At 35.8% G+C, this 144179-nt stretch overlaps 2 protein-coding genes and 3 long non-coding RNA genes across 11 annotated transcripts in view; 3 read left to right on the top strand and 2 right to left on the bottom strand.

Moving 5' to 3' along the window:
• The window catches only part of LOC127874171 (ribosome biogenesis protein BRX1 homolog), a 14117-nt gene extending 11019 nt beyond the window's left edge, over positions 1-3098 (top strand). The window contains exons 9-10 of the mRNA XM_052418370.1: positions 1387-1481; positions 2329-3098. Of these exons, the coding sequence (XP_052274330.1) occupies positions 1387-1481; positions 2329-2490 (257 nt within the window). The 3' untranslated portion in view covers positions 2491-3098. The remainder of the gene's footprint in view (positions 1-1386; positions 1482-2328) is intronic.
• A 3231-nt stretch (positions 3099-6329) lies between these two features.
• LOC127874175 (uncharacterized) lies at positions 6330-24451 on the top strand. The gene is made up of 2 exons (XR_008046680.1): positions 6330-6520; positions 20899-24451. It is a non-coding gene; the product is annotated as an uncharacterized LOC127874175 (long non-coding RNA).
• Positions 24452-28514: 4063 nt separating this feature from the next.
• Positions 28515-39295, bottom strand: LOC127874174 (uncharacterized). The gene is made up of 3 exons (XR_008046679.1): positions 39146-39295; positions 36363-36505; positions 28515-28850 (listed from the first exon to the last, which is right to left on the bottom strand). It is a non-coding gene; the product is annotated as an uncharacterized LOC127874174 (long non-coding RNA).
• Positions 39296-65834: 26539 nt separating this feature from the next.
• LOC127874161 (uncharacterized) lies at positions 65835-72484 on the bottom strand. Of its 2 annotated transcripts, none has more exons than XR_008046673.1 (2): positions 72352-72484; positions 65835-66738 (listed from the first exon to the last, which is right to left on the bottom strand). It is a non-coding gene; the product is annotated as an uncharacterized LOC127874161 (long non-coding RNA). The 2 variants fall into 2 exon arrangements; XR_008046672.1 differs by lacking the exon at positions 72352-72484 and adding an exon at positions 67524-69636.
• Positions 72485-73048: 564 nt separating this feature from the next.
• Positions 73049-136783, top strand: LOC127874159 (rho GTPase-activating protein 45-like). 6 transcript variants are annotated; one of them, XR_008046670.1, is made up of 30 exons: positions 73049-73228; positions 77159-77403; positions 79012-79155; positions 79891-79978; positions 80188-80248; positions 80988-81063; positions 81711-81851; positions 82868-82932; positions 83459-83503; positions 88940-89005; positions 89820-89900; positions 90635-90814; positions 92663-92800; positions 93529-93585; positions 94147-94280; positions 95099-95196; positions 96434-96529; positions 97071-97180; positions 99464-99595; positions 101927-102121; positions 103097-103212; positions 106194-106274; positions 106438-106622; positions 107083-107131; positions 114505-114595; positions 116244-116316; positions 121329-121457; positions 122248-122309; positions 131159-131198; positions 132597-132694. XR_008046670.1 is itself a non-coding variant. In XM_052418351.1 (29 exons), exons 2-28 carry the CDS (start codon positions 77226-77228, stop codon positions 131179-131181), a joined length of 2832 nt encoding a protein of 943 aa, XP_052274311.1. In that variant the 5' UTR covers positions 73049-73228; positions 77159-77225; the 3' UTR covers positions 131182-131198; positions 132597-132745. The 6 variants fall into 6 exon arrangements, 5 of the variants coding, with proteins under 5 accessions (XP_052274311.1, XP_052274309.1, XP_052274310.1 ...); XM_052418351.1 differs by lacking the exon at positions 122248-122309 and having other exon boundaries at positions 132597-132745; XM_052418349.1 differs by lacking the exon at positions 131159-131198 and having other exon boundaries at positions 132597-132731.
• Positions 136784-144179: the final 7396 nt, after the last annotated feature.

Below are 144179 nucleotides of genomic sequence, written 5' to 3'. Positions count from 1 at the left end.
CCCTATTGATTTTAAGGTCACTAGGTCAAAGGTCAAGGTCACGGTGACCCGAAATAGTAAAATGGTTTCCGGATAATAACTCAAGAGCGCATACGCCTAGGATCATGAAACTTCATGGGTAGATTGATCATGACTCGCAGATGAACCCTATTGATTTTGAGGTCACTAGGTCCAAGGTCACGGTGACCCGAAATAGTAAAATGGTTTCCGGATGATAACTCAAGAACGCATACGCCTAGGATCATGAAACTTCATGGGTAGATTGATCATGACTCGCAAGTGACCCCTATTGATTTTGAGGTCACTAGGTCAAAGGTCAAGGTCACGGTGACCCGAAATAGTAAAATGATTTTTGGATGATAATTCAAGAACGCCTATGCCTAGGATCATGAAACTTTATAGGTAGATTGATCATGACTCGCAGATGACCCCTATTGATTTTCAGGTCACTAGGTCAAAGGTCAAGGTCACGGTGACCCGAAATAGTAAAATGATTTTCGGATGATAACTCAAGAACGCATATGCCTAGGATCATGAAACTTCATAGGTAGATTGATCATGACTCGCAGATGACCCCTATTGATTTTGAGGTCACAAGGTCAAAGGTCACCGTGACCCGAAATAGTAAAATGATTTTCGGATGATAACTCAAGAACGCTTTTGCCTAGGATCATGACACTTCATAGGTACATTGATCGTGACTTGCAGATGACCCCTATTGATTTTCAGGTCACTAGGTCAAAGGTCAAGGTCACAGTGACAAAAGTCGTATTCACACAATGGCTGCCAGTACAACGGACAGCCCATATGGGGGGCATGCATGTTTTACAAACAGCCCTTGTTTCATGTCTTTATTTCATAGATATTTCTGCTAATTTTGTGACGTTTTGAATGCGATATTTTGTCTCACACATATTAACATTACCACTGTGGTCTGAATAACTAAGCACAATTCAGTGTGAACATAATCTTAATTTTGGTATTTCATATAAATCAATAATACATGTATTTTAATGTGTGTTATTAATTCTTGTATGCATAGATTAATTCTTGTATGCAAGGATTTTACAACTGCGTTGTTAATGATATTCAGAGTTGTTTCCCTGTGATTAATAAAATTGGCCATTGTGATCGCCTTTGATATGGTATTGATGTTTTTCTTTTGTCATTAGTGAAATGAGGTCATAGTTTTGTGTTTCTGTATTGAACACAGCATTTTGTCTGTTTTAATTTGATGCAATTAGGAATTTTATGTTACCATTACATTTGTTCAGAAAAAAACACATCAGAATTTCATTCAATATGGAAACAGCTAAATTCATATTTAACAAAAAAAATTCAAACTTCTTCATTAAGTGATATAAATTAATTGAATCTTTATTTCAGGTCCAAGATTTGTTCTCAACCCGATCCGCATCTTTGAAGGAAGTTTTGGAGGTCCGACCCTGTTCACCAATCCACACTATGTATCACCTAATACAGTGAGTTGTCTTTGCTCTGTTTGCTGAGTTATTTTGTTTGCTCCCTTGTAAGCAGTTCAAGCATATGACTTAAAAGGAAGATTTTGTGATTTTAAATCTATGTATGCATTGTAAAAAGTTTTTATCCTGTTGTCACCTGAAGGTAACTTAATATTGCACATTGGCAAAAATAACAACTTTGTTGTTATACAAGCAAATTAACACTTATTACTAAAAATAATTTTAATATTGGTTTGTTCATGAATTATCAAAATCGATACAATTATAATAAGGCCTTTGTAACACTTTTTACATATATTTTGAAAATTAATTTATTTTTAAAATATGCTGTTCATTTCTTGAGACTGTATGACCCAGAGGTTGCATGTTAGATTTTTTCTCCCAAAAGTTCTTAGTTTAAATCCTGGTAAAAGCAAACAAATAAAGTTTTTATCTTGATTATATTATTTTAGATAATTCTTCATTTTATAGTTTTTTATTGTAAACAATTTTTCAAGAAAAAATTCAAAAATCTATAAGCAAGTCCCTTAAAAGATATAATTCCTGCTGGTATGCACAATCCACCTCTGAAAGTCATGGTACTGGAGTCAACATTTCTTCCTGTTCTAGGTTTTTTTGTGAACCCTTTACAAATGGGTATAAGTTGAAATGTGAACGAATTTTGTGATTTAAATGTTTAAACACTTGTACACAAGATAGCCCTAGATAGAACTTAGTTTCAGTGTATTATCAAGAGAAAGCTGTTACCAGCCATGCCTTTGGAGTAAAATATAAATGTTGCTCTGAAATTGAAATAATTTGATAACAAAGTTTCAAGCTGTTTAAAAATGGCCCATTTTTTTCTCAGCATCGACAGTTGATACGTCGTCAAGTTGCACAGAAATACATAAACCGTGTCCACGCAAAGAAATCATTGGACGAGAGGAAACCAGAGTTCACGTACCGCTCAGACATCACTGATGACGTTTTCGTTACCATACGACCAGAGGACAATCAGCAAAATGGATAAAATGCTAAATGTTAATGACAAATTATGTTACGAATGTCTTCTTGTATGCTCAAAGTGCATAAGAAAAGATAAAACTATACACAAAATTGCCCATGCCAAGCCTCTAAGGGGAATCATACCATATTCTTAATTTTCATAAGAACAATTCAAATGCAATTTCCTATGTGATAGCACATGATTTGTATTTGAAAATGATTGAATAAGGAACTCATGCTGACTCTGAACCAGAATACTTTTTTTAATGCAAGATATTTTAAATTCAAATTATTATGCCTTGCAAACAAAGTTCGGAATTTTATAATTTCGATGAATTTCTAAACTTGTGAAATCTGGAACAGAAAAAATGTCTCAGTATTTACATGTTCCTTGCATAACAATATTATTTCTTGTACTTGTATTTGTTATGTATGCATATTAACTGCAATTGTTCCAGCTTTCTGTATTGCAATGGTGATGGTGTTGAAATGTTAATAAAAAAATTGTGGCATTACGATACAGATCATTCAGATTAGTGATATTTATGCAATCTGTACACTTAAATTAATGTTTAATTGTGTGTGCGTAATGTTTAACAGGCAAATAAACTCAAAATAAACCAGATAAGCCTATACTCAAGTTATAACAATATTGGTTATAAGGTCTCATAATAACAGCGTATTTTAATGTAGGTCGCCATGGTCTGGGAATTTCTCGACTTTGGCGCTCATTTGTTAAGGCCTTCCTGACCTTACTTAAAAATCACGACAGCCAAAATGTGTGTGCAGCCTGCATTCGGAAAGCTCCATATAACGGTCTCAATTGTTAAGTTTATTTGCGTGCGGTTGTCTGTCCGACCTTGTACATACTGTAACCGTCAGCAGCAATTTTAGAATAACATTAAATAATGCTCATCATGAGGAGACAGGTTGTCATGTGCAGCAATAGTCATGTATACCTTTAAATCTTTATTTCGATCTTTATATTTGTGCATTAGGCCTGTCTATGAAATTATTCAAATGAGTGTGTGTGCATTTTGGTTTCTAATTGATTGTTGGCTCAGTGTGAAGTTCAGAAAGCCATTTTACTTGTCTGAACCCATAATGCCGCTCATAGTTTGTTCAAAAGGCAATAAGCCCAGTTTTAGTTTCATGTTTAAAGTTGGAGCTTTGAAAAAAAAGAAATTGATGAAAACAAGAATTTCTGTCGTGACTATCTGGAGTTTTGTTACAATTTAGAGCGATTGAAGATAAACTTTTACTAAGCCATCAGCAGGAACTGTAGATGTGCAAGACACCTTGTTTCGGGCGTAGTGATCTACAGGATTTTGAGTTATGAGTCCTATCACTGAAACATAACATGTTGTACTTACGTTTGTATAGCAAACTACATATGTACTTCCATATTTCTCAAGCGACTTTATTGAAACTCGGAACATGCCATTACCATGAACAATTAATGTGCAAAACACATTGCTCACGCGTTGTGATCACACGTTCCGAAGTCAGAAGAATAGAATGTTCTCAGTTTGAGGAACGACTTACGTCTACATTTAAATGCGTGATCCACACGTTCCTGAGTCGCCAGCACATCAACTAGCCATTTCCATGTAAGAACAGTAAAATAGTCAAAGGTTGAGAAACGAATGACATGAGTTTCTTTAGCGATTGAATTTAAACTTTAAATATTTTACCACACTGAATTGTATACATTGTATGTTCAAGGCACAAAAATCCACATATTCAAGAGTTATGTGCCCCTGAACTTAGCAACAGATATACCATAATGGTGCTTGTGTATTGTTTGTCACTATCGCGACAAAGTGCCAGTTATTATTACATGTATTATTATTATGTTAAGGAGAAGAATAAGGAGTAACACTAGTACATGTATATAGTAGAGGAAGATCATAATGATGTACAAATGCAATCCACGCGTATACATGTATTATGGTCGCTTACACAAACCATCGAACGATTGTGGAGTTAAATATCAAAGTCAGACTGACACCTAAGTGCGTTCTAGATTGATGCACTCGGATATTTGACACTTAAGTAAGGTGCAACATCGCAAATCGCAATGAAGTTTGCAATAAAGCGCTTGCGATGCAGCTAAAATGACAAATCATCTTGTTGGCCGACATATCTCGAGTTATTCAGGCTTATAATACGGCAGCGCAAGAGTTGTATATACGTATCTTGTTTCAACGGACACGTTTTAGACGCGATTTCTGGCATGCTGACCGTCGTTATAAATTTAACGTATTGAGGGAAAATACCAAAGAAGCCCCTGCATCTCCAATAAACGCGGCCAAGGTAATTAGATTGCTAACAGTCAAGAAGTCACAATTATAGTTCAATCTACATACAACTTAGTCTGAACATTTGTTCTTATGATATCTCAGCTGAGTTCGAAAATGTTGCGGTTCTTTGAAAAACATGGCCGGCAGGGGCGGGTCTATGTTATTATATAGCTATAGTAAAACCTTAATTCTCTAGAAGTCACATGTATTTCCAATCTTCATGAAACTTGGTCAGAACATTTGTTTTAATGGTATCTCAGCTTTGTTTGAAAATAGTTCCGGTTCGTTGAAAATCATTGCCTGAAGGAGGGGGCAGTTTTCCTTTTACAGCGAAACGTTGTTAACACTAAAGAAGACACATTTATATCCGAATCTTCATGGAACTTGGTTAGAACATTGGTTCTCATGATAGCTTTGCTGAGTGTGAAAATGGGTGATGTGAGGTCACTAGGTCAAATTAAAGGAAAAGCTTGTAAACACGTAAGAGCCTTGTAAAGACAGCATTTTTTGCAAGAGATAAAACCAGCTTTTGAACGAGTTTTACGCAAACATCTTTTGTATAATCGTTATTTGGATATAAAACGAGACAATGCTTAAACGTATGCACTGCAGTTACTACCTAATCACCAAAGGATAAAGAGTTGACATACATTATTGTGAATACCTTTGTTTATGTCATATACTCTTCATAGTCTAGTATAGCACATGTAAATTTAAATAAAAAACTACATTTAGCCAAAAAATGCAGGTACTTGGTCGATGTTTGCTTTAAAATCAAATCAATATGTTTGAGCAACAATTATTAAATTGTTAAATTGTATGTGCACAAGTTTTTTGCACTCGTTTTGTGCCGTGAAGGAATACAAAAAGTTTCGCGTTTTTAGATAGTGTTTTTTTCGATTTTATAAATGAACTCCACCAACGTGCGAAAGTGCGTACCCATGATAATCGTGAGTTAATCTATTGCAAAGATCAACAATTAATAGATGGCGTCCAGTTAATGATTTTGTTTTAGCCCTCTATCACATAGAGCTACTCTGAATGGCCAACTAGCACTGTCGTGTCCAGATCAATTAATGTGGTTCATTTTTACTCACAAATAAGCGACATTTTGTATGCGTCTGTAGTAGTAGGTGCATCAACGCTTTTTCTTATTGTAATATTGCAACAAACACGCTGCAATAGATATGTACACAGACAGAATCACCTGCATAGATTGTTATTTTGTTCGTTGCTTCTTTTAGATGGAATTATTTATTTGTAAACGTTTTACTCTATAATGACGACAATGACCGTAAGAGTTGGTAATAAACCATTAAAGAAACACGTGGGTGTCGTATTGGACGAGGATTCAACAACGTCGCTAATAACAGTAACACCATTATTGATAATTCCACGAAAGGTACGATGTAGAAAATAGCCAAGAATGCTTAAATTAAAAGTATGTTTTCTTATTTTTGAGTACCTTTATCGAGGAGGAATATTTTACTTCAGTTATTGTGTAAATTCAATTAAATATACCGGATTTGCGGACTTTTTACAACTCTAAGCCCACAATTCAACCGGTTGCTCTCGTCTCCAAATAATATATCGTAGTTTTGACGTCATAATGCATATGACGTTGTAATCCGAATTCAGCCGAAACGATGTCCTTAGTTACTAAAAGGTAATTACAGGATAAAGACGAGTTTTAAGCGCTCTCGATTTTTTTTGAATTTACGCTTAATTTCAAGAATTTCTTTGATATTGAAGGTAAGATTATTTACTGTTATGGGCTAAATTGAACTTTACCGGTACGCAGTTGTTTACAACTAGTGGGTTAGGTGTGTGCCACTGAACCAGCTACAGTACCCTCTCCGATTGAGGACTTTTTGTTACAGGCCCTGTTGGAACACCTCCACACACACTGGTCTTTGTTTTATCGAGTCGATCGACAAAGCGGGCGTTTGGGGGCGGTAGCCCCCGATTTCAATCGTCCCCTGTTATGGTAGTTGTTACTCACGAACACATTTAAAACGCTAAGAAAACAAATAATTCAAAGATTAATACACATTTTTAAATCTTCACGTGTGGGTGGGGTGTGGGATTTTATTTTGATGGGTTTTGTTTACAGATAAAGCAAAAGAAAGTGCAAATAAACATTATGTTTTAGATGCCATCCATAATTTTCTTACTAGAATTCGATACAATTTCAGAGCTATGAAGAAAAATTCGTTGATTTTGCAGATATTAGGGCCTATCCGCCTAAAAAATAATAAACAAATAATGTGTGTATCGATATAAAACGTTTCTGTTTACATGTGTAGGGAAACCAGTTTTAACATAATATAACGTTATTGGATGATATTTGGATAAACTGTTGGTAAGATAGATGGGTAAATGGAACATGGTTGAGTTGATGAGTTAATTGGATTTGGTGGGACCGCGGATGGAAAGATAGATGGATTGTTAGATACATGTAATTTGAAAAATGGTTGGATACGTGGTTGGATGATTGGATAGGTGGATTGATAGTAGGATAGATAGGTGGATGTTAGGTGGGTTGTGATGGATAGGGGGTGGGTGGTTGAAGAGGTAGATATATGGTTGGTGAAATGTGTGCATGGTTGGATAGGAAAGCGGGTGGTTTAAAAGATAGTTTTATAGTATAAATAGGTTCCTGAATTGTTGGATAAGCGCGTTGAACGCTGGAGAGATAGATGGGTGATTATAAAGATAGGAGGGTCGAGGGAAAGGTCAGTGAATTGTTTTTTGAAAAGTGAGTGCATGGTTGGATGGGTTGGTGTATGGTTTGATAGGGAAAATTGTTGGGTATAGATGAGTGGATGGATTGATAGCAAGTTTGGTGGTAAGATATGAGAGTATGTGGTTGGATAGGTGGTAATTCAGTTGCTGTGGTTGATGGGTGATTTGTTACGGAGGTATGATTGGTTGATGTCATCCATACCACTACCATCTATCAAGACTGCACGATCATTCGTAAATCGTTTCAACCAAGGGTCTGGACCTCTTTTGAGTATAAGCATCATGGCTATGGGGGTCGGGGACGGGGGTGGGGGCATGTTTCCCAGAACATCATATTGCCTTGGATATTGGAGGCTAATTTAGACCCCAATCTAAATTTATATTTCAAAATGAAAGCCAGTACACGCGACAAATACTTTGTTTTATAGATAATGATTAAAGGAAAGTGCTTTTCCACAAAAGCCATGAACAAAACAAAGGACGCTGATAATTTATTGCGTACTCTATCTTTAAGATGCCCATCAATCCCAATTATCGTAACGTATATTTTTAAAAATTGCAGACATCGTCATACAACGTAAAAAAACACTACCGCGTGAATGAAACTGATAAGCAGAATGGGATACTATCAGAGCTAAATTCCTAAAACGTAAGGCTATTTCCGAAGTGTTAAATTATAACTGTTTCTTCGGTTTGCCTTACCCGGGTATGAAGAAGGTTATTTGTGCATTTTATTCAGTTTTTTTTTTGTCTGATTTAAGAAACGAACTCAACGAACGTTAGAAAGTGCGCACCAATTATAATCGTAAGTAAACATATTGCAAAGATTTAAAATAAATAGAAGGCGTCAAATTATGTGTTTGCATTAGCCCTCTATTGTAACGGCCAGGATTGCAGAAGCTATGATAACCCAGCGCAATAACCCCTCCAGAACCAGATACAAATAAACGTGAACAATCAATCAATTTATTTACAGCATTAAAATAAACTATTCACAATATGACATGACTATGAAAAGAAATAAACAACAAAGTATCAAAGTTAATGGCCAGTTCAAATTCCAATATTCAAGTCATATTTGGACGATAGACGAAGTAGTCCAACTGCAGATGATAAAGTCGAACGGTAGATGTAGTGGTGGAGTAGTATTGAGTACAGATATCGCGTGTCGCCGCGACTGTCGCGCAAAATATCGAGTATCGCTTCGTGCGTCGTGTGTCGCGGTCAGAAATTAGACCGCGATACACGAGATTCGGATAATATGGGCTATATGAATAATAAAATATCGTGCGTCGCCGCGACTGTCGCGCAAAATATCGTGCGTCGCTTCATGTTTCGTGCGTCGCCCTTTGAACGCGAGACACGACACACGAAGCGATACACGATATTTTGCGCGACAGTCGCGGCGACGCATGATATATTTAACACGATATATCGCCTTTTGGGCTACCTACACAAGGACGATATTTCGTGGTACATTCTCGCGCGTCGCTTCGTGTATCGCACAAAATATCGTGCGTCGCCGCAACTAACGCGAAAAATATCGTGCGTCGCCGCGACTGTCGCGCAAAATAACGTATATCTTCATGTGTCGTGTGTCGCCCTTGATAAAAGAAGGGCAAGATTATAGATGGCACTATCCGGATTCTGTACAGGATAGAATAATGTTCAAATGAGACAACGATGTAGTCATGATCATCTTGCCTTCTTAGGATTACAGTATACTAAATATTTCAGGTTTGGAACGCTATACTCCATATATAAATGAAAACAATTTATTTAAAGACACAATTTTCTTTATGGGCACTTGCCATGAGTTTATGTTTTAATATTTATTTGTAGATATGGTATAAAAAACATTGTGCTACAAATTCTCTGTTTTGCTTGAAGGTTGGAGATTACATGATGAGACGTTATCTTATAATAAAAAAGAAATCGCTATAAAAACGTCAACAAATGTTACCTCAAATGACAGTGTGGTTAAATACCTTAATAATTCAATAATTATTGGTGGCTTCAGTAGGCCAGGTAAATGGCCACATTAATTGCTTTATTAACAGTAATTAATTAACTGTTTTATTTAAACCATAATTCGATTAATGGCTAAGAATATAAACCTACACATTTTAACTAATTTCCATTAGTTTTAAAATACCTATAATGTATCCCAAGTTTTCCGTAATGTATTATTAAATTTCCAAATCGTGTTGTTTTTAAGACGGTTGTGGAAATGTTTGCATAGTCATGACAGCTAGTATTATAGCTTATAGTGTTTGCAATATTAAATGTTTTTGTAAGGCAGGATGGAGTGTGACCACGCACACACTGACGCACAGTGACAGCTGTTTAATGTTTGCACATATGTTCGTATGGCAGCCATTCAAGCTCTTGTAAAAGAGCCAATGAAGGAGTCAGGGAAGGGTTTCGTTTTTAAATAGCGCTTATGAAGAGACCTGAAATTTCAGAGATATTACTTAAAGCAATCGAACTAGAAATTATAGTATTTACTTCATAATAATAATAGTAATAATAATAATAATAATAATAATTATTATTATAATTTTGATTTTACTCTGAGAAAGTGTAACTTTTCAGACAGTTCATAGACCGATGAACTGCTGACAAATACTGTTAAATTCTTGTAACTCCAATATAAAGATGACATTAGTTATACTTTTTACGATCTAAAGGTCACAGCGCACTATTCGCATCCGATTAATGGCGATGGTTGTAGCAAATTCTAGATCACCGATATCTGTGTTGAACGTATGTGCTTATTAAGAATGATCGGTTGGAGTGATACTTGTATCAATATTTTTTTTCAAGGAAAACAACAACAATAGTACAAAAAAACATTTTAAAAATGATTTTAGATAAAACAGGCGATATTTCTTCGTCGTGTATGCAACTATACGAGTTCATTTCCCTGTTTACCACATTACATTGATACAGCGCTTGTATGTAGAATGGCAACATTGAAATTCTGCAACTTAACAAAACATGAGCTGCAGTGGAGAATAAAAACTCAATCACCTTAAATATATTTATTGTCTGTGCAAATATAATTTGATTATATACCAATACTAGTTAAACACAAAGTAAAAACACGATGTCAATGATGGCCTTGAAATGCTCACCTGTTAACAAGGTACACCTTTACCCCTCTTGACTCTCAGTCAAACATGGCATTGATATTGACAGGATCAGCATATTTTACCCTGTTTAATCGAGATTGAGTCATGCATGTGGCTTCTGGAGTGCTTATAGTGGTTTTCTAAGATTTTCGTGGTGACCTTTTTTTAAGCACATATGGCCGAGATTTGAACTTGGTCTACATATTGTCAAAAGAAATATTCCGACCATGTTTCATCAAGGTCATACATTTGGCTTCTAGAGAGGTTAAAATGTTTTTCTAAGATTTGATCGGATGACCAAGATGTTGGAGAAACTTGACCCAGATTCAAAATCGGTCTAGATATTCTGACGTTAAGCGCCCTTACAAAGTTTTATTAACATAAAGTTATAGATGACATATGGCATCTAAAGTGGAAACATATTTGACCTCGTGACCCGATTATTTAATGCATGCCAACCAGATTCGTACTTGGCCTAGATATAGATAAACAATCTGATCAAATTAAAAAAAAAAGATTAAGGCATACATGTTGGTAACATGGTTCTGGTTAGATTTGACCTAGTAACCTAGTTTTTTATGCAGGTCACGTAGTGTCAAACTTGTAATACATATTGTGATGATGACAATTGTGATAAAGTTTAATCGACATTAAGTCATAATGATTGCTACTTCAGTGGTAAAAAGGTTTTTGACGATGCTGCGAAGCAGCTCGTCTCAGTTATCATACCATGAAAAAAAATCTTCACAATAGCGACCTATGTTAAAGACCGAGCCAGTCCGATTGAGATAGCTCGATTTTTTTAATCGGCATACCTCGCTGATTATCATTGATAAAGGTATAGGAAGCTCAGCTATAAATAGGATAGCATATTCTGGGAAAAAGATTTAATAATAGTTTGAAAACGTTAATTTTAAATCGGTTATATTCAATCCATTATATGTTTATAGATCAATGAAACAACTATGCATTTTTTTGTATTGTATTTGACATTTGTCGTGATTCAGTAAATAAATTGCGAATTAAAACGTGTATAATTAACTTCAAGGCGATCATGAGTGTAAAGAAAACGAATTATTTCGAACCTGCCATTCGTAAACGTTGCACCGACTATGGTATATAAACAACATAATAGCTATCTGACATCTGTGAAACTCGCTCTTATGAGTGCTTTCTCATTTTGCATATTTAATAAACTTTTCAAACAGAAATTACAGAGCCACATCAGTGCACATACTATGTTTGATAATTCATTCGTTTGTTGGATATTGTTTGCTGTTTTAAACACATATTAGGTCATATCGCGGAGATTTAGTTAACCTTACCATGTGTTCATGGGCGAACTCACGTATTCAAGTGCTCTTACGACTATGTGCCCATACCTACTTTCGGGAATCATCATGAAATTGTTGCCGTACTTAACGAACAAACGTGCCTAAGCTTATTGAATTAGAGAAAAAACAATAATCAAAAGAGAAAAATTATATGCACATGGTCATGTGAAATCACGTCCGTACACATAGCATCATTAACTTAGGAAAGGAAACAACGAAATATAAAGTTTGGTATGATATACATGTGAAATTAAAGAGCATGGTGTAATAAAGGAGCATGTCAAGTTTTGAATTTATATGCTGAAACGTAATGTTATAACCCACAAACGTTTTACTGTAACAGAACGTTTTTTTAAGATAAGTGGTACAGAAAATACACGTCGAATATCTTTTTAAAGATATTTCTTGTTATATTTTGTTTTGGCATAATGTTTGTACCCAAAATGTTCGTACCCATTTTTTCCTACCCAAAATGTTCTTACCTACATACACAATTGTGGTGATGTAGATAAACTTAAATAGATGCTTTTATATCAATCCTCTTCAAAAGCATCGTCACACCAGTACTGTCAGTACTTTGATTCTAAAATATTACCTGCTGGCATAATTTTCGTACGCACGTAGCCCTGATTCGAACTCGGTCTATATATTATCAAGAAAACATTCTGTCAAAGTCTCGTGAAGATTGAAAATAAATGAGCCTTTACATATGTAACGAAGGTTTTCTCAGATTTTACCTAGTTTTTAGACCTGGTTTAAAACTTTGCCTTTATATTTTAATATAACATTTCTGGCAAAGTTTTATTAAGATTGAGTCGTACACTAAGGGTGTTTTTTTCTCAAAGTTTTTACTTGCTACCTACTGACCTAGAATTTGAACACAGCCTGGATATTTTCGCGTTAAGTATTCTGGCCAAGTTCCATCAATACTAGATGCAAAAGTGGCCAAAAGTGCGATGATGAGCTAAACGCTGACACAGACTGATTACAAATGCTCACTATTTGCACCTCGTGCTCAGATGAACTAAATGGTTTATCAGATATTTGCACTCTAGATATGTAATTCATACATCATCACAATTTATTGTATTAAAGATATATCAGTTATCAGATTGCAATTCAACAACGGCATGCTCTGGGCACTTATGAAACATTTATTTTTATGGCGACTGTTACGTTTAAGTCCCTGTTGATATTGCATCAAAAGGTCTTTAATCTTCCGTTCGTCCGGACGTCCGACTATCTGTCCTCAACACGTAAATAACACCTCTTGATGAAAGTAACTATACTTAACTACACTTCAGGAGTGATGAAATTTGTAAGCAGGACAAAAACATGTGAAGATCAATTTGTAATTTATGTGCAATACTTTTCACGCGGCTTTAAACGTCTGCATACATTTACCCAAACCTTTCTACAGTTGGATGTACACTTGAAGACTTTTCACTAGGAGACCAGTCTAACAAAACACATTTCAAACTTCAATATCTCAAAAATGACACAATTTCAAATTAAGTTTTATATGTGATTACTTAACTACATGATGTGCAAGCTCACGATACAATCGTTCCTCCGTGACGATCGGGTGTTTTAGCACGTGTGGTAGGTAGCCTACATAATGCCGATTGCGCGGGTGCGTTCCTAAATATTCATTCGAGCCATATTAATTGTTTTTTAATTAATACTTTGTTTTCCTGGTGTTATAGCCCACCTAAAATGATGAACTTAAAATATAGTAGCAATATATCGCCTTACACAATTTCCACCAAAAGATGAAACCATACCTAACTCACGTACTAAAGCGTCCGATCGTCAGGGATGAATTATTATATCGTGAGCGTCCACAGAATGGTGTAAAATTATAGCATGTACACTTTTAAATCTAAATCATTACTCACACTTGAGTCATTCGTGTTTGAAAAATACATGTTTGACAATTATTGCGTTAAAAAAGTCTTCAATGGAAGATGTAGCACACCAAATTTACATGATACTTGAATTTCACATGAAATACAAATGTAAAGCGCAATATATACGCGCCAGGGTTTTTGACAGGTGACTACAAAGTCAATATAAGTACATAAAAACAGTCGATACAATACAAATGACAATCATTTTCTTTGCTCCTATGGAAATACTTTATCAAGTCATATCTACGTCTAACTGTGCAATCTTAGCGCATGCTCATTTGCACAAATGTTAAATTTAAATCACCATGAGTGATTTATAAGGGTCTCGTGATATGCTCAAAACCGTACTCTTGTTTGAACTCTTTGAATTGGTGTGAATCAAACTGAACACCGTTGTCCGAAGTCAGTTCGTCCGGAATTCCGTACCTCGCGAACTGGCTTTTTAGATGCTTGATCGTGTTTTTGCTACCTAGATTATCTAGTTTCTCTAACTCTGGCCAAGAGCTTTACATATCGACTGTCAGCATGTAGTCTTCTCCGTTGAAATGAAATAGGTCGACACTTATTTGCGACCATGGCCTTGTCGGAATATCACGTTTGATCATTGGTTCCTTCGGATTGCTCTTTTGATGTCGCGCACAAATTTCACATTGTGATACTTTGTCTTCGACTTCTTTCGCCATTCCTATCCAGAATAGGGTCTCCCGCGCTCTTGCTTTGCACTTCACTATGCCGGTATGCGCTTCATGTATACTATTTAGCATTTCCGGTCTGAGTTTTTTTGGCACTATAAGCTTGTGGCCTTTGAACAACATACCATCAACACTGGCAATTTCGTCACGAAAGTTTCAGTATGGTAACCTTTGTTCAGATGCTTCTTCACGTGTCTCTGGCCAACCTTGATCTACATACTCTTTCAGTTGTTTCAGTTCCGTGTCTTTCGCTGTTTCTTCTTGGAATATCTTCCTTTTTTACTGGAGACAGGAAGGTAGGTGATCAAGTTCACTGAGAGCATTTGCGAGTTTAAGTCTTCTGTGGTTTCATCTAAGAACGCGCGACTTAGACAGTCCGAGATGAACATCTCTTTTCCCGGTTTGTATTTCACTTTCATGTCATATTTCTGCAAACTTCAGCAGAATTCGTTGCAGTCGCGGCGGCGCCTGGACTAGCGGTTTCGCGAATATTGCCTGTAGCGGTCGGTGATCTGTTTCAACCAGCACCTCTCTCCCGTAGATGTACTGGTAATTTTTTTACAGCCATACGCGATTGCGAGTGCCTCTTTCTCTACTTGGGCATTATTTTGTTGAGCTGTAGTCAACGCACGTGATCCGAACGCGATTGGTTGTCCATTCTGAAGTAGGATTGCACCTAGCCCTTTTGACGATAAGTCAACTTTCAAGGTTACTGGTTCTTTTACGTTGTAGTACTTGAGGACTGGCGCTTTCGTGATTGACTCTTTGAGGGTTTCAAATGCGCCATTTGTTCCTTTCCCCAATACCACTGGACATCTTTTTCAAGCAGTTTTCTGAGGGGTGAAGTTTTGTCTGACAGGGTCGGAATGAATTTTCTCAAATAGTTTACGAAACCTTGAAAGGTCATCAATTCCTTAGTATTTCCTGGCTGTTTCATTTCTTTCACAGCTCGTACTTTTTCACCGGTTTCAATTCCTCACTTGATAGCACATGACCAACATACGTTAGGCTCGTTTTCTTGAACTCACATTTCTCCTTGTTTAGCTTGAGGTTCTTTTCATTGAGTCTGTCTTAAACTCTGAACAGCCTTTGATCATGTTGTTTTTCGCTTTCTCCCCAAATAATTATATCATCGACTATGGATTCACAACCATCTAGGTCTTGAATGAGTTCAGCAACCAGTTTTTGATAAACTTCTGGTGCTGATTTTATGCCATACGGGAGCCGTTTGAAAGAGTATCTCCCGAAGGGGGTGTTCATCGTGCACAGCTCCTGTGATGGTTCGTCTAGTTTACATTGCCAGAATCCGCTACTGGCGTCCAATTTGGAGAAATATTTGGCGTTAGCCATCCGCGGTAGAATTTTTTCAACTGTCTTCATTGGGTGATGCTCCCGCATTATTGTTCTGTTAAGATCTTTAGGATCCATGCATATGCGTAGCTTTCCATTAGGTTTTACTACTATCACCATCAAATTGACCCATGCCGTTTGTTTTGTTTGTTTCTTTAACACGTCTTTTCTCTCCGTCGAATCAAGTTCTTCCTTGATTTTATCTTTAAGGTCAACTGGCACTTTTCTTGGAGCATGAACTACTGGTTCTATGCTTTTGTTTACCACAATATTATGCTCTCCAGGAATCTTGCGTAATCCTTTGAAAATCTTTGGATACTTTGTCTCAATTTCATCTGGATTTACTGAGTTTACGCGCATGATGAGTTTCATGTTTTCAGCACTTTCTCCGCCTAGCAGTGTTTCTGATTCAAGTTCAACAATATGGAATTTCACATTGTAGTTTTGTCCTTTCACGTTACATTGAATGTTTTTTGTACCCTTCACTGGCAGCTGGTGACCTGTATTCGACTTCAGTTTTGTTGATTTTTTGTCCAATTTTCCAGGCAAACCTAAATATTTATATGTTTCGTAGGACATCACATTACACATTGCTCCTGTATCAATCTTAGTTGTGATAGTTTTGCCGTTGATTTTAGCATGTTGTGATCAATTGGTTTGTCCGTGTATGGAATTTACAGTTATTGTGTCCACAAACAAATTGTCATCATCACTGCTGGATTCGTTTTCGATTTGATGCACTGCACGTTTCTTTCTTGTAAATTTCTTCGCTTTTTGTCTAGATTTTCCGGTCTTGCATTCGGATGCAAAGTGATTGAAGGCCTTACATTTTGCACACTGTTTACCGTACGCGGGGCATCGACCATTGGCTGGATGTTCATACCCGCATTTGGTGAACTTTTCTCCTTTTTCTGACTTCTTCTGGTAGTGTTTCGGTGATTTACCCTTTATCGCATTGACTTTCTCTGCCTCATTCATCATGGACATTGTTTGTGTTTTCGACACTTCATGAGTGTGTGCTATTTCTAATGTTTTCTCCAATCTCAGTCCTGATCCAATATTGATGAATTTTACTTTTATTTTGTTGTTCTTTACCCCAAACACTATGCGATCTCTCACCATTTCATCAGGTTTGTCGTATTGACAATCTCAAACAAGAATTTGTTAGTCCGTTACAAAATGATCGAAGGGTTCACTATCGTTTTGGACCCTTGCACTAAATTTTTAGCGATTGTACACTACATTTGTCCTTGGTTTGACATAGTTCATAAATTTGTCCGTGTACTTGTCAAGCTTTTTTTTTGTCATTCCCCTACCCATATCATTAGGTAGTTACACTTTTCTTCCTCGGATTTTTTGTTTAGGAGACCGGCGAAGATAAAGTGTGCATGTTCAATAAATTTTTTCCACTCCGACTCGAGGTCGGGGATTCCAAATCAGTACCTGGGGCAGCAATGATGCCTTCCATGGTTTATTTTCTTGGATTATACCGTAGTATTTCTTTTTACAAGATACTAGATACCTCAAGGACCTGTAGATGGCCTATTTTTTTTTACTTCTTTACACCATGTAATGAACAGAACTAAGACATGTTGACGGCGTGACTCGTGCTCTTTATTTAATAATCGTCTACATATAGTATTTTGATCCACACAGATCAAGGTTACATACTACTAAACATTTACGAATACATGACATCCAGTGTATCCGGACAGATGGAGCTTATACTTCTCAGACTCTGATGAAATATTGAACTCAGAATACAGCGCATATCGCTTTGTTCCATTGAACATCTCCATGTCAATCCTCAGCTGTCTAGGTTTGTCCTTAGTCAGCTGGTAGATATGGCCATTGCCCAACCAGAATTCACCACTTTAGTCACCGAAGCCAGATTTGTAATCTGTCCAAGTGCGGTTGAAATCTACTGACTCGTCTTTCCTCCTCTATATAACTATCCACCCCTTGTTCGTGGAGTCCAAATTACAATAAAATTTCACGTCCTGTGGAAACGCATCGGGATATATTGCATATTCACCACTCTTAACTACACTATCACATGATTGAAGAAATAAGAGACTAAGTAGCCGAAATAACATATCAGTTTTGCTCTTCAAGACTTCATTCCACGTTTTAAGATTGGAAGTATCTGATGTTATCCGAGCTATTTCCTGTAATGTATTCAATGAACGGTTCGTCAATGACTCATTTAAATGATTTAAACCTTCGTTAAAGTAAGAACGCGTGTTATTTATATCTGATTGACACACTGAATATTTATGGTTAAACGCCATGGTTTCTTTGTTAATTGTGTCTATATCTGAAAGTTATGTCTTTTCTGCACTTTTAATATTGATTCCACTTTATAACACTTTTCGCTGACGTTTCCAATTTTAAAGTCCTGCAGTTTTTTATTTCTTGAAATTCCGAAATTGTTTCATACTTAATGGTGTTTATTTCTGAACGTAATGTCTTTTCCGAATTGTTTCATCTGGAATCCATGTTAATAAATGTTTTACTGACATTTCCGATTTCAAAGTCACGCTGTTGTCTCATTTCGTGAAATTCTGCAATTGTTTCATCTTTAATGGTGTTTATTTCTGAACGTAATGTCTTTTCCGTATTGTTTAATCTAGAATCCATGTTGTTAAACTTTTCGCTGGCATTTCCTTTTTCAAAATCATGTTGTTTTCTCATTTCGTGAAATTCCTTACGAAGCATTACATTTTCGTTTTTTTCTTTCTTAAATGCCATCAGTATATTTTCATATTGAGTCCCAATAGCTTCTCAATCACATGGCCCCTGTTGTGTTTTAGAAACCTGTTCTTCGTTAGGACTAACAACCTCTCCTGAAGATCCCGTAAGACTGGTAAAAAATTCAGATATGTCCTCTTTCATAAAACCCCTTTCGTCATTCAGATCCTTTCGTAAATTATACAATGCAGCTCTTAAGTCTTCAATTACTAGTACATCATTTTGCATGAATACTTTTTTTTCAAGTATATCCAATCTTCTAACAACTCTAGATGTTGATGTTTCACTTGAAATTTATGAAGCAACAGTTGGAACTAAGACTAAATATAGAATGTACGAGACCATTTTGTTTTTAAAATGCACACTTATATTTCTAAATACAATTCGTGTAATGCACAGTCGTGAGACGGAGCTCTGTATTTGAAAACACAAGAAACACACTGTTTCAATATATCCGCCACTCAGCTATTGGCAAGTAGTTGTAATGGAAACCCAAACGCTGAGCGTAAACGCCTGTCGCTATCTCTGTTTTGCAGTCTGTTGCTTGGCAACGTTTTACCACAAAATACGTGGTTCTATTAATTTATATCAACGAATTATATTTTGAACGTGCAGCGCTACATATGTTCAGTTACACGAAAAGACAGATGGGGAAAGAGTTTCGCGTTAAAAGTGGCATATCAAAGTCGACTTGTACCTCTGAAATGCTAAGTTAAAATATCGATAGCACATCGATCAACATTGAGACATTCTTAAATATGACAATTCCATTATCAAAATGTTTTCGACGAAATAAAAGAAATTTTAAAGTGCATATTCTTAGGTTCAGGCAAATATCAGTTATTCTATGTTTTAAAGACGATTTCAACGCAGCATATTCTACATGTATAACCATGTATCGACTAGACTACATTTGTATGACGATTCATTGTAGATGTATTTAAAAAGTAGCTTGCAAATAAAATAAACTACGTTTATATTGTGTTGCTCATTTAATTGTTTTGGAACAATATTCAAAATGCTTTAAATCTAAATAAAAATTGAATCTGCATGTTGTAGCAAGTTTCAATGAAGAAATGAGTTACTGCATTAAAATTTTGAGATAGCATAACCACAATTTTTAAAATTTAAAACAGTGACTAGCAAAGCGCAAAATAATCAGAGTTCTTACACAATAGCTTACGGCATACCGTTAGTGCAATCGTCGTTACACATTATAATCCAGAGGGCGACAATGGGATAGTGCAATAGTACGATGGCGACAACGCGATAGTTCGATGGAGACAGTGCGATAGTACGATGGCGAAGTAGTAGTAGTTTAAAATTTAAAACAGTGACTACCAAAGCGCAAAAAAATCAAAGTTCTTACACAATAGCTTACGGCATACCGTTAGTGCCATCGTCGTTACACATTATAATCCAGAGGGCGACAATGGGATAGTGCGATAGTACGATGGCGACAACGCGATAGTACGATGGCGAAGTAGTAGTAGTAGTAGTAGTAGTAGAAGTAGTAGTAGTAGTAGTAGTAGTAGTAGTAGTAGTAGCAGTAGTAGTAGTAGTAGTAGTAGCAGTAGCAGTAGCAGTAGCAGTAGCAGTAGTAGAAGTAGTAGTAGTAGTAGTAGCGGTAGTAGTATTTGTTGTTGTTGTAGTAGTAGTAGTTGTTGTTGTAGTAGTAGTAGTTGTTGTTGTTGTTGTTGTTGTAGTTGTTGTTGTAGTTGTTGTTGTTGTGGTTGTAGAATAAGTAGTAGTAGTAGTAGTAGTAGTAGTGGTAGTAGTAATAGTAGTAGTAGTAGTTTTTTTCTGCTTATTGAAAAGCACATTGCTCGCTTACTTACACAATTCCTGAACTTGTTTAATAAAATATGAGTATGAAATGACAACTCTGGTAAGATCCTGTGTTACTCTAATTTAAGAAAAGTCCTACATTTATTTCTACATTTTTACACATATTATTTGTGTAACTCAATCCTTGTAAATGTAAACATATTAACATATTAATTCGTTTTATGTTTTTGATACAAACACAATATTGTTTTTGAGATTTTATGTTGGTGTTACAGGTAGGGAAAAATATTCGTCATTTAATATTTTTTGTATGATTGTTATCAACACAAGTCGTTATCAATGATCATCTTCATCAAGACTCAAATAGACCATATGAAAGTGAAAAATCAATTATAAACAGCTTTTTGGTATTTGTTACCATTTCAGCTTGAGCCCTGCCATACAATATGGATAAAGGCGTCAGCTTATGTCGACAGCGAGATCAGCAAAAAGCAGAATCGAAAGGTGGGTTCTTTAGCTTGAGGCAACTCCCATTACGTGCCTGTCCAAATGACGAACACGCAAGGAGCATGGAGATGTTCAGGTGATACTGTGAGTGTTGTATCGTGACATCGGAAATAGACCCGGAAGTGGCCAAATGGGTTCTTACTTCAAGGAATGCATCAAGGTATTGCCAAGTGGTAAATGCTCACTGCTCAAGGATACCATCCCCACAGTTCCGGGCCATGACTTAGCGATGGTGTATAGCGTTATTTCGTCAACTGCAGCGGAGAGGTTGGTTTAATCCAGTGGCATGAACACCTTAAATAGGCCGTGGTCAATGTCGACCGAAGTATCTGGTCACAAACCTTCGGTCAGTTGTCGAATCGGCATAACAGTTGATTTTATCACGTAAGGCAGATGCTGTAAACACGGCAATCGTGGAACTAAGCATTTCCTTGTTCTTGTGTGTTGAACATACGCCGTGGTAACCGTGTTGTATGAAAGGATGTTGTTTGTTCAATCGTTTTAAGCTAATCTATACCGATGCCTTTATTTGAAAAAATAAGAACGATATTATGATCAATTTGTTAGTGTTTTTCACGATGTCAATCATAATCCTAGAACAAACCGTTAAAACTTGTTTGAAGGACCGATTATTGATGATGCATATTATTGAAACAATTGGAATGATAATACATTTTTGTTCTCTCAGGTATAAATATAATGCTGGCATACAGTACACGGAAGGGATGTCAGTTGAATAAAACTTAAGGAAAAACAGAACTAATTCATTATTTTTTACTTAATTCTCAGGCCCGTAGCCAGGGTTTTGAAAAGGGGGGGGGGATGGTGCGAAATTTATTTTCCCATCAACGAATGTTATTTAGGAACGAAGTGGCGAAGGGGGTAGTTGCGGGAGGGGGTGTTCCCACCCTGCAATCGGGGGTTTAAAGGTCCTACCCGTACAAACATTTTGAAAATGAAACGTAAAACACTACATTCTGGTGACATTTTAACTGTATTTAGAGACTGAAGTTATAGAGCATTTTTATATAAAATTTCCCTTTCATTGACCATACTCAGTGACTGATCGACATGTATATGATACAACATACATGTATTTCCCATTATCGTTAATCATTTACCACCTTTATCGACCAGTAACAGAAATTCATATTATACGGCGTTTAACCCGACACTAGTATGCGAGCACATACTTTGTTTACGTATGCACCAACACATTTTTAGAAAGTTAAACCAACAATAAGAACGATATAAAATATCATTATTTATTGGAATCTTGATAAAATTAGTGTATTTTACCATTCCAAAATTTTACCATTCATTAGTCAAGCAAATTAATAGGAAATATTTGACTTTGTTCAAAACATTTGTTTGTCTGCTACTATGGATAGTATCGGAGGCCTAGCATTGCTCCAAACGTGCTAATAATGTATTGCACAACAAACACTGTTTAACAAAACTGGGTCATCTCTAATTTGCATCAATACCAGGATGCAGGATCACGTGACTTTGTTAATGGAAGTCAACACACTAGTTAGTGCTGCTTTTTTGTCCCCTACCGGTTTCACCGGAGGGGACTTATGGTTTGCACTCCGTCTGTCAGTCTGTAAGTCTGTCTGTCTGTCAGTCAGTCAGTCTGTCTGTCAGTCCGTCACACTTTTCTGGATCCTGCGATAACTTTTAAAGTTCTTCATACTTTTTCATGAAACTTGAAATATGGATAGATGGCAATATTGACATTATGCACGACATTTCATTTTGTTCATATGTCAAAAATTATGGTTACTATGACAACAAATAGATTAGAAATACTGCTGAAAATGATGGCTTTCTGGATCCTGCGATAACTTTAAAAGTTCTTAATATTTTTTCTTGAAACTTGCAACATGGATAAATGGCAACATGGACATTATGCACATCATTTCTTTTGTTCCTACGTCAAAAATTGTGGTTGCTATGGCAACCAAAAAACAAAACAAAACATCTGAAAATGGTGGAATTTCTGACAATGGTGGAGCCGGTAGGGGACCATATTTCTTGACAATAGCTTTGTTTCCAAATAACTTTGTAAAACAATTTTTCTTAAGAATTTCAACTAGTGCATAAGCTATAGATTTTTTAGCTGCGTGAAATACATCAGAATTACTTTATATAATAAGCATGTTTTCTTTTAAAAAAAAATTCGTTTATACTGCACAAATATCCTTCATGCAAATTGAATTTTTGTCACCGATTTCAGACGTATTTCTCAAGGATCGGCACAAACTGCAAGAAAAACTTTCTTTTATGCACTAAAGATTTTTGCAATTGTACTTCAATAACGTGACATATTTGTAAGAATAAAGATCTGAACGGTGTGTTTAAATTCTGCCCAGCCCGTGTGTAAATACCTGAAAACCAGGCTTATTCTGCACCCTGAATACTAAACAGAAACAAAATGGCATAACTGGTTACTTTTACTTTTGTCAAGTATTTTTAACAAATTAGTTATCTGTTTTCTGAACGAATTTCAGAAACATATAAAACTTAAGGCTTGATAAAGACCCTATAACCACAAACTACTGGCCCTTTGGTCTCAAAGTCCTTAACAGTGTATACAAGGACACTGAAAAAAGGACGTATTTGCCCATTATGCTCAAGATACGTCAAAATTAATGAACATTAAACATTAACGTCCACCTGATGAAATGTTACAGCGGTTTAAATTCATTATAACAGATAGATTTTCTCACATGTTGCTGTCAAAAATTCTATTGATTTCAGCAATTCTGCGGTTAAAAATTGCAAATAAAAATCACGGTCTATCTTCGAATTGACTTCATAGAGAAATTTAACTACTAGTATATGGTTACCTGTCGGTAGCTTAATGAATTCAACATTATTGTAACGCTTAAATACGAAGACTTGCTGGATTAAGGGAAAATATAAATAACCGTTTTTGCGTCGAATAAAGTTGGGTGCAACTGATAGTACAAATTCAAAAAACATTGGGTGCGAACGCCGCAAACGCACCCTCCTGGCTACGGTTATGCCTTCTGCTATTATTTTCTTACTGAGAAAAGGATATATATTTGTTAACAGCTGATAAGTGAGAAGCTTATGACGTCATAGACACACGGATTGGGAAATGGATTTTATGTGTTTTGTTATCAAACACATTGTTCTCTGAATTATTGCACCTGCAACGTATCACTAGCAAGAACTCTGAAACATTGACATGTGTAATTTCATAATTATAAATTAACTTATTATTTTGTAGATACTATTATTGTTTATTTTTTATGGTTTATATTCATTTTTTAATACAATAGTCTACATCCTGGGAAGAACCAGTACTTACAACCGATCATTTGACTGTGGTATTTAATTAAGAGATTTACTAGTCTGTTCAATTTTCAGACTTATTGCACCTTGTTGGTGTTCATGAAGAATTTTTTAGTGCGATGTGAGATTAAATATCCGTACAAACCAATCTGTCTAGTTCCGTTCATGTATTTTAATTACATTACGCTTCTCCTCATATGTTTGTATCAGTCTCACATTTTACAGTCATACCATTGTGTTTGTTTATCATCTCCATGTTTTTAATGAAATCATCATCATAATGTTTACCATCCTCATGTTTGTAGAGAAATCATCATCATTAGGTTTCTCATCCTCATGTTTGTAGAGAAATCATCATCGTTAGGGTTATCATCCTCATGTTTGTAGAGAAATTATAATGTTCATCATCCTCATGTTTGTAGAGAAATCATCATTATAATGTTTATCATCCTCATGTATGTAGAGAAATCATCAGCGTTAGTATTATCATCCACATGTTTGTAGAGAAATCATCATCGTTAGGGTTATTAATTTAGAGATGGTATCGAATACCTATACCATTATTCGAATATTCGCAAATCCTTTCAATCGAATATTCGAATATTCGCATATAACGGATGGAATGTTCAACATTTCTATGCTTTGTAAGTTATAACCGTTTGCTTATTTATAACTTGCAAGGTTGTTGTGTTTGTTAATGTTCTATCGAATAATCCTATAGCTATCGGCTAGTACTATGGCCGATCATGTAATCTGGCACAAATACAAACAATCATGTCATAAAATTGTATTTTCATTTAAAATTTCATAACGACGATAACATTTATTAAAGTTTATGAAAAGGAACATTTGAATAAGTCATGGAAAATAATCAAAAAGCCTTTCAGTGATTCTCGGAATTTAAATTTAATCCCTTATCACAGCGTTAAACAATCGCTCCTTATTTTTTTAACAAAAAAATATCTTTTGAATAACTTTTTTTCAATTAAACATTTATATAATTTGTCAACATTGAGTTATTCACACATTGTACTGGCTGTTTAAACTGTGATCACAGAAGAATATTCGCAAATGATTTTAATACCAGAACAGCTGCTATAATTTAAAGCCTTAATTGGTACCAAATTGACAAACAATAGTTTATTTTTGAGCATGGATATTGCATCATCGATGCTGATTAGGTCCACGTTAACAGTTTCACACGAAGACCATCACATCAAACAGGTTAATCCCAATTGATTTCGGTAAGCAATTAGGAAGCGGCTCGCAGATAATTCAATAATACGACAAATGCGTTTGAAACAGTAAACTTGTGAATATTTGAATGCCAATTCTGTTATTCGAATACTGACCGTTCAATCGAATATTCGAATAATTTTGCCATCCCTTGTTATTATCCTCATGATTGTAGAGAAATCATCATCCATCATTGTGTTTATTATTCAAATGTCAGTAGAGAAATCCTGATGCTTGATTATATCATCATCATAATTGTGGTAGTAATATCACGTGTGTTATCATTGTAATTCACCCTTGCAGGAAAAATATCATGTAATCATGGTATCTTGCTGTTGTTTTTTATTTAAATAAATCATGTTGTTTAGCATCACTATACCTATTGTGTTTATAGACCTAATGTATGTAGTGAAAAAGTATGTTTACTCATTTTTGTTGTTATCATGTTGTCAATCATCTTTATAACCATTCTGTTTATTGTCCTCATGTTAGAAGTAAAAAAAAAAGTTTTACCCATTCTGGTAGTTATGTTATTATTCTTACTGCCATCATCTTCGTAATAAAAATATAATGTTTGCAATTTGCCTTTGTGTAATAGCTATATTTTGTTTACCACGCTCATGTGTGTTTATACAAACAATGATTGTAGTGAGATCCTCATTTGTTCAATATCATCGCCATCACCGTGTAAGCCATAATTCAATCATCATTAAATGTGTATGTTACATGTAATTGTATCCAAACCAATTCTACCTTTTATTTACTAGTTATTCCATTAAAAAATGTATTCCATTTTCACCAATGGATGCCCAGTCTATCTATTGTGTCATCAACAAATACCAGACAGGTCAAGGTCAAGGAACTGGTCGCCGAAGAGTAGGCTGGATTCAGACGGGGCAGTTTGGAACATATCTTCAACTGCAGAGCAATCATTTAGAAACACATGCAACACCAACATCTGATCTCCCACTACTTCATCAACTTTCGAGCGCGTATGTGATGATGGCCTATATCATGTTATGAGAGGATTCAACTTCGACGAAGGCCTGATGCATGTCATCCAAGAACTCAACGGAAACGCCAGCAGCACAGTACTTCTCAATGGACAACTGGGAGGGGGCTTCTTCAGTACATCAGTGGACGTCCGTCAGGGATGTATGATCTCTCCCGTCCTGTTTAACCATTTCCTTGAGAAGATGATGCATGCGATTCTCATTGACCACCACAGCATTGGTTGAAGATCCATCTCCAAGTTTTGATTTGCCAAGGATATTGACCTCATGGGTGACACCAACAGTGAACTTTAAGATTTCGCCAACATACTCAATGAAAGAGCAGGAGCATACTGGATGGAGGTCAGCAAGGAGAAGTCGAAGATCATGATGAACAGCATGACAAACATCAGTGGAGAAATCACCATAACCGACGAGAAGCTGAAAGAAGTGACCAGCTTCAAGTACGTGGGACCAACCCTGTCCGAGGATTATACTTGTACCGCTGAGGTCCGAATAGGAATGCAAACCGCAGCGATGGCTAAACTGAGCAGGTTGTGGACAAGCAGTTTCATCAGCTTCCCCACAAGTTACACGCTCTACAAGTCCCTCGTAATCTCCATCTTAATGTACGGCCGCGAGACCTGGACGCTTCACGCGGACGAATACTTCTCCGCATCTCTTACATGGATCAAAATACCATGTACGTCCGGAACATGACTGAAACACTTGTTTGTCAACAAGTGCCCCTACTGGCGACCGTCCAATGACGACAGCTGGGTTTGTTTGGACATGTCACAAGGAATGACTCTCTGCTAGACTGTAATCCATGGCATGCTAGAGAGCAATCGCCGTCGAGGCCGTCAGAAGAAAAGCTGTACAATCTAAAATGGTGGATATCCCTCCACATGGATGATATACTCTTAGCAGCCCACCTGACGTGATGAGGATTTCTGTATCGTTGTCCCTCATTTCCCCCAAAAGACCAGACCGGTCAATGAAATGATTATTTTGATGATGAATTTCGATTTGAAAACAAAGTGCCACATAATAAGTAAGGATCTAGAACTGCATCCAAATTCCTTAAATGATTGGCTAATATCTACACGTTTTGTTCTTAAAAACAAATATTTTAACAGACTGTTTATGTATTGTTTATAAAAGTGATATTTGTGTTTCATAGTTGCAATGACACTTATATCTATATAGGTTGTACGTTTTGAAAAAAAGGAGAGCGAAATATGTAAAAAGTTCGAACAGTAGGAAAATTTTTGACGACCACACACACACAATCTTTAATACAAAACGTGAATATTGTGCATACACACTCTGTTTTTGTTTTTTATGAATAAAGATGGAACACCATTGACATGCATACACTTCCCTCGCCAAGGCGCTTTCTTTAGTTTTAATGATGTACTTTTTTGTACCTTCACATTTGATCCCTTGCCGATATGGCAACCGGCGAACAATCGATTGACTTTGTTTGATAAACGGAACCAAAGAAATAAGCACATGAACTCCCCTTTAAATTTCTGTATTGCTACTAAAAACTGCATCTATAGTATTACCAGCGATACCGGAGTACCATAATTGAAAATACCATATCCGACAGAGAGATAAACGGACACACGGACCAGAACGACAAACAGACAACGAAGAACAAACAACGGTGGGAGACGATGAAAACCATTTAGAATAAAAAATAAAGTCACAGAGGAAGTTAAGGCGTTGAATGCATGTAAAACTGCAACACAATTAGTACGTTCAGATTAATATCGACACAAAATACAAAGAATACAAAACGGATGTTAAGTGTGACTTGTTTTTTTTAATAAAAAATAGTGGTTAGGAGACGAACTACTATACAGTAAGAGATATGTAGATCTTTTCACTATATGTCGTTTAGTCAATAATAATTACTTCCTTTTTGGTTGTGAAAAAAGGCAATAACAATCAGACTATGAACGCATAAATCATAGCTTAAAATACCTTATCATTTATTGTGTATCATGAATATAATTTTATTAAATCATATGTTACTTCTTTACATACAAAATTTCACAAACAATTGAATCGATTGGTTCAGTCATTTTTTATGTACCCTTTTAGATAAAGCGTTCAATGACATTGTATACATAGAATCTCGACATGTGTAGACTTCAATCTGCAATAACTCTCGTTGACAGACCTTTTATCATAAGAGTTATTATTTAACTCTTCACACTTGCGGCGTTCTTCCTAGCTGCGCACATCGACTTTAACACGGCTAGTATCGCATGTGGCGGGACATTCGTTCTCAAAAGATTCATGATAGATCTGGAAAAGAAGAAACTTACATCTCAATGAAAAAAATCAAGAGCTGTTAGAAGAGAGTTCGCTCGACTTACTGGTTCTTTCAGAGTCTCTGTTTTTTCCGTAACCATTTTTTTGTAAAGTAGGTAAGTTATTTTAGCTGTCAAATAATTAATAGCGAGCAGAATCTCGTTATATATTTTCTTACAGTAAGATTAACAATGTTGACAACGATCCTATGCGTCCAGTATGCAAACAAAATGACAATGTACAGAATATGTATGCTTGCATCATAGCAGATTAATTTATTCTTGATATCTTAAGCCGAACAAATGTTTTGTTTTGTTTATTATTAGGGAGTATGACCTTAAAATATCCCATCCCATGCGCCATACAGGTACACACATATATCTATCAAGTTTCCGTAATATTGCTACAAGTGCTCATTTTGTTTGCAAGGTATTTATAACAAACAAGTCTTCAATATCTTTTAATTGCGATCTTCAAATTGATCACATTCAACCATATTCCTTGCAAGATCTGTTTATCAGTCATTATGTGCGTAGTTTAACCAAGAAATATCTTTAAAAAGATATACGGCGTTGATTGTGGTCGGTGTTCATAAACGATCAAAAGTTATATCTATGAGATCAAAAATAACGAATGCCTTTTTTCTGCGCAGTTCTTAGCTGCATCACACGCAAATTAATTACAGATTGTTGCGCCAGATTTCGTGGCTTATTTCGCTTTATTAGATATTATTACTCGGATATCTATATTTACAGAATAGAACAAGAGCTGTCTCCATCGGAAGACATATGCCCCCGAAAAAACCTTAACGCAGATTTCGAAACCTAAACGCTGACCCTTAGTTCAAGGTCAATGTCAAAAGGGCCAAAATTTGTGTGCGTATGGAAAGGCCTTGTCCATATACACATGCATACCAAATATGAAGGTTACATCTGAAGCGACATTGAAGTTATGAGCATTTTTCGAGCGGAAAAGCAATTTTTTGAAGATTCAAGGGCTGTAACTCAGAAGTGCCTGAGTAAATTTGGCTGATTATCGAACTTTTCCTAGATTTTATTGCCTTACACATTTTTATGAAGTTTGGTGAATATCCCGATGACAATCGCTGGAGTTATTGAGCGGCAACGAGAAACAAATCAATGTTTCGATGATTCAAAGGCGGTAACTCAGGAGTTTCTTTGACAATTTGGCTGATTATTGAACCTGACTTAGATCTTATGACCTAACACATTTTCATGAAGTATGGCGAAGATCCTATGACATTTTCTTTTGAGCGGAAACAAAAAAAAACGAAATTTTTCGATGATCCAAGGGCCGTTACTCAGGAGTGTCTGGGTCAATTTGGCCGATTATCGAACTTGACCTAGATGTTATAGCCTTACACATGTTCATGAAGTTTGGTGAAGATCCTATGACATTTGCTCGAGTTATTAAGCGGAAACGAGACAAAAAACAATTTTACGATGATTCAAGCGCTGTAACTCAGGAGCGTCTGGGTCAATTTGGCCTATCATCGAACTTGACCTAGATGTTATTGCCTTACAGATTTTCATGAAGTTTGGTGAAGATCAGATGACAATTGCTCGAGTTATTGAGCGGAAACGAGAAAAAAACAACTAATTTTACGATGATTCAAGGGCCGTAACTCAGGGGTTTCTGGGTCAATTTGGCTGATTATCGAACTTGACCGAGATGTTATTGCCTTCCACATTTTTATGAAGTTTGGTGAAGATCTGATGCCAATTGCTCGAGTTATTGAACGGAAACGATGAAGAATTTTTTTTTACAATGATTCAAGGGCCGTAACTCAAGAGTGTCTAGATAAATTTGGCTGATTATCGAACTTAATCTAGATGTTATTGCCTTACATATTTTCATGAAGTTTGGTGAAGATCTGATGACAATTGCTCGAGTAATTGAGTGGAAACGAGAAAACCCCCAATTTTATTATGATTCAAGGGCCATAACTCAGGAGTGTCTGGGTCAATTTGGCCGAGTATCGAACTTGACCTAGACGTTATTGCCTTACACATTTGCATGAAGTTTGGTGAAGATCTGATGACAATTGCTTGACTTTTGTACGGAAACTAATCCGGACGGACGGACGGACGAACTAACCCACAGTGCACTAACGGACGGTGCGATTTTAATATGCCCTAAGAACCTATGCATAAAAACACAAGAAGCATGAAAATAAATGAAATCATATAGGTCAGCCGGCAACACTCGAATTTGATTCCATTATTAATAGTATCATGAACCATAGTTCTCATGCTTAATAAATTGGTCTAAATGGATAAATATTTCTAATTTAACTAATCAAAATGGGTCCTTATCAGGCAATTGTTGGAAACACATTACACTGCTATTATTGACATACCATAATAATATCGCCGATTATATTTATTCGGCATAGCTGTTTAATGTCAATTTTGACCATACCTGACCTGTGTAAGTGTCCAATAAAATTCAAATAAAATTTCCCGCGGCTAGACACGAATGAATACACTTCATTTATTCCATTGGCTGATTTGAACATACCACCAGAACATTGGAAACATGACCGCGGCTTTGTAACACTGTTTTACTGCATGCAACAATTTTATCTCTAATGAAAAAGCTTGATATATAGAACAGTTTTACACTCAACTCTTGTCATCAATACGTGCACCTTTTATATTCAGAGGATTGCCAGCGCCAGAGCGTTTGTACAATGTACTTAAAGGCTATCGTTTTTCCCTATCCTGATACTCGTTTTGGCCAAACCATTTTAAATTGTTTTCGAAATTGAACATTAAACATGTAAGAGTATAAAGTTTTAAACAAGCCGTCGTTCCACCAGTGGAAGCGTGGCCTCACTTTAAAGCGAGATTATACGATTTTTTAAATTGTAATAAATTGATAAAATATGTTACAATAACACAAAATAGGCAAGAAAAATTATACATTAAATACGAATTTAATAAAATGCAGCAAAGACAAATAAGCGCCCCGAGTCGATTGTGACCAACATATTTTCCTACAATAACCGAAGCATTCGTCTTTTTATTAGGACCAGAGTTAGTGTTCGTGTGTCGTATGAATGAATATCGTTGCAGAAATTTAAAATGAACCGTTAAACTAGTTTAGATTCACATAGTACACGCATGATATACATGCTGGCGAATTCGACTGTACAGCTGTTTTCGATTTCAGAATTAAATATTTGTCTTATTTCGCATTTTTCGACACATGTTCTTCTGAACTTTTATTTTATTTTATATTCAAAGATATATATATAATAAGTTTTTTACACATCCTATATAAATTCATTTATATTTGACAAAATCGTATATACTCGCATTAATGCCTTGCATTCCAACCCGCAATGTATCAGGGTCAGTTCACGGCCAGTAAAATAATCGTTATATAATATAGACGCTAGAGCGTGAACTAGGTGAACTGGAATTTTCGTTAGACCAGAAATATGTTAAATGAAGATATTCTGCGATATGATTATGGTATGTCAATAATAGATTCTTAATGTGTTTTCAACAATACCATGATAAATATTATTTTTGATCAATTTAACAAGAATTATTCAACCATATTAACTAATGTATTAAGCATGAGCGCGATGATTCTCGATACTGTTAATAATCGAATTAAATAACAATGCCCGACAAACCACTAAAACAGGTTTGTTCGGAGAACGCACATATAAATATTTAAAATATATATACGGATACTTCGCGTGTGGCCGGTTGACTAATGTTTTAATTTCACTTCCATTCTTCTTTTGGTTTTCTGTTTTGTATTTATAGGTTTATGACCAGCAAAATGTAATAATTTTAAGTAAGCATAAAACATACTTAAAACAATCATTTGTTATTGAGTTATTCAACAACAATCATTTCTATAAATGTAGTAGGTGTAATATTTTACACGTCTGCAATTTCAAATGAAGTTTTGATTGAACGAATCTGTGTTAGTGATTGCATGAAAAAATTTGTATTTAACTTACAATGTGTTTTTTTTTATTATTGAAAGTCACCATGACCTTGGCCTCATGCTTGCCACTGAATATTATGTATATATATATATATATATATATATATATATATATATATATATATATATATATATATATATATATATATATATATATATATATATATATATATATATATTGTTTCGATAATAAAGCTAAATTTGTCCTTGCGTTATTAAGCAGATTTCTTTACATGTTTTAATAGCATGCCATTTACCTTTACCCATACATCCTATATCGTCATTACAATAGTTCAAATGTAAGCGATGAATTAAGTGAAAACCACTTTACTCTTGTTTGTTGGGGTGACATTGTCCTTGACCACACACATCTTATTCGCAATCCCGATACGGGGCTGTCCTGGTACAAAGTATTAACAAATGGAGTAGGATGAAAATATTTAAGCCCGATAATCTATAACCTCTCAATATAACTGTAAAAATGCTCTTTATTATGTAACATTTTAAAGTCAAGTTACCAAACTTGGCCAATTCAGTCACTTAAATACGGGGAATTTGTTATGTAAGTTTGCATAATATCCATCAACATTGTCCTAAGAACGTAACTTACCGAAAAACGCCAAAGAGCCTATTTCGTATACATGCATTTTTAAATATAACAAGACATGTGTTTGTGAAACACAATGACCCTACTGCGCTTTGAAGCCGAATCGCTGCTTTAAAAAAAAAAATTAAGCACAAAGCCCATTACTTCGCCAAACATCAATGGACCGAAACGAAACTCACACTGCATCTTTAGGTAATGTAGGTAGACTCACATACCAAAAAACAGCTCAATATCTGAAAGCGTTGCGTAAAAAAACCCTCCGGAAAACGGTTGTTATAGAGCAAATTTCTGAGACCAATGCCCATAACTTCGCCAACAACCGATGGACCGAAACATGTTCACTCTTCATCTGTAGGTCATACAGGTAGACTCACTAACCGAAAATCAGCTCAATATCTGAAAGCGTGGCGTAAAAATCCTCCGGAAAACGGCATGCCGGACGGTCAGACGGACAGAACGAAGGACAGTCCGACTGCTATATGCCACCTTACCGGGAGCATAAAAAGCTCGTTATATTACTTCGTGTAACACAATTTAATAATTGTCAACATATTTTGTAAGAGGCAGGCAAATATACGTTTTTGTTCGCATGTGCTTTGCACGCTTAACATACAAATATATTGCCTGGTCGCTAATTTTGAAAGTGCATGATTATATCAATGTGAATAGGTGAAGTTTCTAGACATACATAGATGAAATTTGACACATCTTCATATGAAAGATGGTACTTAATGATATTGCTGAACTGACAGATTGCAAGGCTCTGCTTTTATTCTTATACCGAATTTAAACAAGAGCACCGCCTTGCGGGTGCAGACCGCTCATCTACTTTCTTTTTAAAGGTGAAGGGACTCTCATTTTCAATCACAAAGGAGGAGGAAGGGGTGGAGTGAAGAGGGGTGTATAGTGTGAGGGTGTGGACATTTATTACATTATTTTCCAAAAATGCGAAAAAAAATGCAAAAAAATGCACACAAAAAATCGGGGGGGGGGTGGGGTGGTGGGTGGGGGGGGGGGGGGGGGATTCTTGGTTGGACGGTATTTCAAACATAAAATAATAAAAATAAATATTTGTGTTTTTTTAACCGTTTAAAAAAAAGAAATTTGGGGGGTGGGGGGTGGGGGGGGGTATAGTGTGAGGGTGTGGTGGTCATTTGTGAGATGATCTTAAAATATAAAAAAAAATAGGGGGGAGGGGGTGGGGGGAGTTGGGGTGGGGGGATTCTTGGGTGCGATGGTTGGACGGTATTTCAAACATAAAATAATAAAAAATAAATATTTGTGTTTTTTAACCGTTTCAAAAAAAATAATTTGGGGGGGGGGTGGGCTTGGGGGGGGGGGGGGAGTATAGTGTGAGGGTGTGGTGGTCATTTGTGAGATGATCTTAAAAAAATAGGGGGGGATTCGGGGGGGGGGGAGGGGGGGGGGGGGAGGGCACGGGGGATGGTTTGGGTGGAGTCAATTGTGGTATGTCAGGTAAGAGTAGTTTTGTCAAAGTATCAATCAAATCTAATCATAAATAAAGAAGTTATGGCAATTTAAGCAAAATTTAATAATTTGACCTTGAGAGTCAAGGTCATTCAAAGGTCAAGGTAAAATTCAACTTGCCAGGTACAGTAACCTCATGATAGCATGAAAGTATTTGAAGTTTGAAAGCAATAGCCTTGATATATCAGAAGTAAAGTGGATCGAAACACAAAATTTAACCATATATTCAAAGTTACTAAGTCAAAAAAGGGCCATAATTCCGTAAAAATGGCAACCAGAGTTATGCAACTTGTCCTTTTACTGTACCCTTATGATAGTTTGCGAGTGTTTCAAGTATGAAAGCAATATCTATGATACTTAAGGGGTAAAGTGGACCAAAACACAAAACTTAACCAAATTTTCAATTTTCTAAGTATAAAGGGCCCATAATTCCGTCCAAATGCCAGTCAGAGTTACATAACTTTGCCTGCACAGTCCCCTTATGATAGTTAATAAGTGTTGCAAGTATGAAAGCAATAGCTTTGATTCTGTAGGAATAAAGTGGACCTAAACACAAAACTTAACCAAATTTTCAATTTTCTAAGTATAAAAAGGGCCCATAATTCTGTCAAAATGCCAGTCAGAGTTACATTACTTTGCCTGCACAGTCCCCTTATGATAGTTAGTAAGTGTTGCAAGTATGAAAGCAATAGCTTTGATACTTACGGAATAAAATGGACCTAAACATAAAACTTAACCAAAATTTTCAATTTTCTAAGTATAAAAAGGGCACATAATTCTGTCAAAATGCACGCCAGAGTTATCTAACTTTGCCTGCCCAGTCCCCTCATAATAGTTAGTAAGTGTACCAAGTTTGAATGCAATAGCATTGATAATTTCTGAGAAAAGTGGACCTAAACGCAAAACTTAACCAAAATTTTCAATTTTCTAAGTATAAAAAGGGCACATAATTCTGTCAAATTGCACGCCAGAGTTATCTAACTTTGCCTGCCCAGTCCTCTCATGATAGTAAGTAAGTGTACCAAGTTTGAATGCAATAGCATTGATACTTTCTGAGAAAAGTTGACCTAAACGCAAAACTTAACCGGACGCCAACGCCGACGCCAAGGTGATGACAATAGCTCATTTTTTTTCTTCAAAAAATAGATGAGCTAAAAATGACGGAAACATTATACGGATAGAATTTGTAAGACCAGAAGCTAAAATTATATTCAAAGCAAAAATTACCTATAAAATACAGAGTTTTCTCACGCGTTGATATTATAATATACTTCGTCCAGAAAAGAGTAGTATGGTGCTACGAAGATGTTGTTCGTTTGCCTAAACCCGAGCAGGTCACCGACATTTGCATGAGTTGTATAGCTCGGAATATTCGGTGAATAGTCGAGGTTAATATGAGTTTGCACTAAGAATTGTATTACCTAAATGTGAATGGGCTCATCGGGCATCCAGAAAACACCGCAAGCTCATAGAGATCTTGAAGCTCCTGCGTCTGATCGAGGAATTTCGACTTCTGCACTCGCAAAACACCTTCGTTGAACTTGGTGGGCATGACGAAGGATTTCTAATGTTATATAAAGTGATATTGTGTGCTAATCATAATGAACACGAAGTGAATACTTCATTACAATAGCATCATGCAGTTTTTGACGTTTGTTTATTGTGTTTTAATGTTTAAATTTCGATGCAGATCATATAACAGACAAAGGTAGATTGCTTGCGCTATTAAACAACACGTGTTGTTCAGTGGGGAAATCCTAATGCATATTTTTATATATGAAATTACGTCGGCACTTAATCAGCTATCGAAGCCGTAGCTGTTCATATATGCACACATACCGAGTTGCACGTGCTCGACAATGCAGTTTATCACTCACGATTAAACACGCAACGCTCATGTGCGTGTACGTGTAAGAATATAGGTATGTAAACAGAATTAACTTGTACATTTTGTGCAAAAAGTAAAACTGAAATGAAAACTTTAAACGCCGCAATACAAATGAACTTATAGAGAATACTAGGTTAGCGTTGAATACAGAGAAGTTTATGTTGCAAGGCTTAGAACGCCGGAAGCGCGAGCCTTGGCGAGCGCTTTCGGTGTTCGAGCCGAGCAACATAAACTTCTCTGTATTCAACGCTAATCCTAGTATTCTATTTATCCCATTTGATTTTTTTCAACGTGACGTTTAACATAAATAGATCTAATAACCTTAACAATAATTTTAATTCCGTCATTAAAGCGCTTAAAATCTAACAAATGTAACCATGCGTAGTGATATACCTGTATTTGTTCTGGTACGCGAAATAGTCTTTAAAAATTACACAAACTGTAAAACAAGTAAAAATATCACCATATGCCTACATTCAATTTTACGCAGTATGCGAATTTTAACACATTACGACCGCGAAAAGAAGATTTTACTTTACTATAATTTATTTTATTTTCGAAAGAAAATGATCAAAATCCAATATGGCGGCCATTACTCCTGACAAAATGCTGTCGATGTCAACATACATGTACACCATCGACGACCTAGTTCTGGCTACCATTACTTTAAATGTCGCTTTTTATGATTTTTGACTGGCGCGACTTTGTACAGGTCTGTCAATACTAAATAAACTGTACGCTGAAGTTTCTTTAGCTATCGAAGACCTTGACAATTTTGACGAGTAAACAGACAATTGCAGCGACTGACACTTTATTTAACAAAATATACAGGGCAATACGTTTTCGACGAATTTCAGGACGCGCAGAACGTGTTTTTTTATATAATGTTATGGGTATGCCGTGTGTGATCCGATGCATCAATGGCGCCCATGTTAAAATCATTTCCCCGAGATCAGGGAACGACAAAAGTACAATCAAAAATCAAAACATGTAAGAACTAGTATCTTACCTTTAATTATCCTTTAAAATCCATCTAATAATCCATTTAACTCAATTATTGACGATTTTGCATCTAGGGTCTTTAATAATTATTTAAGCATAGTTAAATAAAGACCCTTATGCCATTCTATCACTTTATTCAAATGAGTTTATGAACGCGATAAACTTTCTTCTTCGTCACACGCTACGTCATGTACTCTACATTACTGCTGTTCAAATGAACCGGAGCAGTTTATCTAATAACAGCCGTTGGTAAACTCGGTTGCATTTGCAGATTTCTGCATATAAACATAATTATGTTTAAACTTGCTCAATGTTTTATTTATCTATGGTAAATGCCCTTATTGTACGAAAAAATAATCTAATATATAAATACACAAAGAATGGAAAACATTCAAGTACACAACAGATGAATGAGTAGAAAATACCCGTGTACAAATGGGACGTTCCCAATTCCAGTGTGGTGCTATTTTTACCATCTTATACTTCACACAGCTCTATGCCTAACGTGAATTAAATAGGAAAGCAAACATAGCAGATTATTCATGAACTGTGCGATATGTGTATGGCTTGTTGTACATTCTTAATATTTAAGTTAAATGTCAAAAGTATATGCTTTGGTTATAAACAATGCACATTACACTAAATAATGTCATATGACTAGATTTAAAGGTTGAAGGTCGTATAATTTTGAAGCTCAAGTTTTGTCGACTTTGTTTCTTGTGAAAAATCATTCAGTAGTAAAGTAAATATAAATAAAAAAATAACAAAACAAAAATCGTGTAATTTTATATTTTATTTCAACATTTCTTTTGGTGAATATGTCATATTTTTTTCTGCAAAATATGCACATTTTCTTTTCATGGGTGACCTTAAAATTCGATCAATGAACCAAACAATATCGACCTAATTTTAGCGCATATCGCATGACGTCATTTAAAAAGTAGTCCGTGCACGCGACAGGTATATTCCACAGTGTTGAATACAAGCAAGTATATTCCACAACGTGTTATACCGTCAATGTCGCGGTGAAAATGGGATGAAAATAAAAACACATTACAAACGATCCTACAAAAGAACCGGATTCCGTTTAAAAATGCGTAATAATTAAACTTTTAGATATCTACCATATTCTTCGCAGCATTTGAATATAATGCACATATTAATATTGAGTTTGATCTATTTAGTTTTACTTAATATTGACGTAGAGTGCACTTATCTTTTTATTTTATGTTTTACCCCCAACAAAATATTTTATAACGTAACGCCATGAAATTACATGAAATCAATAGCAATTAAAGGTTCACGTTGACTCACCCGTGTATGTATCTGTGCTAGCTCGTTTGACACCAACTGGTTGAGGTATACACCGAAGAATACCTTATTTTGACACTTATTAGACGAGAGCTCTCGTAAGTCGACCAATCGGAGGCAAGACTAAGTATATTTAACACAATAGTAGTAGGGCGTTGTAATACATAACCCACGATATCCTCGTGCGCGAAAATGGATGTACAGGCCAAGTAAAATATGGTTTAAGTTCAATATACGAGTATACTGTTTTATACAAAGCCTATAGTGTTGTCCTCGTCGCCGTCATCGCTGTCGACGTGTTCATCGTCGTCGTCGTCAGCAACGTAGTTAAACAAGAGCACCGCATAACGGGTGCCACGCAAGGCTGCGGGTGCAGTTGTGAATAAAATAAAACTTGTCAGATTGTTTTAGAGGTCACAGTGACCTTGACCTTTGACCTAGTGACCCAAATATGGGTGTGGCATGTAGAACTAATCAAGGTGCAGCTACATACCAAGTTTCAAAGTCTTAGGTTGAAGCACTTTGATTTTAGAGCCAATGTTCAAAACCTTGACAAAATGTAAAGGTTTTAGCACGACGCGGACGACAAGACGACGGGCACGACGAGCTGGGTATGACAATACCTCGGGTTTTCTCCGGAAACAGCCGAGCTAAAAATACTTATAACTCACGTAAGACGTTTTGACCGTTTAGCCTACTTTTTTAACGGTTAAATAACCAGTTAACTTAAAAGCTTCTTAATGTTTAAGTATACTCTCAAAAACGTCGTATTTTTGAACATTTTTTATATTTAAGAAAAACAAGAAATTTATGACTTATCATGATGGTTAGACAAGAGGCCATATCATGTTCGTGATATAAACGTATTATTAACGATGCATCGAATTTAGTTGATTTGCAAATAAAAAAATTTTATTTTGTATTTCATTATCCTGTGTCAAAGCTCATGTGTAAGAAGTAAGCAAATTAAAAATCGTCATGAATTTATACATGGTAGCGCTGCGTTCGCGTCGAATCGTTTCAACAAAAAAACACAGAAAATTTGAGTTGCCGAAATTTAGCAAAATTCGTTATGTGAGCCCGAAAGTACATTTATGTCAAATAATGTACATATGTAAATATTACCATGGCCATCGTTCATATACATGTAATTCACTTTAACATTAGGATAAATACATTAATGTTATTATATGTCATGCTTGGTAAAATCACGTTTCAAAATAAAATATCATTGCATATAATAAAACAGGAAAATGTAGATAAGCCATTACCTTACACTTTCTTACAACAATATTTGTGTAGCTCTTGTGATTGTTCAAATGATCGGAACCTTTGATATAACATGTATAAAAGACAACTTTATCTCTTCCAAGTCCATCCGCGCTTAGGAGACGCCGTTTAACATTTTCTATTTTCAAACTCTATTCGTTCATCTCAATATACCAACTTTAGAAATAGATGTGAACGATTAATATAACGTTATATAACTATGGATGACCAAACAGGGATTCTTCTTTTGAAGTTGTTTTAAAATAGTATAAATGAGCGAAATGCATTATTAATTAAAATATATAAAACAAGAGATGTGTTTGTCAGAAACACAATGCCTCCTAATGCGCCGCTTTGAAGCCATAAATTTGACCTTTGACCTTAAACGATGACCTTGACCTTACGCCACTCAAAATGTGCAGCTCCATGAGATACACATGCATGCCAAATATCAAGTTGCTATCTTTAATATTCAAAAATTTATGACCAAACTTTAACGAAGGTTAAAGTTTTAGGAACGAAACATACAATGATATTTGACCTTTGACCTTGAAGGATGACCTTGACCTTGACTTTTTACCACTCAAAATGTGCAACTCCATGAGATGCACAGGCATGCCAAATATGAAGTTGCTATCTTCAATATTGCAAAAGTTATAAAACTTTAACCAAGGTTAAAGTTTTGTGACACACACATACAATGACTGACTGACACAATGACAGACAGACAGACAGACAGGCAGACAGACAGACAGACAGACAGACAGACAGACAGACAGACAGACAGACAGACAGACAGACAGACAGACAGACAGACAGACAGACAGACAGACAGACAGACAGACAGACAGACAGACAGACAGACAGACAGACAGACAGACAGACAGACAGACAGACAGACAGGCCAAAAACAATATACCCCCGATCCTTCGATCCGGGGCATACAAATATTTAACAAATTGACTTAAAGCAGGAGCTCATTTATCATTCGTAAATTTCGTATGATTTTTTCTTGTGATTCCAGGAATGCAGTTTTCGTACATTCTTGAAATATGTCCTGTTGTGATGCTCAATACCTTTGTACAGCAGCACCGGTCGATCTTTAAAAAACTAGTCTAAGAAAACATTTCTATAAAAACCATACTAAATATGTTCAGAAAAAGTGGGAAGTTGATCAGGGGCAGAGACGGCAGTTAACAAAAATATAACCCACACAATACCGGAAGCAAAAACATATTGATAAATTGTTCGACCTATTTAAGTCCCACAAACCTGGAGTGAGCTAGTGAATACAGATTTAATTATTATATTTTCGCTATGATCAAGGGTGGGCGAAAAGCGAAGAATTTAATATATATATTGTACTTATATAAATTGAAAAATTCTGCCTCACATATACGTACATTTTAGTGTCGTCCCAGATTAGCCTGTGCAGTCCACACAGGCTTATCAGGGACGACACTTTCCGCTTTTATGGTATTTTTTTGCTTAGCAAAAATCCAGTTTAGGCGGAAAGTGTCGTCCCTGATTAGCCTGTGCGGCCTGCACAGGCTAATCTGGGACGACATTTTACGCATATGCATTAAACCCCATTTTCACAGAGCACATTCTATTTTTACAATGTTTGAAATCTCTCATCATAAAAAAAATACAGAACTTCAAAGTAAGTCGCATTTTGTTGAAAACCAAAGTCGCAATATACCAATATGATAAATAAAGAATATATCATGCTATACGATAACATACAGTAACCCCCGATTTGGCGCGAATTTAGACCCACGCTTAAATTCAAAATGGGCAAGTAATAAGTACTTCCAATTGGCCATACTCTAAATTTAGTTAAGGTAATTATCCAGCACCGATTATACAGAATACGCCAATGGGGATAAAGTGACTTCCTTTGAATGAATTCACCCAACAATATTTGAAAGTGTCGTCATATTAAGGAAGCAGAATAATTTCAGTATTTACCTTTTTATCTATTTCATTACAGGCAAGACTGTTAAGTTATAATATTTTTTTAAGCAGAAAAAAGTTATTCACAAGAAAAACATTGTATATTGATTTATTGCTTATATTTCAATACAATAATACGTTTCGGACACCGTAATTGTTGTCTCTAAATTTACGGACACCCGTAATTTTTTGTTATATTTTTTGTATTTTAATTTGTTAAATTAAATAAAAAAAAGTTATTATTTTTAAGTGTCCGAAAACTTGAATAATTACGGTAACGATTTTGACACAGGGCGATAACGTGCTCTGATGAGCTAATAACAACTAAATACTAGAAATGGCGCGGCAGAGGCCGACGCGTATCCCACGCCGCATGTTTGACCCAAGGCTGGTAATGGGGCAATGCATAGTTGAGATTGACCGCATTGTCATAAGAGATGTTCAGTATTGATTGGAAGTAAATCAGTTTAGAAATGAAGAAGTTAATGTAAAATAACATAAAACAAGAGATGTGTTTGTCAGAAATGCAATGCACCCTACTGCGCCGCTTTGATTTATTAAAAAAAAATTCATTTGGCAGGTTCATTAATTACCTCCCTTTAAAGCTAATAACGACCCTTGGATTTGTTTGTTTGACCTTTGACCTTGAAGGATGACCTTGACCTTCCACCACTCAAAATGTGCAGCTCCATGAGATACACATGCTTGTCAAATACAATTTGCTACATTCAATATTGCAAAAGTTATGGCCAATGTTTAAATACATAAAATAAAAAAATGAGTGAAAATCTCTGACCCGGACCCACCCCAACTCCCATAACTTTTGACCCAGGGGTCAGATAAAAATTCCAAATAGTGCAGGGTCCCACATTTGCTCATAGCTACCATGTGTGTAAGTTTCAAGGTTCTAGTGCTTAATAGTGTATGAGGAGATAGTGGCCAGGACGGGCGGACGGACAGGCAGACGGACGGCGGAGATAACCACAATATCCCCATGCTTTTCAAAAAGCGTGGGGATAATGAAACGGCCCAAACACTCTTCTCATTGCTCCTTTGAGGAATCGCAGTATAAAAGGAAACAGTGCTAATTTTACTAGCTCGCAATACCACATACAATAGAAAATTTAGGACTCAACAATACTCCAAGCGCTTTAAGTTTTATGTCGATATGACAGCTATTTGTCAATTTGTTACTTATGCTTTGAAAATGTGCCTATAAGAATCTTTATGAGCAGTTGCTGGCTTTACATTAACCGCTACTTGTATAAAATTATTAAATTTACTTAAAGAAGAAAGGACCGGCAAATGTTTCACACCATGCCTCTTGTAATGGCTATTTTAACACGGTTGATCTAAGACGCGCGTTATATATTATATGAAAGAATGTCCTAAAAAAAATTAATGTCTGTCTATATGAACATAAGATTCTGTTTAAACTCAAAACACGAAATTGGTGAAAACCTAATCATCCGTGCAGTAAATCTGCTCAACTTCTTTGCACTTTTAAATGCAAACATCACGCCATACCAAGATGTATAGGAACACTACGTTTTATTACGCACTTTACTATCTTAGTCAAGCAGCCGGGATCCCGATGGTAAAGATTATTTAAAATACAAACTCGGCAAATCGAAATTACTGAAACGAATGTAGTGTTGCAAAACGCTAAAACTTATAACTTTATATCCCCGAGATTCGATCGTTAACCTTGTTAAACAATGTAACAAATTGTATGTTTTCGTTTTATTGAATGATTGTTATTATACGCTGGTCTTTGTTAACTAGCTTATGCGGGTGTTTTTGGTCCGAAGAAGGCGATTTAAGGCCTGTTAAAGCTTAAACGTCCCTTTAAGATTAAAAGCTGTTGTGTTCAACATCTGCAACAAAATACCAAAACAAACCATATGGACAGGCACGTGGGGCTTATGCGGGGTGGGGAAAGAATGAACTTGTTAGATATTTTCACTCCAAGCAATTTTGATAATGTCTTTTTTGTGTGTGTTTTTTTTAAATACCCCAAAAAATGTCAATTTCAAAGCAAAAAAATCCAATTTCATCCAAGACCAACAACCAATAAGCAAAAATGAGAGACCAAAGATACTTTGAAGTGTAGAAATCAATAAGCTTCCTATAACTTGTTGTTTCACACTAATAAAAGTGTGAAATCTTGAAAGCGCCTTGTTGCTCGGAGCCCATTTATTTACGATTCGCCAATGATATATTCTAGCATAAAATGCCATGGGTGCCTTTAAACTGCAGCAGATGGTCAATATGCACTGACAGCTGTCATTCAGAGGTTCAAGAGAATACAAAATTTCATATTTTGGGGACAAAATAAGTACTTTTGACTATTTTTATGGTGGCAATCTGGTCAAAATGGGCGTTTATAACTGAGCGAAAGACAAAAATGCTCATTTTGGGGGTTTAGACTGAAAGGAAAGGTTAAAATGAACAAGATACATATATGTTGGAGAGCATTATAAGCTTAGAAATGAAGCTCTATGAAGTAACAGGGGCAGAAAGGCAGCTCAGATCAATGCAGGCTTCCTGAAAGAGGTTTCTAGTACATTTTCTGGGGACACAGCTTCCCGCAGAATTCTCAACACAACAAATATCATTGATCCATGTCACCTTTGTATGCAAAGACAAGCAAATAAGGTCAATACTTCCCTTAAATCACTGAATGAGAGAAGCATGTACCAAATAAAAAACTAAACTGGTTGCTGAAAGTGCCACATTTTGTCAAAAAAGATCCCTCTAAGGTAAAAGATGAAGGGGACACTTGCTACAACAATTCTATGTTTAAGTCGGACGCCACATCCTTTCAAGCCGGGACCATGACTGTAAGCTTATTGTGAGAAAACAATACCAAACACAAGCTAATTGTAGGGTTACAAGTAGCATATCAACTCAGATGCACTGCATACATGCTTAGGAACAAGGATAAACCTGTTAAGTGCCAACTTCTGCTGCCAACAAAGCACAAGCTTTACGTGTCAGGACGCGAAACTATCCATACAAACTGCACGGGGAATTGCATGACGGCAAGGGTTTGAGTGACCACAAACCTGATTATGACAGTATTTAACACCTTAAGCATCATAAATATGCTTATTTGCTTGTGTACATGATAATAATTTAGTATTATTACCTGTTTTGCCATCAACAACCCTTATCCAGTGGCCCTCGGCTTAGTCGCAGACATTCCTCTACCTGAAAAAGTCAAAATTCCCAATAAAAAATAGATAAAAAATGGCAAAAAACGTGCTTTTAAGTATTTTTAGTGCATTTCTATGAATAATATGAAGTAATGAACCTTGTTATGTTCATGATTGTACTAAAAATGAAGGCTGCCTCAATAAAGTGTCTGCTGCACTGTCCATACTGTAAAAATGTCCGCCATTCCATGTCGGTGAAATGGGGCTCTGTTTGAATGTTCATGCTTTATGCACAAGCTATTGTTGCGTTACTGGATCACGGAGTCCCTGGGGTTGAATTCTGACTTTATGTAGCACACTAACGCTACACGGTCAACCAATATGCCTTTGAATTCAAGTCGGAAAGCAATTTAGCCCTTATTTGGGTATATCAGGGTGGGGGGTCAACTTGAAAAACAACTATTCCAGGTCAAATTATCTGAATTCATGCATTTAAGGCACTTATTTTCTTCTCTTTTGTTAAGAAATGACCAAAAATCAGCTTTCCCAATCATATTTTGCACTTGCAGATGATATTTCATTTTTACCTAAAGCAAGTTTAGGTTACAATATACCAAAAGATTTCCTACACAAATTCAATGTAAAAGCAATAACTTCAACAAAAAATAAAGTCAAACTTTTGCGCATAGAGACCCCCATAACCATACCTTTTCTTAAAGAGCATTCCAAGCCACAATGATTTAGACAATAAAAAAGGGGGGTCATGCGTTTTGCAAGAAAGAACTCGATGCGAATCAGCGGTCACTGTTTTACAGCCATCAATTTACCGGGTTCGTACCAGTGGATGAGGGTTTCCCGCCATCTGTCAAAGTCTCATGTAGTCTTTAACCTTCAAGCAAATGAGTGAATTTCTGTTAAACATCAATGTTTTCCCTACCACATGCACAAAGAAACATTCTAAAATAAAGTCATGGCAAGTGCCCACACAGAAAATTGTGTCTTCTTATAAATGATGTTCAGGTTTTTAAAGAGTATAGCATTGCACTCCCAAAAGATTTAGTATATTGTAACCTTAACCTTTTCTGTCAGATCCTATCAAATAATGTCGTGCACGAATGCAAAAAAAGAAATACTTTAATATTTTAAACGAGAAGCCTCTAGAATTAAAATACACCGTTGGCTTACTTACCGAACAAGGCTGACATGTGTAGTTATAAACCCGATCTCTATATTTGAATATTGTAATACCCTGTATCCGAATACTATATGCGTCCGAAATATGTAAACTTAAGAATGCCTTACCTGTTTAACTTTAATAATCCAAATTTTCCTTGTTGTTATCTGGTTTAACAACCATTATCAAATGTTTGTTAAATCCAGTTAATGCTTTCTCCATTATTGAATATCCATTACTTGTAATTTGAATCGCCAGCATTGAATCGAACGCGGGTTAAATGTTCCAAAATGTCCGCCATTTGCAATGTCGAAGGTTATGACATAGCAAGTTAATTCTACGCGAATAAGTTATATCTTATCGAAGAAATGTGTTTTCCCAATGTTTATGTGTAGTATTATGACCTGTTAACTGTTTTATTGTTACAATGTTACTTATACAGTTAGTAGTCCTGTCAGATATTAATGCTGGTGGGGAACTATTTCAAGTATTTTCGCGCAATGCTTTCGCATTGCTTTCACTATGTGTTAGATGAAATATTATTATTATGATTGAGAAATGTAATGAAAGCATTGTATAGTTATGCATAATATTTTCTGAGCTTTTTATTGATGTAATGCTTTCTTGTTAGACTTGCAATGCTGTTAATGCAAATGTTGTTAATGTTGCTTAAACCGTTTTACATAGTTAAATACTTTCATGAAAGTCTGGCTCTGATTGGTCGCCAGCAACGCCCAGCCTCAGCAACTGCTTATAAATAGAGTTGTGGTTGATGATGAAGTCAGTCGTAACTCACTAGTCAGTAGTGACTTGACCCAGAATAGTCGCTCATTACTTAACAACCCATTTAAGATGTCGAAAGCCAACAAAGGTAAACACTAACATATACGACTCACTTACCTACGTTTAATCTACATCTGTACGTCATAGTTCTGACTAGTTCTAACTGACATTTTGCATCTGCATTAAATACTATTTAGAATAACTATAAAGAGTGACGACTGATTTCATCGCTTTATTTAATCTGAACTGCTGTTCAAATAGTTAATATCATACTTGTTGTTTAATTAACCACTCATAGTACTGTTTATATGGCAAACGTTAAGCTTCTGCCCTAATAAATAAATAGTTACAGAAACCATCCTGACTTCTTTTTAATGCGTTTGAGTTCTGAATAAATAAAATGCAACATCATCGATACCGCTCGGCTTACAATTTTGGTGTCAGAAGTGGGATACGGATAGATTTTTAGCATCTGTCCACGGCTCACACCTTGCATTTTTTTTTTTTTTCACTGTCATATAATAAGTGAACAACAGTAATTAAATAATAGTTTATTGACAATAAGATTAATAACCTTCTGGTCTCTCAAGACACAATACAATTTTTTATCATGGCCTCTTCGCCAGATCCCGATATATCTTTTGATATTCAACGCACACATGGGTCCGCACACGAGGAGTCTTTACTAAGGGAAAATGATATTAATGAATGTAGACCGATATTTCGACGTGAATGCAGGAGTGATCAACCAATAATCACGGGCATCGTGCATGAAAGCACTCCGTATACCGGAAGTGTAGAGACCCGCGACGCGTCAAATAACAACAGGCACGCAGCGCAACAGAACGCCCCCTATACCAGAGACACTTCCGTCACATATCAAAATGATAGACGATTTGGGCACGGCGACAATGTTCCACACGCCTACATGTCATCACCACACCACATGCACGTTAAACCAGACACTTACGAAGGCTCTGGCCCCTTTGAGTCTTACGTGTCACACTTTGAGGACTGCGCTGAATTGAGTGGGTGGGACATGCGAACTAAAGTGTTGATGCTTTCCTCCAGTTTACGTGGCACTGCCAGAACGTATTACATGTCTCTCCCAGAACAGGAACGCCGCGATTACCGCATATTGTCTTCACGACTTAACAATAGATTTGGCACCGCAGGAAAACATCAATATATGTGGTTAACAAAATTCGAGGAACGCAGGCGTGTGAAGGACGAGAGCATTTCGTCGCTAGCACATGATATACGTCAGCTCGCACAAAAAGCATACAGTGAATTTGATCACCGCTCACAAGAGCAGTTAGCGTTACACCAACTGTACAAGCTGATCCCCAATGACATGAAATGCAGATGCATTGACCGTAACTGCACTAACATAATTGAGGCCGTAGCCGTCATTGAGCGCTACGAGTCCATCCTCGGAACGTCAACAACTAATATTAGGGCATGCAATGTTGACACTAGTGTCGAATTGGCGTTAAAACAAATAACCGATAGACTTAGCAACCTCGAGTCCCGCAACTCTCCACAATCAGTACCAAAGAAGTGTTATGGGTGCAATTCTACTGAACACTTCTGGAAATCGTGCCCACAAAACATGAATCACACAAGACGCCAAAGCCCACATTTTAGACACCCATCTGGTCGACCACAGCCGCAGTCTAGACCACGGAACAATCATATGAACATGTCATATAACACCAACCGATCGCACTACGGGGGTCCATATCCGCATGTTCATCAACACGGACGGCAACAGAATGCCCAACCGCCACAAGAATACGTGAATGAGCGACTGCTACATGCAAATCGTTCGCGCAATGAAGACCGACAAGACTCCAACGTCCCGAGCACCAACACCATTGATACCCACACTTACACAAGGAATGCCACTCCCAACGACCAGGAAAACTAGTTGCCGTCGGCTCCACGGGCCAGGAGTCGACGAAGTCATTTCAACGGCCTAAAGATAATATTCCTTCCAATAATGTGCACACTGCAAGATCGGGATCTCAATTCAACAAACTTGACAACGGATTTTACCTGACGACTCATGTTGGGTCGGTGGAAATCAACTTTTTAATAGATTGTGGTGCTACAACTTCTCTCTTGTCTGAGAAAAGCTTAAAGAAATTTGATCCTAAGAACATTTTTCACGTCCGTCCCCAATTAAACGTGCTTAAGACAGTAAACGGTGAGGCCATGAGAGTTGTTGGAAATGTTGATCTATTAGTTCCTATAGGAAACGAGTGTTTTGATGTGTCATTTGTGGTCTGTGACATAGAGGCTGATGGGATATTAGGTCAAGATTTTCTGAGGGCTAATGTTGATAGCATCAACTACAAACGTTCATGTCTCATGATGGGTGGTGATGTAGTACCATTGTGGACTGGTGGTCAGGCTTTGCATATCTGTAGAGTGGAATTACAGCAAACAGTTGAGATTCCTGCGAACAGCACGATGATGGTTCCTATTAAAATTCCACAAAAAGAGCATTTATCCGAGCTTGGTTTAGTTGAACCATCTTTTCATTTGATGGCTACAAAAGAGATAAGCTTGATGGGTGGTGTTGTGAGCATCTCTTCTGATCCAGTAATGACTGTACTTAACTATGGCAATTCATCTGTCAGACTGTATAAAAATACAAACCTGGGGACATGTGAGTCTTATTTTGAACCTCCTATGCAGCCTATTGAGAGGGTTGCCTGTGTCCAAGAACAACATAATGAAGAATGTTTGCCAGACCATCTTGTTGACCTCTATGAGAGGAGCTCTCAGCACTTAAATGATCAGGAAAAATCCGAATTTGTTGATCTTCTGTGTAAATATCAAAACGTATTTTCTCAGTCATCAGAGGATATTGGCCTCACTAATCTGGTCAAGCATAGAATTAACACAGGTGATGCCGTCCCAATCAGACAACCACCTAGGCGTCTTCCTTTTGGCAAGAGGGCCATAGAAAAACAAGAAATTGAGACAATGCTTGACAGAGGCGTCATTGAACAATCCTCTAGCCCATGGGCATCGCCTATCGTATTGGTCACAAAGAAAGATGGCAGTTGTAGGTTCTGTGTTGACTATCGCAAACTCAATGAAGTCACCATAAAGGATGCCTATCCTCTACCTCGTGTTGACGACTGCATTGATGCCCTCTCTGGTTCTCGTTTCTTCTCCTCATTAGATCTTAACTCAGGATATTGGCAGGTGGCTATGGATGAGAAAGATAAAGAGAAAACTGCTTTCACAACCACAATGGGATTGTATCAATTTACATTAATGTCGTTTGGTCTGGTAAATGCCCCGGCTACTTTTGAGCGCCTCATGGAAAATGTTCTGAGGGGTTTGCAATGGGTTGAATGCTTATTGTATATGGACGATATCATTGTCCCATCCAAGTCAGTCCATCAGGGCCTTGAGCGACTGGAAAAAATCTTTCAACGGCTCAAAAATGCAGGCTTGAAATGTAAACCCTCAAAATGTATCTTTTTTCAGAAGCAAGTTAAATTTCTTGGGCACTTAGTTTCGGAAGAAGGTGTTGCCACCGATCCAGCAAAGATATCAGCTGTGAGAGATTGGTCAACTCCAAGAAATGTCAAGGAGGTCAAATCTTTTCTTGGACTATGCTCATACTACCGTCGATTTGTGTCTGGTTTTGCACAAATTGCAAGGCCCCTGCATAAAATATCTGACAAGGGTACTGCTTTTCATTGGACTGAGGAATGCGAGCGTGCTTTTCAGCACCTCAAAACCTCACTGACGACATCACCCATTCTCGGATATCCAGTCCATGACGCCCCGTTTGTCCTCGACACTGACGCAAGCGACTTTGCAACGGGTGCTGTCTTGTCACAACTGCGAAATGACAAGGAGGTTGTGATTGCCTATCACAGCAAAAGCCTCAACATACATGAGCAACAGTACTGTGTGACTCGAAAAGAACTTCTCGCTGTATTAAACGCCTTCAACGCCTTTCATCATTTTCTCTATGGGCAGTCTGTTCTTGTAAGGACTGACAGCTGTGTCTTGGATGCGCAACCTAAAACAGCCAACAGGTCAGGTCGCCAGATGGTTACAGATCTTGGGAACATACGATTTCACTGTTGTACATCGGCCCGGGACACAACATAGGAATGCAGATGCCTTGTCACGAGCTCCATGCAGTAGGTGTGCCAAACAACAAGGGATCACGGAGACTTTCACACATGAAAACTTGATAAATGACGACACTCCATGTGGAGAAGAAACATCTCCAGTGGTTAACACTGACACTGTGCGAATGATCACAAGAAGTCAGAATGATCCATTGATTGTCTTCAAACAGACATCCTACCCAGTTCAACAGTGGTCCTTGGGTGATATCAATTCACAACAAAAGTTAGATCCTTCGCTGCTCTTCATAATACAGTCACTAGAAAGGTCATCTATCCGCCCTTCTTGGCAACAAATCTCAACTCAGAGTGAGTGTGTCAAAAGTCTCTGGCGAATGTGGGACCGGCTTTCTATCACTGATGGATGTCTAATGCGTTCTTGGTTTGAGAAGAACAAATCTTCACGCCAGGTCATTGTACCTGCAATAAGGCGCCAGGAGTTGATGAGGTACATGCACGACATTCCTTCCTCAGCACATTTGGGTACTGACAAGATGCTTGATAAACTCCGCCAGACTTTTTATTGGCCTGGTATGACTACCGATGTGGAAAAATATTGCAGTCAATGTCACAGCTGTGGCGCCCGAAAACCACCTAAGCCAAAGAAGGCTCCACTTGGTTCTCAGCCTGTCCTCGCCCCTCTGGAAAGAGTCGCTCTTGACATTCTAGGTCCTCTGCCTTGCAGCGAAAAAGGCAACACGTATGTTCTAGTGATCTCTGATTTGTTCACTCATTGGACAGAGGCCATAGCCATCCCGGATCAGCTTGCTGAAACAGTAGCAAAAACGTTTGTGGATAATTATGTCAGCAGATTTGGTGTCCCATTACAAATTCACACAGACAGAGGCACAAACTTTGTGTCCAAATTATTTGCAGAAATGTGCAAGTTACTTCAAATGCATCACACTTTTTCAACTCCTATGCATCCACAGTCAAATGCTTCAGTGGAAAGATTCAATCGCACACTAGGGACCATGCTTAGCATGTATTGTCAAACAAATCAAAAACTATGGGATGAGTATTTGCCTCAAGTTATGATGGCTTACAGATCAAGTACCCATAAAACAACTGGTCAAACCCCAAACAAAATGGTTTATGGAAGGGATGTCGTATTACCTGTTCAGGCATTCATCGGTCTTCCACCGCAAGACTCGGGCAACACTGACTTGGAGGCCACAGATGACTACGTGAAAGAGCTTCGTGAGCAGCTTGAAGAAATCCACTCGCTTGCTCGGGTCAGCCTGAAACAGAAACAAGAGTATCGGAAACGCCATTATGACCTTACAGCCAAGAGTAGAGCTTTCAAAACAGGTGATGCTGTATGGGTTCATGACACCTCTCGGAAACCTGGAGTCTGTACTAAACTGGGAGCTAATTGGAAGGGCCCATACATGATAGTCAAAAGGATAGATGACCTCGTTTATCTAATCAAGTCTTCTGCCAGCGGACCAATTAAGTCAATTCACATTGACCGTCTAACGGCATACAAGTGCACAAACCTACCAAGTTGGTTAATTGACCAAAGAAAAACACAATAGATGTTCACATGACAACCAAGAATTATTATAATATTATTTATTAGCACAATCAGGCCTCTTTAACAGTTTTAAACCACAATATTTTTTTTAATCCATAATCCATGTTTACAAATGACTGATGTTCATCATAGATGCATACAACATATCCTTATATCCAGGAACTCTTTAAAGTTGTTAGAGATGAGTCGATCTAAACTCTAATGTATTTTCATTGAATATTGTGTGTTGTTGATTCCTGTAGGAGAAAAAATTTTTTATGCTTGTGTAAAGTTACCTGATAGTCCGGACGACAATTCAGTGGCCTGATCAACCACAGGAGATTTGTCTTAAGTTGTGTACGAGGCTTTTCATTTTTTGCAATGAGATTGCGTAGACGTGAGGTCCGCAATGCGTTTTATTTCCTGGAATCAACAATAGATAGAAAACAATGTTAATACAAGATCTAGGGTTTAAGAACAGATTTTTTTTTATTATAAGGAAAGAGTCCTCTGGATGGATACAATAAAGCTAGGAAAGCTTTTAAAACAGGGATAGTTGTACATAACAGCATTCATATTTAATGGCGATGGATTCAGTTGTTTTTGTTTAATACAAACAATTTAGGATTAAAATTTGGTAGTCTATTATTTACATATAAATATATAACAATGTTATGTTGGTATCATATATCACACTACAGGCAACACCATATTAGAAACCTTGAATGTTTTGTATATTGCAGGCAAGACCATCCACAAATGTAGTTACTGCTACGAAATATTTACTTGTCACCGGGATGTGGTGCACCACACCATCAAAGCGCACCAGTCCTGCGAATTGCTGTGTCCATGGTGCATTAAGGCTGAGCATCTCTTCCGTTATCCCGCGGATCTCAGCAGGCATACCCAACATCAGCATCTTGAAGTCTACCACTCCTTGCCCCCACGAACCCTGACAGCAGCCAACTGTTTCTACTTCTCCAAGGTGCCAGCACAGTACATGGAACTTTTTGTTGCTGTGTCTGTATTCACGTCCCTAGAAGCCCAGTTCGCCATGAAGAGTGTTGCCCAGTGGTGCACTGGTCGCACTCCTGGGGCCTCACATTGGATGACAGGTTGGCAGCTTGCCAAGTCCACCTCCACCAATCCCCAGATTTCATCATCATCAGTGATCGCCTCTTCATCTCAGAAAACCACTGACCACTCCAAGACTCCTTCATCCACCACTTTACCACCGTCCTTCCCCCTCATCTTGAAATCTATCGACATTTCGAATGGGGCCGTCAAGATTTTCGTTTCATCGGAAACCCACCTATATCAGGTCAGGCTGCTTCAGCAGGCTCGTAGTAGACCCGAGGTGATAGGGAGAATTGTGACCCTCTCCGCTACAACCGTAGAAATGTTTATCGCCCCACCTGCTGCAAAGTTTGAATTGTGTCCTGATAACGAAGCAAGGAAACACATCTCCAAACTGCTTGCCATCGACGCAAATGATCTAACCACAGTCCGTCAGATGCCCTACACATTGAAGAGGTCCCTCCCAATCCATACAACCCACATAGCCAAGAAGATTTGTGCCAGTCCACTGCCGCCTTCTCACCCACCTACACATCCATCGAAGACCCCATCCATCACCCCTATTCCGCAACCTGTCTCACCTGTTTCAGATCGTAGTCAATCATCAACATCATCCTTGCATGATCTGAAAACATCATCACCTTGTTCTCTAGGATCTCCTTCACCAATCGACCTTGAGAATACTACCCCTTCAACAAATGTCCATGCAGCCTCCAGCACTCACACAACTACAACAGACTCCAGTACAACTGCTGCTGCGACCATTCCCCAAGTATCTCCGTTGTTTTACAGACCACCTCCAGACTGCAGTACTCCCTTACTCTACGTCCCATCATCATGTCCAACGCCAAGTTATCATCCTACAACGATGACATCCTTCAGGCCCGTACAAGCAAGAGTCCGCTTCGCACCACCAACTGTTCCTTCCTCTCCTTCAGCCCCCATCTACATCCCCACTCCTAAAAATAACGACCTGCAACAAATGGCTCGAATCCTCTTGTCTACTGGAAATATGCCAGTCCTCCCACCAGCACCCAGAGAATGGAGTCTGGTCCCTGATGAAAGCATTCATCTGACCCCCTGTCTATCGTGGCCACCAAAAAATTGGACATCATTTTCACCAGAAGAAAAGGGTGTCCTCACTGAGTATGCTGCTGGTGCGCTGGAAATGGCAAGCGGAATTCACCCGATCCAGCGCCAAGTCCTTTTGTATAAATACAGCTATCTTTCACTGACTGGAGCCATGATTCCTCTAAACAAGGACACACAAATGATTTTCTTCAACTTCAAAACAGTTCGGGACATTGCTCTTGGGATAAGTACCTTCCCAAAGGAATTCCAGAAGCAGTTTCTTGAATGTCTTCAACCTTTAAGTCCTGTGGACATGGTGAAGTTTGCTGCCGTCCCATTGAGGCTAACGTCTGAATAAAACCATTATGTTACCTTGCTGCCCTGATTCCGATGTCCTGTTACCTTGCTGCCCTGATTCCGATGTCCTGTTACCTTGCTGCCCTGATTTTGATGTCCTGCTACCTTGCTGCCCTGATTCCGATGTCCTGTTACCTTGCTGCCCTGATTCCGATGTCCTGTTACCTTGCTGCCCTGATTTTGATGTCCTGCTACCTTGCTGCCCTGATTCCGATGTCCTGTTGCCTTGCTGCCCTGACAGTTAACCGACGCCTTGCCAAAGACCCTGATGCCCTGTTGCTGTCCTGATGCTCTGTTCCTGCCTTCTGACGTTTCGTTCCAATCCTGCCTGTGATCTCTGATGCCATGTGCCAGTTTGCTGATGCCTCGCGAACTGACATTTCAAAATTGATTAATTATTTGCATAGACATTATTGTGTGTGAGTTTAAAGTATGAGCTCATACTATATTGTAAGTATGGTAATTGATTAAATGTTTATGTGTAATTAAGTGTTTTAAAATAATATTTTGAGATATTCTGTTTTCAATAAATAACTTTTATTGTCTTTTTTTTTTTTTTTGTTAAAGAACGTAACCTTTAATTGGGTAAAACAAATACATTTACGTGATACTAGTTCTTGCATAATTGTTCTTGAGTCTGCAAACTAGGGTGAGCTTCATAAACTGTGTCTGAAATCAAAGCACTGAGAAGACTTGATTGTACCTGAAACAGAAATGTAGTGTTATTTATGCATTGTTATTAATGTGTTAATTGTTCAGTAATTGTTATTCTTTCATTTCAAATTTGTATATATCTGTAAGTTTAAATTTTTACTTCAAACTTCAGGAGAAGTTTATGTCTTTAAGGTGGGGGAAGTGTAATACCCTGTATCCGAATACTATATACGTCCGAAATATGTACACTTAAGAATGCCTTACCTGTTTAACTTTAATAATCCAAATTTTCCTTGTTGTTATCTGGTTTAACAACCATTATCAAATGTTTGTTAAATCCAGTTAATGCTTTCTCCATTATTGAATATCCATTACTTGTAATTTGAATCGCCAGCATTGAATCGAACGCGGGTTAAATGTTCCAAAATGTCCGCCATTTGCAATGTCGAAGGTTATGACATAGCAAGTTAATTCTACGCGAATAAGTTATATCTTATCGAAGAAATGTGTTTTCCCAATGTTTATGTGTAGTATTATGACCTGTTAACTGTTTTATTGTTACAATGTTACTTATACAGTTAGTAGTCCTGTCAGATATTAATGCTGGTGGGGAACTATTTCAAGTATTTTCGCGCAATGCTTTCGCATTGCTTTCACTATGTGTTAGATGAAATATTATTATTATGATTGAGAAATGTAATGAAAGCATTGTATAGTATTTCATAATATTTTCTGAGCTTTTTATTGATGTAATGCTTTCTTGTTAGACTTGCAATGCTGTTAATGCAAATGTTGTTAATGTTGCTTAAACCGTTTTACATAGTTAAATACTTTCATGAAAGTCTGGCTCTGATTGGTCGCCAGCAACGCCCAGCCTCAGCAACTGCTTATAAATAGAGTTGTGGTTGATGATGAAGTCAGTCGTAACTCACTAGTCAGTAGTGACTTGACCCAGAATAGTCGCTCATTACTTAACAACCCATTTAAGATGTCGAAAGCCAACAAAGGTAAACACTAACATATACGACTCACTTACCTACGTTTAATCTACATCTGTACGTCATAGTTCTGACTAGTTCTAACTGACATTTTGCATCTGCATTAAATACTATTTAGAATAACTATAAAGAGTGACGACTGATTTCATCGCTTTATTTAATCTGAACTGCTGTTCAAATAGTTAATATCATACTTGTTGTTTAATTAACCACTCATAGTACTGTTTATATGGCAAACGTTAAGCTTCTGCCCTAATAAATAAATAGTTACAGAAACCATCCTGACTTCTTTTTAATGCGTTTGAGTTCTGAATAAATAAAATGCAACATCATCGATACCGCTCGGCTTACAATATATATTGATTAAATTATAGAAACACATAGAAACACGAAGGGAAATAACCGTGGATAAGTACCACAATATACCAACTGTTGTTACCCTCTCGAAGCGTTTGAGTAAATGACGCGGAAATTATTTGAAATAACATGACTGATTGTTTTTTTTCTTATTCAATTCATTGAAAATGTATTAAAAAGAATTCTAAACAATTAAAAATAATTGTTCCTTATGGTAATTTCCGAAATTTAAACGCCAGATGTGGTCTGGTAAAAAATATGTTTGTGGATACAAAATGCTCGTTTTTATTATGGTTTTAACATTTTAGTGTCCGTGGGTCGTATGAAAGATATATTCGCAGGAAATTAATATGGAATTTATTGTGGTCACAAATAAATAAAAACGAGCATTTTGTATCTACAAAAATCTATGTAATCATACCACATCTAGCGCTGAAATTGTGGCTAATTGCTATAAGGAACACTGATTGTTTTAGTGTTAACTTTATTTAACGAAATACTTTACGAAATTTTCGTTGATTTTTAGCGTTATAGAGACTTTAAATGGACGGTCAACCACGAATGACGAAAAAATGAAAAGTTCTAAAATACCGTCTTTTTTTACAATTATTAGTTTATATTGATTAAAATATCACGACTGGTATATTACATTACGTGAAAATTGTTTATATTTTCAGTATATTCGGTAATAAAATTTCGCCATGTGAAATCGAAAGTACATCGCGAAAATATGGGACATAACGATATACCCACTATAAATAACGCAAGTTGATTGATCATTTTATATATAAAATATATACAATTCACTACGCATGCACATTTTGCAGTCCTGGGTTTACCACGTGACGATGATGATCAATCTACTTGCGTTATTTATAGTTAACTGGTAGTTACCTGGTACACATACCCAGTAAAATTTATGACCGAATATACTGAAAATATGAAAACTTAACAACATTTTTCAAGTAATGTGATATACCAGTTGTGATATTTTAATCAATATACGAACGTTGATTGTTATTGTTTACATTTCGATATTTCCGCGCATGCGCATTGACTGGAGGGCAAAAACACTGGTTACAGTAGTTGTTAACGTAAAGCATGTATAAAGGGCTTTTGCTTCGTCAATATTTTGATAACAAATGCGAAATAAAAATGAATATCTTTAAAAAAAATAGTGCTAATATATTATATTTAGTACCAATAAATGTATATTCACATATATATATCGATCCCTCTTCATAAAAACAATGTAGTTATATGCATCAGAGTAAACGTGGTGGGAATACTAAATACTGACAATCCCACAAAACAAAACAATGAAATTGCCTTATTGTTTCTGATAGTAAGACTTTAATAAATGATATTGCAAAAATAATAAAACACTTATTAATTTGATAATAATTATTAGTGGTATGGATAGGTTTTTTTCATCAGCTTGTAAGAGGTGCATTTAATCATTTATCAAACAAAGCCAAAAACGGAATACATAAAAAATTTAAATGTTATGGTTATATACTTTTCCAATCAATAAATTTTCGTTTCGTTAACATTGAATGCCAATGTTAATAAATGTTATCATACAAACGCGGAAAAAACCTGCATATTATGCAAATTGAATTGTCTTTGCATGTATATTGAAATCTCTTTACTAGTGACACGGAGCGTATATTGTCATCTAGAGTCCGTGCTAGTGATAATTAGTGATAATTTAAAGTCTAGCATTCTATTATAAACACATTTTAAATTTCATTTCTTTAACGCAAGTATTTTTTACCATATTGTGATAGCTTCTTTTCATGATGGTATTGTGTACACTGAAGTAACGTAAAATCTTTACACGTACTAGCGAAGTTTACATTTGCCGGATCCCTTAATTACGTAGCAGTAATACTGCACAATATGTTAAAATTATATTTATTGAACACTGTATTATAATGATTCAATTAACTGGCTAATATAATGCACTAGTTCCTGTTAATCCATTTCTGACAGATTTCGTCATTTTGTAATGTTGAAATATTTTATTGAAGCCACTTTTCTTTTTTGCTTTAAAATTTGGCTTTACTGATTTCTCAAAATGCCAAGAGATGTCATGGAGGTATCGTGAATTGTGTTTAATGAACAGACAATCGTCTGCAACATGTGGTTTATGGCATGGACCCAATGTGCCTTGGTTTATGACACCCTGTTGTCTTTGTCTGGACGGTCTCCGATCATAACGAGATAATCGATTTGTGATGAACAAAGTTACAATTTAACACCTATGCTGCAACACAGAGTGTCAAAACTGGTGTAACAATTAAATAAATGAATTACATTAATCGATAAAATTTATTTAATGTGTAACAAGGTTAGTTTTTTTAGACATATAGAGGTTACTACATGCATACAGGTATGTTGCTAAGATAAAATCTATCTATTTGTTGTCTGTCTTCATCCTCAATTGTTTTCGTTCATTAAATCTATTTTATTCTGAAAGAATTACAATTTCTGAGACTTGTTTTATCTTCAAATGGTCGCAAAGAAGTGCAAGTAGAGAAATTTTGTGGTAACCATATACCGTATGTGCTCTTAAATGGTTTTCCACTCCCGAGTTCGTTTGAAGTAAAAACAAATAATAACAATATTATTCAAAAATAAAGTTCCTTGCATGCTTATGTCTTTTCAGACATCATAATTAAAATTATATTTGATATTATGCATGATTATCAACAAAAACGTTGATTTTGTCAAGGCAGTACTATGAGATAGATATTGAGATAGAGCTTCTGTATATGCGCTTTTTGCCCTCCAGTAGAAACTCGGGTCATTTAGCAGGTGCGCGTGACGTCACTCGTCAACGTTCGTATAAACTAATAATTGTAAAATCAATACGGTATTTTACAATTATTAGTTTTCTTCGTCGTCGTGGTTGACGGTACCTCTAATAGAAATTAACTAAGTTATTTATAAACTGTTTTATTTGATGCCATGCTATAAAATCTTAAAATGAGCACAAATCTTTTTATACTATATGGATGAAAATATATAAGAGCGCTATGCTTTTATTTTCGTTCGCTTCGTTTTGAGAAAAAAAACACACACGATAACTTGTGTAACCATAAATACTATTTAGAATTTAGATAGTATATGCATTCAGAACAGTAAAACTTGGTTAACTAAGCTAACTTGGGCAACACAATAATTAGTTCATTATGACTGTTTGGCATAGAACAGGGACTCCTAGAAGTTTGTGCGAGCACAAACAAACAGTCGTAACAGCATATAAAACTATTCAATATGTCCTTCTCAAACGTTAAGCGTTACTATTTTCATGTTCGAAACGAAGCTGTATTAAACTACAACTTCGAAATAACCAAATGGGCTGAAGTCGGTCGTGTTCTTGCTGATCAAGGACAATGGCGAGACCAACCGTCAAAGTGCTGGTTGCAGTGATCACGTGCAAATTGCCACGTGGCTCTGAAATCGCTGGCAATAAATACTTTGCTGTATTCATGTAAAATGTTTTATTAAATTAAGAAAAAAAGATGTTTATAACTTAAAGTTTGTATTTGCCGCCATTTATTAGTTATGTTTACACGTATACACTTGATCAACTGATTTGTTGATATATACTTGAGATATAATATTATATCTAGTGATATAATATTGTTAACAAATACAACAAAATTTAGGCAACTTATTTTCGAAATGTAATTGGAAACAAAAATATTGAAGAAATCAATATCAAATATAAGATATATCACAAAAACATAAACACAAAAATTCATACATATTTAAATAATGAACATCGTTTTACTGTTATATATTGCTTATAGATTTTTATAGGTATACAATATGTAAACTAATCAGCAAAAACAATGTTTCGAAATGATCGAAGCCCAAATCACCTTTCACATCTGTTATTAAGTTTAGATTTCGTAAAATTATATATTTGAAGAGACATGATCAATATAATGTGTATTTAACAAAGAAAAATGTGGTTTAGACTTCAATCAAACGTATTAAGAGCTGCCGTGTATATGTTGTATTACCCCCCCCCCCCCAACAAAAACGATAAGGGCTATTTCATGTAACAACATAGAATGAACATGTATTACTGGAAATAAGTATTTTCACATTTTATTGTGTTTAATCATCTAGATCAGACTATTACTAACAAGGTAATAATCCAAAACTAAGCAATCTTATTTATCTAGAGAAATAGTAATCGACCATTCGATTGGAAAGCTGGGTCGGTCGTTTACACGTGGTTTAACTACGCGGTATGTATTGGTACATTACTGGATTATTAAGAATTCTAACGTTGTGTCCTGAAATGGCTGCTACTAGCGAGATCTGTCGTATGCTTTTCGGCCATCTAATGAGTCGGAAGGCTCTATTGTATCTCGTTCTAAGTGAAAGCTTTGATAGAAAATTATTGACCGAATAAACTTTTTCTTTTCAGTACACAGGATAAAGCTTATTTTTTAAGGTTCATGTTGTATTCATTAGCGCATTGTAGCATAATGGAATAGCACTAATATCAAAACACGTCTACTTATCCCAGATTGCAAAGACTTAAAACGAAACTTCCACGCGGCATTGTTAATTTACATAAGGCATCAACAAAGTAGAAAAAAAATAATTCATTTTCCTATACATTAGATAACGCTTGATGCAAACTATGGAATTAGGGAAAGACCGCCAATATTATTCGTCACCAGAAATGTTGCACGTGTTGAATATTTAGCTCATTTGTACAACAGAGAATTTTTTAAATGCAACATTTTAATATCTGTTGTGTACAATTGTAAAGTGTAAAATGTTGTATGTTCCGATTCTACAAAATGTTTAAATGTTAAAAAACAAACATGTAACTTCTTAAACTACAGATCTGAAAATCTTCATATACCTTATATTGTAGAAATCTGCTACAAGTCAGCATCTAACAAATGTACACTATACAATTGTACAAAATACAATTAAGTTGACGAATCACAATTCAACATATTACGCCGCATTTTCAAGTCAACCGGTGTTAGGGTACAAATTGTCATTAGTAGCAGCAACAGGTGTTGGGTGCTTGGCCAAGTCACTTAAACACTATCAATATGTCATAAAACAACATTTTTCATATTTTTTACCAAAACAAAATTCTGATATGATATACATGATATACAAGGTAGGTATCCCTTGACACAGGAAAATCACCTACATCATCATTTTTAAGTCACTAAGTGCCTAAATAGCGGTCGATTTTCGTAAACTATGTACCATTTTGTTGGGAAAGGTTGCCTCGTGACGAAAAATGACCACGAACGGCTACTTGCCAACACAAACTACAATAAAACCATTCTCGAACTCGTATAAATGCTAGGTCGGCTCTCGTCTGACCGAACGTTCAGTGCCGATTTTTACAAGTGTAAAACTATCGAAATACCCTTTACTGATAGTGTTAAAGTGACTTGGCCACGTGCCCAACACCTGTGCACCAGAAGAATTGTTTACATTTACAATGGTTCCCGGCCCGTAAGCGAAGCATTGGTTCCTGACTAAGACGAAAAATAATTGTGTCGCTCCCACCGCGTGTAGCAGACTTTCCAACTGTTCAAATGTCAACTTGTAACATTGCAAGATGTAAAGATAAGCGATGACTACCGGTAATCTAGACGTGTTTACATGCTCACAGTGGAAACCGGCAGTTCGTTTAAGTTACTGTTGCAAATTTGTATTCTTTAGCAATCACCTTTGTAAAGAAGCGTTAGAGTTGTGACAAAGTTTTGTGCGTTGTGTATGCGATTTAAAAATAAAAGTAAATGTATATTTTACATTTTGAACATTTAATCATTATTCATAGAACAGTTTTAATTGGACAATGCAAAAGATGAACATTTGATATGTCTCCACCTTAAAAATTAACAATGTTGAAAATTGAAACAATAAAGGGATCTGTTCACGTTTTGGTAAATTGACAAAATTGAAAAAAGTTGTTTCAGATTCGCAAATTTTCGTTTTAGTTATGATATTTGTGAGGAAACAGTAATACTGAACATTTACCATGGTCTAATATAGCCACTATATGCATCTTTTGACGATTTAAAAACCTGAAAATTATAATGCGTTGCAACGCGAAACGATTGAATAATTTGGAGAGTTCTGTTGTTGTCGTTTAATTTTGTGAAACTAGGAAGATTGCTTATTTAAAGTATAAAATACGTCCCTAATACATACTTGACAGGATGGCCGAGCAGTCTAATTTGGTTTTAACTCAAGGACACCAGGGGTCACTGGTTCGAGCCCTGCTGCGTCCTACTTTTTTCCTTTTTTAAAATTTTATTCTCGATTTTTTACTAGAGCTTTTAAGATTCAATGTTTAAATTTATCAATATAAAGCATTTAATGACAAACTTCAAAACATGCCAAAATCTGTGAAAAGGCCCATTTAAATATCAAACATTGTTTATTTGAACGGATATTATTTGACATGTATGTACAATCTTTAATTGCAACATGGAACATATCAGCTGAATACTCAACTCGTGCAACATTTCTGGTGATAAATAATATTTGCGGTCTTTCCCTTTCATAGCAGACTGGCTATTCATTCCTTATACATTTCTGTGATCAAAGATACAGTTTATACATCGAAGAAATGACACATCGTGCCTTTATATCTTCTTTTATAAAAATTAAATGAATCTAAGTAAAGTACATGTATTTGTAATCGAGTTTCTCCACACATTTCAAAATACTAACAAGTGAGAACTGTAAACTTAAATATCCGATTAGTTATTTAAAAAAATGGATTCTTCTCATAGGTTCGCTTTATATCATATTTTATCAGTGCACTAATATTAAACTCCTATTCACTTAGGTACCGGATATACAAAAACACACAAACAATAAACATGTTAATACCAGTTTCATTTAAAGTAAAACACAATCGCATTCTAATTTGTTAAGAATTAAACTGAATGACAGTTGTTTGACGCAATTGCATTTGTAAAAATGTGGTTATTGCAGTATCTGAAATTTAATTTAGACGAATACAAACAATTGACATGTTTTCCCAGTATTTTGTTATTGTTTTTGATTAGAAACTCTTTGCAAATTATATTATTAAATTAAATGTAAGCTCACGTCATTTAAATACAGTGCTTTTAAAATGCAACCAAGTGTAAACTCGACTTATAGAAAACACGTTACATGTAGGTGCTGGCTAGGATACGTTTTCACCACGAAAAGGTTTTGCTACTTTAAAACAACAGAACTTGTAAGTTTATTTTGAGATTTCCTCTGATGATCAAATTTATGCCAAACACAGCGTAACTCTCCACATTGAAATGTAATATTGAAGCAAAAATGTCGTGTTTTTTTTTGTTTTTAAGAATAATGTTACGTTATAATGTGTGTGTGTGTGTGTGTGTGTGTGTGTGTGTGTGTGTGTGTGTGTGTGTGTGTGTGTGTGTGTGTGCGTGCGTGCGTGCATGCGTGCGTGCGTGCGTGCGTGCGTGCGTGCGTGCGTGCGTGTGTGTGTTTGTTGAGGCGTGCCTATTTAATGGAAATGCTTTGAATTGCCCGTTCCAACGCGAAAAGCCCTTTCCTTTTTATGTTTAATGTTGTGTATTGCATTACATTGTAAGGGCATAAAATGGTACTTTTAATAGATAAGTAATAGTAATTTAAAATGTTAATGCGGGTAAATCTTCATCAAATAGGCAGATACATGTCATTTAAAGGGACCTTTTCACGTTTTGGTAAATTGACAAAAATCAATTGATTTAAACAAAATGTTTCAGAATCGCAAATTTTCGTTGCAGTAATGATATTTGTGAGGAAACAGTTATACTGAACATTTACCATGCTCTAAAATATAAATTATATGCATCTTTTGACGATTTAAAAACCTGAAAATTATTAAACGTTGCAACGCGAAACGTTTGAATAATTTTGAGAGATCTGGTGTAGTCGTTATGTTTTGTGATACTGCGAGGAATGTTTGTATAAAGCATACAATACATCAATCATTGTATGAGCACCGATGGCCGAGTGGTCTGAACGATTGACTTTTTCTCTAGGAGTCAGTGGATCAAGCCCCATTGAGGGTTACTTTTTTGTCTTTCTTTAATTTTAATCTTGTTTTTTACTCGAGCTTTTTAGATCCAATGTTAATATTTATCAATACAAAGCATTTAATGAAAAACTTCAATACATGCAAACATCTGTGAAAAGGGGCCCTTTAATTCCGTATCGAGGCCCTCAAACTGGTCAGTCAATAAACAAGTCTTCATCATTCGGATGTGATGTTGTATTCCTCATTCGGTCCCTCATTGTACAGTCAATAAACTAGTCTTCATCATTCTGATGTGCGGTTGTATTTCGCATTTTGGCCCTAACACTGTTCAATCAATAAACCAGTCTTCACCATTCTGCTGTGCGGATGTATTCCTCATTCGGTCCCTCACACTGTTCATTAAATAAACCTGTCTTCACCATTCTGGTGTGCGGCTGTATTCCTCATTCGGTCCCTCACACTGTTCAATCAATAAACCAGTCTTCACCATTATGGTTTGCGGCTGTATTCCTCATTCGGTCCCTCACACTGTTCAATCAATAAACCAGTCTTCACCATTCTGGTCTGCGGCTGTATTCCTCATTCGGTCCCTCACATTGTTCATTAAATAAACCAGTCTTCACCATTCTGGTGTGCGGCTGTTTTCCTCATTCGGTCCCTCACACTGTTCAATCAATAAACCAGTCTTCACCATTCTGGTGTGCGGCTGTTTTCCTCATTCGGTCCCTCACACTGTTCATTAAATAAATCAGTCTTCACCATTCAGGTGTGCGGCTGTATACCGCATGTGGGCCCTCACACTGTTCAGTCAATAAACCATTATTCATCATTTTGATGTGTAGTTGTATTCCTCATTCGGTCCCTCACACTGTTCAGTAAATAAACCAGTCTTCACCATTCTGATGTGCGGCTGTATTCCTCATTCGGTCCCTCACACTCACTGTAGATACCATCACCCGTAGGTATCGCGATCCATAGATACCATCATCCGTAGATAACATAAGCTGAGATACATTTATCCGTAGAATACATCATCAGAGATACCTTCATCCGTATATACCATGAGCCAAAGATACCACACTTGTCATGTTTCCCCTTGAGCAGAATAAAGCAATGCCATTTGACAACATATTGTCGTCATTTTAACTATTCATGCAGTGCGCATGTTATAACGCACAAATGATGCCACATATTTTTAACTCGCAAATTTAAAGTATGATCAAATCAAGGACATCTCGCTATCAAACATAGAGCATGGCCTAATGACTGTACATTATACTTCAAAAAACAATACTCAGGCGCGATGATTCCGTATCTTACAAATACTTTTTGTTTGAGCCCAACAAAAAGAGGTTTTGCAATGTTTTTAAGATGGCACAGAGCAAATGTCATTCATTAGGGCTTTTTCGAGAACTCGAATACTTTTTAATTTGCAGGCTAGAAAGCAATATTGAAACAACTGATTACTTTGAATTGTCGGCTATTTCCGACTGTTCGGGATTACCGGTATTTAACAATTTGTCTGCCATGGCTATTATTGATTTTTAATTAAAAGCGGCGAAACCTGTAAACGCATCTACGAAAATTTGTTATGCTGTCAGCCTTAACTTCCATAGTCAACTTTGCGTTAACAGTTGAAAACAGAAGGACTTTTGCAAATTGCCACATTGTAACCAAGCAAAACAAAATACCCCGCCCACCAATGCAAATTAAAAAATAAGACACAGACGAATTTTATGTAATTTTGTTAAAAGATTTTTGTTAATTATTTGGTTAATAAAATAATTACCTGCTATTTTTGTAGCAATCCGACGCTATATTCTTTAATAGACTCATGATTTCCGCTGATTTAAACAGAGCTTGTAACGGTTGATATTATCGCTAAGAATGGCGCTTTTGTTTGTGACGTCACGTACGTAACCACGACGTCACGTAATTATTTACTTCTTACCGGTTGTGTTTTGATCTGCAAGAATATTTTGCGTACTACGTGCTTTAGTCAGAGCAATTAAGAATGTATAGTTTAATTGTATGAAGAACATATTTGATGACAACAAAGTGTCTCAAAGTTATTCTAGTCTTAGAAATTAGTGTAGGCTCTGTGTTAACGATTAAGTACTTTGCCTTTACACGTTACTAGTACCATCATCCGTTGATAGCATCGTTTTTAGATAACATCATCCGTTGATAACATCATTAGATACCATTATCAGTTGATACCATCCTCCGCATATACCTTCATCTGAAAAACCCATCATTGGAAGATACCATGATCTATAAATACAATCATCCGTAGATACCATGGTCTGGAGATACCATGATGCATAGAAATCTGAGAAACCTTCATACGTAGATACCATTATACGTAGATAACATTATCTGAGATACCTTCATACGTAGGTACCATAATCTGTAGATACAATCATGCGTCGATATCGTAATAAGTAGATACCTTTATCCTCTTGATACTATATAAACCATGATCAGTAGATACCATAATCCAGGGGTTGTTCCAGGATTTCTGGTTAGGGGGGAGGGCGTGATATTGAACAATTTGCTGGTGGGCGCAGAGCAAAGTCCTGCTAGTGGCTCCAGGGGGGGGGGGGGCGAATCCCCCCGGAAACTCCACGATTTTTTGAGATTGTGATCTTCTGCATTTTCGCTCGTTGTGGCGTTGGCGCATCCATCTTTGTTGACATAAAATGCAGCGAAAAGAGAATCAATGTGCAAAAAGAGGGATACATCACAATCGCAAAGTTCGACTTGAAAAACAGGGCGACAGAGAATCTCAAATTAAAACATAAAGCGATTGTCTGTGATATTGGGAAATGTTGTGTACGGAAAAGAAGAAAATGAGTTTAAATAGGTGATTTAGATCTAGTTAAGTGTAAAACATCAAATGAATTTATTTTACTTTGGCGATTTAAGGGGGGGGGGCGTACGCCGCGTTCGCCCCACCCTCCCTTGGATCCGCCCATGCCATAATCAATAGATATAATTATTCGTAGATATAATCATATGCAGATACCATCAATCGTAGAAACCATGATCCATTGATACCAGGATCCGTTGATACCATGATCTGTAGAAACCATCATCCGTTTAAACCATTATTAGTGAAACCATAATCCATAGACAACATGTTCCGTAGATACCATAATCCGTAGATACCATCTTCGTAAATGTCATCCGCCGTACATACCACTATCCGTGCATACCATCATCCATAGATCTATGCTTTGATCCGTAGATACTAGCATCCGTAGATGCCATCATCCGTTTATGTCATCATCCGTAAATACCATGATCCGTTTCTTCCATGATCAGAAGACATCATCACACGTAAAGACCATCATCCGTAGATAACATGATCCGTACATACCATAATCCGTACGTAATATCATCCTTACAAACCATCATCAGTAGATAGCATAACCCGTAGATGACATCGTCCTTAGATACCACGGTCAGTACATAACTTCATTCTATCATGATCAATTGATACCATAGTCCGTATTCCCAATGATTCGCACACACCATCATTCGTATATACCATTTTCCATACATACCAACATCATTACATACCATCGTCCGTACTGACCATCATCCGTAGATGCAATCATCCGTAGAAACCATTATCCGTAGATACCATCATCCGTAGATACCATTATCCGTAGATAACTTTCTCCGTAGATACTATCATTCGTAAATACCATCATTCGTAAATACCATCATCCGTAGATACCATCATCCGTAGATACCATCATCCGTTGATACCATCAATCATAGATATCATTATCAGTAGATACCATCATCCGTAGATACTATCATTCGTAAATAACATGATCCGTAGATACCGTAGTTAATAGATAACATCATCCTCGAGATACCATCATCATTAGATACCAGATATAGAGATATAGAGATATATTTAGTCGTTTAAAACATCATTTGTAGTTACCATCAACCGTAGAAAACATGTTCCATAGATACCATGATCCGTAGATACCATACTCCGTTAAACAATTATTCGTAAAAACCAACTTCCGTAGATAACATCCACTGTAGAGGTTTACCATCATCCGTAGATACTATCATCCGTAAAAACAAAGATCCGTAGATACCGTGATCCGTAGGTACAGTAATTAGTAGATACCATCATCCTCGAGATACCATCAACATTTGATACCATGATCCGTAGATACCATAATCCATAAATATCATTGTTCGTAGATGACGTCGTTTGTAGTTATCACGAACCGTAGAAACCATAATCCATAGACACCATGATCCGTAGATACCATAATCCGTTAAAACAATTATTCGTAAAAACCAGCTTCCGTAGATAACATCCACTGTAGAGGTTTTCCTTTGTACATACCACCATCCGTACATACCGCCATCTTTACATACCATCATCCGTAGAAACCACGCTCCGTAGATTCCACCATCCGTATATACCACCACCCATACATACCATCATCCGTAGCAACCATCATCTATAGATGCCATCATCTGTGAATACCATGACACGTAGATACCATGATCTGTAGATACCATGATCCGGTGATATTTTGATCAGTTGGTGTCCATCATGCATTGATGCCATCACACCATGATCCGTGAATAACAAGATCTGTAGATGCCATCATCAATAGATACCATGATCCGTATATACCATGATCTATATAAACTATTTTTCGTAGATACCATGATTGATAGATACCATGCGCCGCAGATACCATGTTCCATAGATAAAATCATCTGTAGACAACATCACCCGTAGTTATCATTCTCTAAAGGTAACATAATTCTTACACACACATGATCCGTAGATGCCATGATCCGTAGATACCATGATCTGTAGATACCTTCATCCGTATATACCATCATCCGTTAAAACGACTATTAGTAAAAACCATCATCCGTAGATATCATCCTCTGTAGATGTCATCCTCAATAAATACCATCATCCGCACATACCGCCATCCTTACATACTATCATCCGTAGATATCATCATCTATAGATGTCATTATCCGTGGATACAATAACCCGTAGATACCATGATCCGTAGATACTATGATCCGTTGGTGTCCATCATGCATTGATGCCATCATACCATGATCAGTGAATATCAAGATGCACTGTCCGTAGATGCAATATCCGTAGATGCAATCATTCATACCATACCATAATCTGCAGATACCATATGATCCATATATCCGAAGACAACATAAACGTAGTTATCATCCTCCATAGGTAACAACGTTCTAACATACCATCCTCCGTAGATAACATCATCCTTAGATACAAGATTTAGATTTAATAGTTTATTTACATCTCATCAACACAATATTACACATTACAAAGCATTACAATAGTATCGTAAAACACATGTATTGCCGCTCAGCATTCTGAGCTATAAGATATGGTTGTGTTGTACAAATGATGTCATCCACTACGCAGCCCCGACACAAGTACACATAGAGCCAGACACACAAACACAGAGAGCTGTGTAATGTTTGACACAATTTGCACAAACTATATCATAATATATGTATAAAACACAACCATGAAATATTTATACATATTGCTAGGAGTATTACTTCAATTTCTTTGTGTGAAGAACGATGGCTTGAGACAATCTAACAATCCTCACATAGATAATGAGTTTGATCAAACAGCATTGCCGTGAGATCCGGCAGGTTAAATTGGGCAAATCGTATACCTGATATGGCACTAAGATCTACATAGGATATGTACAAACCATCATCCGTAGATACCATCATCCATAGATACTCATCCGTAGATACCATCATCCGTAGATGCAATGATCTATAGATACCATCATCTGAGAAACCTTCGTCCGTAGATACCATGATCCATAGATTCCGCACTTGTTATGTTTCCCTTTGAGCAGAAAGGAGCAATCGCATTTCACCACATTGACGTTATTTTAACTATTCATGCAGTGGGCAGGATATAACGCACAAATGATTCCACACATTTTTAACTCGCAAATCTAAAGTATGCTCAAATCTAAGACATCTTGCTATCAAGCGATCCCTTTTAAAGCTCTCACATAGAGCATGGCATAATGCCTGTACATTATACTTCAGAAAACAATACTCAAGCGCGATGTTTCCGTATTTTTACAGATACCTTTAGTTTGAGCCCAACAAGCAGAGGTTTTCCAATGCTTTTTAGATGGCACAGAGTAAGTGACATTCATTAGGGCTTTTTCGAGAACTCGATTTCATATTAATTTGCTGACTTCAAAGCACTATCGATACAACTGATTAGTTGTATGTCGGCTATTTCCGACTGTTCGGGATTACCGGTATTTAACAACTTGACTGCCGTGGCTATTGCTGCTTTTCTATTTAAAAGCGGCGAAACCTGTAAACGCATCTACCAAAAATTTGTTATAATGTCCGCCCTTAGTCAGATTTGCGTTTAGAGTTTCAAACAGAAGGAATAGTGTAAAATGCCATATTGTAACAAAGCAAAAGAAAATACCCCGCCCACCAATGCAAATCTTAAAAATAAAACACAGACGAATTGTATGTAAGTTTGTTCAAAGATTTTAAAATTATTTGGTAAATAAAATAATTACCTGCTAGTAATCCGACGCCTTTAATAGGCTCATGATTTCCGTTGATTTTAACAGAGCTTGTAACTTTTTTTTGCTATTATCGCTAAGAATGGCGCTTTTGTTTGTGACGTCACATACGTTACCACGACGTCACGACATTATTTACTTCTTTCCGGTCGTGGTTTGATGCGTACGAATATTTTGCGTACTGTAATCTTTAGTCAGAGAAAGAAAGCAATCATAGTTTTATTTTAAAAAGAACATATGAATGTAATGTAACCGTCGTGCAAGAGATTGCGTCTGCAATAGCGTGTACACTTACTTGAAAGAGTTGTGATTATTTAAACATCCGACTTAAAAAGCACTTTGCTATTACCGGTATTTAATTTTGAAAAGTGGACTGTATGCAATGCTAAACAAATGCGAACAAATTCGGTGCCTTTAGTACTTTTATTACTTATTCCAACATTGTTTGAAAATTGAAAGAAGATCCAGGCACCTATATTTGTTTGTATAGGTCTCTGGTAGATCTAGTCATAATGAAACATTTTTTGTCTGAACATTATGCAGATGTTCTCATTTCGGCAATTCACTTTGCAACAGTGGATGATTAATTATACGGATATCATTGCGGAAATTTACGAACGTAAGTCGTTAACGTTAATAAGCTCTCGGTAAAGTCCGTAGTATTCACGAACATTGAAAGGTGTCACGTGATTAAGAGCATCCGGTGCAAAGATGGCGTAAAGTGAAAACTTCTGAAACTAAACCAAACTAATCAATGCAGAAATTTTGGTTGGAAATGCTTGATAATAGTTGCATATTTCGAAGACTTATTTTCTGCTGAGTTTATGCCTTAAGCAGCGAAAGCGCTTTGATCATTGCTGTAAAGAATCAGGTGAACTCTAATTAAATTAAACATCAGTCATCGCTTCCAGCTTTTTCCATGTTTTGATGATTTGCCCCATTAGGACAGACTTTGAATCATCCTTATAAAAAATCGAACATTTCTATTGCAAACATGAACATGATTTTCTTTTTTTAAATTTATAGCATGCAAATCGATGTAATGCATCTTTTTAGCAATGATTTCGGTAGAGTTCCAAAATTTGTCCGGCTATTGAGTAGTCCATATAAACGGACTGCCAGAGCCTTTGATAATTTTTGCTATGGCGACTCTGGCAGTCCATATACACCCCTTCATAAACATGGGTGCAGTTCAGCGCAGAGAATCCGTGCGCTTCACTAAACAGACGTCGTTCGAGACAAATTGAGGAAAATAATGAATAGACTAAATAAAAATGTTAAATTTATCTGAATGGCAACCTACAGATGTTATCCTTTGCATGCACCCTATAAAAACACAACGATGTTTCATCACACTTTCCTCGCTGACATGTTTTATGTTTAAATTTGAAACAGTGTATTCTGTATTGAATAACACATCGTTATCAACTTTGTAGGCTCCAACACATAACTCGACGTGCAAAATATTGGTGTACTGCGACCTAACCAATATTGGGTCAATTTTCCAATATGGCGGATACAGCGTACGAAAGCAAAACTAAGTCAATAAAAAGCAATTATTTATTGTTTTAATGGTACCATTCGTATGAGTTTGTGGTTTAGACAGGTAAACGTTGATAAGATCTTGCAGTTTCAGTGTTCCTTAACCATTGCATTGTTGATTAAATTTTGCACCCATGCGCAAGAGCCGGCGCATTGCAACTTTCAGCTAACCATTGGGTTATAAAGCTGAGAGTTGAATTATTGCAACTAGGCTATCGAGTTGCTGCGGGTGCTGGAGGTTTCGGTAAATGACAAGTTCGGTAAATTGGTTCCTATAGAGGCGGTATACCTCCAATGTAGTTAATGACACCTATTATTGGCTTACAATAACATCAGGGGCATATATTTGCAAACTGTGGATTAATGTTGAGTTGAGTAATTAATGCTATGTCTACGGTAAAGAATTAAGGGGCATGAATGGGCTACCTCTGAACTTTTTAAATCGAATTCTTTTTGGAAATTGTAGGTACAAAACCAAAAAAAATATAGATTGAATTTAAAATGTAACTCCATTGAAAGTAAGTTTATGATTTAAATAACTCAATATTACCATGGTATGATGATTTAAAACAGAATCAATGTAAGATCTTCAAATAAGTTTAATGCTATTTAAAAAGGTTCTTGTAAAATATTGTAGACATGGTTAATTAAAAATGATTTCAGTTTAATTATAAAGGGCAATAGTATTTTAGACCGCCGAAAAGCACTCAATATCTCAATAGATATACATGAGGTAGTTTGCCAACACAATGAATATGTTGCCCAGCTCTTGCCACGTAGAGGCCACCTCTTGTAAGAGCCAAATGTTGAATTTCATATTACAAATAACAATACACCATCAGCGGCCGAACATAGAATAGGCTACAAAAATGGCGGATTGCTTCAAATTAAAGGTCAAATTCCGAGTGCGCTTTATATATAACAATGTTTTATTATTTCTTTCTGGTTGTGAAAAACACAAGATAAAAACAATATATAACAAATAATATGTGTACGTAATTTATAAAAAGAAATATAATGATACATGTTATGTTTTATAATTTTGTTAAGTGTGCGTGCCTTTGAACGTTGAGTTAAGCGAAGAGATGCAAACTAAATTACACATAATTTAAAACTGATAAAAATGACATCTAACATAACGCCAGCAGACCCGAATGAATACACTGTGTATTAGCAACCTGCTGTGGTGATCCCTATCTTATTGGCTTAATACACAGGCACCTGGCTACTGTATTGGAACAATGGGATTTACAACCAAAATAACTGATTTCATTTTTTGCCTGAACAAATCCGTTGAATAAAAAAAAACTAACTGATTAATTTTGTAATCCGTTTGATTTACCATATATTATTAATAAGACACATTTAAAACATGGATACAATATATATAGGACATATTTGAATCTTTCATTTCATAAAAAAAAAAACAAGGGCGTAGTCATTACATAGTTGATAACATACCCCACTCTCAATATTTGACAAATTATTAAGGCATATCAATGTTAACTTTTGTATTAAAAAGTGTGTGTGAATGTCAGAGTTTATTTACAGGTCTTTTTTTTCTTTTTTTTTCTTTTTCAATTGTTTTTACAGGTCTTCACCACTACCTTATGTGCTGACCTGCTTGTAGGAAAAAGAAGCGAAAAAATTATTAATATAAGAAGCAAATATATTGGATAAAATTATTATTATTTTTATCTGATACACTTTAATTAAGGTTTTTCAAACTAATTGTATAAAAACATATATTAAAAACAAAAATTCATGACCTAAAGATAAACTTTTAATATATAAATTACCTCCCTTGATTAGAATATTAATACTTTGCAAGCCTGGATATTTAATATTAACACTTTGCAAACATCTCTTAATTGATAACATCAACTCCGTATATTTTAATCAGATAATTTAATTAGTGCCAAACAACTCAATTAATGTACAGGCTTATCAACTAAAGGTGTGATAATCCCTATTTATACCAATTTACCGAAACCTCCACGGCATTTACTATATAAATCCAATTTACCGAACTTGACATTTACCGAAACCTCCATAACTTGTTGCTGCAAATTGCAATGTAAATATTGAATCATAAAGTGTAGTGGCTATCCTGCAGGTCCCCATTTTAGTTTTTTCAATGGCAAATAAACACCTTCCATTAAAGTAGTGCTGGGTTTGTCTGAAAACTAGGAAGTTAGTATTATATAATATACCTCCATAATAATATATCCACTGTTTCAGTGGTTGAAATATCTGTTCTATAAAATAAAACGCACCTGAAACACAACCATTCACATGTGTGTACTTTTGAATGGCTGATATTCACTTTCGTTGAATAATTACCCTTTCTAGGGCTATCACTTCTTGTTATGCATCCCACTGTATATTTTTGTATAATCACTGTCCAGTTTTATATTCGATCATCTTGATTGTATTTGTAGTCTTAAAAATTAAGAATTACAAAAAAGAAATTGTTGATACATCAACAAATTAGTATAGAGTAATATCATATTTTTGTGTGGACTTTTCCTAAATTTGAAAGGATTTTAAATGTTCTCTCAACTCTTGATGAGAATTGCTGATCTCTAAACTTTTATTTTGTATCATATGCAACAGCTTGATAATGTTTCCTATTAACTTAAACACAAGGTATCAACTTTTGAAATGATGGTGGCTTGCATGTGTTTGTCAATGACACTTAACATTTAATAATTTAAGTGGGAGCACAATTTTAAAAGTGTATTTTGGCTCAGAAAATTAGAAAATGTCTCACTTAGTTTTCATGAACTGATGAGACATTTGCCCTACCTTTATTTATACATTCACATGTACCTATCCAGAACACTGGCGTTATTGATGGCCGATTTTTATTAAAAAGGGCATAAATTCATAACATGATACACAGTGATGTTTTTTACCTGCGAGTCCTGCTTCTTGGACTCACAAAAACCTCTGGGGATGCAAAGTTTCGAATTATGTGAGTCCCAAAAATGCATTGAAATTGCTAAAAAAATAATATCGTTTAATATTTATACTCATTCTTTCGATTTGGGGACTCATCGATTTGCAAGTTATGGAGTCCCAGGACTCAGATGAGATTTTTTTATATAAATATCACTGGATACCGTAAGCCAATTACAATTAAAAGACATAAATGAAAAGTTCCCATATAAAAGATAATTTATTTGAAAGGATAACAATTTAACTTCTATATCATATAAATTAACTTGTGTTAATTATTGAATTTTTTCATTTTCAGTGTATTCGCTGATGTTGGTTCAGTGTAGCCTTCAAAGGCCAGTCCTGAGAAGGAGCATTAGCAAGGAATGCACGTGACGCCATTGTCCAGCCCAAGAATGGCTAAGACAATGTCCCTGGGCATGCTGGAGCAAGATGGCGACGTCCATATTGTTGATCAGGACGACATCATTGTGATGACGCAGGATGTGAAGAACTTTTCTGATGCACTCGGGAGATTGAGAGCACTTTTCACAGAGCCATGGGGTGTGCATTAATAGCTGTTATGAATTTCATTTTATTAGTCGAGTTTTTAGTCCCCTACCGGTTTCACAGGAGGGGACTTATAGTTTGCGCTCCGTCTGTCAGTCCGTCCGTCACACTTTTTTGGATCCTGCAATAACTTTCAAAGTTCTTAATATTTTTTCATGAAACTTAGAACATGGATAGATGTTAATATGGACAATATGCACGTCATTTCATTTTGTTCCTACGTCAAAAATTATGGTTGCTATGGCAACAAATAGACTAGAAATACTGCTAAAATGGTGGTTTTCTTGATTCTGCGATAACTTTTAAAGTTCTTAATATTTTTTCATGAAACTTAAAACATGGATAGATGGCAATATGGACATTATGCACGTAATTTCATTTAGTTCCTACGTCAAAAATTCTGGTTGCTATGGCAACAAATATATAAAAAAAAATTCTGAAAATGGTGGAATTTCTGACAATGGTGGAGCCGGTATGGGACTTATATTGCTTGAAAATAGTCTTGTTTTTAACAATATTTATGTAATTTATCAAATATATACCCAAGCATGAACAAAATGAGAGCATACATGGTTATTTTGACAAAGTTACACTTTTTATGCCCCTGAAGGAGGGCATTTAGTGAACAGACTGTCCTTCCGTCTGTCTGTCCATCCGTCTGTCTGTCCGTCCGTCACACTTTGCGTTTACTTTAGGTTTCGAAAAATGTTCATAACTTCTATGTCACTTCAGATGTAAGCTTCATATTTGGTACGTATGTGTATATGGACAATGCATTTCCATACACACACAAATTTTGACCTTGACCTTGAACTTAGGGTCGGGGTTTTGGTTTCGAAATCTGCGTCTTGGTTTCGAAAAATGCTCATCACTTCTATCAAAGCGTTTATAGGGGGCATATGCAGGGCTTGACACTAACTACTACAGATTGGTGTCCAAAATTAGAGCAAAATCCTGGGAAAAACTGGTGTCCCTCACCAAAATTTTGGGGGTCTCGGGTTCCCTGGTCACTGTTAGTGTCAAGCCCTGATATGCCATCCTATGGAGACGGCTCTTGTTTTAATAATAATAATATTTATGGTATTTATCAAATATATACCCAAGCATGAACAAAATGAGAGCATACATGGTTATTTTGACAAAGTTACACTTTTCGTTAATCAATACAACATTCTAAATTATAAATCAAATAAAATTATAAAAAGAGTTAGTAGGTGCAAAGATGGTGTAAAAAACAATTTCATTGTATGTAGTTTTACTGAATTGAGAAGGAAGCCTTTGGCTTATAGTACATCGATCTTGAATGTAATGATCTATTTGTTTATAACTCTTATATTCAACAGTATTTTTAAGCTGAGTGCTTTTAATTAACATTAACACTTTTATGCCTGTTCATTTGGGTAATGGGATGCAAAAGTTGTTTTTGAATAAATGTGACAAATTATAAGGGAATCATAACCTATAGAAATAATATTCTTAGTTGTATACCAGGTTTAGGTGCTGTTTAAATGTTTGCTCCAATATTGGACGCGTGTACTCACTTTAGATCTGCCAAGACCGATATAATAATCGATCCATTAGGATCCCACTTGTGATTTCCAGATATAGACATGGATTTGAAGGTGCTTGCGCATGAACACTTGGGTGATGTTCTCAGCACTCTGAAGTCAATTTTACAGAAGTACCCACCTCTGAATACGACAGAAATCTTCTCAGCAGCTGCCACACTCATTTCTAAAATCAAAAGTATGTTGTGCTGCATGTCATAAGAGATTTAGCCAGACTAAACAATTAAGGGCTGAAAAAGGGCAGGGTGGTAAAGTTTGTACATCGTAAAAGACTTAATTATTCTGCTTCCACTTTAGTTCTAATAGTCAATCATCCTATAAGCATAAATTCATATATATATATTTTTTGTAAACAATATTATGTAAAATTTAATGTTACTATTAAGTTACAATAATAAAATTGAATGTACTTTTTTAAACTTTGCTATTAGTGTTTTTTTTAAACCAGAAGATTGACAAATATAAAAAGGAAAAAAAGATTGTGTGAAATATTGTTAAAGGGTGGGGCATGACAATGGAAAGGAACCATGTATGTAAAAAGGATGGGGCATAATAAAATCAAAAGTCCCCTGCTATTACGCTGGAGCTAAATCCCTATGTATTGATTTTCTTTTACCTTATGGCTTGTGACTTAATTTTTCATTGCCTTGCTGTCATATTTTCATAAGACATCAGACATACATGTATTAGTTTTGAAAGCCAGTCTGCTTGTTTCCATGCTAACAAACAAACTAAATATTGGAAGATTTACACCAGTGTAAATGTTCTGTCAGAATCAGATTTAAAAATGCGTATGCAATTTCCAACAAACTCGTTTAATTTAATTCTGCCATAAATCAGAGCTATTGACCTTTGTGACTTATACATACAGTATTCTATGCCTTAACCATACATGACATTGTGTATACCCCAGGCTACAATTATGAGGAGCACAGCTGTGATGATGTGGAGTGTGCCTTTAGCGACCCGATAGACCAGCTTGCTCTGGAGTTCAGCAGCAGGTAACCATAGCAACTGCCTTAATAACAAGTGCTGTTGTGAGAATGACGAATTTTAAAAAAATAATTTTTTATTGACATTTCATCACATGCATTTAAGTTTTTGGTGTGTATCAGTAAAAAAAGTTGTAATTTTGAAAGTTTGAATCCATTTGCCTCAATCATTATGCAAGAATGCAAAAAGATTTGTAATAATTGTGACTTTCTTCCAGTGTGTCAGAGTATTTGATGGGTGATTTACAGCAGCCTTGCAGTGATGAAGTGAAAACGAAGGTAACAGTGTGAATTTTTCTCTACCATATTTATTGTTGAAAGCAGACGTCCAAAAATATTTTATGCATTTTTCTTGTAGAATGATTGAAAAATTACCAAATCTTGCCAGTATGCATTGATTTCACTTAGAAGCAAAGTTCAAATGGCTATGTGTAAACAGCATAAAACCAGAACAGCCTGTGAGTAACTCGCATTCTGTTCAGGTTTTATGCTGTTTGCTGCTCATCAGTATCTAAGGTTTGTAGTTGAAGCCTTAAAAACTGGAATCCAGTAAGAAAGGTCTTTAAATAAATGTAACTTTCTAAGGGACTACAAATGCGTGAAAATACGTATCTAAGTGGTAAAGGGTAAATATAAATAATACGTAATATATTTCGGCTTAAAAAAACCCCACAAGTCTTGGTAATTGGTTCTGATTTTCTGCAGAGCAAATGCATAACTCTCAAGACAGCACCAGCTGGGATTTCTCTGCAGATTACATAAAATTGTCTCCTAACACTTTCTCAATATTTCTGTCTTTGTTTGAAAGATTTACCAATGGAAATTGCCGATGAACATAAAATGGATATACTGAACATGCATAATACTTAAAAAATCAGCTAAGTGCATACCACATGATGTTATAACAGCAATTCAGACAAGAAGACTGCATATACTAATTAGATTAGTTTATTTATATTATTTAGAATATTAGTATGTACCATATCACATCAACAAAGCCTGTTTGTGTGTGTTTCAGTCCTATGACAACCTACTGTCAGTTTCCCATGATGCAGCTGATCAGGAAGAAATGGAGGAGGAAAAGGAAGAGCCAGGTATATTTTGGGTGCTCTGAACTGCCTCCAAAGAAATTACATCCTGTTGCAAGGCATTCTGTAGTGGGAAAGATTTCTTTGCAAATAATTTTGCATTATTTTTATTTAAAAAAAAAAGGCTTTTACATTTTTGTATAGCTCTTATGAGCCGTAAATGACTTGTCTGTTGGTTAGGGTTAAAGACAAGGGCAGAAGCCTTATTTATGACACATACATAACAAAAGATACTCAAAACTGTTCATATTCTTTTGGAGGTGATTTTAACGCATGTCTCTGCATTCAACGGTACTTTGTATGAGCTCAGTTGTTGAATTCAATATACAGCAAAATGTTGATGCATGTGGAACATTGTTTGAACACAGGGTCACATGCTCAGATTGATAATCATAACAAAAAAAACAACCACTTATTTAAGTCAATAAATAATGTTGATAGTGATACAGAGAAATGTTGAAGCATATACATCATAATTGTATTATTGTAATACAACAGTTAAAACACAGGGTCAGTTCGTTTAAGTTGATAACTGCAAAAAATAACAGCACAATCACAATGAAATCACCAACAATGCAGAATAAGTTTGAGGGATGGACATGATTCTTGTTAAATTAAAACTGACATTTCATGTATTTTTTGCCTATGTTTAGTGATGAAGTTAACACCGGAACAGATAGACGTGTCACTGATGAAATTGGAAGCTGGTCACGAACTCGCTTTAAAGCGTGCCAAGGCCTGGTCAAAATACCTCAAAGATATAATGTCATACATCGAACGCAGAGCCCATCTAGGTAAGCCAATGTAAATTTAATTTTTATGTCCCCCACCACTATAGTGGGGGACATATTGTTTTTGCCCTGTCTGTTGATTTGTGTGTTTGTTTGCGTCAAACTTTAACATTTGCCATTACTTTTGCAATATTGAAGATAGCAACTTGATATTTGGCATGCATGTGTATCTCATGGAGCTGCACATTTTGAGTGGTGAAAGGTCAAGGTCATCCTTCAAGGTCAAAGGTCAAATATATAGCTTCAAAGCGGTGCAGAAGGGGACATAGTGTTTCTGACAAACACGTTTCTTGTTGAAACAAGTTATTATACCACTTAATGTATGGGATATATTGAGGTCACTCTGTCTGTTTGTCTCTCCGCCTAGAATGTTAGAAGTTTATTGAGCAAACTTGTTCCATCTTTCTCAGGCAGATAAATTGAAACTTTAAATTTGTTATAACAAACATTTGTCAATACAATGAAGTGTAGATACACAGGATTTTATTTGCCACTTTTCCACACATTTCTTGATTTATTTGCCATTGAACAAAGGTATCAAAGTGTTGAGGGGTGTAAGTCACGTTGATTTTTTTACAAAGCTTAGTTTTTAATAAGTCTACCATCACTTCATCACTTGTTTTTTTTTTTAGGTTAAGTTGCTTTTGAGACTTAATAAATCATTTACCCAGGACTTTACCAATTGATAATGGTATGGTTAGACCAGCCAAATAGCAGCCCATTATGACAATTTTTCTCCAAATCAGAAATGTTTGCATATTTATCAAAAAGAATGAAATCATTAATGAACTCTTATGGCATTTGCTATAATATTATCTATTATAGCATGTATTCACTGCTCGCGTGGCCTCTGGAAGCCAATAAATGGTGTGGGGACCTAATATTATGTTCATTGTTGAATCATAAGAACGAGAGGTGTTAATTAAGGAGGGGGAGTTTATAAGGATAAGTAGTAGGTGCTTGAAACCCCTGTGAAAAGGCCTGCAAATGTGTAAGAGTGCATCTGTTTTGTATTGCAGAAGTTGAGTATTCCAAAAACCTGTCTAGATTGGCGTTGGCAGTCAGACCAGCTCTAACAGAAGAGGTAGGGATGTTGACAACAAAATTGCACATGTGTTTATAGATTGTTTGGTTTAAACTTACCAACTGTAAGTCTTAATTATAAAATGTAAATCATAAAATGTCAACTTAAGATGTTTGCATACAGCACATGTTGTATTTGCCGTTGAAGCAAAATGATGTTTTTAGAGACTTTTTGGTATAATGTTGGAAAATAGTTGTTTTTTTATGAATGTCTGAACTTCACATTTTGTGCACTATTGTAAATGGTACTGGAAATGGATTATTCAAAATAATATGAAGTAATGTTTACCCTAATAATGTTTTCTTTGATAATAAGACGGAAGATTTACAATTCTACACACTATTCTACACAGATTCAAAAAATTATTCACAGAATCCTTAAAATAAGCCATTGGCTATTTGACCATAAATAACGGTAACATATTAAAAGGACATTAGCTTTTTTTGTTTTATTAAAATGAAATAATCTTAGCCAAAAAATGTATTTGTTTGATGAATACTACAAATACTACATTATTTAATTGCAGGGATTTCTTCCTCTTCAGTCAGTCTACTGCACAGTTCTATCACAGGTGAGATATTTTACTGTATTTGTTCAACATTTCAATTTTTAAATGCCATCAAATTTCTTTAGAGCTTTCTATTGGTGGGTGCTTTGAGATGTGTGTATGTAAAATGAGTGTGCCTTTTTGTTTGCAATATCATTTGGTAATTTGATTGCAAAATCCAATGTCATGTGTCATTATTATGGTATACCGCAACATTTAGCATTTGTACAAGAAATCATTTGATTGCTTGCAAAGATGAAATATGTTGTTTTAACTCAATTGTTCAACAATTTAATGGGTGGCTATGTAAGTAAAATAATATGTTTTTCAACTGATTGCGAGTTGTCATGTGAATAACAGACTTTGAATAAGGAAAGGCAATTAAAACTCATTCCCAAAATACCATCAATGTCAATCTTGTTAGAAAATAGTATATACTATAGTTAAGAAGTAGTTGGCTGTAGATGACCAGCTGCTTGTATATTTCTTATATCCATAGCTGTGTACGATTGTTAACACATTTATGCCTAGAAAAAAGGCCTTGGCAAACAGCGTAGACCCAGATGAGATGCCGCATGCGGCGTCTCATCAGGGTGTGCGTTGTTTGCATAAAGGAATTTCTGTAAGAAATATTCTAAATATAGAAATAAATATACTATGCAAATATACTATGCATATACCTTTTTTGAAAATAAATTGATCCAATTTAGAAGGATGGGAGATTCCACTAGGCATAAATGGGTTAATCTCTCTGATAATGTTGGGGTAGCTGAATGCTCCCAGCTGTTATAAATAGTACTAGTTGCACATTTTATAGTGCATGCTATTCTTTTTTGTGTCCCCTAGTCTATACTGGGGTACATATTGTTTTTGCCCTGTCTGTTTGTTGGTTTGGGTCAAACTTTAACACTGGCCATAACTTTTGCAATATTGAAGATAGCAACTCCATATTTGGCATACATGTGTATCTCATGGAGCTGCACATTTTGAGTGGTGAAAGGTCAAGGTCATTCTTCAAGGTCAATGGTCAAATATATGGGGGGACATAGTGTTTCACAATCACATCTTGTTTGGTTTAATATAGTTTACTATCATGGTCATTTATAAGAAGCAATTGAAAGTACAATAATGTTAAAATATACAGTTTGTATCTGCAATTAGTAACTAAAAAAATCCACTGTTACTTTACTTTGTTTAATTCCATCTGTTTTTCTTTGGGATATCAGAATCTTGGTTGGCTTTAACTAGCGTACATATGAAATTTAACTATCTAAATAAGATTTAGCTCTTTTATCATTATTGGTTTGTTTAATTTTTCTTATATGGATTTGTATGTCCCCCACCACTCTAGTGTTGCCCTGTCTGTAGGTTGGTTTGTGTGTTTGTTTGCTCCAACTTTAACATTTCGCCATAACTTTTGCAATAATGAAGATAGCAACTTCATATTTGGCATGCATGTGTATCTCATGGAGCTGCACATTTTGAGTGGTGAAAGGTCAAGGTCATCCTTCAAGGTCAAAGGTCAAATATATAGCTTCAAAGCGGCACAGAAGGGGACATAGTGTTTCTGACATACACATATCTTGTTTAATAATAAGACCATCTCGAAGTCTATGAATCAAAATATAACTTATTTTCTTTTTAAAACATTCATTGGAAACTAGCAGTGTATGTTAGCACTATAAATTAATAGTTGACAAATGAAATGCTTGCTTTTTATGAAATGATTCCATTCAGAAGGAACGCATTAATTTACAGTTTGTTGGCACTATTGGCGTGAGATTGTATGCAAACAACAGTGCTGTATAACTTGCTTACTATCATTTTAGAACAGAATACAACAACATTTCAGCTTTTGTATTGACAGAGGAACACATGTTTATTGTTTTCGTTTGCCACTAGTTGGAATACCTTATTTTGGCTGAGGTTTGTGCTTGTCAAGATTTCTTTATTATTCATTGATATGGTCTGTTTTTTATGTTGTGTATGTTTGTTTGTTTGAAGTGCTTATATGCAGTAAGTATTTCTGAATGGCTTCAAGTCAGTATCGGGCTTGTTTATTATAGCTGTAACTGTAATGAAACCTTTATTTAAGGGTGTTTGAAAGAAATGAATGTATACAAAGTATCATGTCTAGATTTTGTTTCTATTACCCTTAGAACCTTTGCGAGTGGTACCTGTGCTAGTTTACAACCTGATAAAAATAGAATTTGCATGTGTGCCAAATAATTGTTTAGGTCTTGATACATATTCAATAATATTTGCTTAACCATTGATTTTCTGCATGTGTTCAATAATACAACTATTTCTTAACTAACTACTTATATAATAATTGCTTGGTAAGAAGTAGCATGGCTATGAAAAGCCTAATATGTTATAGCATGACCATAATATTTATCATAAATTTATCTCTGATTTATTTGAGAAATAAAGTTATAGCCTATTGCTACTATTGGGTGGGCGAGCTGAACAGTCCATGTCTGAGCTGAATACTTTCCATAGGCTCTTTGACTTTATTGCAACTACTATTGCAATGAATATGAAAGAGCACTATGCTTCATAAATTATGTGTAGTTCAAAGCTTGAGAAACTCCATTAATTTGTAATTTGGTATACTTAGGAATTATATCTGTTGGCACTTGGTACAGTTTTTAAGAATGTTTCCTTTTTACTACAGGTATACCGATATGAAAACCAACACATCATACTGTTAAATACACTTGTACAGAATTTTGTATGCTTTACTCTGCTAATCCTATTTTCCTATAACGACACTACAGGTGTGCAGCTTTTTACTAGGGATGGCAAAAATATTCGAATATTTGATTGAACGGCCAGTATTCGAATAACAGAATTGTCATGCGATTATTCGCAAGTTAACTGTTTTAAACGCATTTGTCCTGTTATTTAATTACCTGCGAGCCACTCACTAATTGCCTAACGAAATCAATTGGGATTAACATGTTTGATGTGATGGTCCTTGTGTGAAACTGATAACGCAATTTCAATATACACGCTCAAAATATCAACTTTTTCTTGTCAATTACCCGGTATGTGCTAATTAAGGCCGTAAATTAAGGCAGCTGTTCTGTTTTAAAAATAACTGGCGAATAATCTTTTGTGATCACAGTTTAAACAGCCATTACAATGTGTGATTTACTCAAATTTGACAAATGATACAAATGTGCGATTGAACAAAAGATAATTTTTAGTTAAAAAAATACGGAGCGATTGTTTAACGCTGTGATAAAGGATTAAACTTAAATTCTGAGAATGACTGAAAAGCTTTGTGATGCATTTTCCGTGACTTATTCAAATGTTCCTTTTCATAAACTTTTATAAATGTTATCGCCATTATTAAATTTCAAATGAAAATAAAATTCTATGACATGATTGTTTGTATTTGTGCCCGATTACAGGATCGGCCATAGTACTAGCCACCAGCTATAGGAGTATTCGATAGCAACATTAAAAAACACAACAACCTTGTTAGTAATGAGCAAACAGTTATAACTTACAAAGCATAGACATTTAAATATTCCAACCGTTATATGTGAATATTTGGATATTCTATTGAATGGATTTGCGACTATTCGAATTCCATTATAGGCATTCGATGCCATCCCTACTTTTTACCCAAATTGAATGATAATTACTGATATCACTAAGTTAACAGAGGTCTTTGAATCCATTTTATGAAAATATATAATAAATAGGACTTTTCTCATCATATTGAAAGTATTTTGATACATGTGACACGGAGTTTAAGCATCAATTTTATTTTCTGTTGGGGAAAAGTATTATTTGCTGAATTTATAACGTTTCAATTATTATTGATAATACACTTTTGTTTTACATAATACATGTATACATAACATAAAGACACCAGTTAAATTGATATCACAACTTCAAACCAATTATTTCTATAATAAACAGTTCTCTTTCCATTTAAAAAGTCAAAGTAATTTGAAATTTTTAGAATGGATTTGGGAAAAATATACTTTTTTTCATTGGAATTACGACTGAATAACAGCAAAAAATCAGCCAAAAAAGCCCTGATTAATGACTTAATTTGCATAATAAGAATGAGACAGTCATAAAGCAACAGAAAAGTATGTTTAACATTTTTATAGCCCTTAGAATGTAATTAAAATAATTTTTAGCTCGGGGTTTTCGGAGAAAACCCCAGGCATTGTCATATCCAGCTTGTTGTGTCGTCCGGCTTCGCCGTCCGCCGTCCGCGTCGTGCTTAAACCTTGACTTTGGCTCTAAAATCAAAGTGCCTCCACCTACAACTTTAAACTTCATATGTAGATGCACCTTGATGAGTTATACACGCTACACCCATTTTGGGGTCACTAGGTCAAAGGTCAAGGTCACTGTGACCTCTAAAAAAAATAAATTCTGACAAGCTTTCATTTATTCAAAACTGCACCCGTAGCCAAGCGTGGCACCCGTTATGCGGTGCTCTTGTTTGTAAAAATAACTAACAAACAGGGTAGTGGTTTTTCCTCCTTTCAGCTGTTTTCCACCTTTTAATGTCCAGCTTATTTGACAAAAAGTCTTTGTTGGATCTAAATACAAATGAAGATTTTAACTAAACCCTGTTATGGGGTAGGTCATTTTGCTTCCCTTATGTGGTTCTTAAATCACACCCCTGAGAAATGAAGACGATTATGCAATTTTTTTCTATATTTATTTCATGCGAATTTTCTTGTCAGATAGAAATAAACTATTTATCAGTTTTAAAATGACATTTGGACGCCTGTTTCTATCATTGGTAAGTACAAGACAATTTTTTGAGGTTCTGGGTTCGATCTACACTCTTTGAGTTTTGTCAAAATTTTGTCCAAAGACGCCAAGTACTGGTCCTAGCCAAGACACTCAGCTGTCTTAACCCTTCACCCCTAAGATACGTATTTTCACGCATTTGTAGTCCCTTAGAAAGTTGTACATGTATTTAATTTAAGACCTTTCTTACGGTATTCAAATTTTAAAGGCTCTTTTGCCATCCCTTAGATACAGATGAGCAGCAAACATCATAAAACTTGAACAGACTGCAAGTTACTCCCAGGCAGTTCTGGTTTTATGCTGTTTGCACATAGCAATTTTCACTTTGCTTCTGAGTGGGAAAGGGTTAATAAGCTGAAGACTGTGAAAATCTTGTGCAATGCCACCAAGTACTGGTTCTTTACCATGAATACCAGGAAACAGACAAGGGTCATTAAGGGAAGTTGTACACCTTTACCTGAATATCCATATGCAGGGTAGCCATGAGTCTGAATTGCAAAACATTTTGTGCTTGTTGTAGCTCTGAAGTAATTTCGAAATTCAAAAGGGACACATACAAAAAAGAAGACATTGCTAACTGAGAATCTTTATCCCTGTGCGGTAACAAAATTTCAAGTCAATTTTTTGCCTTATTTGAAAGTTAAAATTGTATGGCTTCTTGTGTTGCAGGATGTGGAGTATGCCAAGACTTGTCAGGCAACATTCACTCTCTTGCAGACCACAAAGTTTATGGAGGTGAGGCAGGCAGCATTAAAATAAGAATTCTTGTACTAGGACACAATCCAAATCATAACGTAGCAAACAGAACATTCATCATTTAAATGCCTTAAAGAAAGGCATAGAGTATTTGCAGCTTTGCCATCCCTTCTGTTATGTTCTTTTATGTAACTGTTATATTACTGTATTTGATGCATTTATTTTGTGTAAGTTTTTCATAAAAGTAATAAAGAGTCCTTAAAGGAATTTTTATGCCCCCAAAGGTGGGCATATAGTGATCGCACTGTCCATTATTATGCCTTGTGCAAATTTTGACATAACATGTGTTATATGCTTATAGGATGCATTTTCATTTATAACATTGTTTAGCCCCTAAATGTAACCTTTTTTGGGGTTAAAATTCATGAACATGCAAATAGTTAGTGACTCATTGAAACTACACTTATTTACTTAGTCGCATTGGTATGATATGTGTAAGGGCACAACTCTCAGCAGTGTATGTAAGAGAGGGGCATGGATAAGGTGTGAGATAAGGACGGATAAGGTCTTGGGACGTCACGGCAAGGCCCCAAGGGAGCAGGGTGTAGCCTTGGGGCAGCAGGCTGCTGTTTAGGCAAATATTATACCCTGCTCTAATTTACGTATGGCAGTTGTTGGTTACTGGCTTAAATATGTGCTCTTTCTACTGGTAAACCATTTTCACCAGGAATAGCCAATCAAAAAATTATAAATGTTTCTGACCACTCATGAATCTAATTAATAATCTATAGACTCCAACAGATATCCTTTATTTCCTACATTCATCCGTATACGCCATGCTTTTCTTTCCTAGCCTCTGAATGCCCGGAGGAATGAGCATGAAAAGGTGCGCAAGGTGGTCAGAGATAACTGGAACAAGGAATTCAAGAAAATGGTAAACATTTGTCATGATGTCTTAACAGTCTAATCTTGGTTGTTGCTTAGAAAATTAAATAAGAGGCCACTCTTTTAATCTCTGCTCGTGTTTATAGGCTGAGCTTTTGTCATCTTCAATCTTACACGTACATTGTTTGTTAACTACTTTTGTAGTCCGTTTGTGTTCCTATGCAAATTTTATAAAAAATTGATAAGAATGATTCTGGGCTTGGGATGATGTTCTTAAACGTATCGTTAAAATTGACCATGTTTGCTGTATATTTGCATATGGTTCACCATAGGTAAATTAGACTTTAAAAAGTGTAAACTGTATTTTTTTTAATGACTCCAGTAATTATAAGAGCTTTCATATTTGAAATTTTACATACACGTATTGTCCTATACAGGTTTTTATTCAATTTTTTTTATTATTTAGACTTGAATGAAAACTTATTTACAGCAGTTATACATATAATCTGCAAAATTATTCGTTATGATACAAATGAATGAAACATAGATACTTTTGTCAAATTCTTAATATTCATTGTGTTAAAACTTAATACTGGTAGAATTTAGAATGTTATATATTCATGTGTCTAAATCTAGTTAAAACCTGTTATGCATTTTGATCCAGATCCAAAAATAGTTTTGGATTGGTAACAGCCATATTAATGTTAAACCTATTGAATGTCACAACTACTTTTGCATCATCACATCCTTATAATCAAACGTGACCATGACCTGTTTACACAGCAAGAGACAGAGAACAACCTGATGAAGGCCAAGTCAGCGTACGTTGCTAGGCAACAGGACTATGAGAAGGCCAGAGAGCTGTCTCAGAAGACAGAGACAGATGGACTGTCGCTCTCGAGTGGCACGAGCGCCACCAAGATTGACAAGAAGAAGAAGGCTGAAGATGAGGCCATGCACAAGGTGGGGAACTGTAGGCATTAAAAGGAGCCTGGTTCAGGGGGAACTGGGCTTAATGCATGTGCGTAAAGTATCGTCCTAAATTACACTTTGAAGTCTGCACATGCTCATCAGGGACAACACTTTCTGCTTAGACTAAATTTTTTCAGAAGAGACAAATTTAAACAATTTTTTTTCCATAAAAGTGGTAAGTGTCATCCCTCGTTAGCCTGTGAGGATTGCACAGGCTAACCTGGTATGACACTTTTCGTACATGAATTAAGCCCAGTTTTCCCAGACCGTGGCTCATATCTGAAGTGAAAGTTTTACAATGTATCTAACTGCAGGTCATTGTTTAAAATCACTCAACAAGTATGGTGACTTTGACCTACAAGTTGACAGATTTATTCCTCTTGTTTAAAGTAGAATAATCTGGTTAACATTTGCGTTCAACTACACCATATCTCTGTATATATTACAGATATTGAAACAGAATGATACATATAAGTTCAGGGTCTTTGTTAGCATTCAATGCCAAGACTTTGAACTGTGACCAGCTTTTCTCCCTAAGGTGAGCTATTGTGTCCAGCATTCATGTTTGTGCATCCTGCAGTGTTTGTCATCAATATTTAGCTTGTTACCACTCTAGATGCCATAATTTGATCCATTCTTGATAAAACTTGGTCAGAATTTTTATCTTTAAGGCTGAATCTGGGTCACATACAACCCATAACTAGGTCACTCGGTCAAATGCTAATAATAACCTTGTTACCCCTCTAGTGGCTACATTTATACTTGTATATTTTAAAAACTTTCTCACAATGTTAATCTAGACAATATCTAGGCATGGTACAACTCTGGGTCACTTGCGTCATAACCACTCTAGAGGCCACATTTTTAATGAAACTTCATGAGAATATTTGTCAGACAATGTCTTGGCAGAGTTTTAATCTGGGTCACTTGTCACTCAGAAAAAAATGCGTACATAAACTGACCCCTGTGATATGATTAGAGTGCTGTTGAAAATTGTAAATAATCAAAACAAACAATTGCACAAAACATACACATGTACTTGCATCTTAGGAAGAAGCCTATAATAAGTGTTTAAATGCTATATTGCACTTACCGGTAACACCTAAGATATTTACCTATTACATGTACTTAGTGTCACACCATTATAAAACACCATTTGCTGATATTGATCACTTATGGAAATGTTTTCATCACTTTTGCCTACGTAGTGATCACTTTTGCGAAAAGTTTGGTGACTTTTTCGATATGTTTATCACTTTTGCCTATATTGTTATCACTTTTGAAGCTATGTTTATCACTTTTGCCTATATGGTGATCACTTTTGCCCATATGGTGATCACTCTTACCTATGTGGTGACGACTTTTGCTGATATGTTGATCACTTTCGCCTATGTAGTGATAAATTTTAACGATATGTTGATCACATGTGCCTATATGTTGATCACTTTCGCCTATGTAGTGATAACTTTTAACAATATGTTGATCACATGTGCCTATATGTTGATCACTTTCGCCTATGTAGTGATAACTTTTAACAATATGTTGATCACATGTGCCTATATGTTGATCACTTTCGCCTATGTAGTGATAACTTTTAACAATATGTTGATCACATGTGCCTATATGTTGATCACTTTTGCCTATGTAGTGATAACTTTTAACGATATGTTGATCACATGCGCCGATATGTTGATCACTTTTGCCTATGTAGTGATAACTTTTAACAATATGTTGATCACATGCCCCTATACAATGATCACTTTTGCCTATATGGTGATCACTTTTGCCTATGTTTTGCTCACTTTTGCCTATGTTTTGCTCACTTTTTCTCATTGACAGGCTGCAGAAGCAGAGACCACCTACAAAGCGTGCGTTGCAGAGGCCAACAACAGACACAGGGACCTACAGAATACCAAGAAGGAACTGCTGGCTGCCATCAGAGAGCAGATATACCTCTCTGATCAGGCCATCAGGAAAGTGGGTGAACTAAACTGTTTTTAATTTAATTCAACTATAACACTAATAACTCTTTGACATTTTCTCAACAAGGCTGTATTCTCAATAGGTTATCAACCCTGTGTCCATTTTGTAGTACTTTGATGAATGAATCACATTTGTAAATTAACCCCTAAATGTTCATGACCATGCTTTGTGCATGAACAAGTGATCAAATGATGTCATTTGTAATTGATAAACCTCACTGAAATTGACTTTCATTTGTCAATGGCAAGACAATCTCATTGTTAGCTGCCAAAGTCTGTTATGGGCTTCACTCTGGGAAAATGGGGCTTAATGCATGTGCATAAAGTGTTGTCCCAGATCATCCTGTGCAGTCTGCACAGGCCAATCGAGGATCAGACAGTCCGCCTTAATTGGATTTTCACTAAGGAGAGACTTCCTATAAACTATAAGTTCCATCAAGTTGATGAGTGTTGTCATTGATTAGCGTATGTTGACTGCACAGGCTTATATGTACAACTTTTAATGTACCTGCATTTAGCCCCATTTTCGCAGAGTGAGGCTCATATCCGTTTGACCGAGATGAGACTGACGCTGAAATGGATTTTATGTGCCTGGGGATACAAGTCTTCTTTCTGCCCTTAGAATGAAAGCTTTTATTAACATTCAATTTGGTCTGTGTGTGGGCATTAAGTGAACAAAATGAATGATCATATATTGGTCATGTGTTTGTATTTGTACTTCAGGTGACTACAGATTACTTCCAGCTCCTACAGACAGTCTCTGCCCCAGTCCCTATACAGGTACATTTATATTGTTTCTAAAAGTGAAAGTTTTAAGCTTATAATGTTATGTATATATTTTGTATGTGTACCATGCATGGGTGAAGAAGATTAAAGTCACAAGAGGTAGGTAGGTTAGTTTGTTTGCATAAAATGTTATTAGTTTGTTGTTGACCAAATTACTTCCACAATTCTCAAGCAGTTTTAATTAATTGCAACTTGAAATATTGCCATGAAGTGTACGTATGCATTCCACACAAATAATCAATAAATTGCTGACTTATGTGCCCTTAAACATAATGGACAAATTCGTACCAAGGTATTGGTCACATCTGTGACAAAGCATTGGTTTCCAGTTATATAACATAGAAGTTACATTTTTTTAATAGGAAAATCCAGGGTACATGTACATGATATATTTATAAATGTAATGGTTGTGGTTTGTTCCCCCTCCCCTTTGATCAGATTAATAATGTCCTCATTTGAAATTCCATCAATAATGCAAATGGTCGAAATAGAGATGTTTTGTTTTTTGACCTTGTTACTTAACTTTGTCTATGGCAAGTTTCACTTACTCTCCAGTACAACACCCTGTGTGATACCTCCAAGAGGTACGACCCTGGGAGCCAGTATGAAGAATATGTACGCCGGTTACCGATTTCGACGTCAGCAACATTGCAGTATAAAGAGCACAAATTTGAACAGTATTATAACAAGTAAGTTATTAGCTGTATAAATTAGTGTGTAATTGTTTTATGTTGCATGTTTTTATAGTTATTAGAATGCTTTTATTCTGTTGGGTCATTTCTCCTCCTTTTGGATGATTATCTTCCTTTCAGTGCCAAGCTAGTTTTACAAATTCTTAACCTTTGTATAATTATTTTTTAAGCATTGAGTTTTGATGAACCCAGACGGGTTTGAAAAGGTATTTTCCACTCCTTTGGTGAAAATGGTTAAATCCATTGAAATACGACTGAATGATCATATATATTACTTTAGATTAATTTTTTCACAAATCTACAGTTTTTTTTTCAAAGAAAATTTGCAAGCAAAGCAGGAAAATAAAATCTGTCATTTTTGTATATGTATCAGTTTTCAAACATGAAAGAAAACATAAATGACCTCATAGTGATGATCAGCATTATCTCACTTTTTTATCCCCCGCCATCGGCGGAGTGATATTATTTTGGCGTTGTCTGTCCATCCCTCCATATTTCCGTCCGTCTTTTCGTCTGTCTTTCCGTCCTTTCGGAGCCATATCTTGGAAGTGCTTTGACAGATTTCATTGAAACTTGGTATGAGTATATATATGGATACTAGGATGATGCACGCCAAATGGCATTGTACATTATCTGTTAATAACGGAGTTATGGCAGTTTGTATCTTTAAAAAATGCTTTTTTGAGTGTAAAATATAACATGTGTCCAGAAGCATATTTGCGGGGGATATCAATTCAACGAATTTGTTTGTTTATATGGAAAATCAACCAGTTTTTCACTTTGTTGAGTTTGAAAAAAAGTGGCCAATTTTTCAGAAGTGATATTGGTAATCGCAAGACGAGCACACAGTCTAACGAGTCTGCTAGTTCTGAACAACATTCGGGCGATGGATCCCCGTCTGTACAAAGAAAAGGTGAGTGCAAAAAGGGCATTGCTAGGGTTTGAATGTAACCCTCAAATTTGCCTGTAAATCTACACTTGGTTATCTACAACATTCAAATTGACATGCATTGTTCCTTATAAGATTAATTTGTTTGAGGCTGGTTTGCAAAATTTAAAATCCCTTTAAGTAAAACCTTGAAAATGGGTATAATTCAACTAATTTTGAAAAATCTTCGATGTTAAAATGGTTATTTCTAATAAATTGAAGAAATTGAAGATCAGATAGGATATGATCAGCGATGGGGAAAAGGGCCTTTTTGGGGCAGTGCAGAGAAAATGACCCATGCATTTTATTTTACCAAAAATTCAATCTTTTAGTTGAAATTGATATAAAATATCAGATAATTACAGGGAGATAGGGCCGCATCCTGTTAGCTGTGTCAGATAGAGCTGTAACAATTCGGTTCGATGCATCGAAAAACCAGTTCAACGCCGCCGATTCGATTTCGATACCAATTCAGCCAAATTCACTGCAATTTGGACCTTACTTTCAAATCCGTCGTCTAAACGTTCTTGTCATGTTTAATACGTCTTGTGATTGGTCAATAGCCAATATGACATCCAATGAATGAATAAATAACATGCTGAGCATGACATCAGCCGGTAAAATGGCTTCTTCAACCACGCCAAAAGACGAACCGTCAAAATAAAAAGAAAAAGTATGGGAACATTTCGGGTTTCACGAAGGTTCTGATGCAAAGGCAACTTGCAAAACGTGTTTTGTTGACGTACGTTACCCATATGGTTTGTTTACTAAACTGTGTGCATTCTGTAAAAAAGTCAACTGGAAGTTGTTTATATCCTTACATGTTTGTTTAATTTGTTAAACACGTGATACATTTTGCATTTTATGCTTATTAAGAATAACTCGCCAGGAAGTTTTGTTCAATAAATTTGTTACTTATAATACAATGTTGCGTTTTTAAATTTTTATTTCAACAATTAAACACTTTAAGTGTACAACATAATAAGTTCATAACGATTACCAAACATATAATTCATTCTCTGGACAAACCAAACATGAAATAGTTTGTAAAATAAGCAGAAACTAGTTTAATTTGAATTGAATTGAAAATAATCGAATCGGAGCATTTGTTATCGAAATCGAATCGAATCGAATGATGGGTGAATCGTAACAGCTCTAGTGTCAGATACAAAGGAAAATGCATGCTATCCATGTTGATACGCTCCAATTTGCATGATTTCAGACAAGTACCGCACCCCTCTGCCAGCGTGGCAGGGTGGACGAGGCATCATTGCCAACAGCGACACCGACAGTCACAGCGGAAGCAGCAAGTCTCTATGTAAGTTTATAGATAATTGTTGGAAAGTTTTATTTTAACTTTTTTTTGCCAATTGATGTGAAATAGACACTAATATTTCTCAATGTCATGGGTATAAGTAATTTTCCAAAAATGGTAAGAAAAAACCTGTCAGTACCTCATGTTTTCTGTGTTACACTTGTGACAAGTTTACCTGTACATGCCTTACAAAATGTTATAGCAACAAAATGTTCTGCTCCTTCTCCTTTTTAGCAGTGTCTGTACCTTGTTTAATTCTTGTTCTTTCCAAACCATACATCATGTTCTCTGTGTCATAAAAATCAATAGTTTACCCTTTTTCGCTTAGAAGCAAAGTGAAAATGGCTATATGCAACCAAATAAAACCAGAACAGGTTGCCAGTAACTTGCAGTCTGTTCAGGTTAAATGCTATTTTGCTGCTGATCAGTATCTATTTAGGTTTGGAAATGAAGCCATTAAAACTTGAACCTAGAAAGAAAGGTGCTTAAATTTAATTAGATTTTTTAAGGGACTGCAAACGTGTATCCTTGATGAATATTGTAGCGGGTTCCATGGACAATCTCATGGAGGATGACCATGATACGCCAAGCACAGTGAAACAGATGTTGGCAGTGCCTGGCTCAGAACAGTTGGACGTTCATGCCATCGTCAAGGTGAGGCACCATAGTAACTGCATCAGTTATGTTTGGGAGCCGCCTAGCTCAGTTGGTAAAGCGCTGGACTTAAAATCCCAAGATCGCTGGTTCAAGCCCGGGTGAGGCCACATAAATTATTATGGGCATTGGTCATGAAATCATTTCTAATGCCATACTTACCCTACCACTGATACAAGTAGAGCAGTTGTCAGTTACATGAACAATATGTGCTTTTAATACTGGTATTCAGCTAACATCAGAAAAATGGAAGTTGGTTAAATTACCACTGTGATATGACTGAAAAAATGTTAAAAGTCATCGGAAAAAAGTCAACTTAACAAAGCTTTCAGAAGGTTTCAGGTCACTCTTGTTTTGTAGTTGCCCAAATATTGATATTTTGTCTAAGTCGCTCCTACCAAGATATTTTTTGTTCTATTGGAAACTCTGTTGATTGTGGGCGTAAAAACACATGCTCTCCATGTAAATATTTCCCTTGCACACTCACATACATGATTATAAACACATTTTACAGTATAAAGCATTGACATATCATAACAACATTACGATTAAAATTTAACGCTCTGATTTTGTGTTCATGAAATTCTGAGACAAATATATCGTGAATGTTTGCCAGAGTTTGCTTTTGAAAATGGAAATTATACTGAGTTATTAAAGAATTGATTGAGTTTGAATGCAGTGACTCACAGCTGACTTGGGAGGGTTTATATAATTAGCTAAAGTAAACCTTTGCTTTTTTAAATTGATATAACAGTTTTAGGGGCATTTTGTACACATGTTTTGTTACACTTAAGACATTACGTTTAATTGTTTCTGCTCATGTTTTATTGTAATCAGATATCAGATTGATCATTCTACAACAGAATAAATAGTTATGAACAGGTAATATTTCATCAGTGTTATTAGTCCCCTACCGGTTTAACCGGAGGGGACTTAAGGTTTTGTTTCCGTCCGTCACCCTTTTCTGGATCCTGCGATAACTTTTAAAGTTCTTAATATTTTTTCATAAAACTTGGAATATGGATAGATGGCAATGTGGACATTATGCACGTCATTTCATTTTGTTCCTACGTCAAAAATTGTGGTTGCTATGGCAACAAATAGACTAGAAATAGTGCTGAAAATGGTGTTTTTTTCTGGATCCTGCGATAACTTTAAAGTTCTTAATATTTTTTCATGAAACTTGGAACATGGATAGATTGCAATATGGACATTATGCACGTCATTTCATTTTGTTCCTACGTCAAAAATTGTGGTTGCTATGGCAACAAATAGACTAGAAATAGTGCTGAAAATGGTGTTTTTTTCTGGATCCTGTGATAACTTTAAAAGTTCTTAATATTTTTTCATAAAACTTGGAACATGGATAGATGGCAATATGGACATTATGCACGTCATTTCATTTTGTTCCTACGTCAAAAATTGTGGTTGCTATGACAACAAATAGACTAGAAATAGTGCTGAAAATGGTGTTTTTTCTGGATCCTGCGATAACTTTAAAAGTTCTTAATATGTTTTCATGAAACTTGCAACATGGATAGATGGCAATATGGACATTATGCACGTCATTTCATTTTGTTCCTACGTCAAAAATTGTGGTTGCTATGGCAACAAATAGACTAGAAATAGTGCTGAAAATGGTGTTTTTTTCTGGATCCTGCGATTACTTTAAAAGTTCTTTATATTTTTTTATGAAACTTGGAACATGGATAGATGGCAATATGGACATTATGCACGTCATTTCATTTTGTTCCTACGTCAAAAATTGTGGTTGCTATGGAAACAAATAACAAAAAAAATTCTGACAATGGTGAAATTTCTGATAATGGTGGAGCCGGTAGAGGACTTTTATTGCTTGGCAATAGTCTTGTTATCAAATAGTTATGTATGTATGGGCATGATTCTATGGTTTCAAACATTCTAACAGAACCCATTTCCCAATTTAAAGATTTTACAAGAATATTCTGCCCAATTTTAATGTTTCGTGCGTGGATTTTTACCAAAAAAGATTGGCTAGGGCATCATAAAAATAACAACAACCTGAACTCAGAAAATCATATTTTCATGTAGTCAAAGATCCTGTATTGGGAAATAATGATAATGAAATTTTAAAGTAATTTGATAACTCTTGCTAATTGCATGCTGCTCAGCAGTAAATGTATCACTGTACTGTAGCAGTTCAGTTGGCCCTCTTGGACAAAATAAAACCCTTCAAATCAAATTGGCCCGATCTAAATACAACTGCATTCTTCTTTAATAGCGAATGTTTGATTTCATTACCAGCGTCCAGGTCAGCGCAGGGGCACAACGTTTGGGGTGGACTTCCAGGAGCAGGTGGAGCATTATCACTCCGCCATTCCGCCCATCATCACAAAGTGCTTGAAAGAGATCGAGAAACGTGGCATCACTCTCAAGGTATGAGCACATTTTTTAGTTCAATCAATTTATTTTAGCTCGATAGCAGTGAAAGTGTCAGGCATATTGAAACGCTCTCAAGTCCGTTTCCTGTGCCTAAACTAGTACCCCTACTTGGTGTCTTTCGGGGAGATCTTAAGAACACTCCCACAGTGGGGATTGAACCTGTGACCTCCTGGTTGCTAAGCACATTTTTTATGACCCGGGCATCTACAAATGCAGGGGGGCATTTATCAATTCTTTTGTCCCTCAGTTCATCCGTCTGTTGTACCGTTCTTATGTCTGTACAAGTTTAAGCCAACATGAGGTGTTTCGTCTAACATATACAATGCTTCCCACAAATTTTTTATACTTGCATAGATGATTTCTTGAACACTATCAACAAACTCTAATCACCAGACCTTAATTATTTATTTTTTTTTTTTTTCTGTTTAAATGCTTTTATTCATTCATAATATATACATATACACACAATTTACAATGGCATGTTCGTTCATATACTTAAATTACCATATGTAATGTGTTTTCGCTATATTAATACAATCATTACTCAAGCTGAATTAGGATCGTACTTCCTTCAACCTTTTTACCTTTTTGACTTAACTTAAATAATTATTTATGTATAGCACAATAATATTAAGTGTTAATTCTTAAACAAGAAAAGGATCAGATTTACAACAACTATGGCTACAGTGTTCAAAGAGATCAAACATAGTACATTTGCTAATGTCGTTAAAAATTGACCTTTTTAACAAAGTTTGATTTTACAATTTTTGTGCAGATTACAACACAATTGATATAAACTTTATGATCAAATTGCAAACAACATAGTAATACAAGAAAAGAGTCAGATTTACAACTACTATGGTTACAGTGTTCAAAAAAATAGAACCTAGTACATTTGCTAATGTCATTAAAAATGGACCTTTTTAACAAAGTTTGATTTTACACTTAGAGTGCAGTTTACAGCAAAATCAATATTAACTTTATGATCAATATGCAAACAACATAGTGACACTTGATTAAGAAAACACATTTTGCAGGTTTCATATATAATGCGAGTTAATAACAGTTATTTTTGTTATTCATGCATTTATGAATTACATATTAATCTTATAACTATCCAAAAAATTCCTTTATTTGATTCATTTGTTGTGTTTTCATATATATTTAAAGATAATTTTAAGCTAGCCTTAAATCCCTGAAAATGTGGAATTACTTCTTTCCTTTTGCATTCAAAAATGTACTTTTTAACTTCCATGAAAAGAATAAAGCAGTTGTCATTTACGTTTGTATCACCAAGAAGGAACATTTTGCTGTTTATTACTATTTGTATATTTGCGTTTTTTAAGCTATCCGAGATATCTTTAATAAGTATTTTTACTGTGTTACAATCCCAGAATAAATGGGTAATTGTTTCTTTTGACATTTTGCAGAAAGTGCATGTTTTACTATCGGACAAGCCCATTTTAAAAAGGAGTGAGTTTGTTCCCAATATTCTGTGGATAATTCTAGTTTGTAACCATTGAATATATGTATTATTCGTTTTTTTAAACACTTGTCCATGGACATTTTTCCATTGTATGGAGTCATCTGCAAAGTATTCATTCCATTTTGTTTGGCATGTGGGGATTTCAGAGTTCTCTTTTAACATATTGTATAGTAACTTATTACAAGAATTCAGAATGATAGGTTTTATACAGGTCGACAAAATGGGATATGAATGTACTTTATAATCTTTTAATTTTACATTTTGATCTGAGACAATGTATGTGGAAAGAACCTTTTTTATACCTTCATAATGTAAAAAGTTTACCGGTTTATTCATTTTGGCTTGTAGCTCTTGCAGTGACAAAATCTGCCCACTGTCTTTAATAATATCTTTAACAAACCGAATGCCATCATCATACCAATATTTCCAAAAAATGTATTTATTGCTGATTAATAAACAGTTATTAAAAAACAAAGGCATATCTACAAGTTTATCAACAGAGTCAATATTAATACTCTTAACAAAGTCCAGACCTTATTTTAATATTAGTGACATCACTTATACTTACTAAAAAGCTTTGATACTTGAATTCAATACTCAGCACACTAATATCTCCTGACCTCATTTGACCTTGGCATACTTTTTTACTTATTAGAATTGTTCAATTCATCAATTTTGGAAATTGCTTTTATAGAAGGATTGGGGTTTATTGAACGCAGCATCTTTTTATTTTTTTATTTTTTTTATTGTAGGACTTACAAAACTAAATGTATGCTTATGCATAAAGCCTGGCTTTCCCAGAGCTCTGCTCATATTAAATTTGTCGTCACAACTTTCAGGGCATGTATCGAGTATCAGGTGTGAAAAGCACAGTGGAGAACCTGTGCCAAAGATTTGAGATCGATCCAGAATCAGTCAACCTCGACAACGAAAATCCGAACGTGATCTCGAACGTTCTCAAGCTCTACCTCCGTCAACTGCCCGAGCCTCTGCTTACCTTCAGACTCTACCAGAACTTTGTACAAGTCGCCAAGGTAACCAATTATATTTGGAACACTAAACCTGAATCTAAGGCTGCCTCTAGATGTAAATTTTATTTTGACTGATTTATCATATTTACCATATTTGTTTGAAACTATTATTAGTAGTAGTATTTATAATTATTCTATCATTGCTTTTAGACACAAGCAAATGCACATGTGGCCATCATTGATTACACTGCATTAATTAAATGTTTTGGACGTTATTTTATTGGGCTTGGACCTTGTTTATCACAATGAAGATATAGATTTAATTGAAACTATTTTCAGGTTGGCCATGTATGTTTGTTTTTTTTTACAAAAAGTTGTGACTGGGGAAATGGGGCAGGAGACCTTTTAGGGTTGGGGACTGAATTTGTATGTAGGGTAAATTAACTTGATGCATGTATTTTTTGCTTGGGGAAACAGGCCAAATATATTTTTCATCCATACTTACAAATATAAAGCAATTGGCTTCTTTGGTGACTAGCAGACTAAGTGTTAACCAACTGAACTTAAAGTTTAACCAAGTTCTGCTTTTTTTTAATTTCTAATTTTGTGAAGGTGGTCATAGTAATCCATTGTATCAAAACCAATTTTAAATTATACGTGACTTTGAGATTACTTTTATGTACAAAACTAAGAACTTAGTACTTAATGTTGTTTTACTTCTTGTAACCAAAACAAACTCTACAGGATGTTGAAACAGGAAACTTTAACATTTAATAAATTGTGTTTAGCATTAACATATTTTTGTTTAGACTAGTGACTGTTGCTTGTGGACAAGTAGGATATTGCAATAAACAAATCCATTTGTCAGTGGATAAGTTAATAATTATGATATTCCCACACGCCTGTTTTGATTCAAGAACAATTTCCACAGTATTCCCTCAGAATGATGCAGTGCACTGAAGCTTACCTAGGTGAGGTAAAAAGTCTGTGAGCATTTGTTTTTTTTAATATTTTAATTGATCCCTATATGTTGTACAGGAGAACATGTCAGGCACCACCATGGAGATGTCCGTTGAGAACCTTCACATCCTCATTGACAAGCTGCCATTCTCCAACAGGAAAACCTGTGGAGTACTCATGCATCATCTGAAAAGGTATGGCAATGGCGTGTATTCAGCTCGTGGGGTTGGGGTCTGTTTGCTCTCATTTTGGGGCAATGGCAGCTCTGTCTTTTGCATTTCGTTTCATATGTTGTTGTTTTTCATTGAAATGTACATTTATGTTGTTAGTTTATGCGGAAGGTGGACACTGATTGATTTGAAATCTAATGTATATATAAATTGGGAAACTTTAAAAGAATATTTGTCTATTTAGGTATGTACTATCTTATGAAATTTATTTAATTATAGAATGACATTTTTAGCTCATCTATTTTTTGAAAAAAAATTATGAGCTATTGTCATCACCTTGGCGTCGGCGTCGGCGTTGGCGTCCGGTTAAGTTTTGCGTTTAGGTCCACTTTTCTCAGAAAGTATCAATGCTATTGCATTCAAACTTGGTACATTTACTTACTATCATGAGGGAACTGGGCAGGCAAAGTTAGATAACTCTGGCTTGCATTTTGACAGAATTATGTGCCCTTGTTATACTTAGAAAATTGAAAATTTTGGTTAAGTTTTGTGTTTAGGTCCATTTTATTCCTTAAGTATCAAAGCTATTGCTTTCATTACTTGCAACACTTACTAACTTTCATAAGGGGACTCTGCAGGCAAAGTTATGTAACTCTGACTGGCATTTTGACAGAATTATGTGCCCTTTTTATTAGGGCTGTCACGATACGCCGTGAGCATACCGCGGTATATCGTGGTACGGCAACACTGTATCGCGGTACGTTATCGCGGTACGTACCGCGATATTTTACAGAATATGTATCTGTGAAGAAAACAGCAGAATAACAAGTTTTACAAACTTTATTAAACTCAATAATCAGAAAACACTGGTATCATAGTATGACTAGAAACTGTAAAAGAAACTGTAATAAACTTGATAGAAGTAGTCATTGTTATTGTTATTCGCGTCTTTTTCTAAAATGTCCGCCATGTTGTTTACAATAGCTGTGACTACAATCTGTGTAAATCGAACGCTTCAAGGGCATGTTTAAAATGCGGAGTCAGCAGGCCCAGTATTGAAAATCCGTAGCGTTCTGACTCTTCCTCGACTTATTCATTATCTTAAGATAACATGATTCGGAAGTGCAATGCTTTGAACGATCGATATACTAAAGAAAGAAAATAAGAAATAGAGTAAACATCTTTTGGATAATTATAAACTTATTTTGCAAAGGAAATCTGTCCCAAATTCCAAAAAAGGTACGGACCCATACATCGCCGTATTTTAAACGTGAAAGTTAAACATTTACCAGTGGAAGCGCTTGCTTGACCTGGATATTAACGGATTATTTATTTAGCCCTTTTGAATCGCTTTTACAGTTTTCAAAACGATATCTATATCAAAATAATTATGTAATGTATTTATATCTGTGCTAATATAATAATATAAAAAAAAACCGGTGCGGCAACGCCGTACCGCGGTGCGATTTTTTTCACGACATGCACCGCGATATTCCGATATACCGGTGAATCGTGACAGCCCTACTTTTTATACTTAGAAAATTGAAAATTTGGTTAAGTTTTGTGTTTAGGTCCACTTTATTCCTACAGTATCAAAGCTATTGCTTTCATACTTGCAACACTTATTAACTATCACAAGGGGACTGTGCAGGCAAAGTTATGTAACTCTGACTGGCATTTGGACGGAATTATGGGCCATTTATACTTAGAAAATTAAAAATTTGGTTAAGTTTTGTGTTTTGGTCCACTTTACCCCTAAAGTATCATAGATATTGCTTTCATACTTGGAACACTCACAAACTATCATAAGGGGACAGTAAAAGGACAAGTTGCATAACTCTGGTTGTCATTTTTACGGAATTATGGCCCTTTTTTTACTTAGTAACTTTGAATATATGGTTAAATTTTGTGTTTCGATCCACTTTACTTCTTAAGTAACTATTGCTTTCAAACTTCAAATACTTTCATGCTATCATGAGGTTACTGTACCTGGCAAGTTGAATTTTACCTTGACCTTTGAATGACCTTGACTCTCAAGGTAAAATTATTAAATTTTGCTAAAATTGCCATAACTTCTTTATTTATGATTAGATTCGATTGATACTTTGACAAAACTACTCTTACCTGACATACCACAATAGACTCCACCCAAACCATCCCCAGTGCCCTCCCCCCCCTCCCCCCCGAATCCCCCCCTTTTTTTTTCTTTTTTTTTTAAATCATCTCACCACACCCTCACACTATACCCCACCCCCCCCCCCACCCCACCCCCAATTATTTTTTTTTTTGAAACGGTTAAAAAACACAAATATTAGTTTTTATTATTTTATTTTTCGAAATACCGTCCAACCATCGCATCCAAGAATCCTCCCCGCCCCCCCCCCCCCCCCCCCCCGAATTTTTTTTTTTGCATTTTTTTCCCGCATTATTGGAAGATAATATGTCCACACCCCCTCACTATACACCCCTCTTCACTCCACCTCTCCCTCCTTTGTGATTTAAATTGAGAGTCCCTTCACCTTTAAAAAGAAAATAGATGAGCGGTCTGCACCCGCAAGGCGGTGCTCTTGTTTGCATTATGTTATAGACACATATATTGTTTAATGTTATGTAATGCTATGTTGGGTATATGATGCAACAGAGGCCTTTAATTACCCATTAATAGTGTTAAATCAACAAAAATTGTCTAACTGGCTGCCTTTGATGTCTTATATGTGTGGTGTCTGAAATATTACCAGTGAATCTATATACAAACACGGTTTTCTTTTAAGTTTTCTTTTAAGCTACTCAATAAACAGCATGATATATTGTGATTTCAGTGATACAATTTAAGGGTTATCTCAAATCAATTTGAATGAATACTTATGAATTCTTATGTTACTGGTATCAGTTGCGCAGCATGTTAAAACTTTTGTTCTAGTTATTGATTGGAACATAAGTCTAATTTATCTGTCTTTACGATTGCCATGATTCCTGCTCTATTTCCAGCATGTTTTGTCTTGCAGGGTAGCTTCATTCTCAGATCAGAACCAGATGAACGCCAGTAACCTAGGCATAGTGTTCGGACCAACCTTGCTGAGACCGCAGTATGTATCTGTTGGCATTTCTTCTTTTTGTGGACTTGGTACTGGTAAACCTGAATTCTCAGGAAAAGTAGATTAACTGAATGCTGTGATATGGATGAAGTACTGTTGTAAACAGCGACAAATTAACCAAATTAACAATCACAATTCTTTTGTTATTTTTCAGGGGAGGTAATGCCTCACTGGCTTGTCTGGTAGATACGCCACATCAAACCAGAGTTGTGGAACTTCTAATCGTGAATGCCGAGAGCCTGTTTGGGCCCTTGGAAGACCACCAGCTGTTTCCCGGGGAGACCAGGGTAGAACCAATGAGGAAAGGATTGCTGCCTTCCCCACAGCAGGCAACTTTAGGTCTGTACCCAAGAGATTATTGGTTCTGTTTTTTTATGATTAATGACTGAAGTAGAGGGTATAAACTGTATTTATTTATGTCTGTCCATATGTCTGTCCATCTGTCTTGCCCGCTGTCAATAGACACAAACCTATCCAAGGTATCAGATTCCTAAACTTTTCAGCGTACAACATTCAAACTTTTATGCATGCTTCCTTGATAATTGGGTTTGTATTTTATGTATGATTTTAAAAACTTGCTAACTATAACAACATGCATTTTTGAATGGTAGTGGTTTCTAGTTAAAGTGTGTGTAGTTGCACAATAAGATGGGCAGCATAATGATATGTTGTGTCTTATAAAAAAACAGTTGGTGTGCACATTCTACAGTCATGTCATTTTATAGTTGTTCATAAGTGTTATTATATCTATGATATGGTACCCCTATTTGAGTGATGTTATGTATAATCTTTTTTCCAGAATTACCCAAAGAAGAACAACCAAAGGTTGATTCAAGAAAAGAACAAAGGTAGACTTAAAATTTATATTAGTAAAAATATTGATAATACATTAATTAATGACCCTCTTTAAACTTTTGATGTATTTTGAAGTACATTTTACTATTTTACTTTTTGGAAAACATTCCTAGGGGAACTACTATAAAAAGACGGAAGAAAAAATCAGAAATTTTTGGAGATTGCTTGATCTAAATGAAAAGTAAAATCATTTTAATGTGTTTAGAAATAAGGTTGTTGACTCTTCAGTTTTCAAATTTTATGAGTGAGAATAAAGACAATGTCAACAGAACAAAATTTGATAGAATCACAGAAACGTGAGCCTTTGGGTCTGGTATGGCTCTTTTACAATCTCAGCTAAGCAAAATGTAATTACAGTGTAGAAAACACGCAAGTAAGAAATTGTGTTTCAATATTGAAATGATATTATTTTATGCTTGTCAGTAGATTTTAGAATTTTCTTTGTAACAAAAAGTTGATTCTAGTAAAAAATATAAGAGTATAAATTTCTCGCCGAATGAAAATGCAAAAGAAATTACAATATTTTTCCATCAATTAAGTGGCTACCAGTGTCAGTTACATTTCCTGATAAATGCAAATGCGTGTTGAATATACACAAACATTGTTTTAATATCATAAATACGTTACCTGTTATCTCTAGCTTACCCCTTTCCAAGGGAGTTATTTCATCCGGAAAATATTCAAGCGCTGGGAATCGTCCACCTCTATAAGAATCCAAATCAGGTTAAACATAGTACAACGCAACCTAACAGGAAATCAAGAACCTTACTCATCTTTCCTTTCCGGATAAAACCATGTGCACGCCTATTTTAGGCTCAGGACTTATGTGTTCTTTTCACTGTGTTTTTGTCGGAGTTTAAAAGGATAAAGTTTATTTATCTTTTATTTGTATCAGTCGGTTTATATTTCTATACTTTTTGTTGCAGTAATTGTCATATTTCTGCTTTTGCTGGGTTTCTTTGTTTGCATCGTCGCTCATGTACATGACGTCATGAGCACGTGAACCACGAGGAATTCGTGCCTATTCCCCAATAAGTAATTGAGGTCAATTGGACAGCGTTCTTTGTGTTTACATTTTGTGGTTTAAATTTTTATTTGAATTTATAATCATTAATTTGTCTTTTGTAGGTTCTTTCTGTTTCTTTTATTTCAGAATGAACTTACAGGATAGAGGTTCTTGTGGTCATACCAAAGCAAGGTGGGATTCCCACGATACTTGCTTGGCATGTACCGGTTGCACATTTAATAACAAATGTGCGGTTTGCGATTTGTGGGCTTACGACGTATGGACAAAAGCAGGTCGCCGGAGGACGTCGATCAGCCGCAAACGCAACGAACCTCCATCCGACGTTGATTGCCCGGTGACTCCACTGGTCAAGGATGACCAGCGGTTTTGTCAGTCACTGGGTACCGGGCAAGATGGTGTTGTTGTCAGTCGATCGTCATCAGATCTTATGACTCACACCATGCATACCGGCGACATTGATCATGGAACGACTGGATCAATGTCAGACCACATGGCAGCCGCCATTCTACGGTCTTTGTCCGGTGACGTAACCGGTCATAATATGACCGGCCGGTCACCGGTCCATTCACCGGTCATGTCACCGGTCCGGTCATGTCACCGGTCCGGTCTGGTCACCGGTCCGGTCTGGTCACCGGTCCGGTCCGGTCATTGATCACCGGTCCGGTCTGGTCACCGGTCCGGTCTGGTCACCGGTCAACAGTCATCAGTTAGGCCTGCCACCGATAACACCAATCGCCGGTCAAGAAGAACTCGGTCTTCATCATCGGCATATTCTTCTACATCCGTTTCGTCGTCGAATACATCGTCTTCATCAACGAGTGGACATCAGACACGCTCTTCTTCGTCGAGCAGTTATCATCGTCGCGGCGCTCATAAGCGATCACGTCGTCACTCACGGAGACGGTATTCCAAAAAAATCTCGATCTCAGCGCAGCCGATTCCAGATCTCGACATTGCAGGAAACGAGGACGTCGGCAACGTTCACGTAGACAGCATCGGACTTACCATTCGTATAGTCGTTCACCATCGTATTCCGTTATGGAATCGCATGTTTCCATGCCAAATGTGTCGGTTCCAACGTTGACTGCCACATGTATTGCATCTTCAGGAGCTCATCTCACTTTTACGGCGTCAGTGTCAACACCACGGGTATCATCTACCGTATCTAGTCGTGTACCCCCTACAGCTACCCTGTCGAATCCTGATACACTATGGATACAGAATTCGGCGGGACATTTTGTACCGGTCAATGCTGATAATTTACCATCTTCCGGTTTACATTATCAGTTTACTGACGTCGGGGATGATCATTCGCTGTTACCAGACAATTACAATCCGGTACAAGATATTCTCACTTCTGTTCCTGCTGATTCTATACAAACCGCTGGTGTTGTAGAGAGTGAGGCTGATTCAGATGCAGAATCTAATGTTGAGATGGATCAATATTTAGCTCCGATTGGTCAGATCTATGAACTGATGTTTCGTACTCTTGGTGAAGATTACTGTCCAAGACCTGCTGAACTGTCTTCAAATGCGACGATTTCTGTGACAGAACAACTTTTTCGTACATTTGATCCCAACAGGGTTATTAAGTCGACGGCTCGTCCTGACCCGCGACTTCCCATTGGTTCTACTGTTCTATCTGTTCTTCAATCATTGGAATCAGCTAATAAGACTATTCCAAAACGAGGAGAAACATGGAAAATTCCTAAAGAACTAGCTGATCCAAAACACCAGGAAGGTAGTAAAAGTTACAAACCTCCTGTACCACATGCAACATCTGGGTTGGATTTTTTAAAACTTCCGGTTCCAGATCCAGACATTAGCAAGCTATCTCTTGTAATGCCAAGTGGTTCCAATTCAGTTTCTGTTCCGTTTTCAATGTTGGAAACTTGGGAAATGAGGGAACGTAGATCATTAGGTTTGACTAACCAAATTGACTTTATGCTAGCGACAATTTTACAAATGGTGTGTGATTGGTCGGAATCTGTTCCGGAGGAACTCCGTGATTTGTTAATTCATCTCTCACGGACCACACTGGCCTTATCTCACACTTCTGCTTCTTCAATGTCCGAGATGCTAAGGATTCGTAGAGATCTTATCCTTACTTCTTTACCTAAAGATTTCCTGTTGGAACCTGGTATGAACTCGCTCAGAACAGCTCCTCTCACATCAGGGTTCCTTTTTGGTGGAAGGATACAAGAAGCAATCACAGCTGACAAGGATGACCAACTTCATGCTTCTTTAGCTAGAAACAACTCTGGACAACGCCAAGGGGTCTTTAAGCATCCTGCTTCTAGGCCACCAGCAGTTCCAGCATTCAAGACGGCTAAGAGAAATAACCTTTTCTCTAAAAAGCCTTCTTTTAATCCACGGTCAGGTCCTAATAGGCAGTCTTCCTATAACAGACCTTCTTTGTCACACAAGTCTTCTAATAAAGATTCTGGGAAAAAGGGCAAACCCAAGCCGGGACAGAGGAATTTCAAACCTTCTACCGGCAGGGGCGCACCTCTTGCTTATCAGCCCTAGGTCCCTTCCCTTTCTACCGCCACAACCTCCGATGCCGGAAATACCAGTCGGGGCCAGACTTTTCCACTTCTCGGATCGATGGCTTCAAATTACTTCAGACGCATGGGTTCATTCTCTTGTGACAAAAGGCCTGACTTTTCAATTCGAAAAAAGGCTTTCTTGCGTCCCTATAGAGCTGGTATCTCGGCATCCACATATTCCAGAGTCCATTCTCTGGCTCTTGGAAAAACAGGCGGTAGAAAGGGTTCAAGATCCTTATTCTCCAGGATTTTACAGTCGTCTTTTTCTTGTTCAAAAGAAAAATGGTTCCTGGAGACCAGTAATAGATTTAAAAGTGTTCAACATGTATCTCCTCAAACCAACTTTCAAAATGGAGACTTCTTCTTTTATACGGGAATCCATCAAACCCCTGCACTGGGGGGTGTCTTTGGATCTGGAAGATGCTTACTTCCATGTTCCTATACATCCCAACTACCGGAAGTACTTGCGATTCACCTTTCAAGGCCAAGTCTACCAGTTCCGGTCTATGCCTTTCGGGTTGGCGACAGCCCCACGAGTTTTTACCAAACTAATGTCGGCAGTCGGATCACACCTCAGAGTTCACGGGATTATTCTTCTTCAGTATTTCGACGACTGGCTCTTACACCAGCTCGATCGTCAATTGCTTCTGTACAACCTAGAATTCTCTTGGAAGGAACTCCTCTTGTTAGGGCTCCTTCTCAATGTAGACAAATCAGACCTCATTCCTTCACAGGACTTTACGTTTGTGGGAATGAATTTCTTGACCCACATCAATCGGGTCAGAGTGTCTATTCAACGTATATCAGACCTTCTGATGAAGGTCAACTGGGTTTTGTCCCAATCTCATATAACAGCTCAAGTATTCCTCTCTCTCAACGGTATCCTGAGCTCAGTAGCAGACTTTGTGCAGTTGGGACGTCTCTTCCTACGTCCTCTTCAGCACTATCTCTCAGCTTGTTGGAAATGGTCTCCAGGCAATCTATTAACACAGATTCCAATCCTTCCCTCCTTAAGGTCTTATCTTCAGTGGTGGCTAGACGAGGAGACTCTGTTAGCAGGAGTACCCCTTCTTCCTCCGCAACCGTCATTATATCTAATAACGGATGCGAGCAAGGAAGGGTGGGGTGCTCACCTGGAACCTCTCAGTCTGATAATTTCAGGGTTGTGGTCTCATCAGGAATCTCACCTACATATCAACAATCTAGAAATGCGAGCAGTATTTCTAGCTGTATCTCATTTCCAATCACATCTTCGAGACTCTTGTGTGATGGTGTCAACAGACAACACATCTGTGGTGGCTTACATCCAGGCACAGGGGGGAACACATTCTCAATCCCTGTATCTGGAAACCAGAAAATTACTTGTTCTTTGCAAAACACTCAACATTCATCTGCTGGCAAAATATATACCAGGTCGCCTCAACGCCCTGGCGGATGGTTTGTCTCGCAAACACCAGTTACTTCCATCGGAGTGGACACTTCATCAAGAAGTGACAAACCAGATCTTTTTCAAGTTCGGTTATCCCCTGGTCGATCTTTTTGCAACCAGACACAATCACAGACTTCCTCTGTATGTGAGTCCAGTTTACGATCCAGCAGCGTGGGCAATCGACGCGCTTTCGTTCGCGTGGGACCAACTGGACGCTTACGCCTATCCCCCACCCATTCTAATTCCCCAAATATTGGGGAAAATCAGGGTGAGCTCTTGCAGGATACTCCTGATTGCCCCTTGGTGGCCCAGAAGATCTTGGTTCAACGATCTTCTCAGTCTCCTGTACGATTTTCCCAGGAATCTTCCTCACAGGTCAGATCTTCTGTCTCAAAGCGGCAGACTACATGCGGACCCAAAAATGTTCCACTTACACGTCTGGCCGTTATCAGGCAATCTTTGCAGAAGATATGTTTTTCTGTCAGGGCTTCAACCCTCGTTGCTTCGGCAAGGAGAAAATCCACCAGAGCAGTCTATGATGCTCGTTGGAAACTCTCTCCAATTGGTGTTTTCGAGGGAAAATTAATCCCCTCAATCCCTCTGCTAGACGAATAGCGGATTTTCTCATTTATCTTTTTGATGATAAGAAACTTTCTCTTAGTTCCATCAAAGGATACAGATCTATGATTTCGCATACATTGGCTTTCACTAAGTCTTCACAAGTCTGTGCTGATCCAGCTATTTCAGAACTTGTTCGAGCTATGGAACTTAGTCGTCCTGTATCTCGTACACTTGCTCCTAAATGGGATTTAGCTTGTGTGCTAGGTTCGCTTATTTAGGCTCCCTCAGGCTTCATTACAATTCCTAACATGGAAGACCGTTTTCCTTCTTACTATGGCTTCAGCCAAACGGAGAAGTGAAATTCATGCTCTTTCTATCGAGGATAGTCATCTTCGTTTTGACTCTTCTGATGGATCCGTTACATTGTTATGTCAGTCAGGATTCCTTGCTAAAAATCAACTCCCCTCTATGGCTTCCAAACCCTTCAAAGTTCCAAGTCTATCTAGAACTTGTGGACATGAAGATGATGATAGACTCCTTTGCCCGGTCAGGGCTTTGAAGTTCTACCTTAAAAAGGTAAAGTCTATTCGAGGTTCTCGCAAGAGACTTTTCATTCCATTAAAAGGGGGGGGGCGATGTGTCTGCGGCTTCTATTTCTCGTTGGATAGCCTCGACTATAAGGAAAGCTTATTCTTCTCTTTCATCGAGGGATTTATCCCTGTTTAAGATAAGACCGCATGAATTAAGAGCTCTTTCGGCTTCGTGGGCTTATATTAATCAGACCCCACTATCTGAAGTGCTTCAAGCTGCTTTCTGGAGGAATCCGACCACCTTCTCCTCTTTTTATCTTCGTTCTCTTGAGTGCCAACAAGACAATTTGTATAAATTGGGTCCTCTTGTAGTGGCTCAAACTGTAGTTTCTTCTATGGCGTAAGTACACTGGTGCCATCCGAGAATTAAGTACTATACTGTACTAACAAAGATTATAAGAGGACGTGATTCTACTATCTCTGGCTGTAAACCCTCTATATGGGTTCTGCTGTGATGGGAAAAAATATGCGAACCTTCCCGCGTCAGCTGCAAAATCAGCTAGAGATAACAGGTAACGTATTTATGATATTAAAAAAATTTTTCTTAAAGTAAAATTCATTTTAATTATTAAATACTTACCTGTTATCGGTAAGTCCCACCTCCCACCCCGCTCATCGCCTTTTTATGTTTGCTTAAAGGAAAGATGAGTTGTGGTTCTTGATTTCCTGTTAGGTTGCGTTGTACTATGTTTAACCTGATTTGGATTCTTATAGAGGTGGACGATTCCCAGCGCTTGAATATTTTCCGGATGAAATAACTCCCTTGGAAAGGGGTAAGCTAGAGATAACAGGTAAGTATTTAATAATTAAAATGAATTTTACTTTAAGAAAATTTGTTTTTACTATACACATCAATAAAAAATATCAACAAAATAAGTAATAGGCTACAGCGAACCCCATTTTATGACACCTTTTTTCCCCATCATACTAATTTTATGGTACATATTCTTATGCATTCATCATGTATAAACTCATGATTGTTAAGCTTTTTTGCATATTTTTGTTTACTTTTTGCATTAAAACATTAAATACAAATACAATTTCTTGTTTTTGATGAATTTATTGACTTTTTTTCACCCATGGTCATTGAAAAAGTATATTTACACGAGTTTCCATGCCACGCAAGATAATATTTTTTCTATGTGTACTTATGAATAAAATATTCTCATATACCAAAATCAACTAATATCCTCCAGCTTTATTTTCTCAGCCCAACATTGCGATTGGTGCCCAAAGATGACCTGCTGACCAATCAGCTGCTCTTGTCTTCCTCTAGTCCTAACGAGATTTCTCAGCAGAAGGTCAGTGTATACCCTTTTGCCATCTACTCTGAGATAACACTTGCATAGAGGCACAGTGCATGTTATCTTTATTATAATGTTGATAGCCATCTTGCTGGATTTCCCCCCAAATGTAATTTTATTATATCTTAGTTTTTCCCCCAAATATAGTGCTATTTAAATTTAAAAAGGTGATTTTTCTCTTTTTTATATTTGTGTTGTTAAAATCAGTTATTTTGCCCTGAGAAATGAGAAAATTGTGTGGTTAAGATATATGATTTTAAAGCAAACATATTTGTCATGAAAAAGTTTGAAAATAATCATTCATGAAATATGAATAATTTACTTTTGTGTTACAAAAATGCATAATTATGACATATATACTTTTTAATAGCTAATTTCTCGAAAAGTTGTTCATGGCTGTATAAATCCACATAATTAAATACATGTAAAGATAAAACTTAGATTCTGTCAATAACTATTAATTATCAACCTGCATAATAACCATAAAATGCACTATTCCATCAATATGTTTTGAATTTGTAGAGAATAACCCCTTCAAGTAATATAAAGTATACTGTTCTCTCGAAAATGTTTGCTTTGTATTAATCAGTAATGAAAAATAGGCATTTTAAAATTTATCCATGGAAAATGCTTGTTTTGTATTAATCAGTTTTTGAGAGCTTAGCAGTTTTTAGTTAGCTATTAGGCTGTAATTCCTTTAAAAAGTTGAATCTAGCTTTAATGATCAGCTATGAGTTGTTTGTAGTACTTTAGTTATTTTATTGCTAGACGCTGACAAACATAAAAGAATTAAGAATATTTTTTCTATATGTGTACTGGTATATGATTTCTTCATGTTTGTAGTGAAAGCCCCACAAAAAGTATTTGTCATCTTCAATGACTGTTGTTGTTTTATATGCTTCTGTTGTTATGTTTTTCATCTTTTCATCTAATTCAAATTATCATTTTTGATCTAAAATATTTGCAAATCTAATATGGTGGCCAGATGCTCCACGTATGTATGGATCTAATAAATTATAATCTTCATAATAACAATTACAACCATTATCAGTAACATAATCAGTAATTATGAACTCTTCATAATAATCTTACTTATTATCTACCTCTTCATTATAATCATTAAATTCCTCCTCCTCTGTTTCATTAACCTTAAAGTCATCATCTTTGTCACCACTGCCACCACAACCAATTGGGCCATTATTATCTGGACTTGGTTTCTCAAAACGTTAACAGCCCTTTAAGTAAACACCTGTTCATTTTATATCAAGTTTCAAATTTAAGGCAATGTGCCTTATTTGTTTACCCTTTAATGTATGTGTTACTTGTTAACAAATATGTATGCTAAAATAATTTGCATCTGTTGGATTATATTATTGCTTTGAAATTAATTTTATTTTGTCACTAAGTTAACAGACTGTTACCTTACCTGGCCGTTAAAGTTTTGAGCGGCTGGGCCCAGTAATTTATATCCAGATGATATATTCAGGTCTCTTTTGTTGCCAACACACCCACCACCAAGAATTTGACCATTATCAGCAGTTATAAATGATCAGATTAAAGCATTTTTATCTCTCTGTATACCAACATCCTATAGTATTGCTTGTTGTTATTGTACCGTGTGTAACCATGCCAGCTGTCTCCACAGAACGAGGATATTTTGCTTCCCGGTTCGGCCAGCGTAGATAGACAGGAAAGGAAGACGAGATCCACCTCTGATGGTAATTCTGCACTAATTTGAGGGAATGGATGTACATGTATATGCATAGCTGAACCTTATTTACCTCACTTTCCATGGCAACTGTACCTAAGGCCATACACATCTGATTCTATGTCAAGCATCCTCATGATGTTTTTAAAAACTACCAAACTTGTAGGTAAAAACTAGACAACTACCCATTTAAAAAGGCTTTTTTTACAACTTATTTATGCAGTGCAAATGTTTACTTGAGCAATTAATATATATTATTTATTTATTTTAATATATTTTAATAATTTATATTATTGTTAAAATTCTTGTACACAGTATTGTGGCTGTGCAATTTACTTGTTGCACACTAATTTTAATGGAAATTTCTAAAAAATATTTCTAAACATATACTAGTTTATTGATTTCCCCTACTTCATTTCTAAACATATATTAACCAACCAAATATTTATTGTTTTTCAAAATGTTCTACTTTTAGAATCCAAAATCCTGCCAGGTCAAAGACGCTTAACATGGAATGATATTAGTATGGCCTAAGCTAACTTGAAATAGACCCTTTCTGTGGTCTTTTGCAATGTTTGCTATGCATCAAGTTGTCATGGTTACATGTTAATACAATTTATTATTTTGGAAATGATGCTCTAACAATTAAATTTTACTTTATTTTTCAGTGGAATATAGTGTGTTTGGTTTCAGATGAGTGCATTTGTTTTTATATGGAATTTACTGCATCCTGAAATGCATAAAGTACTGTTGCGCATGCAAACATATGCTTTTGCTCACTTAAAAAAATTGAAATGCAAACATTGATCTCATTCATAAAAATGCTAGTAATTATTGTATTACAATACATCCCAGATGTATGTACTGAAAAGCACACTTTTGTTATTAAGGGGAAAATTGAATTGGTTTTCGTCCATATTTTATCAAACTTTCCTTTTTTGGAGATTTTATCAAGGCATAAGAGATTTTTCAGAAATATATTTTACAATCACAATTATTTTAATGCCCCCTTCTTCGAACAAGAGGGGGTATATTGTTTTTTGTCTGTCTGTCATTCTGTCCCAAAACTTTAACCTTGGTTAAAGTTTGATAACTCTTGCAATATTAAAGATAGCAACTTCATATTTGGCATGCATGTGTATCTGATGGAGCTGCACATTTTGAGTGGTGAAAAGTCAAGGTCATCCTTTAAGGTCAAAGGTCAAATATCATTGTATATTTCTTTCCTTAAACTTTACCCTTCGTTAAAGTTTGGACATAACTTTTAATGCCCCCAAGTAGGATGGCATATAGCAGTTGAACTGTCAGTCCGTTTGTCTGTGTGTCCGTCCGAAAACTTTAATATGGCCATAACTTTTGCAATATTGAAGATAGCAACTTGATATTTGGCATGCGTGCGCATCTCATGAAGCTGCACATTTTGAGTGGTGAAAGGTCAAGGTCATCCTTCAAGGTCAATAGTAAAAAAATACAATCCAAGGGAAGTAATAAGCTTTAAAAGGGAGATAATTTCTAAACCTGTCAAATGATATATTGAAATTTTATTTCAAAGCAGCACAATAGGGGGTATTGTGTTTCTGATAAACACATCTCTTGTTGAATATTGAAGATAGCAACTTGATATTTGGCATGCATGTGTATCTCATGAAGCTGCACATTTTGAGTGGTGAAAGGTCAAAAGTAAAAAATACAATCCAAGGGAAGTAATGATCTTTAAAAGGGAGATAATTTCTAAACCTGCCAAATGATATATTGAAATTTTCTTTCAAAGCGGTGCAATAGGGGGCATTGTGTTTCTGACAAACAAATCTTTTGTTTTTTTTTTATCTCACCGGTACAATTCACAGAATGAGAAGCGTCGTGCTTCTGTATAGTAATTTTGTTCAAATCATGCCTCTGAGGTCTGGTACTGGTCACACCCAATTACAGAGGTTAGCAGTTAAGGGCCATCTAGTCATCCTTGTTTGATTTTGGAATCAGAAACTCAGTTTGTTCTTGTAAATTGCAAATTTATCAAAAAGATTAGTTTTATTTTTTTAATTGTTTGATGAAGAACTGTTTAGCTTCGGTCGAAAGAATTGTTTTTGATTTTTAGCTCGACTATTATATATGAAATATATATAGTGGAGCTATCCTACTCACCCCAGCGTCGGCATCTGCGTGCAAATGTTAAAGTTTTCGTACTACCCCAATTATTTTCATTGTCCCTTGACATATTGCTTTCATATTTTGCATTCTTGTTTATCAACATGACCCCAACCTATAAACAATAGCAGACAACTCTATCAAGCATTTTGTCATAATTATGGCCCCTTTTCCACTTAGAATATGCATCAAATGTTAAAGTTTTCGTACTACCCCATTTATTTTCATTGTCCCTTGACATATTGCTTTCATATTTTGCATACTTGTTTACCAACATCACCCCAACCTATAAACAAGAGCAGACAACTCTATCAAGCATTTTGTCTTAATTATTGCCCCTTTTATACTTAGAATATGCATATTATTGATAAATCTATGATAAAGTTTGAGTACCACCCCAAATATTTCCTATATCCTTTGACATATTGCTTTTATATGTTGCATACTTGTTCACCAACATGACTTCAACCTATAAACAAGAGCAGACAACTCTATCAAGCATTTTTTCATTATTATGGCCCCTTTTCCACTTAGAATATGCAGCAAATGTTAAAGTTTGCGTACTACCCCGAATATTTTCACTGTCCCTTGACATATTGCTTTCATATTTTGCATTCTTGTTTACCATAATGACCCCAACCTATAAACAAGAGCAGATAACTGTATCAAGCATTTTTAAATAATTATTGCCCCTTTTATACTAAGAATATGCATATTATTGATAAATCTATGTTAAATTTTGCGTACTACCCCAAATATTTCCTATATCCTTTGACATATTGCTTTTATATTTTGCATACTTGTTTACCATCATGACCCCAACCTATAAACAAGAGCAGACCACTGTATCAAGCATTTTGACATAATTATGGCCCCTTTTACACTTAGATAATTGAGCATTTTGCTTAAATTGCCATAACTTCTTTATTTATGATCACATTTTATTATTACTTTGACAAAACAACACTTACCTGAATACCACAATGGATTCCACCCAAACAACACCCCACACCTCTACCCAGAATCCCCCCCCCCCCAATTTTTTTTTAACATCATCTAATAAATTACCACACCCCACATTATACCCCCCTCTCACCCCCCCTACCCCCCTCCCCAACCTCCCCCCAAAATAGATTTTTTTTAAACATCATCTAATAAATTACCCCACCCCACATTATACCCTCCTCTCACCCCCCCCCCCCCCCCTACTCCCCCCCCTACCCCCCCCCCCCCCCCCCGAATTTTTTTTTTTCCTTTTTTTATTTTTAAAAGATCGTCTTATTAATTATTGAATATTAACAATTTCCCCACGATGGCTTATGTTATACTGTCAAGCACTCGAATAGTCGAGCGTGCTGTCCTCTGACAGCTCTTGTTTTAATTGTTAGATGAAGAACTGTTTAGTTTTGGTCGATCTTATTCACCACTTTGGGAGGGTAAGAATAAATCTGTGTAATTTGACACTCTTGACATGGGAAAGAGTTTGTGTATTAATGGAACACTAATCACAATTTCCTGCACTTTGATTTAAATCTATGATTTGTGGATACATTTCATGTCATTAATATTTGTTTATTAATCAATGTGGGGAAAGAGTGTGTGTTTTAAATTTAATCAAGGAATAAAAATCCAAAATTACACAATCTTTAACCAACCCTTCTATGATTTATTTGTGTGTTTTTTTTTAATCGCTCACTTTGTGTCTTAACTTACATATGGTGTATGTATTTAATAATTCACTGTAATAACATTTATGAAAACCTTTTTCTAGTGAACCAAGACAGACTGGTTTAAAAGATGTTTCCATATTTAAATTAACTTATGTAATGTAATTTATGTCTATTACATAAGTTGATAGGATTATAAAAATATACTTTAAGAACCAAAAATGCATTCGAAAATATTGTGTGTTTCAAACTTATATTGCTTTTACTCGAAGGTATAAATGTATGTATTTGTTTCAAACTGTAATAAATTAATACATGAAATGTTTATTTAATATATTTTTTATATTCTTGTTAATAATCAATAATTTAATGCAATGAAAAATTAAAGTAATTACTCAAAGTTTTCGGACACTTTCAAATGTATTTTTTGGTGGAGAAAAATTTAGATATAGAAAATATTTTAAATAGTACAGGTGTCCGAAAATTTAGAGACAAACATTACGTGTCTGAAAATAAGAATTATATTGAAATAAAATCAATAAATCAATTCATAATAGTTTTATTGTGATTTACTCTTCTTTTTCTACTTTGAAATAAATAAATGCTATCTCTTGCCTGAACAGATACAGAACAAAAAGTACTTCTTCCTTGATAGGACAATATAATTTCAATATTATTAATGCTGTAGGATGAATCGATTATTTTCTACCAGTATAAATGATTCTTTACCCAATAACGTACATTTTATGAACCATTGCCCTAAGCACTGATCTGCCAGGTTTTATTACCTTAATCCCTATGTAAAATCCATGATCAAAGTGTAAAAAGATAAGCCAAAACAGGGTCGAAATCTGGTATAATAGCGCTGTAAAATAGTGTCCGAAAATTTATAGTTGATAATGATAGACGAAAATCTATATGTCCGAAAATTAAGAGTTACTAAAAATAAATATTTGAGCTCAAAAAGAATGTCCGAAAATTATGAGTGTCCGAAAACTTAGAGTATTTACGGTAACTGGGAAATAATTGCATGATGATATATTGCTGAATTACTAATTGCTTCAGTGTTACTTTTTGCTGATACAATGAATTAAGTTACAGATGAATGGTTCCAAAAGTTATGATATCAAATGTTTATGAAAATATTGGAACCAGTCTTATAGTTTTTTATTGTTGGTTCACGGGGTTGCATGTCTGTGGTCATTTGCAGGTGAGGATGAGGAACCAGACGCAACTGGTTTAGAGAATTCTGAGGATTCTGATATTGCTTCTGATGATGATTTACCTCTTCCTGATGATTCCAACTATTCTAAGCATGATAAAACGCATGGTGTTCACAGTCAGTATATTATGCTTTTTTGGTGGTGGTTGTTTTAAGATAAGTCTTGTTCTTTACAAAATTGTATGTTTTGTCTTGATGATTAATATGATTACTCTTAGGTGCATTTATTCTACACGTTTTATTTTCCTTCCACAAGTAACAAAAAGAAAAACAGCATTACTTACATTTTAAGAATGGTTGCATGTAAAGGTTGCCAGAGTATAAAATATTGATAAAGGAAGCATAGCTGTGTACATTTTTAATTTCATTCTTGTAGCGAAGTCGCAATATTTTTGGATTTCTTTTTTTTTTAAGTGGTGTTTAATCATGGAATGAAACAAACATTTGAAACTTTTATTCCTGAATGTCACCCATTTTTACTTCTATTATTATTGGTCAATGTTTGAGCCTAAAATGTAGTTTATTTTCATTTGATCTTCCAATGATAGTTTGACATGAAAAGGTTACTTCCCATCCCATCTGTGCATGATTGTATTTTGAAATAAACCTTGAATGTTAGTGTTTTGGTTCATCAGGTACTAGAAATAATATCATGCTAAGGTGTTCTTGTAATTAAATATGTGTGTTGGATTAGAGGTGATATGTTAGCCTAATCATTTCCAGTAATTGTAAATGTGTCTTCTCAAAATCTGCATGGAGTATGTAATGAATACAACAAAACTTACATTCTATGAGCTTGAATGTCAGGTTAGCCAATGGTCGTGCTAGATTTTGTGTTGTAAATGTTGATTGGTTGTTGACTTACACACAGGATGTAACAGCTGCTTTGATTGGTTACTATTAACAGGGGATGCCTCAAAGTTACCAGAACCTGAGTTTATAACCACAGTATAATAGCTCTAGAGTCAGGTATATGTTTCGTTTTCGTCTGAGCAATCAGACAAAGAGTTGCACATAGTTACTTTGCAGTGTTGTGTACACCCTTGGTAATACTGATTTCAATGTTGTGACACCTGTATTTCAATGTTGTAAAACCTGTATATGATGCACTTGTAAATGCCTCTTACACAATTGGAGATGTTAAACTCATTCCATGTATTCCTAAAATACATTAAAACAAAAACAAATACCAATGAAAGGTGATTATATATTCTGTATTGTATATAATTATTAAAAAAATGTTGATGATTTTTTTCTGATATTTGTTAGTTTGTTGATGAATTGCTGATTCATATAAAGTGGCATAACTTTTAAATGAAGCTTTCCAAAGTTGCTAACCACATTAAAAATGCTAAATTAATGGAGAAACAAACAAACATAAAGCTGACAGAACAAAATACTGTTTATTGAATTAAGATGAAAATATGCATTTATAGCCTCTTTTCTTTTGTCATACATAATTTACCATACACACCTGACATTGAAATTGTGAGAACAAATGCATTTTTAGCTCACCTGATTGCTCAGTTGAGCTTTTGTGACCGGTCTTTGTCCATCCGTCCGTCGTCCACATTTGGTTTGTAAACACTCTAGAGGCCACATTTCATGTCAAGTTCGAAACTGGGTCATGCTTGGTCAAAAACTAGGTCACTAGGTAAAAAAAAACAAATTTGTAAACACTGTAGAAGTCACATTTCATGCCCAATCTTCATGTAACTTTGTCAAAATGTTTGCCTTAATGATATGTTGGTCGAGTTCAAAAGTGGTTCCGGTCCGTTGAAAAACATGGCCGCCAGTGGACGGGGCAGTTTTCCTTATTTGGCTATAGAGAAACCTTGTAAACACTCTAGAAGTCACAATTTTTGCACAATCATCATGAAAGTTGGTCAAAACATTGGTTTTATTGATATCTCGGAAGAGTTTGAAAATGGTCCAGATCGGTGAAACAACATGGCCGCCAGTGGGCGGGGCATTTTTCTCTAGATGTATATAGTGAAAACATTTGAACACTCTAGAAGTCACATTTTTGGCCCAATTTTCATGAAATTTGGTCAGAACATTTGTTTCCTTGATATGAGAGTTGAGTTCGAAAATGGTTCCGGTCAGTTGAATAATATGGCAGCCGGGGAGGGGGGGGGGGGGGGGCAGTTTTCTTATATTTATATAGTAAAAAAAGCTTGTGAACACTCTAGAAGTCACAATTTTTGCCCAATCATCATGAAACTTGGTACAAAGATTTGTTTTTTATATATCACATAATAAATGCCATAATTATTGCCCTAAGATTGTCAAAATTTTCATTATATTACACAAAATCCTTGTAAACACTCTAGAGGTCACAAATTTGTTTCAGATTTTATGAATCTTGGTCATAATATTTATTTTTGTAAGAAAAGTTTGATGTTTGGTAAGGGGGGGGGGGTCAACTAAAAATATAGGTCACCAGGTCAAATCTTACAAAAACACTCCATATGCCAGAGTTTTGGTTCAGTAATGATGAAACTTAACCATGATGTTTGTCTGGACAATATCTAGGTCAATTTTAATGTTTGGTAAAGATTGAATGAACCGACTCCTCTCAGGTGAGTGAACTAGGGCCATCTTGGCCCTCTTGTTATTTTCTGATCCGGTAAATTAATGCTTTTCTGGGTCTGCTATCAAGGAGTATGAACATTGATAAGTGCATTAAAATAGAACAGTACTTACTGATATTTGACTTAAAGGGAGATACCAGTTTGTAGATGGAATTTGCCATAATACTTATGCCTTTAATTTCTTAATTTCATAAGCAAAATATATGGCATCTCCCTTTAAAAAATAATTAACCCTATGAACTTTTACAATAATTGTATTTTTTCCAGAGTGGTTAATTTCAAGACATAAGTCTTAAAACATAACAAATTCCCCCATTTCTTTGTACTTACATTACCATTTTCATTTAACCTTTGCATACATATAATAATATTTTGATATTTTTTTCTTTTATATGTTTTGTTTACACAAGCCCCTTAATATAACTCTGATGAAAAATCAAGTAAATACAAATTGCCATAAAGTTGCAAAATTCTTTCATTGACATTAATTGTATTGTTCTCAACCTCATTTACTAAAACTGCTTTCTTAGAAATGCACTGTCACATTGTAGTGAAGTGTAGGATGGTGTTAGCTTATTATTGTTGCCATTTTCATGTTGATACCAATAATTTTCAAATACTTTATAGTGCTTTTTATGGTATTTGTTGAATGTTTCTTATTTTATTTTATTGTTGTGTTATTTCTACCTTATCAATATGAATGTGTAGTTCAACTTTATGTTGTACGGATATAGTCATTCTTTATGAATGTCTTTTTGTAGTCTTTTTTTCTGTTCTTTATCTAGTTGAAGATTTGATTCTTAGTTTACTTGCAGCTTTTGTCACAATATGGTACAATGCTGAAAACAACAAAAAACTATTACTTTTTCATTTAAAATATCAAATTTACCTATTATTTTGTCAGAAAGGACACTGCAGACTTGCAAGAAAAGGACCCCACCAAAAATGCTTTTATTAATTGGATGTCCATATAATAGACACAATTTATAAATTTAGAAACCACTGGTTTCATATGAATTTCTGGATTGATTAAGGATTTCCTCATAGAAATTTAATTTACCACAACTGTTTGCTATAATGCCTGTATGATAAGCATTGTTTTTAAGCATCTAAACATATCTTACCTGTTTACAAAATTAAAAGAAATGGCTGCATTTGTGTGTTTTTTTAGCTCATCTGAGCACAATGTGCTCATAGTAAGCTTTTGTTATCACCTTTTATCTGTCGTCCAACATGAATTGTCCGTCATGTGTCGTCCATTGCAACATTTACCTTATAAACACTCTAGAGGCCACATATATTTTCCAATCGTCATGAAAATTGGTCACAACATGTGTCCTAATAATATTTTGGCCATGTTAAAAATAGGTTGATGTCCGTTAAAAAACATGGCTGCCAAGGGGGTGGGGCAGTTTTTCTTATATGGCTATAGTAAAACCTTGTTAACACTCTAGCCGTCTTATTTTTAGCCCAATCTTTATGAAACTTGGTTGGAACCTTTGTTCTAAAGATATCTTGGATGGGTTCGAAAATGGTTCAGGTCCATTTAAAAACATGGACGCCAGGAGGTGATGCAGTTTTCCCTGTATGGCTGTAGTAGCTATAGTAAAACCTTGTTAACACTGTGGATATCACATTTTTAGCCCAATCTTCATGAATCTTCGTAGGAACATTTTTTTTAAAGATATCTTAGTCTAGTTTGAAAATTGTTGTGGTCCGTTGAAAAACTTGACCACCAGCGGGCAGGGCAGTTTTCTTTTCATGGCTAAAGTAGCTATAGTTTAACCTTGTTAACATTGTTGAAGTCACAATTTTAGTCCAATCTTCATGAAACATTGTAAGAACATTTGTTCTAAGGATAACTTGGCTGAGTTCGAAAATGGTTGTGGTCCGTTTAAAAACATGGCCGCCGTTGTGAAGAGCAGATTACATTATATGGGTAAAGCAGCTATAGTAAAACCTTGTTGAAATCTTATTTTTATTGAATTTTAATGAAACTTGGTAGGAACATTTTTAGCTCATCCATTTTTTGAAAAAAAAAATGAGCTATTGTCATCACCTTGGCGTCGGCGTCTGGTTAAGTTTTGCGTTTAGGTGCACTTTTCTCATAAAGTACATGTGTCAATGCTATTGCATTCAAACTTGGTACACTTACTGACTATCATGAGGGGACTGGGCAGGCAAAGTAAGATAACTCTGGCTTGCATTTTGACAGAATTATGTGCCCTTTTTATGTCCCCCACTATAGTAGTGGGGGACATATTGTTTTTGCCCTGTCTGTCTGTTGGTCTGTCTGTCTGTTTGCGCCAACTTTAACATTTTGCAATAACTTTTGCTATATTGAAGATAGCAACTTCATATTTGGCATGCATATGTATCTCATGAAGCTGCACATTTTGAGTGGTGAAAGGTCAAGGTCATCCTTCAAGGTCAGAGGTCAAATATATGTGGCCAAAATTGCTCATTTTATGAATACTTTTGCAATATTGATGATAGCAACTTGATATTTGGCATGCATGTGTATCTCATGGAGCTGCACATTTTGAGTGGTGAAAGGTCAAGGTCAAGGTCATCCTTCAAGGTCAGAGGTCAAATAAATGTGGCACTAATCGCTTATTTTATAAATACTTTTGCAATATTGAAGATAGCAACTTGATATTTGGCATGCATGTGCATGTCATGGAGCTGCACATTTTGAGTGGTGAAAGGTCAAGGTCATCCTTCAAGGTCAGAGATCAAATATATGTGGCCCAAATCGCTTATTTTATGAATACTTTTGCAATATTGAAGATAGCAACTTGATATTTGGCATGCATGTGTATCTCATGGAGCTGCACATTTTGAGTGGTGAAAGGTCAAGGTCAAGGTCATCCTTCACAATGTCAAGGTCATCCTACAAGGTCAAACATCATATAGGGGGACATTGTGTTTCACAAACACATCTTGTTATACTTAGAAAATTGAAAATTTTGGTTAAGTTTTGAGTTTAGGTCAATTTTATTCCTTAAGTACCGGTATCAAAGCTATTGCTTTCATACTTGCAACACTTACTAACTATCATAAGGGGACTGTGCAGGCAAAGTTATGTAACTCTGACCGGAATTTTGACAGAATTATGTGCCCTTTTTATACTTAGAAAATTGAAAATTTGGTTAAGTTTTGTGTTTAGGTCCACTTTTTTCCTAAAGTATAAAAGCTATTGCTTTCATACTTGCAACACTTACTATCGTAATGGGACTGTGCAGGCAAAGTTATGTAACTCTGACTGGCATTTTGACGGAATTATGGGCCCTTTATACTTGAAAATTTGGTTAAGTTTTGTGTTTTGGTCCACTTTACCCCTCAAGTATCATAGATATTGCTTTCTTACTTGGAACACTCGCAAACTATCATAAGGGGACAGTAAAGGACAAGTTGCATATCTCTGGTTGTCATTTTTACGGAATTATGGCTCTTTTTTGACTAAGTAGCTTTGAATATATGGTTACATTTTGTGTTTAGATCCACTTTACTTCTAAAGTATCAAGGCTATTGCTTTTAAACTTCAAATACTTTCATGCTATCATGAGGGTACTGTACCTGACAAGTTGAATTTTACCTTGACCTTTGAATGACCTTGACTCTCAAGGTAAAATTATTAAATTTTGCTAAAATTGCCATAACTTCTTTAATTATGATAAGATTCTATTGATACTTTGACAAAACCACTCTTACCTGACATACCACAATAGACTTCACCCAAACCATCCCCCACCCCCCCCCAAATCCCCCCCCCCCCCCCATTATTTCTTTTAAAATTAAAAATCATCTAATAAATGACCACCACACCCTCACACTATACCCCCCCCACCGTAAAATAATAATTGTTATGCCCTCGGTAGGGTGGCATATAGCAGTTGAACTGTCCGTCAGTATGTCAGTCAGTCTGTCCGTCCATCCGAAAAAAACTTTAACATTGGCCATAACTTTTTCACTTTTAAAGATAGCAACTTGATATTTGGCATGCATGTGTATCTCTTGGAGCTCAACATTTTGAGTGGTGAAAGGTCAAGGTCATCCTTAAAGGTCAAATGTCAAATTTATGGCGTCTGTCCGTCCGATAACTTTAACATTGGCCATAACTTTTTTAATATTGAAGATAGCAACTTGATATTTGGCATGCATGTGTATCTCATGAAGCTGCACATTTTGAGTGTTGGAAGGTCAAGGTCATCCTTCAAGGTAAAAGAAAAATAAATTCAAGGCGGCGTTCTTATGAAGCTGCACATTTTGAGTGGTGAAAGTTCAATATCAAGGTCATCCTTCAAGGTCAAGGTCATCCTTCAAGGTCAAAGGTAAAAATAAATAAATTTCAAAGCGGCATTCCATGAAGCTGCACATTTTGAGTGGTGGAAGTTCAAGGTCATTCTTCAAGGTCAAGGTCATCCTTCAAGGTCAAAGGTAAAAAATAAATAAATTTCAAAGCGGCGTTATCATGAAGCTGCACATTTTGAGTGGTGGAAGTTCAAGGTAAAGGTCATACTTCAAGGTCAAGGTCATTCTTCAAGGTCAAAGGTAAAAAAAATATATTAAAAAATTCAAAGCGGCGTTATCATAAAGCTGCACATTTTGAGTGGTGGAAGTTCAAGGTCAAGGTCATCCTTCAAGGTAATTTTTTTTCTGAAGCGGCGTTCTCATGAAGCTGCACATTTTGAGTGGTGCAGGTTCAAGGTCAAGATCATCCTTGAATGTCAAGGTCAATTATTATTTTTTAATTTCAAAGCGGCGTTCTCATGAAGCTGCACAATTTGAGTGGTGGAAGTTCAAGGTCAAGGTCATAATTCAAGGTCAAGTTCATCCTTCAAGGTCAAAGGTAAAAAATAATAATTTCAAAGCGGCGTTATCATGAAGCTGCACATTTTGAGTGGTGGAAGTTCAAGGTCAAGGTCATCCTTCATGGTCAAGGTCATCCTTCAAGGTCAAAGGTCATTTTATTATATTTCAAAGTGGCGTTCTCATAAAGCTGCACATTTTGAGTGATGGAAGTTCAAGGTCAAGGTCATCTTTCAAGGCCAAAGGTAAAAAAAAAAATAAAAAAAATAATTTCAAAGCGGCGCAATAGGGGCATTGTGTTTCTGACAAACACATATTTTGTTTTTTAGCTCGACTTTTATATATGAAATATATATAGTGGAGCTATCCTACTCACCCCGGCGTCGGAGTGACCATCTGCGTTAGCGTGCAAATGTTAAAGTTTTCGTACTACCCCCATTTATTTTCATTGTCCCTTGACATATTGCTTTTATATTTTGCATACTTATTTACTAACATCACCCCAACCTATAAACAAGAGCAGACAACTCTATCAAGCATTTTGCCATAATTATTGCCCCTTTTATACTTAGAATATGCATTTTATTGATAAATCTATGTTAAAGTTTGAGTACTACCCCAAATATTTCCTATATCCTTTGACATATTGCTTTTATATGTTGCATACTTGTTTACCAACATGACCCCAACCTATAAACAAGAGCAGACCACTGTATTAAGCATTTTGACATAATTATGGCCCCTTTTACACTTAGATAACTGAACATTTTGCTTAAATTGCCATAACTTCTTTTATTTATGATCACATTTTATTATTACTTTGACAAAACAACACTTACCTGAATACCACAATGGATTGCACCCAAACAATACCCCACGCCGCTACCAGAATCCCTCCCCCCCAACCTCACCCCCCCAAACAAATGTTGTTGTTTTTTTAAACATCATCTAATAAATTTCCACCCCACATTATACCCCCCTCTCACCCCCACCCCCATCCCTCCCCAACATTTTTTTTTAAAAACATCACCTAATAAATTACCACCCCACATTATACCCCCTCTCACCCCCCCACCCCCCATCCCCCCCATTTTTTTTTTTAAACATCATCTAAGAAATTACCACACCCCACATTATACCCCCCTCTCACCCCCACCCCCTACCCCCCCATCCCGCCCAAATTGTTTTTTTTATTAACATCATCTAATAAATTACACACCCCACATTATACCCCCCTTTTACCCCCCCTTACCCCCCCCCCCCCCCCCAATTTTTTTTTTTCCTTTTGTTATTTTTGAAAGATCGTCTAATAAATTATTGAATATGAACAATTTCCCCATGATGACTTATGTTATACTGTCACGCGATCGAATAGTCGAGCGCGCTGTCCTCTGACAGCTCTTGTTTCAAACATGGTTAAAAAACACAATTATTTATTTTTATTATTTTATTTTTGAAATACCGTCCAACCATCCCACTAAGAATCCCCCCCCCTGCCCCCCAAAAAATATTTATTTTTTTGCATTTTTGGAAGATAATGTAATAAATGACCACACCCCCACACTATACACCCCTCTCCACTCCAACCCTCCCTCCTTTGTGATTGAAATTGAGAATAGTCCCTACACCTTTAAAAAGAAAAATAGATGAGCGGTCTGCACCCGCAAGGCGGTGCTCTTGTTTTTAATGATATCTGGGTGGAGTTTGAAAATGGTTTAGGTCTGTTAAAAAATATGGCCGCCAGGGGGAGAGGCAGTTTTCCTTATATGGATTAAGTGAAACCTTGTAAACAATATAGGAGTCAAATTAATGGGCCAATCTTCATGAAATTTGGTCAGATTATAAAAAAACACGAAAATATCTGGCCAGAGTTTGACAATTGTTCCAGTCCTTTGAAAAACATGGCTGTCAGGGGTAGGGGCAGTTATCCTTATATGGCTAGAGTTAAACCTTGTGACCACTCTAATAATAAAATCTCAGCCAAGTTCAAATGAACATGAGCCGAAAAAATTAAATGCCTATGTTTCATTAAGCACTTTCATTATTTTGAACTCTTTTTTTTCTAAGAATTGTCTAGTTCCTTAGAGTATCAGGTGAGCGCCTTAGGGCCCATGGCCCTCGTTTGGTAATTCTGTATGCTTCTAACATCTGCTTTAATTAAATCTATATACACATGTACTCCCATTATTCACAGAGCCAAATTAAATATCTTTTTTATTGAATGTCTGAATCATCATTTAAAGAGTTGAAACCTGGATTGCAGACATATGGGATTAGCCAAAATCATCTATATTTTGTTTGTTGCCATTTGCATATATTACTTTCCTTTGCTTGCAAGAAGAATGGACCTTTGCCTTTGTGTACAGGCAAGACTCTCATTTCCACCTCATTTACGCTGCTCATGTATTGTAGGTGTAAAGCCCAATAGGCCCTAGCTGGTCACTTGGTCTAGGTAAGAATACACCGCACAAGTTTTCTTGTGATAGCCTGCCTGGTGCTGGGACATACTGTAGACCTTAGTGCTGGCTGTAATTGGTGGTGGTGCATTGTAACCTATAGTATGTGCATGTGTTTTCATCCTTTCCTCTTTCGTGTTTTTATATTTGCTTTGTGTTAAATTTTGATACTCATAGTATGAATATTGCACTTAAGAGTGTATGTCTGTGTTGTTTTTGCACAGTCTCTGGTTGTGGTTAAAAAATCATTTGATTGAAATAATCACTTGTAAGTGTAAATCCGAATTAGATTTGAGTTAAAATGGAAAGAAACTTGGCCCATCATGGCATTAAAGCTTGGCAGACTTTAAAGTATTAATTTCAAATAATGTTTCTCCAATTGATATGTATGTTACCATAAGAAAACAAAGAGAAACTATTTAAATTGTAACATTTTTTAATTTTAATGAATGTGTATACATTAACACACATTCTCGTGTCAGCATGATGAAAATATGGTAAAATATGGAAGGTTTTGAAGTAGTAAAAAGTTGCTGTAAACAAAGTTTACTTTTAAACAATGACTTGAGAATAATGTGTGGGTTTGCTATTAAATTGCACATATTTTATGCATTTTTATCTGTTGTTTGGTTATTGGGAAACAGGGATATTTGCAGTTTAACAATATATTATTAAAGATAATAGCTTCATTTTCTCAAATCACGCAAGACCTATAAAGAAGACTTTCTTCTGACCTTTTCCATTGACCTTAAAACTTTGACAATTGTCAGCAAACATTTCTTTATGTGATGTGATGTCGTCATATTTGTTGTATTTTTTTTTTCTTTCAATAATTAATATGGTTATCCTCTCCACAATATTATGTCGTTATATATTAGAATTACACATGTATAAGTATTATGATATTTATTATATTTGTTCATTTCCCAGTTGTGTGTGATATAAACAGTTTTTTTGATGTTGTGACTTTAAAACATGTTGCTTCGCATAATAAATTTACCAAAGTCTGCATTTAGTTAAAACAGCTTCATCCAACAGAAGTATGTTGTGTAAGAAAGTTGTTGCTTTTATTTTCACATTAATGTTTGATTAGTGTTACTATCAAGTAAGAAATAAGTAATATTTTCAAATAAAGTTGTCTGGGAAAATGTGCATTGGCTTCTCTATACAGCCAGTATAACAGTAAGATGTACTCCTGGAGTATTTGTATGTGTGTCTATGTTTTAGGAATGAATTTTTTAAATTATCAATTAACATATAAGTATAAATGAATTTTTGGAGTATTACTGCACAATATATAATAATAAAGTTAATTAGTACCTAATTAAAAAAAAGAGGATAATATAATAAGATTTATTTAAATGTTTATAATTATATCTTGTTCTGATTTTCAGCCAGATCTAGAGGCGGACCTGTAGTGTTCATGACGCCACCCCTTCCCTCTCGCAGTACCTCACGCCGTCTTACATCCCCAGCCAGCTCACCCAACCTCTCCTACCGCAGCTCCGCTTCTGCCCCTCCAACCATCACGGTTGACACTTCCGTCCCAGAAAAAAATCCTCAGCGTAACAGCAGCTCATCTGAGACACAAATCTTGCCTGGGAAAGACAGTCCAAACACGTCTCCCAGACTTCAGCAGAGAGTTCTTCAGTTACCCCCTATGAATGCATGGAACCCTAAAGGTGATAGCATGTTTACTAGTATCTTAGATTCACGGTCCCCACAAATCTATAGAAGAACAGCCAGCACCTCTAGTAGTAAAACGGACCCTTTTCAAGTTGAGGAGATATTAGAACCAATGTCCAGGGTATCCTGGCCTCAAAGGTCTGGGCAAAGTCTGTTCTCGAGTTCTCCACCATTAAATCGCCCCACTACGGAAAGTGAATCTTTAAATGCTTCCAAATCCCCAAATCTTTTACGTAAATGTACTAGTTTCGATATTGAGAGGTCAAAACCGTTTCCGCCTCGAGCACTTATTAGCAGTCCAACCACTCTACGCAAATTTTCTTCAAGTATTGATAGTTCTAGAGAGGAAATAAAGCATGCTGAGGACACACAGGCCCTAACGAAGTGGGACACTGAATGTTTGTCAAATGATTCTGGTAAAATAAGTAATAAAGAGGAGGAGGAGTCTTTCCATGATGAAAGATTTTACATCCCGAATTTTGAAAGTGGTGCAAGTGCTTCGGCTTGTAATGATGGTCAGGATTCTCGTCCTGGTTTGACTTTGAATGATTCGGTAGGGCCGTCATCACATTCAGAGTTTGAATTTGATTCAGAAAAGATTAATAGGTCTTTGGAAGATCCGAATATACCGGAAACCGATATTTTGGATGACATAATTGAAGAAGAAAACAATGGAATCAATGAGAATAAAGGTAAAGACCTTATTGATTCTGCACAGGGTATTAATAGGAAAGATAAAAGAAAAGGTATGATTATGGACAGTGAAGTGTTTAATTCTGCTCCTGATTTGGGAACGAAACCAAAGGCAAAGAAATCTATAACAGAAACTTTGACAAAGCATGTCACCAGGCTTAAACATGATTCTTCCAAGAAGAACAATGATGATTCTCCGAAAATAGCCAAATCAAAGAGTGGTAAAGGTAAAGAATCAATGGCACATGGCTCACCAAAAAGCAACGAAAAACATAAATTGAAAGCCACATCATCCGTGAAGTCAGCAATTTTGTCATCTGCAGCAAAACTGAAGGCAATAAGCAGAAAGAGTCCAGTCATGTTATTGAGCTACAAATCGCATTCTATCAGCATACCGGATCACTCCAGAAAACAAGATAGGCCAAAATCAACATCAGCCCTGAGCTCTTCACCAAGGCGTCCTGGTATTCACCAAACAGAATCGAGCCCAACTGTCCTTGTTACAACTCCGGAAGGTAAAATTGATGCACTGGAAACCACCACCAGAAAGAAAAGAACACAGTATGTATCCAAAGCTGTTGTTGATTCTGACACCAGTAAGCCCAGTTGCAAGGAAGCTGAAATGCCTATAGGAAAGAAGCCTGCTTCTGCTACAGGTACGTCTTCTGCTGCAAGTTGTAAATTGAACGAAGCCAAAACAGATAGCAAGGGAACAAAATATTCTGCTACAAAAGTGGTTCAAAATTTGAAAAACACTAAGGATTTTGGAAAAAGTGATAAAAGTACAGCCAAAGATTGTAATGTATCTTCTTCTAGTTCAGTGAGCAGAACAGATTTGTCAAAAGATACGAAGACCAAGAAAATAGACCCAGTTAAAAAATCGGCAGGGTTGAAAGTTGTGCCCAATGAAGTCAAGAAGGTAAATAGTGATTCACAGCCTCGATCATTAACACAGAAAAGGGATAGCATTAGCTCTGTGAACAGTGACAATGCTAAGAAATCCGATCACTTTCGAGATTGTTGTCAAAGCAAGCGTAAGAATACTGAGAAGAAATAGATTCTTTCTCTCTTAGGAAAAATGATGAGGCATATAGGGGTAAAGTCACTTGGACCTGGTTTTTAGCAGAGTTTTGTGGGGACCGCAATAATTCTTTCAACTCAAACATTATGCTTAATTTAGATTTTATACATTCTGCTGTATATTTTATTTTTCTTTGTATGAAGGCATTTAGTATTTATATAAGTAATATATTATGCATTTTAATGATATTACCATATGTTTTTTGTAAGGTGTTATAAGTAGCAAAATGTGCAATATAATAATTTTCTTTTTATTTTTTATTTTAAAGATATGCTTTAAACCATTGTATGTTTTTCTCTGCTGTAAATTGTAATAAATACTTTATGCACGCATTATACTGCACTAGGTAGAAAGTTGGTTCATTAAAGTCTGTTACTGTAGTATGATTGAAATGTTTTAGATTGTTGTTTTTGGTACCATCAAAACACAAATTGCTAATTTTAAAACATTACTTTGTGCAATCATGTCAATCTAATATTTTATTAATGAGGTTCATCGTGCTTTTTGACCATGAGTTTGTTACAGCTAAACATTAAGTTAAATCTATTTACAGCCTAATGGCTCAAAAACCAAAGAATCTCATTTTAAACATTAAGTTTTAATTAAACTTTTTATTTTTTCCCCGATTGGTGTAAGGTTTGTTCTTTTTGAATATGTATGAATTGTGTGACTTAACTTTATTAGTCATGAATTAATTTCTTTACAGTTACCATAAATTTATTATACTTATAACATTAACTACACATACCATACATGCATTATAAGTTAATATCATTTATAAATATGTAAGGCAGTAACAGATATTATAAAATTAACATATCAAATGTGCAAGTGGATTACATTTGTTCATTACTTGCACAACAATATTATAGTTGTGAGTGTTCAAAAAATTTATTCAGGTTGTAATTATAAATGTTTTTTCAATTTTACCCTGTTATACAATGTATGTGAATTACTGTTAATTTCTTCTCTGTATTTATGTTTGTATGAGCATTTATCGAACTATGTTATAACGGAACATCTGTGGCAGGTTGCAGGCATATTAAGTGATGCATCCAAAAGAACAATGTCCGCTCAAAAAGTTTAAATAAGATCATCATGGATCTTGGTGCTAATGTTTGTTGGCATAATATCCCAAAGTTTAAACAACAGCCATATGGCATGAAGCACTGAAGAATATTGGTGCTTGAACTAAAATAAAAAAAGGTCACATACACATTGTCAACTCTCTATCTTAAATCTTTTGAATTGGTTCATTTCAAACCAGGTCACAATCTATATGGGAATATTATTGCAAAAAAAATAGATAATCATTCAAAACAAGGTCACAATGTATATGGGAATATTATCTCAACAAAATTTGATAATTATTCTGATCAAAGGAAGCACTTTGGAATTATGGCCAAAGAGTTACCCCGAATTAGCCAAATTAATGTCTGCTCTCTAAAAGGTGGTGTCAGGTCAATAACTTTAGTTTGTATTAAACATCCTTGATGACACTTAAAGTGATAGTAAATATATGTATAGTAAGCTTGAATAGAGATCTAGCTCTCTGTTAAATTTGGGACTGGTCAGGTCAAGTCGACTTTTACTAAAATTAGAAACATACTCAATAATTTCAAATTAAAATGCTGTGTGGAGGTGACTTACATGAATACTTCCCTAATGATTGCATTTGGGGCCTGTCAGGTCAAGGTCACTGTTACTACAGCTAGAAATGCAGTTTGCACTTACTAACTTTAGTTAGGAACAAGATGTTACAAGGAAATTGTTTGTGTAGGTAGCTTACCTGCAAACCTAGCTTGGGATTGCATTTGGTTCAAGATATGTAACGGTCAAATGATTTTAATTTTATAAGCATAACATATTTAACATTGAAGATCTGACTTCATGGCATTTCCATGTTTTTGTTTTTTCTCCATTATTTTCTCTGCCCTTATTTGTACAACTAGATAATTTCTTCACTGGTCAATATTGGCCAGACCTTTGAATGGGTGTTATATGTGGCCTGTTTGTACTCTGGTTTCTACTTGCATCTACCTGTGTATGTTCAAATATGTAGATATATTATTGATTATGAAACAATGTATGAATGCTTTTTGCTATTGTGGTAATCAAATGCTTTTTAGCCAGATTTTTTTCGAAAAAATCTCGGCTTATAGATTGATGTTGTCGGGCGGGCGGGGGGGGCGGGCGGGCGGGCGGGGTGGCGGCGTGCTCGAAAATGTTAAAGTTCTTATTTCATGGTATAACTTTGGTATGCTTGGACCTAGAGTCTTCAAACTTGACATGAAGGTTGGCCAGGATTAACAGATGACCACTGGTCATTTCAAGGTCATTCATTTGAAGGTCAAGGTCACTGTGACCTTCAATATAAAAAATGTTAAAGTTGTTATAACTTTGGTATGCTTGGACCTAGAGTCTTGAAACTTGACATGAAGGTTGGCCATAACTAGTTAGTAACCACTGGTCATTTCAAGGTCATTCATTTGAAGGTCAAGGTCACTGTGACCTTGAATGTAAAAATGTTAAAGTTCTTATTTCATGGTATAACTTTGGTATGCTTGGACCTAGAGTCTTCAAACTTGACATGAAGGTTGGCCAGGATTAACAGATGACCACTGGTCATTTCAAGGTCATTCATTTGAAGGTGAAGGTCACTGTGACCTTCAATATAAAAATGTTAAAGTTGTTATAACTTTGGTATGCTTGGACCTAGAGTCTTGAAACTTGACATGAAGGTTGGCCAGAACTAGTAAGTAACCACTGGACATTTCAAGGTCATTCATTTGAAGGTCAAGGTCACTGTGACCTTGAATGTAAAAATGTTAAAGTTGTTATAACTTTGGTATGCTTGGACCTAGAGTCTTGAAACTTGACATGAAGGTTGGCCAGAACTAGTAAGTAACCACTGGACATTTCAAGGTCATTCATTTGAAGGTCAAGGTCACTGTGACCTTGAATGTAAAAATGTTAAAGTTCTTATTTCATGTTATAACTTTGGTATGCTTGTACCTAGAGTCTTCAAACTTGAAATAAAGATTGGCCAGTACTAGAAGATGACCACTGGTCATTTCAATGTCATTCATTTGAAGGTCAAGGTCACTGTGACCTTAAATGTTAAAATGTTAAAATTGTTATAACTTTGGTATGCTTGGACATAGAGTCTTCAAACTTGACATGAAGGTTTGCAAGCACACTTAGATGACCACTGGTCATTTCAAGGTCATTCATTCTAAGGTCAAGGTCACTGTGACCTTGAATGTAAAAATGTTAAAGTTCTTATAACTTTGGTAGGTAAAAATGTTAAAGTTCTTATTCCATGTTATAACTTTGGTATGCTTGTACCTAGAGTCTTCAAACTTGACATAAAGGTTGGCCAGTACTAGAAGATCATGCCTTGAAAAGTACTTACATTTCATTTTGACCTTTGAACAATATTTCAGTAATTTAAGTATTGCATTGACAAAAACACGAAAGGTACTTTCCTGTCATTTAAATCAAAAATCCGGCTTCAATGCGGTCATCTCCGACCGCGGAACTCTTGTTGCTATTGTGGTAATCCTGTCGGGTGTCATGTGTAGAGCATCATCAACTTTTAGCTCGTGCATTCTCTTGATGAGCTCCACATTTCTCATCTAATCTTAATTAAACTTGGTCAGAAGGTTCAGGTTGACAAGAGCTAGCCCAAGTTTGTGTCATTTCTCATCTCATCTTAATTAAACTTGGTCAGAAAGTTCATGTTGACGAGAGCTAGCCCAAGTTCATGTCATTTCTCATCTAATCTTAATTAAACTTGGTCAGAAAGTTGATGTTGACAAGAGCAAGGCCAAGTTCGTGTCATTAAAGTGAATGGCCTATTGTTTGCATACTCTGCCCGAAATTGTGTGTTGTGCAACTTCAACTTTTAGCTTGTTGATAATTTAGACCATGTCCACATTTTCATCCAATCATAATAAAACTTGGTAAGAATGTAAATCTTGACAATCATATCTGGGTCAGTTGGGACCAAAACTAGGTCAACATGTCAAATGTTTGAAAAGAAACAACAACTTAAAGCATGTTACACTGTAGGAACTACATAACTAGAAATGGATTCACCTTGTCAACTCTTGGTACCACTCAAAGGGCACATTAATGACTCAATCTTGATGAAACTTGGTCATTTATTTTGAAAATTAAGTAAATTTCAATCTGGGTCTTATTCGTCTAAAAGCTAAGTCACCAGGTCAAAGCACAGAAAAACTTTGTTACTACTCTAGACGCCTTATAAATCACTCTGTCTTGATTCAACTTTGTTAGAATATTTATCTTGATAATATTTAAGCATAGTTTGATACTGGATCACTTGCATCCAAAAACTGGAACACCAGGTTAGATCTTAGAAAAAAACTTGTTTCAACTCTAGATACAACATGTATAATTCAACCATGTCTGGGTCACTTAGGGTCAAAAACAAGGTCAAAAGGTCAAGTCCTAAAAATTGATGCACCTTATTCTCAGGTGAGCGCTTCAGGGCCATTATGGTCCTCTTGTTAATGTATTATTTTACCAGTTATCATAACTATAAGGGATATTTATGAAATACATTTATATATATATTGTGTGTATAGGTTTATGCAGTATAGCATGGTAACGTTTGTGCTTTTACCTTAAACTGTACCTGAAAAGTTATTAGCTTCTTTTGAAACAGTTCTTTTATAATCTTACAACATAATCATTAATTTGTACAAATTTGATACTTTTCAAAAGTATAAATACAGCTTTATGTAAGGTTTGTTAATTTGTATCATGTAAAATACATATACAATGCATAACTAGTTTCATAACTTGCATATCTGAATCTTTTACATCAAGTCTATATATATTTTTTCATTTACAAGTGTCCATTACTTACATTATAATGCCAGTTTTTTTTGTATAGCTACCATTTATATTTATTATTGTTTGGAACAAAATTTACTTGTTCATCTGTGCAAATAATCTCGCATTTGTAAACATAACATCTTAATTAATGCAAGTTAACTAAATCTACTCACAAAATGATTGATATGAAACCATATACAATAATTGAACTATTTGAACAACAATTAGTGATATTTTACCTGTAATTGGAGCATGATTATGTTTGGCCTCACTCATGTGACAGAGGTAGTAAGGATAAGACATAAGCTTGTCTTACATTGTAGATCTTCCATTAAATATTTTCATAATTATTGAATATTTCAAATGTTTATTTGACGAAAGCACAGATGATTGAATTATCATAAGAAGAGTTAGTTGAGCATTTTTTAGTTCTCTAGTAATTTACCTGCAATAGTGAGGTGTGCCTCATTACTTTAATCTGTAAAAAATCAGCACCCATAATATGTTACCATGGTATAATGTTTATCAAATTGATCAGAGGTCACCACACCTGAATGGCAAGTGAAGTAACCTTTTGATTCACTTTATATTTAAAAGCATTCAAGTTCATATCATGACACTGAATCTTTCTTTATTAAATTAATATTATTTTACATGCTCTTGTTTAAATAGTTTGTGGTGCATACTTTTCATGACTGTGTATGTTTATAGATCCGTAGCCTAGTCATATGTATTATCATTTAATTTCCTAGTTTTTTGGTATTTTATGTAATATAATGTAACTTTATTGTTGAAATCATACTTTTTTGTCATAAGGCCATGGCAAAGTGATTAGTTGTTCCATAGTTTTGCAAGTGCATTAAAAATGAAAATATATCTATTTTTTTTATATAATAACAGGCGAGCCAAAGATGCAGAAAAATAAAAATTAGTGTGTACATATTCAGGGCCGTACCCAGGATTTTTTGACTGGGGGGGGCCCAACCAGGAAGGGTTTGGGAGGGGCTCCCCTCCCTATATATATATACTTTTTTTAATTTGGCACTTTGCAAGGTGAATTTTAATGCTTATAAAAATGGTGTTTTGTGATATGAATTGATGGAATATTACAAGTAAATCAGCACATTTCGGAGTCTTAAGCTTTAAACATTGGTGTGAATTCACAACAATATTAAAAGCTTTAGATTTCCGAAACTTACAGGTTTAAACTGACGATTATCCACATCAACTCTCGTATTGCTTCCACCATTTTTTTTCAAAAATCAATAACGTCACAGGTTTTTTTCTCTGATTTTTTGGGAAAGACCTTGCCTTGTTTTAAGGAAAAAAAAAGCGCGAAACGCCGAATTTTTGGGGGAAATAATGAAAGTCTTAAATAATCAATTTAACATATTTTACTGTTTTCAAACAAATTCAAGGCAACAGATAATTTAATTATACAATATTTTTCTACACTGGATCAGGTTAACTTATATAATGAGATCGATTTGTTGTTTCAATTTTCTTTTTTTTACCAATGAGCCATTAATAGGTTGACATTACTCAATTCTCGGTACTCAATTATCAATGCGGGGAATCACGTGGTCAGATTTGATAAAAAATGGCCGCCGATGCCTCGATTCAATGGGAAATTGAGTCTTCAAACAGGTACATCTACCTTATTACTTACTTGTTTTTAATCGGATAACGCCTATCATAGGGCCAGCCGGAACCGTTTTCCGCTGGTTGGTCTGAGTGTGGATGTAACTCATGGAATATTTCGCGATTTCCCGACGGAAAACTTTTAAAGACTCAATTTCTCCATCGAATCGAGGCATCGGCGGCCATTTTTTTATCAAATCTGACCACCTGATTCCCCGCATTGAATTATTTTAAATACTGAATTCTGCCAAATTTTTATCTGTTGCTCGGCAAATTTATGAATCTGTTTTTCTTTTCAACAGACATGTTAACTATCTCATCGTAGTCTTTTTCAGTGATTTCCTTGCAAAAATGATAAATACTAAGTTTAAATACCTTTGTCAGTGTTTTGTTCCGGTTCAAATTCAGGGCCCTATCTCAATGTAAAAAGTATATATTGGGACCTAAAAATTCCCAAATAAAAGGTTTCCAAAAAAAAAAGTTAATTTTTATAGAGGAAAAATACGTCTAGGGGAAAGTGCCTTCTCAAAGAAGGAAAAAAAACCTGCGTCAGCAATTATCAGACCATATTCTACAACCTCCTGTAGCAGTTGCTTCCATTTGCTGCACTAATCAAAATACATGTTACATCAACCATCGATAGATGAAGCATTCATGATCACGATGGGGGACTGATCGGGGATGTGTGTACAAGGCGATAAGAAAACATTGCCTAGGGGCTTATCTCGATTAGCGAGCGCTAATCCCCTTGTTTATCAGGGACAATAAAACATAGCTGCTCTTTTGTTTTGATGGAAAAGTGTACTGTGGGCCCTTGCACGAGAGAAAAAATTGCAGTGGGCCGATCATTTAAAAAAATCATAGTTCGACAGCCAGCTGGGGGGGCCCGGGCCCATGGCCTGGGTACGGGCCTGATATTATTTGTTGAACAGTGTGCTGATTGCATTTAGCTTATTAAAAACTGCCATTTTGTACTATTGACTGTTATGAAATAGAGAAAACAAAACAACTCTGCTTTCTTATCATTCAGATGTGGGCAAAAACGGATCATGGATATGCAATGAATTTTTTATTATATTTTGTTCTATAAATTTTTAGTGCAGCAAATCTGATGACCATCTGTTCAAATTTGTTTTGACCTTATTGTTAGTGCATAAAAATATTTTTACTATTACTGAGATGCTGTTCTCTTGATAAGCCAATTAAAAAAAAAGAAACATGCTTTGTGTATGCTTTTGAAAATTTTATATTATACTGTTATCTTTGCCTGTTTCAACATATGAAAGATCATGTTGTACAGATACATAATTGTCATGTCTTTAAAAGTTATGTGGTTGAGCGCCAAAAGAAATGTGTATAGAGCCAAAATGTACTAATAGTTATTATGGCAGAAGAGTCAAGTTCTACGATAGGTTGTGATTTTGATTAAATAAGTATCCATGTTACCGGATTTAAACATTAAATCTTATGTGCAAGTCATATTTTTGTGATAAAGTGTATACAATGCAAATGCTTGTGAAGAAAATGTGTTATCTAGTGGATAAAATATGTGAGCTAGTTGAAAAAATGTTGAATGAATTTTACATTACATTTTATTCAATAATGTTAAATGAATTGCTTTAAGGAAAAAGTAAAACATGAACGTGTAGCATACTTGGCTGATGATAAGGCTGATGCAATGTTAACTTAAATCGTTCAAGGTGATTACTCTTAGGTTTTCGTTCACTTTCTTCTTTAGCAAAAATAATTATTGTTTGTGTCTCCAATATTTCAGACAACCAGATTTTCCCAAATAATTAATTACTCTAAATTTTTCAGACAGTGTCATTTAAATCAGAAATCAACCAATTTGCATTAATCCTGTCGCACATCACGCATGTGTATCTCAACCTGATAACACCTAACAGACAAATGTGGAGGTCACTTCACCGTTAAATTTGCTTCGGGTAAATAGATTAGTATACCGCTTATTGACAATGGCTTCACCCAATTATTAATGAAGTGATTGTAGTATGGAAACAATATGTTCTGATTAATAATTTTGCGATTTAGTCGTGAATCTGTACAAGAACAATTGTATGATGTATGTTAGTACAAAATATGTTAATTTGATTAATTATGCAACTAATTATCAATATAGAGAATTGACTCGCACAAGAACCATAAACCATAACCCTACACTTTCTAAAATAAGAGTTATAGCCCGTTGGTGGTTTTGCATGATGTAACTTTTCAGGGTAATATATCAGATATGATACAATATTACAAGATGTGTGTATGAATATTAAAGAGGAGAATTGCAATGCATAAAAACAATTACCCTACACCTTATTGTTTATTTTTTTAGGATTATACTGTATATAAAGGGATTTGCATCCATCCATAAACAAAATGTATTTGGCAGGGGATATCAATTCAATGAATTTCTTGTTTCCAAATGTTATCTTTACTTGTAGTTTCCAACTGGGCTGCATGGGGTTAAAAACCTGGGCCCGTATTCACCAACCGATTCTTAGACTTAAGAATAAAGAATAGACTTAGAACCAAGAAAAATGTGTTCAGTGTTTGAATATATACAGGCCTCCGCTGGTTATTATATCATTAACAAAATGTTCTATATGAAGTATAATATAGATAGAGATGTTTACTGCAGAGTTTGACTCAAAATTAAAGAAATTCTTGAATATTCTAATTTAAAGAATTTTCTTTATTCTTAGACTTAAGTCTAAGAATTGTTTGGTGAATACGGGCCCAGGTCACTGTAAAAAAATAAAAAACACCTTAGAATTAGGCTGTAATTAATAAGCTCCTTTTTGAAAACTAAATTGAAGTCCTTAGATAGGTTTAGTATCTATATACGTATGTATATACATATAGGTCTTTTTCCATGGAACATTCAGTAATACTAAATATTCTTACATTTTGAATATTTGATCATTTGGTGATACAATTTTATTTTAGGTTCAATTAAATGGTTTTGCAAGCAGAAAGCATTGGATTTTAGAAAGAC

Source organism: Dreissena polymorpha, chromosome 3 (assembly GCF_020536995.1).
Source record: "Dreissena polymorpha isolate Duluth1 chromosome 3, UMN_Dpol_1.0, whole genome shotgun sequence".
In the NCBI taxonomy this organism is placed as follows: Eukaryota; Metazoa; Mollusca; class Bivalvia; order Myida; family Dreissenidae; genus Dreissena; species Dreissena polymorpha.
Note: the sequence above shows the minus strand (reverse complement) of the source record. Positions and strands in the feature narration are given on the sequence as shown.

What these genes read in the sequence shown, in the direction of transcription:
- LOC127874159 (XM_052418348.1), top strand. Translation starts at nt 77,226, where the DNA reads ATGCACGTGACGCCATTGTCCAGCCCAAGAATGGCTAAGACAATGTCC. An exon ending in GGAGGAAAAGGAAGAGCCAG is followed by an intron (nt 81,064 to 81,710) that starts GTATATTTTGGG and finishes GCCTATGTTTAG; the next exon opens with TGATGAAGTTAACACCGGAA. An exon ending in AAGATGAGGCCATGCACAAG is followed by an intron (nt 90,815 to 92,662) that starts GTGGGGAACTGT and finishes TCTCATTGACAG; the next exon opens with GCTGCAGAAGCAGAGACCAC.